Here is a 144,179-nt window from a genome sequence, read left to right on the forward strand (position 1 = left end):
TTAGTGACAATACAGAGGACTTAAATAAGATGAACAAATCAACTCAAGTTACCAAAGCGAATGGAATGGTACATATTTGGAGGAAAAATATAAAACATGGAGCAAAACTTCAGCAAAGGCTAAAACATTCAAAAGAAAACAAACCAAATAAATACAAAAATTCTAAAAGTGAATGAACCAATTGGTGAATTTTTTAAAAAAAAAATAAGAAAGAATAAAGAATCATTAACCAATAAGACAATGCAGGAGAATACATTTCAGAGATGGATACACATACCATCATCATCATCATCAACAACGTGTCCAATAAATCTAAGATTCAGACAAAGACAAAGCATGAGTTCAAGGGGTCGAAGACGGAGCTGAGATGAAGTAACAGCAATAGACAAACCATTCAAAGATTAAATTGTAGAAAAAATTCGAACTAGAAAAAAATGCACATTCAAACAGAAAAGGTACTCAGAACTACAAATGGACATGAGTAGAAAATAATCTTTCCATGCATACCACTGTTAAGATGCTAAAAATACAAAAACAAAGAGACAATACCAAGAGCTATGAAATACCAACACAGACTTAAACAAAAGCATCAATATCTGTAATCACAAAAGCCAGAAAACCTGGAGGGGTATATTCCAGTCCTTAAAAGTAAGTACTTTTTTTCAATCAAAGTTGTGAGACCAACAAGCTAATACAATTCATGATAACAATTGTTACTCCCACAATATTTTTAAAATTGATACTGTACATGAAAGATAAGGATAGTATCACCAGCAAGAGTACATGCAAGGATACATTTTAAGACATTGAAAAATACAGAAGCATCCTCCATAATCCCAATAAGAAGAATACATACTATAGAAATGGGCCTAACAGGGAAAGCAACGTAAACTATAGCAAAATCCTAATGAAACTCTTCTCCAAACTAAAGAAGCTGAGCTAATGTTTGTATGGAAAGACAAAAGATCATGACTAACCTAATAGTCCAAGGTAAAAAGACCAATGAGAAGGTACTTGACCTCAGATTACACCAGAGGCCGACAATGACCGAGGCAGTATGGTTAAGGCACACGAATTAGAAAGATTAAACACAAACAAAAAAATTGCTACTCAGTAATTGAACTAATTATTTTAGTGAACAATTCTAAAACTACTACAATGACATATCTATCCTACTGTATTATGTCATAAGAATACGTACACATGCATGTTTATTACTGTTCTGTTCATACAAAACAGAAATAGAGTTAGCTTAGACATACACCAAGAGGTGATTGATTAGAAAATAAAAATGTATGAATTTTATTCAACTCTAATAAAAATAAAAGTATAAAGTTAGCATGTAATAGATGAATCTGTAAACTATTTAATTGATAGGTATCATCTAGTCTCAGAAGGACCCTTATCCTATAGTGTCCCTCAAAATGTAATCCTAGATTTTTTTTCGAATTTTTCCATTTTTATTAAAATGGATATTTCTTATTTACATTTCAAATGTTATTCCCTTTCCCTGTTTCCAGGCCAACATCCCCCTAACCCCTCCCACTCTCCTTCAATGTGGGTATTCCCCTCCACTTCCTCCCCCCATTACCACTCTCCCACCAACAATCACATTCACTGGAGATTTAGTCTTGGCAGGACCAAGAGCTTCCCCTTCCACTGGTGCTCTTACTAGGCTATTCATTGCTACCTATGAAGTTGGAGCCCAGGGTCAGTCCGTGTCTTTGGGTAGTGGCTTAGTCCCTGGAAGCTCTGGTTGCTTGGCATTGTTGTTCATATGGGGTCTCGAGCCCCTTCAGCTCTTTCAGTCCATTCTCTGATTCCTTCAAAGTGGGTCCCGTTCTCAGTTCAGTGGTTTGCTGCTGGCATTCACCTATGTATTTGCTGTATTCTGGCTGTGTCTCTCAGGAGAGATCTACATCTGGTTCATTAGGCCTGCACTTCTTTACTTCATCCATCTTGTCTAATTGGGTGGCTGTATATGGATGGGCCACATGTGGGGCAGGCTCTGAATGGGTGTTCCTTCTGCCTCTGTTCTAAAATTTGCCTCCCTATCCCCTCCCAAGGGTATTCTTGTTCCCCTTTTAAAGAAGGAGAGTAGCATGATTTTGGTCATCCTTCTTGAGTTTCATGTGTTCTGTGCATCTAGGGTAATTCGAGCATTTGGGCTAATAGCCACTTATCAATGAGTGCATACCATGTGTGTTTTTCTGTGATTGGGTTACCTCACTCAGGATGATATTTTCCAGTTCCATCCATTTGTCTATGAATTTCATAAAGTCATTGTTTTTGATAGCTGAGTAATATTCCATTGTGTAGATGTACTACAATTTCTGTATCTATTCCTCTGTTGAAGGGCATCTGGGTTCTTTCCAGCTACTGGCTACTATAAATAAGGCTGCTATGAACATAGTGGAGCACGTGTCTTTGTTATATGTTGGGGCATCTTTTGGGTACATGCCCAAGAGAGGTATAGCTGGGTCCTCAGGTAGTTCAATGTCCAATTTTCTGAGGAACCTCCAGACTGATTTCCAGAATGGTTGTACCAGTCTGCAATCCCACCAACAATGGAGGAGTGTTCCTCTTTCTCCACATCCTTGCCAGCATCTGCTGTCACCTTAGTTTTTTTTTTTTTTTTTGCTTTTTTTTTTTTTTTTTTTTAACTTGAGTATTTCTTATATACATTTCAAGTGTTATTCCCTTTCCCGGGTTCCGGGCAAAATCCCCCTCCCCCCTCCCCTTCCTTATGGGTGTTCCCCTCCCAACCCTCCCCCCATTGCCGCCCTCCCCCCATAGTCTAGTTCACTGGGGGTTCAGTCTTAGCAGGACCCAGGGCTTCCCCTTCCACTGGTGCTCTTACTAGGATATTCATTGCTACCTATGGGGTCAGAGTCCAGGGTCAGTCCATGTATAGTCTTTAGGTAGTGGCTTAGTCCCTGGAAGCTCTGGTTGCTTGACATTGTTGTACTTTTGGGGTCTCGAGCCCCTTCAAGCTCTTCCAGTTCTTTCTCTGATTCCTTCAACGGGGGACCTATTCTCAGCTCAGTGGTTTGCTGCTGGCATTCGCCTCTGTATTTGCTGTATTCTGGCTGTGTCTCTCAGGAGCGATCTACATCCGGCTCCTGTCGGTCTGCACTTCTTTGCTTCATCCATCTTGTCCAATTGGGTGGCTGTATATGTATGGGCCACCTGTGGGGCAGGCTCTGAATGGGTGTTCCTTCAGTCTCTGTTTTAATCTTTGCCTCTCCCTTCCCAGCCAAGGGTATTCTTTTTCCTCATTTAAAGAAGGAGTGAAGCATTCACATTTTGATCATCCGTCTTGAGTTTCGTTTGTTCTAGGGATCTAGGGTAATTCAAGCATTTGGGCTAATAGCCACTTATCAATGAGTGCATACCATGTATGTCTTTCTGTGATTGGGTTAGCTCACTCAGGATGATATTTTCCAGTTCCAACCATTTGCCTACGAATTTCATAAACTCGTTGTTTTTGATAGCTGAGTAATATTCCATTGTGTAGATGTACCACATTTTCTGTATCCATTCCTCTGTTGAAGGGCATCTGGGTTCTTTCCAGTTTCTGGCTATTATAAATAAGGCTGCGATGAACATAGTGGAGCACGTGTCTCTTTTATATGTTGAGGCATCTTTTGGGTATATGCCCAAGAGAGGTATAGCTGGATCCTCAGGCAGTTCAATGTCCAATTTTCTGAGGAACCTCCAGACTGATTTCCAGAATGGTTTTACCAGTCTGCAATCCCACCAACAATGGAGGAGTGTTCCTCTTTCTCCACATCCTCGCCAGCATCTGCTGTCACCTGAGTTTTTGATCTTAGCCATTCTCACTGGTGTGAGGTGAAATCTCAGGGTTGTTTTGATTTGCATTTCCCTTATGACTAAAGATGTTGAACATTTCTTTAGGTGTTTCTCAGCCATTCGGCATTCCTCAGCTGTGAATTCTTTGTTTAGCTCTGAACCCCATTTTTTAATAGGGTTATTTGTTTCCCTGCGGTCTAACTTCTTGAGTTCTTTGTATATTTTGGATATAAGGCCTCTATCTGTTGTAGGATTGGTAAAGATCTTTTCCCAATCTGTTGGTTGTCATTTTGTCCTAACAACAGTGTCCTTTGCCTTACAGAAGCTTTGCAGTTTTATGGGATGCCATTTGTGGATTCTTGATCTTAGAGCATAAGCCATTGGTGTTTTGTTCAGGAAATTTTCTCCAGTGCCCATGTGTTCAAGATGCTTCTCCACTTTTTCTTCTATTAGTTTGAGTGTATCTGGTTTGATGTGGAGGTCCTTGATCCACTTGGACTTAAATTTTGTACAGGGTGATAAGCATGGATCAATCTGCATTCTTCCACATGCTGACCTCCAGTTTAACCAGCACCATTTGCTGAAAATGCTATCTTTCTTCCATTAGATGGTTTTGGCTCCTTTGTCAAAAATCAAGTGCCCATAGGTGTGTTGGTTCATTTCTGGGTTTTCAATTCTATTCCACTGGTCTATCTGTCTGTCTCTGTACCAATACCATGCAGTTTTTATCACTATTACTCTGTAATACTGCTTGAGTTCAGGGATAGTGATTCCCCCTGAAGTCCTTTTATTGTTGAGGATAGTTTTAGCTATCCTGGGTTTTTTGTTATTCCAGATGAATTTGCAAATTGTTCTGTCTTACTCTCTGAAGATTGGTATTTTGATGGGGATTGCATTGAATCTGTAGATAGCGTTCAGTAAAATGGCCATCTTTACTATGTTAATCCTGCCAATCAATGAGCATGGGAGATCTTTCCATCTTCTGAGGTCTTCTTCAATTTCTTTCTTCAGAGGCTTGAAGTTCTTATCATACACATCTTTTACTTGCTTGGTAAAAGTCACACCGAGGTATTTTATATTATTTGGGACTATTATGAAGGGTGTCGTTTCCCTAATTTCTTTCTCGGCTTCTTTCTCTTTAGTGTAGAAGAAGGCTACTGATTTATTTGAGTTAATTTTATACCCAGCCAGTTTGCTGAAGGTGTTTATCAGGTTTACTTGTTCTCTGGTGGAACTCAAATATACCATCGTATCATCTGCAAACAGTGATATTTTGACTTCTTCCTTTCCAATCTGTATCTCATTGATCTCCTTTAGCTGTGTGATTGCTCTGCATAGGACTTTGAAAACTATATTGAATAAGTAGGGAGAGAGTGGGTCGCCTTGTCTAGTTCCTGATTTTAGTGGGATTTATTCAAGTTTCTCTCCATTTAGTTTAATGTTAGCTACTGGTTTGCTGTATATGGCTTTTACTATGTTTAGCTGTGGGTCTTGAATTCCTGTTCTGTCCAGGACTTTTATCATGAAGGGGTGTTGAATTTTGTCCAATGCTTTCTGAGCATCTAATGAAATCATCATGTGGTTTTTATATTTCAATTTGTTTATATAGTGGATTACTTTGATGGTTTTCCATATATTGAACCAACCCTGTATACCTGGGATGAAGCCTACTTGATCATGATGGATGATTGTTTTGATGTGTTCTTGGATTCGGTTTGCAAGAATTTTATTGTGTATTTTTGTGTCGATATTCATAATATAAATTGGTCTGAAGTTCTCTTTCTTTGTTGGGTCTTTGTGTGGTTTAGGTATAAGAGTAATTCTGGCTTCATAGAAGGAATTCGGTAATGCTCCATCTGTTTCAATTTTGTGGAATAGTTTGGATAATATTGGTATGAGGTCTTCTATGAAGGTCTGATACAATTCTGCTATCTGCGAACCCATCTGGACCTGGGCTCTTTTTGTTGGGAGACTTTTAATGTCTGCTTCTATTTCTTTAGGAGTTATGGGGATATTTAAATTGTTTGTCTGTTCCTGATTTATCTTCCGTACCTGGCATTTGTCTAGGAAATTGTCCATTTCCTTCAAATTTTCATGAAAAGAGAGATGTAAAAACAGAATCAGAGGAAATTCAAAAAATCAACAGATCCTACTACAAAAGTCTATATTCAACAAAATCCTAGCTTTTAACATATTGTATAACATTATCATATATCATATATCAATCACTATCATATTACTGTCATGTATCATGTAGAATATAACATAATCATCGTATAGCATATAAACACATAATATGTTTAATCTGATTGTGGTTATAGGTTACAAAACTAGAAAGGGACAAGGCCAAAAAACTCCATAGACCATTAAAAATGAGAAGAGGTTACCGCAGAAAAGAAGGCATAAATGGGAGCAAAAGGATGTGAGGCACGGGACGGGGAGAAGCTTGGTACAAATAGACCATGTTTGAAAAAGCCCTGATGAAACCGTGCACTCTGTTCACAAATTGAAATAGTCAAATAAAGAAAAGGAAAATACACACACACACACACACACACACACACACACACAAAGGAAAAAAGGACCTGTTACTTCTCAAAGGAATGTAGTCCTGTGGATATATTGATTTTAACCAGAAAAACACATTTCCAACTTCTGACCTCTAGAATGAAAACATTACACATTTCTACTGTATGCCCAAGCAAGGCTTAGTAATTTATTACAGCAGCAATGGGAAAGTAATGTGTGTCCTTACAAAAGGTTTGCTGTGGTCAAAAAAAAAAAAAAAAAAAAAAAAGCCTGCATGTTTGTGTAGAATGAAGGCAACCACAATATAGCCTCTGTGATAAAGCTCTCCCTCTGAGGAAATTATTAGAAATTCCCAAGAAATGAGATGAAGCATTAACTCTGGATTCTTCCAGTTTGCATCTACATACCTTTGAAAGCAAGGTCAGCAAGTACTCACTTTGTAAGCATCATACTTGTGGCACCCCCAGTCACACTTTATTTACTTCTCTGCCTTTATGTTTTAAAATACTTTAAAAGTACCTGATACTACTAAACTGCTCAAGAAACTGACACTACACACATCATGGGCCTAGCTGAAAATCTACTACTATCAATCTGCTAAATAAATATATAATACAATGAATCCTAATGATATACTATCATACCCATAGATCAGTGTCCCTTTCAACACTCATCACAGAATCTTTTTCCAGTAGTTGGGAGTTAACACATAAACCATAACTGCTAAGTGTGCAGAGAATGAACACTTTGGCACACTCGAGACTAAACGGGATATCTTTACTAAAGCCCCATTCCTTGGTGCTCAGAGATCTATGCAGAAGATAAATCTCTGCTACAAGCCAGAGGGATGGATAGCTCAAGGGAAATTTGCTTCCTGATATAACAGGACTGATGCACAACAGACATTATGGAAGAATGCACAAGTTCTGTAGAGACAGCACTTCAGAGGGGAAGCAGACAGGTGGCCCCACCTACTATGAAGATAGTGGTACCTGCATGCAAAGGAAAATGACTTTGGGTATTTTGCGGTGTGCTAGTGGTGGTGCTGGTGGTGGTTGTTATTTCACCCCAATGAAGTGTCACTGGATATATCCAGCCCCTATGCCCAGGAGTTGTTGGACCACACAAAACAAACTCTGCTTCATTTTGTTTTACTGGATTTTGTTTGTTTGTTTTGATTTTCAATAGTGGATTCTTGGTAGGTTTTTTTTTTTGGTTGTTGTTTTTTTGTTTTATTTTGTTTTGTTTTAGGCATAGATAGGGAGTGGAGAAAGAAAGAACATGATGTTGGGTAGGTATAGAGATGGAAAGGGTCTTGGAGGAATTGGAGAAAGGGGAAATCATCAAATATGTTACATATAATACTTTAAATAAAAAAAATGAAGAATTTAACTAAACTTTGCTCTTTTTTATTTTTTTTTTACAAAAAGCTCACTGCGTACTTTTTTAAATTTTTTAATGAACCCTACAAATTACATAGTCAGTCTTGGCTGTATTCTTTCTGTTTCCACTTATTTTTAATACAGTATCTATTCAAATAGACAAGAAGAGTAAATTGAGGCGTGAGAGAGAGACCCAACCGTCTGGTCATGTGGGCACTCCTGAGGCTACAGAGCGGAAGAGACCACCAACACTGCTCACCCCTACCCTCATCCCTGGCCCAAGAGGAAACTGTATAAGGCCTCTGGGCTCCCATGGGGGAGGGCCCAGGAGTGGCAGGACCCCTGCCTGAGACACCACCGGAACCTGAAGGAAACAGACCGGATAAACAGTTCTCTGCACCCAAATCCCGTGGGAGGGAGAGCTAAACCTTCAGAGAGGCAGACAAGCCTGGGAAACTAGAAGAGACTGCTCTCTGCACACACATCTCGGACGCCAGAGGAAAAAGCCAAAGACCATCTGGAACCCTGGTGCACTGAAGCTCCCGGAAGGGGCGGCACAGGTCTTCCTGGTTGCTGCCGCTGCAGAGAGCCCGTGGGCAGCACCCCACGAGCGAACTTGAGCCTCAGGACCACAGGTAAGACCAACTTTTCTGCTGCAAGAAAGCTGCCTGGTGAACTCAAGACACAGGCCCACAGGAACAGCTGAAGACCTGTAGAGAGGGAAAACTACACGCCCGAAAGCAGAACACTCTGTCCCCATAACTGACTGAAAGAGAGGAAAACAGGTCTACAGCACTCCTGACACACAGGCTTATAGGACAGTGTAGCCACTGTCAGAAATAGCAGAACAAAGTAACACTAGAGATAATCTGATGGCGAGAGGCAAGCGCAGGAACCCAAGCAACAGAAACAAAGACTACATGGCAACATCGGAGCCCAATTCTCCCATCAAAACAAACATGGAATATCGAAACACACCAGAAAAGCAAGATCTAGTTTCAAAATCATTTTTGATCATGATGCTGGAGGACTTCAAGAAAGACGTGAAGAACTCCCTTAGAGAACAAGTAGAAGCCTACAGAGAGGAATCGCAAAAATGCCTGAAAGAATTCCAGGAAAACATAAATAAACAAGTAGAAGCCCATAGAGAGGAGACACAAAAATCCCTGAAAGAATTCCAGGAAAACATAAATAAACAAGTAGAAGACCATAGAGAGGAGACACAACAATTCCTAAAAGAATTCCAGGAAAACACAATCAAACAGTTGAAGGAATTAAAAATGGAAATAGAAGCAATCAAGAAAGAACACATGGAAACAACCCTGGATATAGAAAACCAAAAGAAGAGACAAGGAGCTGTAGATACAAGCTTCACCAACAGAATACAAGAGATGGAAGAGAGAATCTCAGGAGCAGAAGATTCCATAGAAATCATTGACTCAACTGTCAAAGATAATGTAAAGCGGAAAAAGCTACTGGTCCAAAACATACAGGAAATCCAAGACTCAATGAGGAGATCAAACCTAAGGATAATAGGTATAGAAGAGAGTGAAGACTCCCAGCTCAAAGGACCAGTAAATATCTTCAACAAAAACATAGAAGAAAACTTCCCTAACCTAAAAAAAGAGATACCCATAGGCATACAAGAAGCCTACAGAACTCCAAATAGATTGGAACAGAAAAGAAACACCTCCCGTCACATGATTGTCAAAACACCAAACGCACAAGATAAAGAAAGAATATTAAAAACAGTAAGGGAAAAAGGTCAAGTAACATAAAAGGCAGACCTATCAGAATCACACCAGACTTCTCGCCAGAAACTATGAAGGCCAGAAGATCCTGGACTGATGGCATACAGACCCTAAGAGAACACAAATGCCAGCCCAGGTTACTGTATCCTCTCAATTAACATTGATGGAGAAACCAAGATATTCCATGACAAAACCAAATTTACACAATATCTTTCTACAAATCCAGCACTACAAAGGATAATAAATGGTAAAGCCCAACATAAGGAGGCAAGCTATACCCTAGAAGAAGCAAGAAACTGATCGTTTTGGCAACAAAACAAAGAGAATGAAAGCACACAAACATAACCTCACATCCAAATATGAATATAACGGGAAGCAATAATCACTATTCCTTAATGTCTCTCAATATCAATGGCCTCAACTCCCCAATAAAAAGACATAGATTAACAAACTGGATACGCAAGAGGACCCTGCATTCTGCTGCCTACAGGAAACACACCTCAGAGACAAAGACAGACACTACCTCAGAGTGAAAGGCTGGAAAACAACTTTCCAAGCAAATGGTCAGAAGAAGCAAGCTGGAGTAGCCATTCTAATATCAAATAAAATCAATTTTCAACTAAAAGTCATCAAAAAAGATAAGGAAGGACACTTCATATTCATCAAAGGAAAAATCCACCAAGATGAACTCTCAATCCTAAATATCTATGCCCCAAATACAAGGGCACCTACATATGTAAAAGAAACCTTACTAAAGCTCAAAACACACATTGCCCCTCACACAATAATAGTGGGAGATTTCAACACCCCACTCTCATCAATGGACAGATCATGGAAACAGAAATTAAACAGAGATGTAGACAGACTAAGAGAAGTCATGAGCCAAATGGACTTAAAGGATATTTATAGAACATTCTATCCTAAAGCAAAAGGATATACCTTCTTCTCAGCTCCTCATGGTACTTTCTCCAAAATTGACCATATAATTGGTCAAAAAACGGGCCTCAACAGGTACAGAAAGATAGAAATAATCCCATGTGTGCTATCGGACCACCACGGCCTAAAACTGGTCTTCAATAACAATAAGGGAAGAATGCCCACATATACGTGGAAATTGAACAATGCTCTACTCAATGATAACCTGGTCAAGGAAGAAATAAAGAAAGAAATTAAAAACTTTTTAGAATTTAATGAAAATGAAGGTACAACATACCCAAACTTATGGGACACAATGAAAGCTGTGCTAAGAGGAAAACTCATACCGCTGAGTGCCTGCAGAAAGAAACAGGAAAGAGCATATGTCAGCAGCTTGACAGCACACCTAAAAGCTCTAGAACAAAAAGAAGCAAATACACCCAGGAGGAGTAGAAGGCAGGAAATAATCAAACTCAGAGCTGAAATCAACCAAGTAGAAAAAAAAAGGACCATAGAAAGAATCAACAGAACCAAAAGTTGGTTCTTTGAGAAAATCAACAAGATAGATAAACCCTTAGCCAGACTAACGAGAGGACACAGAGAGTGTGTCCAAATTAACAAAATCAGAAATGAAAAGGGAGACATTACTACAGATTCAGAGGAAATTCAAAAAATCATCAGATCTTACTATAAAAACCTATATTCAACAAAACTTGAAAATCTTCAGGAAATGGACAATTTCCTAGACAGATACCAGGTATCGAAGTTAAATCAGGAACAGATAAACCAGTTAAACAACCCCATACCTCCTAAGGAAATAGAAGCAGTCATTATAGGTATCCCAACCAAAAAGAGCCCAGGTCCAGACGGGTTTAGTGCAGAATTCTATCAAACCTTCATAGAAGACCTCATACCAATATTATCCAAACTATTCCACAAAATTGAAACAGATGGAGCACTACCGAATTCCTTCGATGAAGCCACAATTACTCTTATACCTAAACCACACAAAGACACAACAAAGAAAGAGAACTTCAGACCAATTTCCCTTATGAATATCGACGCAAAAATACTCAATAAAATTCTGGCAAACCGAATTCAAGAGCACATCAAAACAATCATCCACCATGATCAAGTAGGCTTCATCCCAGGCATGCAGGGATGGTTTAATATACGGAAAACCATCAACGTGATCCATCATATAAACAAACTGAAAGAACAGAACCACATGATCATTTCATTAGATGCCGAGAAAGCATTTGACCAAATTCAATACCCCTTCATGATAAAAGTCCTGGAAAGAATAGGAATTCAAGGCCCATACCTAAACATAGTAAAAGCCATATACAGCAAACCAGTTGCTACCATTAAACTAAATGGAGAGAAACTTGAAGCAATCCCACTAAAATCAGGGACTACACAAGGCTGCCCACTTTCTCCCTACTTATTCAATATAGTTCTTGAAGTTCTAGCCAGAGCAATCAGACAACAAAAGGAGATCAAGGGGATACAGATCGGAAAAGAAGAGGTCAAAATATCACTATTTGCAGATGACATGATACCATATTTAAGTGATCCCAAAAGTTCCACCAGAGAACTACTAAAGCTGATAAACAACTTCAGCAAAGTGGCTGGGTATAAAATTAGCTGAAATAAATCAGTTGCCTTCCTCTATACAAAAGAGAAACAAGCCGAGAAAGAAATTAGGGAAACGACACCCTTCATAATAGACCCAAATAATATAAAGTACCTCGGTGTGACTTTAACCAAGCAAGTAAAAGATCTGTACAATAAGAACTTCAAGACACTGAGGAAAGAAATTGAAGAAGATCTCAGAAGATGGAAAGATCTCCCATGCTCATGGATTGGCAGGATTAATATAGTAAAAATGGCCATTTTACCAAAAGCAATCTACAGATTCAATGCAATCCCCATCAAAATACCAATCCAATTCTTCAAAGAGTTAGACAGAACAATTTGCAAATTCATCTGGAATAACAAAAAACCCAGGATAGCTAAAGCTATCCTCAACAATAAAAGGACTTCAGGGGGAATCACTATCCCTGAACTCAAGCAGTATTACAGAGCAATAGTGATAAAAACTGCATGGTATTGGTACAGAGACAGACAGATAGACCAATGGAATAGAATTGAAGACCCAGAAATGAACCCACACACCTATGGTCACTTGATTTTTGACAAAGGAGCCAAAACCATCCAATGGAAAAAAGAGCATTTTCAGCAAATGGTGCTGGTTCAACTGGAGGGCAACATGTAGAAGAATGCAGATCGATCCATGCTTATCACCCTGTACGAAGCTTAAGTCCAAGTGGATCAAGGACCTCCACATCAAAGCAGACACACTCAAACTAATAGAAGAAAAACTAGGGAAGCATCTGGAACACATGGGCACTGGAAAAAATTTCCTGAACAAAACACCAATGGCTTACGCTCTAAGATCAAGAATCGACAAATGGGATCTCATAAAACTGCAAAGCTTCTGTAAGGCAAAGGACACTGTGGTTAGGACAAAACGGCAACCAACAGATTGGGAAAAGATCTTTACCAATCCTACAACAGATAGAGGCCTTATATCCAAAATATACAAAGAACTCAAGAGGTTAGACCGCAGGGAAACAAATAACCCTATTAAAAAATGGGGTTCAGAGCTAAACAAAGAATTCACAGCTGAGGAATGCCGAATGGCTGAGAAACACCTAAAGAAATGTTCAACATCTTTAGTCATAAGGGAAATGCAAATCAAAACAACCCTGAGATTTCACCTCACACCAGTGAGAATGGCTAAGATCAAAAACTCAGGTGACAGCAGATGCTGGCGAGGATGTGGAGAAAGTGGAACACTCCTCCATTGTTGGTGGGATTGCAGACTGGTAAAACCATTCTGGAAATCAGTCTGGAGGTTCCTCAGAAAATTGGACATTGAACTGCCTGAGGATCCAGCTATACCTCTCTTGGGCATATACCCAAAAGATGCCTCAACATATAAAAGAGACACGTGCTCCACTATGTTCATCGCAGCCTTATTTATAATAGCCAGAAAATGGAAAGAACCCAGATGCCCTTCAACAGAGGAATGGATACAGAAAATGTGGTACATCTACACAATGGAATATTACTCAGCTATCCAAAACAATGAGTTTATGAAATTCGCAGCAAATGGTTGGAACTGGAAAATATCATCCTGAGTGAGCTAACCCAATCACAGAAAGACATACATGGTATGCACTCATTGATAAGTGGCTATTAGCCCAAATGCTTGAATTACCCTAGATCCCTAGAACAAATGAAACTCAAGAGGGATGATCAAAATGTGAATGCTTCACTCCTTCTTTAAATGAGGAAAAAGAATACCCTTGGCAGGGAAGGGAGAGGCAAAGATTAAAACAGAGACTGAAGGAACACCCATTCAGAGCCTGCCCCACATGTGGCCCATACATTTACAGCCACCCAATTAGACAAGATGGATGAAGCAAAGAAGTGCAGACCGACAGGAGCCGGATGTAGATCGCTCCTGAGAGACACAGCCAGAATACATCAAATACAGAGGCGAATGCCAGCAGCAAACCACTGAACTGAGAATAGGTCCCCCATTGAAGGAATCAGAGAAAGAACTGGAAGAGCTTGAAGGGGCTCGAGACCCCAAAAGTACAACAATGCCAAGCAACCAGAGCTTCCAGGGACTAAGCCACTACCTAAAGACTATACATGGACTGACCCTGGACTCTGACCCCATAGGTAGCAATGAATATCCTAGTAAGAGCACCAGTGGAAGGGGAAGCCCTGGGTCCTGCTAAGACTGAACCCCCAGTGAACTAGACTATGGGGGGAGGGCGGCAATGGGGGGAGGGTTGGGAGGGGAACACCCATAAGGAAGGGGAGGGGGGAGGGGGATGTTTGCCCGGAAACCGGGAAAGGGAATAACACTTGAAATGTATATAAGAAATACTCAAATTAATAAAAAAAAAAAAAGAAGAAGAGTAAATTGAAACTCATGAAGAGAGAAAAAGAAAGCGATACAAATCAAGGCCACCTCTCCAAACACTTTTCATTGAGTTTAATGTTTCTTTTATCTTAAAAACTTTATAGAATTTTATCTACATAATAAATATAAAATTATAGTCACTTTCTATCTAGTGTAGTTATGAAAGTAAAATTGTTTCTCAGTTTTTAATGCAGCAAACAGTCATCAGGCTGTGGAAATTGCAACATGATTAAAATTCTTTGAAACATTTGAAGAATTACTGTGTAACAAGCCCAATTACATCTTGAAGACATCAAAATGCCTTGTGAGGGAATTATTTAATAATAAAATTTACAGCAATGGAAAAAAATTATAAATCAAAATCAATTACATACCAAATCAGCTACATTAAAAAAAATTCACTGAAGTAAACTAAGCCTGATGTTATTTGTGTAAGATAGCCCATTAGTGTGGGACCACATGCTATCATCATCAGAAACTGTCAAAACAAACACCGCCCTATTAGTTCATAAAACAATTTTGACTTCTAAATATGAAAGCAAGCTGAAATTGTTGCTATTTTCCATAAAGGAACTTTCTCATCAGCCATTTTCTTGGCAGAGTTTGTTATACTCCAAATGACAATTTAAACGAAATGACCAAAAATACAAGGGCAAATATATATGCATTTATAGTATTACTTCCTGTTATAATTTAAATGAAAATTTTTAATTATTCTGCTGTTATCTTTTAGTATGTAATACTTCTAAGAGTTTAGACCACCTCCATCCTACTTTAGTGGTAACATATGCCAATGAGCAGTTACAGAGTGGACCAGGAATATGTAGTACAAAATGAGCAGATCTAGAAATACCAGAGTTCAGATAAGGGGCTATAAACTCCCAGCATCTATAGATGCATGAGTGTAGCTCTAGTAGAAAGAAATTTAAACTGAGATTTAAAGCATATACAAGAACCACTGGACAGGGTAAGGCAGTAGAGAGCAGACTCAGAAGGCAGGAGGGCTTCAAGGTAGGAAGTATTGCATTAGTCACTGTGGCTGCTATAAAGAGTCAAACACTCTTGGGACAGGACTGTTCTCGATATTACATTCTAATGGAGTCAGGTCTCTAACCTGCAATATCCTTTAACAAGCACTCTTTTTAACTTTTATAAGACACAAATTCACAGTTAGGATGCCTTCCAACTGCCTTGAGTGTTTAGACCCTCTACCCTGCCTTACTGCGAGGATTATTGCTGCATTGTTCATACAATAACTTCAGAAAATAACCAAAGAAATTAATTGCCTTTTATTATGGGGCACTTGCTCTGTAGATTCTTTTCCTTGTTGATTAATTTTCCTTGTTGACGTAACTGGATTTAGAATTATGTAGCCATTTGTAGTACACCGATGAAAAAATTGTCAGGTTAGTTGCAAGCAGTATTGATTAAGGGAGGAAGCTCTACCTTGAATGTAGGTGTCTTCATCTCATGGGCAGGGGATCCAGCTGGGAGAAAGGTGAGGAGAAAGATAGAACAGACCCTCATGCCCATCTCTCCACTTCTGTGATGTGAGCAGCTTCAACCAGTCACTCCCACTACTGTGCTGTTACCTCACGCCTTCTCTGTTCTGAAACTCTGATCCTAAATAGGGCTTCTTTGATTTTTTTTGTCTCAGGCATTTTGTCATTCTAAAAAAGAAAGACATTAATATACAAACTCTATCATCTTTAATCTTATAATAACCCTAAAAATGTAGGTATCATTCATTCTATTTGAAACATAGATAAGTCGAGGTCCAGGGTGTCTGAAAATTTGCATAGTGTCATACCAAAAGGCAAAATGGGAACATTAGTTACATTCTTTTTCCCCAGAGTTTTTATTTTGGCTGCTTATTCACTTGAGGCACTGTTTCCTCTCTCCTCACACTCATTATGTGTCTGAGAATAACCTCAGACCTGCTTCTGTCTTCCACAGGTGTGCTCCACTCTGCTCATTTCTTTCATTTAATCTCATGTATGAAACCATGAAATACTTTGTTGGGAATGGACTGCAGGGGTCCAGCACTTAGAACGCAGAGCCTATAGCTGTTCTGTCACAGAACAACACTGTTTTAAAATTCCATTTAACCATGGAGTTCAGTACAGACTTCACTCCTTTGCCACAGCCCTTGAAGCAACTCTTCCTCACAGCTCCCATCCCTTGGAGCTTGGCTATTTTACCTACTTAAGAACCCCTGGCATCTCTTAGTAAGTTAATGCAAATGAACAGTTAGAGTGACTGTCACTCCTTGAAACTGTTTCATTGATCTTCCCTCAGGTATAAAATAAAGATTCCACTGATTCCTATTTTTAGGGGTGGTTATTAGAATTCAATAACATGGCGTTAAATGACTATATATCACCCAGCAAAACTATTTTAACTCCTCTCCTAGGCTTTCAAACATTACATCATTCTATGTTCTCTGGGCCAGGTTATATTGATGTCAGCTTTTAAGAAGTTTACTGCCAATTATCATATCAACACAGGTTACTCTCTGAAGCAGTCATAGACAATACTAACATAACATTAACAAAATGCTAACAAGTTAGCTATATTTATATGTATACTTCCCTACACGAAACTATATTTTGTCATTAAATATATATTTGATTTATCTCCCATTTTCTGGACAGGAACTTCTTTTTACACTTAACACTACTATGGTAGAAACAATGTAAAGGTTTACATTCTCCAAAGAGTGAGTTCACACTGCTTTCCAGGGAAGGGACTGCAAGGAGTCCCCATTTTCTCTGGCTTCCAGTCACTTAGTTCTCAAAGGAAAAACAGTGATGAAAAATATGCTCAAAGGGAACCCCAGGCCTTAGTGAAACCATCTTCCCACTGTGCTGCTCTGGCTGAGGTTGATTCAAAGAATACAGTATTTCAGGATGGTGTCAGCCAGGGAGGCAAATGTCAAAGTAATTAATGTATACTGTCCCCCAATACACTGAGCACCAAGCTCACCCTCAAGGCACTTTTCTCTTACAGTGCTCAATAGGAAGTTCTCAGTTCAGAACCACCACTCTACAAGATAGACTAGGAAATACTTAAATACATCTATTACTTCTGATGGAGTCCTTGCCTTCCTTGTCAGTGCCAAACTGGAGATGACCTTTAAGACTGAGGGTTGGAACAAAATGCAGGTATTATTAGTTTTGGAATTATCCAGGTATCACCCCAATTCTCTGGGGCAGAACTGTAGGGAGAAACGTGTGTGTGTATGTGTGTGTGTGTGTGTGTGTGTGTGTGTGTGTGTGTGTGTGTATGCCATAAAGTGTTCTCAAACCAGAGATATTATATATATAATATAAAAATTACATTAACTAATGTATTATGTTAATAATAAATTAATAATTAAACAATGTATTATTATCTGTGGTTTATGAACAATTTATGCCCTTCTCTGTTATATTTAATTGTTTCTGTGTTTGATTTGCATGGCTTTCTACCTATTTCTAGTTGCAAGATGAGACTTTTAAACTTTCCAAATTTGACTTCAAAATTGAACCCTAAATATTAACTGTTTTCCATATGCCTCAGACTGAAAGACAGGAACAGTGTTCCCTTCAATGTTCTCTTTGTGCTATCCTCTCAGCTCTTTCAAATGGCTAAGTGCGAACTGCATTGGATCAGTTGTCTAGTGTTGCACAAGACTGCAAAACAAGTATTGTCCCAAGCTACCAGCTTAACATAATGAATGTGTGCCTAGTGCTCAGTGTTACAGGACAGTGTTACATTCATTATCTATTGTTGGATAACAAATTGTCTCCAGATGTTGCAACTTAAAGCCATACACTTTTGCTATGTCATAGTTTGTTTAGTTCAGAAATCTGGTACGGCTGATCAGGGTCCTCTGGCTCAAATAGACTTGATACATTGGTTGAAGCTACAGTAGCAACAACATGGATCTGAGGGTGAAACCAAAATTCCACTGCTTCCTGAGTGCCTGGAAACATCAGTGCCTTGGCAGGTGTGAGACTTGTAACACAAAAGATGCTTCTACCATAGTAAACGTTAAGAGAAGGGGGAATCAAAAATGAAAACGGAAACCAAATTGCAGTTCTGTAATATAATCTTGGAAGAAATGTTACATCATATTTGCTACATTCCCTTTATTTAAAAGAATTAACTAGGTCCAGTCCATATTGAAGCAAACAGTGTCAACACAAGGGCACAAAGGGCAGAATTAAAGGAAGCCATGCATTATACCGTCTACCACAACTGCCTTCTGCTGCTTAGATTCTTCTTGTCCTTACTAGATTCATCATCTCTCTGTGGGACAGCAGACTAAACAGGGATTCCTTTGTCTCTTTACATTCTGTCCTGGACCCCAATAGGATGATGCAGACCATGGTCAAAAAGATCTTCCCTTTGCAGCTAAATCTTGAAACATCTCCTCAAATATGTCTAGACCTGTGTTTCCTATGTGATTCCAAATTCAGTCCAGTTAGCAAATGACATTGAAGTTTGGTCATTGGGTAGAGACATTCTTTGAGCCTTTCTTAAAATAGTGTAGGAAATTATGTTGGGTTTGTCACAGGGATGACATAAGTTCAAGGAAACTAATGAATTCCCCAACCCTCAACTGGCACAATGCATTGTGTAGCTCAAGGTATTGTTGTGATGATGCCATATGCTAGGTGTGATTCTTTTTTTTAAAAAAGACTTATTTATTTTAATAAGAGAGCCAAAAATGGATCCAGAATGCACTCAGGTACCTGTCAATATTATCATCTCAGCACACAGTCTTGAGGCAGTTATCTACCCACTTAATGAGCATTCCCAATTTTCAAACATTTTGTTATTCATCCTCTGTCAATACAATTTCTGTCAGAAATCATGGAAATATTGTCCGTGTAGATCAGCATTTCCCATTGAAAGCAACAATGCAAATTTGAAGGAGAAAATCCTTCATTTCTGAAACACTATCACTTTAGTTGCTGATAATTTGATATACCTGAGTCCTGTATATTACTCTCAAATATACTATACATTGGAAATTATTCAACAAGTCGATAAATCAAAGATAAGCAAGTGGGGAGAGCTGTAATGACTCATGTAACATCAGCATGCCATGATTTAACATACATACAGATGTGAACATGCAGAAACTTTATGTGCAGAATTATGCAAAGTAATGCTACCTATGTCTAAATATAACATAACACATAAATTATATAATGTACATGGATTTGAATGCACTAGAAGTAATATAATCCACCTAGGAATAACCACACCTAGCACAAAGATATTGGTTTCTATTTTTATTCTTCAATAAAAAATCAAGGCTCACAGGGAAATTATAGATGTTAATGTGGGACAAGATATATAAAAGATGAGACTAGATTATATTTTAGTATAAAAGCCCAAGATCTAGGGCTGAAAAGATGGGTCAGCAGTTAACAGTAATCTTTACAAGGACCTGGTATCAGCTCCCAGCATGCATTTCAGGTAGCCCTAGCTACTGCTGTTTGAGTTCTAGGAGAACTGTCACACTCCTATCTATGTCCTCTACAGGCACCCATAATTGTGCACACATATAAACACACACACACACACACACACACACACACACAGAGAGAGAGAGAGAGAGAGAGAGAGAGAGAGGGAGGGAGAGAGAGAGAGAGGGAGAGAGAGGGGGGGAGAGAGAGAGGGACAGAGAGAGAGAGAGAGAGAGAGAGAGAGAGAGAGAGAGAGAGAGAGAGAGAGAGAGAGAGAGAGAGGAATCTAAAAAATACCCAGGTGCTGAAAACTGCATAAATGAAACCATATAATCATAGGAATATGAGACAGCAGACAACTAAAAGAGGTCCCAATCATGAAGCGGTTTGAAATATAAAAAGAAGTAATTTAGTGCCAGATTTTAATTCCCAGTGTAATGTTTATAGCCTATGATAAACATTTTGTTATTCATCCTCTGTCAATACCATTTCAGCTGGTATGAAGACAAGCTTGATGAGACAAACAAATGGATAAAAAAAAAGAAGTGGCAACTCTCCCATACTGGATTCTGAGTAATTTATGTAGCTTCTCTATAGCCAGTATGAACCCCTGTGTTCCAAGCACTAGGACAATGTTTATCAACTTACAGAGTACAATCTGGAAAAGGGAAAATATTGCTAATCTGCTGAGGAGGAATCTGACAAAAATGAATCTGGGTAGGTCATCTAGTTCGGTCTAAACAACAGTAAAGGTGATAGGCTGCATCATTAATGTAACGCAAACATTATTGCTGTAGTGAGAATACCACTGATGCAATCGGTGAGAACCGATCTTGGTTTCCTTTACTGAAAAGAAATATTTCCCATACAATATATTCTGATTTCAGTTTGCCCTATCCAAAATCTTCTCTGATCCTCTCCACCTCTCCTCCCACCCAATCTACACCCATTCTCTCTCTAAAAACCAAACAGATATGTAAAAAAAAATTAATAACAAAATAAAATTAGATCAAATCAAATCAAATAAGCTTGGTTGAAAAAAAACAAAACAAGAAGAGAGTCAAAGAAAAAGCACACAAAATGTACATAACACAGAGACATACATCTTCATACTCAAATAAGTTCTGTAAAAACACAGAGCCACCAGTTGCCTGCTATTGGAAGTCTTCCCTCCTACTCCATTGCCTCCTCTGGTCTTAGTAGGAGAGGAGGCACCTAATCTAACTGCAACTTGATATGCTGGGGCTGTACGATACCCGTGGAAAGCCTGCTCTTTTTTGAAGAAAAAAAAGAAGTAAATGGAATGGAGGAGGCAGGAAGGACTGGGAAGAGAGGACGAAAGTTAAACTACAGTCAGGATGTAATATGAATGATGAATGATGAATGAATGAATAAGTAAATTAATTAACACAGCATTATGTGACAGAGAACATTCAAAATTTACATTGTATTTGTTTTGTGTCTGCCCTCCATTGTTCCACATAGGGCCTGCACCTAACAATGGTTTGTATATTCTGTGAGACTGTTGGAAAAGACTAATACTTCCTTTGCGAGTGTGTATCAATTGGGGATAGCTTCTTAATTAGGGATGGGTTCTTGTGTCCACTTCTCCACTGAGAGCTGTGACCCCATCTGGTTCAAGCTGTGTAGCCACACCTTGTCAATGACCCCAGGTGTATTTAGAAGACCTTGATTCTTTTTTTTTTTTATTAACTTGAGTATTTCTTTTTTTTTTTTTTTTTTTATTAACTTGAGTATTTCTTATATACATTTCGAGTGTTATTCCCTTTCCCGGTTTCCGGGCAAACATCCCCCTCCCCTCTCCCCTTCCTTATGGGTGTTCCCCTCCCAACCCTCCCACCATTGCCGCCCTCCCCCCATAGACTAGTTCACTGGGGGTTCAGTCTTAGCAGGACCCAGGGCTTCCCCTTCCACTGGTGCTCTTACTAGGATATTCATTGCTACCTATGGGGTCAGAGTCCAGGGTCAGTCCATGTATAGTCTTTAGGTAGTGGCTTAGTCCCTGGAAGCTCTGGTTGCTTGGCATTGTTGTACTTTTGGGGTCTCGAGCCCCTTCAAGCTCTTCCAGTTCTTTCTCTGATTCCTTCAATAGGGGACCTATTCTCAGTTCAGTGGTTTGCTGCTGGCATTCGCCTCTGTATTTGCTGTATTCTGGCTGTGTCTCTCAGGAGCGATCTACATCCGGCTCCTGTCGGTCTGCACTTCTTTGCTTCATCCATCTAGTCCAATTGGGTGGCTGTATATGTATGGGCCAAATGTGGGACAGGCTCTGAATGGGTGTTCGTTCAGTCTCTGTTTTAATCTTTGCCTCTCCCTTCCCTGCCAAGGGTATTCTTTTTCCTCATTTAAAGAAGGAGTGAAGCATTCACATTTTGATCATCCGTCTTGAGTTTCGTTTGTTCTAGGGATCTACGGTAATTCAAGCATTTGGGCTAATAGCCACTTATCAATGAGTGCATACCATGTATGTCTTTCTGTGATTGGGTTAGTTCACTCAGGATGATATTTTCCAGTTCCAACCATTTGCCTACGAATTTCACAAACTCGTTGTTTTTGATAGCTGAGTAGTATTCCATTGTGTAGATGTACCACATTTTCTGTATCCATTCCTCTGTTGAAGGGCATCTGGGTTCTTTCCATTTTCTGGCTATTATAAATAAGGCTGCGATGAACATAGTGGAGCACGTGTCTCTTTTATATGTTGAGGCATCTTTTGGGTATATGCCCAAGAGAGGTATAGCTGGATCCTCAGGCAGTTCAATGTCCAATTTTCTGAGGAACCTCCAGACTGATTTCCAGAATGGTTTTACCAGTCTGCAATCCCACCAACAATGGAGGAGTGTTCCTCTTTCTCCACAACCTCGCCAGCATCTGCTGTCACCTGAGTTTTTGATCTTAGCCAATCGCACTGGTGTGAGGTGAAATCTCAGGGTTGTTTTGATTTGCATTTCCCTTATGACTAAAGATGTTGAACATTTCTTTAGGTGTTTCTCAGCCATTCGGCATTCCTCAGCTGTGAATTCTTTGTTTAGCTCTGAACCCCATTTTTAATAGGGTTATTTGTTTCCCTGCGGTCTAACTTCTTGAGTTCTTTGTATATTTTGGATATAAGGCCTCTATCTGTTGTAGGGTTGGTAAAGATCTTTTCCCAATCTGTTGGTTGCCGTTTTGTCCTAACCACAGTGTCCTTTGCCTTACAGAAGCTTTGCAGTTTTATGAGATCCCATTTGTCAATTCTTGATCTTAGAGCATAAGCCATTGGTGTTTTGTTCAGGAAATTTTTTCCAGTGCCCATGTGTTCCAGATGCTTCCCTAGTTTTTCTTCTATTAGTTTGAGTGTGTCTGGTTTGATGTGGAGGTCCTTGATCCACTTCGACTTAAGCTTTGTACAGGGTGATAAGCATGGATCGATCTGCATTCTTCTACATGTTGCCCTCCAGTTGAACCAGCACCATTTGCTGAAAATGCTATCTTTTTTCCATTGGATGGTTTTGGCTCCTTTGTCAAAAATCAAGTGACCATAGGTGTGTGGGTTCATTTCTGGGTCTTCAATTCTATTCCATTGGTCTATCTGTCTGTCTCTGTACCAATACCATGCAGTTTTTATCACTATTGCTCTGTAATACTGCTTGAGTTCAGGGATAGTGATTCCCCCTGAAGTCCTTTTATTGTTGAGGATAGCTTTAGCTATCCTGGGTTTTTTGTTATTCCAGATGAATTTGCAAATTGTTCTGTCTAACTCTTTGAAGAATTGGATTGGTATTTTGATGGGGATTGCATTGAATCTGTAGATTGCTTTTGGTAAAATGGCCATTTTTACTATATTGATCCTGCCAATCCATGAGCATGGGAGATCTTTCCATCTTCTGAGGTCTTCTTCAATTTCTTTCTTCAGTGACTTGAAGTTCTTATTGTACAGATCTTTTACTTGCTTAGTTAAAGTCACACCGAGGTACTTTATATTATTTGGGTCTATTATGAAGGGTGTCGTTTCCCTATTTTCTTTCTCGGCTTGTTTCTCTTTTGTATAGAGGAAGGCAACTGATTTATTTGAGTTAATTTTATACCCAGCCACTTTGCTGAAGTTGTTTATCAGCTTTAGTAGTTCTCTGGTGGAACTTTTGGGATCACTTAAATATACTATCATATCATCTGCAAATAGTGATATTTTGACCTCTTCTTTTCCGATCTGTATCCCTTTGATCTCCTTTTGTTGTCTGATTGCTCTGGCTAGAACTTCAAGAACTATATTGAATAAGTAGGGAGAGAGTGGGCAGCCTTGTCTAGTCCCTGATTTTAGTGGGATTGCTTCAAGTTTCTCTCCATTTAGTTTAATGTTAGCAACTGGTTTGCTGTATATGGCTTTTACTATGTTTAGGTATGGGCCTTGAATTCCTATTCTTTCCAGGACTTTTATCATGAAGGGGTGTTGAATTTTGTCAAATGCTTTCTCAGCATCTAATGAAATGATCATGTGGTTCTGTTCTTTCAGTTTGTTTATATAATGGATCACGTTGATGGTTTTCCGTATATTAAACCATCCCTGCATGCCTGGGATGAAGCCTACTTGATCATGGTGGATGATTGTTTTGATGTGCTCTTGAATTCGGTTTGCCAGAATTTTATTGAGTATTTTTGCGTCGATATTCATAAGGGAAATTGGTCTGAAGTTCTCTTTCTTTGTTGTGTCTTTGTGTGGTTTAGGTATAAGAGTAATTGTAGATTCGTAGAAGGAATTCGGTAGGGCTCCATCTGTTTCAATTTTGTGGAATAGTTTGGATAATATTGGTATGAGGTCTTCTATGAAGGTTTGATAGAATTCTGCACTAAACCCATCTGGACCTGGGCTCTTTTTGGTTGGGAGACCTTTAATGACTGCTTCTATTTCCTTAGGAGTTATGGGGTTGTTTAACTGGTTTATCTGTTCCTGATTTAACTTTGATACCTGGTATCTGTCTAGGAAATAGTCCATTTCCTGAAGATTTTCAAATTTTGTTGAATATAGGTTTTTATAGTAAGATCTGATGATTTTTTGAATTTCCTCTGAATCTGTAGTTATGTCTCCCTTTTCATTTCTGATTTTGTTAATTTGGACGCACTCTCTGTGTCCTCTCGTTAGTCTGGCTAAGGGTTTATCTATCTTGTTGATTTTCTCAAAGAACCAACTTTTGGTCCTGTTGATTCTTTCTATGGTCCTTTTTGTTTCTACTTGGTTGATTTCAGCTCTGAGTTTGATTATTTCCTGCCTTCTACTCCTCCTGGGTGTATTTGCTTCTTTTTGTTCTAGAGCTTTTAGGTGTGCTGTCAAGCTGCTGACATATGCTCTTTCCTGTTTCTTTCTGCAGGCACTCAGCGCTATGAGTTTTCCTCTTAGCACAGCTTTCATTGTGTCCCATAAGTTTGAGTATGTTGTATCTTCATTTTCATTAAATTCTAAGAAGTTTTTAATTTCTTTCTTTATTTCTTCCTTGACCAGGTTATCATTGAGTAGAGCATTGTTCAATTTCCACGTATATGTGGGCATTCTTCCCTTATTGTTATTGAAGACCAGTTTTAGGCCGTGGTGGTCCGATAGCACGCATGGGATTATTTCTATCTTTCTGTACCTGTTGAGGCCCGTTTTTTGACCAATTATATGGTCAATTTTGGAGAAAGTACCATGAGGAGCTGAGAAGAAGGTATATCCTTTTGCTTTAGGATAGAATGTTCTATAAATATCCGTTAAGTCCATTTGGCTCATGACTTCTCTTAGTCTGTCGACATCACTGTTTAATTTCTGTTTCCATGATCTGTCCATTGATGAGAGTGGGGTGTTGAAATCTCCCACTATTATTGTGTGAGGTGCAATGTGTGTTTTGAGCTTTAGTAAGGTTTCTTTTACGTATGTAGGTGCCCTTGTATTTGGGGCATAGATATTTAGGATTGAGAGTTCATCTTGGTGGATTTTTCCTTTGATGAATATGAAGTGTCCTTCCTTATCTTTTTTGATGACTTTTAGTTGGAAATTGATTTTATTTGATATTAGAATGGCTACTCCAGCTTGCTTCTTCTGACCATTTGCTTGGAAAGTTGTTTTCCAGCCTTTCACTCTGAGGTAGTGTCTGTCTTTGTCTCTGAGGTGTGTTTCCTGTAGGCAGCAGAATGCAGGGTCCTCGTTGCGTATCCAGTTTGTTAATCTATGTCTTTTTATTGGGGAGTTGAGGCCATTGATATTGAGAGATATTAAGTAATAGTGATTATTGTTTCCCTTTATATTCATATTTGGATGTGAGGTTATGTTTGTGTGCTTTCATTCTCTTTGTTTTGTTGCCAAGACGATTAGTTTCTTGCTTCTTCTAGGGTATAGCTTGCCTCCTTATGTTGGGCTTTACCATTTATTATCCTTTGTAGTGCTGGATTTGTAGAAAGATATTGTGTAAATTTGGTTTTGTCATGGAATATCTTGGTTTCTCCATCAATGTTAATTGAGAGTTTTGCTGGATACAGTAACCTGGGCTGGCATTTGTGTTCTCTTAGGGTCTGTATGACATCAGTCCAGGATCTTCTGGCCTTCATAGTTTCTGGCGAGAAGTCTGGTGTGATTCTGATAGGTCTCCCTTTATATGTTACTTGACCTTTTTCCCTTACTGCTTTTAATATTCTTTCTTTATTTTGTGCGTTTGGTGTTTTGACAATTATGTGACGGGAGGTGTTTCTTTTCTGGTCCAATCTATTTGGAGTTCTGTAGGCTTCTTGTATGTCTATGGGTATCTCTTTTTTTAGGTTAGGGAAGTTTTCTTCTATGATTTTGTTGAAGATATTTACTGGTCCTTTGAGCTGGGAGTCTTCACTCTCTTCTATACCTATTATCCTTAGGTTTGATCTTCTCATTGAGTCCTGGATTTCCTGTATGTTTTGGACCAGTAGCTTTTTCTGCTTTACATTATCTTTGACAGTTGAGTCAATGATTTCTATGGAATCTTCCGCTCCTGAGATTCTCTCTTCCATCTCTTGTATTCTGTTGGTGAAGCTTGTATCTACAGCTCCTTGTCTCTTCTTTTGGTTTTCTATATCCAGGGTTGTTTCCATGTGTTCTTTCTTCATTGCTTCTATTTCCATTTTTAATTCCTTCATCTGTTTGATTGTGTTTTCCTGGAATTCTTTCAGGGATTTTTGCCATTCCTCTCTGTAGGCCTCTACTTGTTTATTAATGATTTCCTGTGTTTCCCTAAGTGTGTTCATGTCTTTCTTGAAGTCCTCCAGCATCATGATCAAATATGATTTTGAAACTAGATCTTGCTTTTCTGGTGTGTTTGGATATTCCATGTTTGTTTTGGCGGGAGAATTGGGCTCCGATGATGGCATGCAGTCTTGGTTTCTGTTGCTTGGGTTCCTGCGCTTGCCTCTCGCCATCAGATTATCTCTAGTGTTACTTTGTTCTGCTATTTCTGACAGTGGCTAGACTGACCTATAAGCCTGTGTGTCAGGAGTGCTGTAGACCTGTTTTCCTCTCTTTCAGTCAGTTATGGGGACAGTGTGTTCTGCTTTCCGGCGTGTAGTTTTTCCTCTCTACAGGTCTTCAGCTGTTCTTGTGGGCCTGTGTCTTGAGTTCACCAGGCAGCTTTCTTGCAGCAGAAAATTTGGTCTTACCTGTGGTCCCGAGGCTCAGGTTCGCTCGTGGGGTGCTGCCCAGGGGCTCTCTGCAGCGGCAGCAACCAGGAAGACCTGTGCCGCCCCTTCCGGGAGCTTCAGTGCACCAGGGTTCCAGATGGTCTTTGGCTTTTTCCTCTGGCGTCCGAGATGTGTGTGCAGGGAGCAGTCTCTTCTGGTTTCCCAGGCTTGTCTGCCTCTCTGAAGGTTTAGCTCTCCCTCCCACGGGATTTGGGTGCAGAGATCTGTTTATCTGGTCTGTTTCTTTCAGGTTCCGGCGGTGTCTCAGGCGCAGAAGTCCTGCCGCTCCTGGGCCCTCCCCCACGGGACCCCAGAAGCCTTATACAGTTTCCTCTTGGGCCAGGGATGTGGGCAGGGGTGAGCAGTGTTGGTGGTCTCTTCCGCTCTGCAGCCTCAGGAGTGCCCACCTGACCAGGCGGTTGGGTCTCTCTCTCACCGGGTCTGGGAGCAGAGAGCTGCTGCGGGCCGGGATCCGCGGGTGTGGGACTTCCGGTAAACACAGACCGTGCCTCCTAGAGAAATTCTGCTTCCGTGTCCCAAGCTCACCAGGCAGCTTTCTTGCAGCAGAAAGTTTGGTCTTACCTGTGGGCCCGAGGCTCAGGTTCGCTCGTGGGGTGCTGCCCAGGGGCTCTCTGCAGCGGCAGCAACCAGGGAGACCTGTGCCGCCCCTTCCGGGAGCTTCAGTGCACCAGGGTTCCAGATGGTCTTTGGCTTTTTCCTCTGGCGTCCGAGATGTGTGTGCAGGGAGCAGTCTCTTCTGGTTTCCCAGGCTTGTCTGCCTCTCTGAAGGTTTAGCTCTCCCTCCCACGGGATTTGGGTGCAGAGAACTGTTTATCCGGTCTGTTTCTTTCAGGTTCCGGCGGCAGTGTCTCAGGCGCAGAAGTCCTGCCGCTCCTGGGCCCTCCCCCACGGGACCCCAGAGGCCTTATACAGTTTCCTCTTGGGCCAGGGATGTGGGCAGGGGTGAGCAGTGTTGGTGGTCTCTTCCACTCTGCAGCCTCAGGAGTGCCCACCTGACCAGGCGGGTGGGTCTCTCTCTCACCGGGTCTGGGAGCAGAGAGCTGCTGCGGGCCGGGATCCGCGGGTGTGGGACCAACTTGAGTATTTCTTATATACATTTCGAGTGTTATTCCCTTTCCCGGTTTCCGGGCAAACATCCCCCTCCCCCCTCCCCTTCCTTATGGGTGTTCCCCTCCCAACCCTCCCCCCATTGCCGCCCTCCCCCCTTAGACTAGTTCACTGGGGGTTCAGTCTTAGCAGGACCCAGGGCTTCCCCTTCCACTGGTGCTCTTACTAGGATATTCATTGCTACCTATGGGGTCAGAGTCCAGGGTCAGTCCATGTATAGTCTTTAGGTAGTGGCTTAGTCCCTGGAAGCTCTGGTTGCTTGACATTGTTGTACATATGGGGTCTCGAGCCCCTTCAAGCTCTTCCAGTTCTTTCTCTGATTCCTTCAATAGGGGACCTATTCTCAGTTCAGTGGTTTGCTGCTGGCATTCGCCTCTATATTTGCTGTATTCTGGCTGTGTCTCTCAGGAGCGATCTACATCCGGCTCCTGTCGGTCTGCACTCCTTTGCTTCATCCATCTTGTCTAATTGGGTGGCTGTATATGTATGGGCCACATGTGGGGCAGGCTCTGAATGGGTGTTCGTTCAGTCTCTGTTTTAATCTTTGCCTCTCCCTTCCCTGCCAAGGGTATTCTTTTTCCTCATTTAAAGAAGGAGTGAAGCATTCACATTTTGATCATCCGTCTTGAGTTTCGTTTGTTCTAGGGATCTACGGTAATTCAAGCATTTGGGCTAATAGCCACTTATCAATGAGTGCATACCATGTATGTCTTTCTGTGATTGGGTTAGTTCACTCAGGATGATATTTTCCAGTTCCAACCATTTGCCTACGAATTTCATAAACTCGTTGTTTTTGATAGCTGAGTAATATTCCATTGTGTAGATGTACCACATTTTCTGTATCCATTCCTCTGTTGAAGGGCATCTGGGTTCTTTCCATTTTCTGGCTATTATAAATAAGGCTGCGATGAACATAGTGGAGCACGTGTCTCTTTTATATGTTGAGGCATCTTTTGGGTATATGCCCAAGAGAGGTATAGCTGGATCCTCAGGCAGTTCAATGTCCAATTTTCTGAGGAACCTCCAGACTGATTTCCAGAATGGTTTTACCAGTCTGCAATCCCACCAACAATGGAGGAGTGTTCCTCTTTCTCCACATCCTCGCCAGCATCTGCTGTCACCTGAGTTTGATCTTAGCCATTCTCACTGGTGTGAGGTGAAATCTCAGGGTTGTTTTGATTTGCATTTCCCTTATGACTAAAGATGTTGAACATTTCTTTAGGTGTTTCTCAGCCATTCGGCATCCCTCAGCTGTGAATTCTTTGTTTAGCTCTGAACCCCATTTTTTAATAGGGTTATTTGTTTCCTGCGGTCTACCTTCTTGAGTTCTTTGTATATTTTGGATATAAGGCCTCTATCTGTTGTAGGATTGGTAAAGATCTTTTCCCAATCTGTTGGTTGCCATTTTGTCCTAACCACAGTGTCCTTTGCCTTACAGAAGCTTTGCAGTTTTATGAGATCCCATTTGTCGATTCTTGATCTTAGAGCATAAGCCATTGGTGTTTTGTTCAGGAAATTTTTTCCAGTGCCCATGTGTTCCAGATGCTTCCCTAGTTTTTCTTCTATTAGTTTGAGTGTGTCTGGTTTGATGTGGAGGTCCTTGATCCACTTGGACTTAAGCTTTGTACAGGGTAATAAGCATGGATCGATCTGCATTCTTCTACATGTTGCCCTCCAGTTGAACCAGCACCATTTGCTGAAAATGCTATCTTTTTTCCATTGGATGGTTTTGGCTCCTTTGTCAAAAATCAAGTGATCATAGGTGTGTGGGTTCATTTCTGGGTCTTCAATTCTATTCCATTGGTCTATCTGTCTGTCTCTGTACCAATACCATGCAGTTTTTATCACTATTGCTCTGTAATACTGCTTGAGTTCAGGGATAGTGATTCCCCCTGAAGTCCTTTTATTGTTGAGGATAGCTTTAGCTATCCTGGGTTTTTTGTTATTCCAGATGAATTTGCAAATTGTTCTGTCTAATTCTTTGAAGAATTGGATTGGTATTTTGATGGGGATTGCATTGAATCTGTAGATTGCTTTTGGTAAAATGGCCATTTTTACCATATTAATCCTGCCAATCCATGAGCATGGGAGATCTTTCCATCTTCTGAGGTCTTCTTCAATTTCTTTCCTCAGTGTCTTGAAGTTCTTATTGTACAGATCTTTTACTTGCTTGGTTAAAGTCACACCGAGGTACTTTATATTATTTGGGTCTATTATGAAGGGTGTCGTTTCCCTAATTTCTTTCTCGGCTTGTTTCTCTTTTGTATAGAGGAAGGCAACTGATTTATTTCAGCTAATTTTATACCCAGCCACTTTGCTGAAGTTGTTTATCAGCTTTAGTAGTTCTCTGGTGGAACTTTTGGGATCACTTAAATATACTATCATGTCATCTGCACATAGTGATATTTTGACCTCTTCTTTTCCGATCTGTATCCCTTTGATCTCCTTTTGTTGTCTGATTGCTATGGCTAGAACTTCAAGAACTATATTGAATAAGTAGGGAGAGAGTGGGCAGCCTTGTCTAGTCCCTGATTTTAGTGGGATTGCTTCAAGTTTCTCTCCATTTAGTTTAATGGTAGCAACTGGTTTGCTGTATATGGCTTTTACTATGTTTAGGTATGGGCCTTGAATTCCTATTCTTTCCAGGACTTTTATCATGAAGGGGTGTTGAATTTTGTCAAATGCTTTCTCAGCATCTAATGAAATGATCATGTGGTTTTGTTCTTTCAGTTTGTTTATATAATGGATCACGTTGATGGTTTTCCGTATATTGAACCATCCCTGCATGCCTGGGATGAAGCCTACTTGATCATGGTGGATGATTGTTTTGATGTGCTCTTGAATTCGGTTTGCCAGAATTTTATTGAGTATTTTTGCGTCGATATTCATAAGGGAAATTGGTCTGATGTTCTCTTTCTTTGTTGTGTCTTTGTGTGGTTTAGGTATAAGAGTAATTGTGGCTTCGTAGAAGGAATTCGGTAGTGCTCCATCTGTTTCAATTTTGTGGAATAGTTTGGATAATATTGGTATGAGGTCTTCTATGAAGGTTTGATAGAATTCTGCACTAAACCTGTCTGGACCTGGGCTCTTTTTGGTTGGGAGACCTTTAATGACTGCTTCTATTTCCTTAGGAGTTATGGGGTTGTTTAACTGGTTTATCTGTTCCTGATTTAACTTCGATACCTGGTATCTGTCTAGAAAATTGTCCATTTCCTGAAGATTTTCAAATTTTGTTGAATATAGGTTTTTATTATAAGATCTGATGATTTTTTGAATTTCCTCCGAGTCTGTAGTTATGTCTCCCTTTTCATTTCTGATTTTGTTAATTTGGACACACTCTCTGTGTCCTCTCGTTAGTCTGGCTAAGGGTTTATCTATCTTGTTGATTTTCTCAAAGAACCAACTTTTGGTTCTGTTGATTCTTTCTATGGTCCTTTTTGTTTCTACTTGGTTGATTTCAGCTCTGAGTTTGATTATTTCCTGCCTTCTACTCCTCCTGGGTGTATTTGCTTCTTTTTGTTCTAGAGCTTTTAGGTGTGCTGTCAAGCTGCTGACATATGCTCTTTCCTGTTTCTTTCTGCAGGCACTCAGCGCTATGAGTTTTCCTCTTAGCACAGCTTTCATTGTGTCCCATAAGTTTGAGTATGTTGTATGTTCATTTTCATTAAATTCTAAAAAGTTTTTAATTTCTTTCTTTATTTCTTCCTTGACCAGGTTATCATTGAGTAGAGCATTGTTCAATTTCCACGTATATGTGGGCATTCTTCCCTTATTGTTATTGAAGACCAGTTTTAGGCCGTGGTGGTCCGATAGCACGCATGGGATTATTTCTATCTTTCTGTACCTGTTGAGGCCCGTTTTTTGACCAATTATATGGTCAATTTTGGAAAAAGTACCATGAGGAGCTGAGAAGAAGGTATATCCTTTTGCTTTAGGATAGAATGTTCTATAAATATCCGTTAAGTCCATTTGGCTCATGACTTCTCTTAGTCTGTCGACATCACTGTTTAATTTCTGTTTCCATGATCTGTCCATTGATGAGAGTGGGGTGTTGAAATCTCCCACTATTATTGTGTGAGGTGCAATGTGTGTTTTGAGCTTTAGTAAGGTTTCTTTTACGTATGTAGGTGCCCTTGTATTTGGGGCATAGATATTTAGGATTGAGAGTTCATCTTGGTGGATTTTTCCTTTGATGAATATGAAGTGTCCTTCCTTATCTTTTTTGATGACTTTTAGTTGGAAATTGATTTTATTTGATATTAGAATGGCTACTCCAGCTTGCTTCTTCTGACCATTTGCTTGGAAAGTTGTTTTCCAGCCTTTCACTCTGAGGTAGTGTCTGTCTTTGTCTCTGAGGTGTGTTTCCTGTAGGCAGCAGAATGCAGGGTCCTCGTTGCGTATCCAGTTTGTTAATCTATGTCTTTTTATTGGGGAGTTGAGGCCATTGATATTGAGAGATATTAAGGAATAGTGATTATTGCTTCCCGTTATATTCATATTTGGATGTGAGGTTATGTTTGTGTGCTTTCATTCTCTTTGTTTTGTTGCCAAGACGATTAGTTTCTTGCTTCTTCTAGGGTATAGCTTGCCTCCTTATGTTGGGCTTTACCATTTATTATCCTTTGTAGTGCTGGATTTGTAGAAAGATATTGTGTAAATTTGGTTTTGTCATGGAATATCTTGGTTTCTCCATCAATGTTAATTGAGAGTTTTGCTGGATACAGTAACCTGGGCTGGCATTTGTGTTCTCTTAGGGTCTGTATGACATCAGTCCAGGATCTTCTGGCCTTCATAGTTTCTGGCGAGAAGTCTGGTGTGATTCTGATAGGTCTCCCTTTATATGTTACTTGACCTTTTTCCCTTACTGCTTTTAATATTCTTTCTTTATTTTGTGCGTTTGGTGTTTTGACAATTATGTGACGGGAGGTGTTTCTTTTCTGGTCCAATCTATTTGGAGTTCTGTAGGCTTCTTGTATGTCTATGGGTATCTCTTTTTTTAGGTTAGGGAAGTTTTCTTCTATGATTTTGTTGAAGATATTTACTGGTCCTTTGAGCTGGGAGTCTTCACTCTCTTCTATACCTATTATCCTTAGGTTTGATCTTCTCATTGAGTCCTGGATTTCCTGTATGTTTTGGACCAGTAGCTTTTTCTGCTTTACATTATCTTTGACAGTTGAGTCAATGATTTCTATGGAATCTTCCGCTCCTGAGATTCTCTCTTCCATCTCTTGTATTCTGTTGGTGAAGCTTGTATCTACAGCTCCTTGTCTCTTCTTTTGGTTTTCTATATCCAGGGTTGTTTCCATGTGTTCTTTCTTCATTGCTTCTATTTCCATTTTTAATTCCTTCATCTGTTTGATTGTGTTTTCCTGGAATTCTTTCAGGGATTTTTGCCATTCCTCTCTGTAGGCCTCTACTTGTTTATTAATGATTTCCTGTGTTTCCCTAAGTGTGTTCATGTCTTTCTTGAAGTCCTCCAGCATCATGATCAAATATGATTTTGAAACTAGATCTTGCTTTTCTGGTGTGTTTGGATATTCCATGTTTGTTTTGGCGGGAGAATTGGGCTCCGATGATGGCATGCAGTCTTGGTTTCTGTTGCTTGGGTTCCTGCGCTTGCCTCTCGCCATCAGATTATCTCTAGTGTTACTTTGTTCTGCTATTTCTGACAGTGGCTAGACTGACCTATAAGCCTGTGTGTCAGGAGTGCTGTAGACCTGTTTTCCTCTCTTTCAGTCAGTTATGGGGACAGTGTGTTCTGCTTTCCGGCGTGTAGTTTTTCCTCTCTACAGGTCTTCAGCTGTTCTTGTGGGCCTGTGTCTTGAGTTCACCAGGCAGCTTTCTTGCAGCAGAAAATTTGGTCTTACCTGTGGTCCCGAGGCTCAGGTTCGCTCGTGGGGTGCTGCCCAGGGGCTCTCTGCAGCGGCAGCAACCAGGAAGACCTGTGCCGCCCCTTCCGGGAGCTTCAGTGCACCAGGGTTCCAGATGGTCTTTGGCTTTTTCCTCTGGCGTCCGAGATGTGTGTGCAGGGAGCAGTCTCTTCTGGTTTCCCAGGCTTGTCTGCCTCTCTGAAGGTTTAGCTCTCCCTCCCACGGGATTTGGGTGCAGAGAACTGTTTATCCGGTCTGTTTCTTTCAGGTTCCGGCGGCAGTGTCTCAGGCGCAGAAGTCCTGCCGCTCCTGGGCCCTCCCCCACGGGACCCCAGAGGCCTTATACAGTTTCCTCTTGGGCCAGGGATGTGGGCAGGGGTGAGCAGTGTTGGTGGTCTCTTCCACTCTGCAGCCTCAGGAGTGCCCACCTGACCAGGCGGGTGGGTCTCTCTCTCACCGGGTCTGGGAGCAGAGAGCTGCTGCGGGCCGGGATCCGCGGGTGTGGGACCAACTTGAGTATTTCTTATATACATTTCGAGTGTTATTCCCTTTCCCGGTTTCCGGGCAAACATCCCCCTCCCCCCTCCCCTTCCTTATGGGTGTTCCCCTCCCAACCCTCCCCCCATTGCCGCCCTCCCCCCTTAGACTAGTTCACTGGGGGTTCAGTCTTAGCAGGACCCAGGGCTTCCCCTTCCACTGGTGCTCTTACTAGGATATTCATTGCTACCTATGGGGTCAGAGTCCAGGGTCAGTCCATGTATAGTCTTTAGGTAGTGGCTTAGTCCCTGGAAGCTCTGGTTGCTTGACATTGTTGTACATATGGGGTCTCGAGCCCCTTCAAGCTCTTCCAGTTCTTTCTCTGATTCCTTCAATAGGGGACCTATTCTCAGTTCAGTGGTTTGCTGCTGGCATTCGCCTCTATATTTGCTGTATTCTGGCTGTGTCTCTCAGGAGCGATCTACATCCGGCTCCTGTCGGTCTGCACTCCTTTGCTTCATCCATCTTGTCTAATTGGGTGGCTGTATATGTATGGGCCACATGTGGGGCAGGCTCTGAATGGGTGTTCGTTCAGTCTCTGTTTTAATCTTTGCCTCTCCCTTCCCTGCCAAGGGTATTCTTTTTCCTCATTTAAAGAAGGAGTGAAGCATTCACATTTTGATCATCCGTCTTGAGTTTCGTTTGTTCTAGGGATCTACGGTAATTCAAGCATTTGGGCTAATAGCCACTTATCAATGAGTGCATACCATGTATGTCTTTCTGTGATTGGGTTAGTTCACTCAGGATGATATTTTCCAGTTCCAACCATTTGCCTACGAATTTCATAAACTCGTTGTTTTTGATAGCTGAGTAATATTCCATTGTGTAGATGTACCACATTTTCTGTATCCATTCCTCTGTTGAAGGGCATCTGGGTTCTTTCCATTTTCTGGCTATTATAAATAAGGCTGCGATGAACATAGTGGAGCACGTGTCTCTTTTATATGTTGAGGCATCTTTTGGGTATATGCCCAAGAGAGGTATAGCTGGATCCTCAGGCAGTTCAATGTCCAATTTTCTGAGGAACCTCCAGACTGATTTCCAGAATGGTTTTACCAGTCTGCAATCCCACCAACAATGGAGGAGTGTTCCTCTTTCTCCACATCCTCGCCAGCATCTGCTGTCACCTGAGTTTGATCTTAGCCATTCTCACTGGTGTGAGGTGAAATCTCAGGGTTGTTTTGATTTGCATTTCCCTTATGACTAAAGATGTTGAACATTTCTTTAGGTGTTTCTCAGCCATTCGGCATCCCTCAGCTGTGAATTCTTTGTTTAGCTCTGAACCCCATTTTTTAATAGGGTTATTTGTTTCCTGCGGTCTACCTTCTTGAGTTCTTTGTATATTTTGGATATAAGGCCTCTATCTGTTGTAGGATTGGTAAAGATCTTTTCCCAATCTGTTGGTTGCCATTTTGTCCTAACCACAGTGTCCTTTGCCTTACAGAAGCTTTGCAGTTTTATGAGATCCCATTTGTCGATTCTTGATCTTAGAGCATAAGCCATTGGTGTTTTGTTCAGGAAATTTTTTCCAGTGCCCATGTGTTCCAGATGCTTCCCTAGTTTTTCTTCTATTAGTTTGAGTGTGTCTGGTTTGATGTGGAGGTCCTTGATCCACTTGGACTTAAGCTTTGTACAGGGTAATAAGCATGGATCGATCTGCATTCTTCTACATGTTGCCCTCCAGTTGAACCAGCACCATTTGCTGAAAATGCTATCTTTTTTCCATTGGATGGTTTTGGCTCCTTTGTCAAAAATCAAGTGATCATAGGTGTGTGGGTTCATTTCTGGGTCTTCAATTCTATTCCATTGGTCTATCTGTCTGTCTCTGTACCAATACCATGCAGTTTTTATCACTATTGCTCTGTAATACTGCTTGAGTTCAGGGATAGTGATTCCCCCTGAAGTCCTTTTATTGTTGAGGATAGCTTTAGCTATCCTGGGTTTTTTGTTATTCCAGATGAATTTGCAAATTGTTCTGTCTAATTCTTTGAAGAATTGGATTGGTATTTTGATGGGGATTGCATTGAATCTGTAGATTGCTTTTGGTAAAATGGCCATTTTTACCATATTAATCCTGCCAATCCATGAGCATGGGAGATCTTTCCATCTTCTGAGGTCTTCTTCAATTTCTTTCCTCAGTGTCTTGAAGTTCTTATTGTACAGATCTTTTACTTGCTTGGTTAAAGTCACACCGAGGTACTTTATATTATTTGGGTCTATTATGAAGGGTGTCGTTTCCCTAATTTCTTTCTCGGCTTGTTTCTCTTTTGTATAGAGGAAGGCAACTGATTTATTTCAGCTAATTTTATACCCAGCCACTTTGCTGAAGTTGTTTATCAGCTTTAGTAGTTCTCTGGTGGAACTTTTGGGATCACTTAAATATACTATCATGTCATCTGCACATAGTGATATTTTGACCTCTTCTTTTCCGATCTGTATCCCTTTGATCTCCTTTTGTTGTCTGATTGCTATGGCTAGAACTTCAAGAACTATATTGAATAAGTAGGGAGAGAGTGGGCAGCCTTGTCTAGTCCCTGATTTTAGTGGGATTGCTTCAAGTTTCTCTCCATTTAGTTTAATGGTAGCAACTGGTTTGCTGTATATGGCTTTTACTATGTTTAGGTATGGGCCTTGAATTCCTATTCTTTCCAGGACTTTTATCATGAAGGGGTGTTGAATTTTGTCAAATGCTTTCTCAGCATCTAATGAAATGATCATGTGGTTTTGTTCTTTCAGTTTGTTTATATAATGGATCACGTTGATGGTTTTCCGTATATTGAACCATCCCTGCATGCCTGGGATGAAGCCTACTTGATCATGGTGGATGATTGTTTTGATGTGCTCTTGAATTCGGTTTGCCAGAATTTTATTGAGTATTTTTGCGTCGATATTCATAAGGGAAATTGGTCTGATGTTCTCTTTCTTTGTTGTGTCTTTGTGTGGTTTAGGTATAAGAGTAATTGTGGCTTCGTAGAAGGAATTCGGTAGTGCTCCATCTGTTTCAATTTTGTGGAATAGTTTGGATAATATTGGTATGAGGTCTTCTATGAAGGTTTGATAGAATTCTGCACTAAACCTGTCTGGACCTGGGCTCTTTTTGGTTGGGAGACCTTTAATGACTGCTTCTATTTCCTTAGGAGTTATGGGGTTGTTTAACTGGTTTATCTGTTCCTGATTTAACTTCGATACCTGGTATCTGTCTAGAAAATTGTCCATTTCCTGAAGATTTTCAAATTTTGTTGAATATAGGTTTTTATTATAAGATCTGATGATTTTTTGAATTTCCTCCGAGTCTGTAGTTATGTCTCCCTTTTCATTTCTGATTTTGTTAATTTGGACACACTCTCTGTGTCCTCTCGTTAGTCTGGCTAAGGGTTTATCTATCTTGTTGATTTTCTCAAAGAACCAACTTTTGGTTCTGTTGATTCTTTCTATGGTCCTTTTTGTTTCTACTTGGTTGATTTCAGCTCTGAGTTTGATTATTTCCTGCCTTCTACTCCTCCTGGGTGTATTTGCTTCTTTTTGTTCTAGAGCTTTTAGGTGTGCTGTCAAGCTGCTGACATATGCTCTTTCCTGTTTCTTTCTGCAGGCACTCAGCGCTATGAGTTTTCCTCTTAGCACAGCTTTCATTGTGTCCCATAAGTTTGAGTATGTTGTATGTTCATTTTCATTAAATTCTAAAAAGTTTTTAATTTCTTTCTTTATTTCTTCCTTGACCAGGTTATCATTGAGTAGAGCATTGTTCAATTTCCACGTATATGTGGGCATTCTTCCCTTATTGTTATTGAAGACCAGTTTTAGGCCGTGGTGGTCCGATAGCACGCATGGGATTATTTCTATCTTTCTGTACCTGTTGAGGCCCGTTTTTTGACCAATTATATGGTCAATTTTGGAAAAAGTACCATGAGGAGCTGAGAAGAAGGTATATCCTTTTGCTTTAGGATAGAATGTTCTATAAATATCCGTTAAGTCCATTTGGCTCATGACTTCTCTTAGTCTGTCGACATCACTGTTTAATTTCTGTTTCCATGATCTGTCCATTGATGAGAGTGGGGTGTTGAAATCTCCCACTATTATTGTGTGAGGTGCAATGTGTGTTTTGAGCTTTAGTAAGGTTTCTTTTACGTATGTAGGTGCCCTTGTATTTGGGGCATAGATATTTAGGATTGAGAGTTCATCTTGGTGGATTTTTCCTTTGATGAATATGAAGTGTCCTTCCTTATCTTTTTTGATGACTTTTAGTTGGAAATTGATTTTATTTGATATTAGAATGGCTACTCCAGCTTGCTTCTTCTGACCATTTGCTTGGAAAGTTGTTTTCCAGCCTTTCACTCTGAGGTAGTGTCTGTCTTTGTCTCTGAGGTGTGTTTCCTGTAGGCAGCAGAATGCAGGGTCCTCGTTGCGTATCCAGTTTGTTAATCTATGTCTTTTTATTGGGGAGTTGAGGCCATTGATATTGAGAGATATTAAGGAATAGTGATTATTGCTTCCCGTTATATTCATATTTGGATGTGAGGTTATGTTTGTGTGCTTTCATTCTCTTTGTTTTGTTGCCAAGACGATTAGTTTCTTGCTTCTTCTAGGGTATAGCTTGCCTCCTTATGTTGGGCTTTACCATTTATTATCCTTTGTAGTGCTGGATTTGTAGAAAGATATTGTGTAAATTTGGTTTTGTCATGGAATATCTTGGTTTCTCCATCAATGTTAATTGAGAGTTTTGCTGGATACAGTAACCTGGGCTGGCATTTGTGTTCTCTTAGGGTCTGTATGACATCAGTCCAGGATCTTCTGGCCTTCATAGTTTCTGGCGAGAAGTCTGGTGTGATTCTGATAGGTCTCCCTTTATATGTTACTTGACCTTTTTCCCTTACTGCTTTTAATATTCTTTCTTTATTTTGTGCGTTTGGTGTTTTGACAATTATGTGACGGGAGGTGTTTCTTTTCTGGTCCAATCTATTTGGAGTTCTGTAGGCTTCTTGTATGTCTATGGGTATCTCTTTTTTTAGGTTAGGGAAGTTTTCTTCTATGATTTTGTTGAAGATATTTACTGGTCCTTTGAGCTGGGAGTCTTCACTCTCTTCTATACCTATTATCCTTAGGTTTGATCTTCTCATTGAGTCCTGGATTTCCTGTATGTTTTGGACCAGTAGCTTTTTCCGCTTTACATTATCTTTGACAGTTGAGTCAATGATTTCTATGGAATCTTCTGCTCCTGAGATTCTCTCTTCCATCTCTTGTATTCTGTTGTTGAAGCTTGTATCTACAGCTCCTTGTCTCTTCTTTTGGTTTTCTATATCCAGGGTTGTTTCCATGTGTTCTTTCTTGATTGCTTCTATTTCCATTTTTAATTCCTTCAACTGTTTGATTGTGTTTTCGTGGAATTCTTTCAGGGATTTTTGCGATTCCTCTCTGTAGGCTTTTACTTGTTTATTAATGTTTTCCTGTGCTTCCCTAAGTGTGTTCATGTCTTTCTTGAAGTCCTCCAGCATCATGATCAAATATGATTTTGAAACTAGATCTTGCTTTTCTGGTGTGTTTGGATATTCCATGTTTGTTTTGGTGGGAGAATTGGGCTCCGATGATGGCATGTAGTCTTGGTTTCTGTTGCTTGGGTTCCTGCGCTTGCCTCTCGCCATCAGATTATCTCTAGTGTTACTTTGTTCTGCTATTTCTGACAGTGGCTAGACTGTCCTATAAGCCTGTGTGTCAGGAGTGCTGTAGACCTGTTTTCCTCTCTTTCAGTCAGTTATGGGGACAGAGTGTTCTGCTTTCGGGCGTGTAGTTTTTCCTCTCTACAGGTCTTCAGCTGTTCCTGTGGGCCTGTGTCTTGAGTTCACCAGGCAGCTTTCTTGCAGCAGAAAATTTGGTCTTACCTGTGGTCCTGAGGCTCAGGTTTGCTCGTGGGGTGCTCCCCAGGGGCTCTCTGCAGCGGCAGCAACCAGGAAGACCTGTGCCGCCCCTTCCGGGAGCTTCAGTGCACCAGGGTTCCAGATGGTCTTTGGCTTTTTCCTCTGGTGTCCGAGATGTGTGTGCAGGGAGCAGTCTCTTCTGGTTTCCCAGGCTTGTCTGCCTCTCTGAAGGTTTAGCTCTCCCTCCCACGGGATTTGGGTGCAGAGAACTGTTTATCTGGTCTGTTTCCTTCAGGGTCCGGCGGTGTCTCTGGCAGGGGTACTGCCGCTCCCCCACGGGAGCCCAGAGGCCTTATACAGTTTCCTCTTGGGCCAGGGATGTGGGCAGGGGTGAGCAGTGTTGGTGGTCTCTTCCGCTCTGCAGCCTCAGGAGTTCCCACCTGACCAGGCGGTTGGGTCTCTCTCTCACCGGGTCTGGGAGCAGAGAGCTGTTGTGGGCCGGGATCCGCGGGTGTGGGACTTCCGGTAAACACAGAACGTGCCCGGTCCTAGAGAAATTCTGCTTCCGTGTGTCCCAAGCTCACCAGGCAGCTTTCTTGCAGCAGAAAATTTGGTCTTACCTGTGGTCCCGAGGCTCAGGTCGCTCGTGGGGTGCTGCCCAGGGGCTCTCTGCAGCGGCAGCAACCAGGAAGCGCTTCCCTAGTTTTTCTTCTATATAGTTTGAGTGTGTCTGGTTTGATGTGGAGGTCCTTGATCCACTTGGACTTAAGCTTTGTACAGGGTGATAAGCATGGATCGATCTGCATTCTTCTACATGTTGACCTCCAGTTGAACCAGCACCGTTTGCTGAAAATGCTATCTTTTTTCCATTTTATGGTCACTTGATTTTTGACAAAGGAGCCAAAACCATCAAATGGAAAGAAGACCTTGATTCTTAAATGTTCTATATCACCTCTGGCTCTTACAATCAGTCTGACTCCTTTTCCTTCTGGTTTCCTACATCCTTAAAGTGGGTGGGTAATTGTTGCTGGAGACATCCCATTTAGGACTGAATATTCCATGATCTCTCTTACTCTCTGCCCATTGTCCAGTTGTAGATTTCTGTATTTGTTCCCTTCTACTACAGGAGAAAGCTTCTCTGATGATGACGGAATAAGATGCTGATACATGAATATAGCAGAATGCCACTAGGAGTCATTTTATTGCTGTGTTTCTTCAGTAAACAGTATTTAGTTTTCTCCTAGGTACACAGCCTGGGTAGCCTCAAGTTCTTGGCCAACAAAGTTGTACCAATGAAATGGTGCCATGGATGGGTTCTGTCTCATGAAATGGGCCTCAAATACAATCAGATGCTGGTTGGTTTCTCCCAGAGGCTCTTTGCCACTATTGCTCTAGCATACCTTATAGACAGTTAGCCATTTTACACCAAAGGATTTGTATCTGGGTTGGTCATTATCCTTCTCCATCTAAGGTAACATGTACATTAGAGTATCCTTCTCCATCTAAGGTAACTTGGAGTACCTTAGAGTAGCTTCTAAGACCATGAACACTAGTAAGTCAGGATCTAGACTGCAGATAGCCACCAACTTGAGTTTTTCATGTTCAATTACATGAGTTTTTCATGTTCAATAACGTATTTAATTGCTGTCTGCAGCAATAGGCTGCTACCATGAGTTTGTGGAGAGCAATCAACAGGTTTGGCAATAGCCTGGGTAGTTTGGAGTCTCCGTAGGACCCATATGATCAATGATTCAATTAGATCTAACCCATTCCTGAAACTAGTGGTTATATTTAGTGACAAGAGATGCCTATATGGGGCTTTCTATCTCCTATTATTTGATAATTCTATTTAGATTTCTTTCATACTTGTGTATATTTTAGGAAAATTGTACTGTAGTAAGCTTCCATATAACCCCTCACATGACCCTTAGTTTTAGCTCTTCTTCTGTATTCCCCCTAGCTCTCTTATTCCAACATTTTTATTATGTTGCCAAATGTACCTTGTGCACCAAGTCTCTTCAAGATGTCTTTATGAAGGGCTATTGAATTTGTCCAAAGCCTTTCAGCATATAATAAGATGAACATGTGGCTTTATTATCTTTCAGACTGTTTATATTGTGGATTGCTTTTATCAATTTACATATGTTGACCAATCTTTATATCTCTGGTATGAAACCTGCTTGATACTTGATGATCTTTTTGAAGGGCTCTTGGATTCAGTTTGCAAATATTTTATTAAGGAATTTTAATATATTTTCAGAAGGGAAACTTGTTTGAAATGCTTTGTTGGCTTTTTATATGGCTGGATCATCAGAGTAATAGTGGCCTTCTAGAAAGATGTGGGTACTTTTCCTTCTGTTCCTATTTTGTGAAATAATTTGAGGGGTATTGGCATTAATTCTTCTTTGAAAGTCTTGTAGAATTCTTTACAAATACTATCTTGCCCTGTCCTGTTGCAAGATTTTAATTGTTTTTTTTTTTCTATTTCATGAGGACCCTCTTTGGATTTGTTGGTCTGGGATTGGTTCTTGAATTTTCTTGGGTGTTGAGAACATTTTCAGGTCAAAGTTTTCCTTGTAGCAACTTCTTTAAGCTAGATTTGGAGTTAGTTACTGCTTAAATTTCTCTTCTGATTGAACATTTTTCTTGATATAATAGTCTGAGCTGGCATGTGTGATCTCTTATAGTTTGTAGAACATCTACTCTTGCCCGTTTGACTTTTAGGTAAAAAAAAGTTCAGATATCATACTAGTAGGTAGGCTTATGTGTATCACTTATGAACTTTTTCTGGCAGTTTTTAATATTCTTACTTTGTTCTGTATGTTTAATGTTTTGATTATTATGTGTCTTAAGGTATTTTCTTTTTGATCCAGTCTTTTAAATGTTCTGTATGGTTCTTATACCTCTATAGACTTCTCCTTATGTAAGTTGGATATATTTTCTTCTATGATTTTGTTGAAAATATTTTCTGTGCTTTTGACCTGTTTCTTCTCTTTCTTCTGTTTCAATTATTTGTAAGTTTCTTTTTTTCTTTCTTTTCATAGTGTCCAAGATTTCCTGAATGCTTTGTGCTTGGACTTTTTAGATTTAACATTCTCATTGACTAAATTATCTATTCAATCAACCATGTTTTCAATATCTGAGATTCTTTCTGCCATCTCTTATTTTCTGCTTGTGAAGCTTACCTCTATGGTTTTTGTTTGACTGCCTAAAATTTTCATTTCCACTTTTACTTGAATTTGGAATTTCTTCAGTGGCTATTTCTACTCTCATGTCTGCAACTCTTTTCTTCATATAACTTTACTGTACATGTTTTCATAGATTTTATTAATGGTTTTGTTCTTTTCCTCTTGAAGGCCCTTAAACATATTCATAATAGTTATTTTTGGAGTCCTTGCTTTGTGTTGTAACTATCTTGAATTTCTAGGATTTACTTAGTAGGCGTGTTGGTGTCTGGTGAAGACATATTGTCTGAACTATTTGATTTTATTTTCATGTCAGAGCCTCATAGGCATCTAGTTTTTGCATAATTGTAATACTAGGTGTTGATATCTGGTCTTGGTTTAGTTGAATGATGGTTCTACTCCTTGCTTTCTGTTGTCCTCTCTTGATCTTCAGACAGTATGGTAGCTGTAGGTTGCCTGATAGGTAGACTTTTAAGTTTCTCCCAGCTGTGGCCATTGGGAGTCCTAGATAGAAAGTGTTTTAATTATTAGGAGCTGACATGAAGGAATGGGAATGGTCTAGATGCTGATGATGAGAGGATGCAGAGGAGGGGTGAAATCTGGGTCTGCCATGAGGATATGCCAAGACACCAGGGAACGGTATGGAGAGCTACTGAGATGTATTATCCAAGCCAGGTGTACACTGGGCTGGAGTGCAGGGAGGGAAGCTAAGATGGGTTAGGTGGGCACAAGCAAAGGTTTTGGTTGGCAGTGTGTACAAGGGTAAAGAAAACACACGAATGAACCTGGTAATAACTTTACAGAATTGGTTCAGCTTATTGTGAAAGAACAAAGGTTGTCTAAACCTTTGGAGGTGAGTAGGGGTTATGGAGTGACTGTACACTATTAGCTAGGGCCAGGGCACTGGGGATGCCTCATTTTCATGAGTAATTCCATGGCGGCTTAATGTGGCCTTATAAGAGGAAAGGAAATTAACCTGGCTATCAGCTACATGACCTCCACTAGTGAGGCAAGGGTGTGGGCCACAAGTACTGGGGCATGCAGGCCTGAAGTGGTGGTGGTGGAGGAGAGCGGATCATACTCCAAGCTGAACTCAGCATGAGATGTCTGAGATTTAAACAAGCCTCAAACTCACACTTGCTACAGGCCTGTTCCTTCCAGTCTCACGGCTCCCTCATCCTTTGGAGAGGGAAGATAGACCGTTGGAGGTGGTCTATGACAGAGTTGAGGTTGAAACTAAAGAATTGAAAATAGAGAATAAGAGAGTGAATATTGCTGTGGTAATTTTAGTGAGAATGGTCTTGATATTTGAATGTTTACTCATCAGGGAGTGGTACTTCTTGAAAAAGATTAGGAAGTCTGGCCTCATTGCAAGAAGTGTGTCAGTGGGGGTGGGTTTTGAGCTTTCAAAAGCCCAAGTGAGACCTAGTATCTCTCTCTTCTTGTTTCCTGAAGAACCAGATGTAAAAACTCTTAGGTGCTTCTCAAGCACCATGTCTACCTGCATGTTGCCATGGTCTCTACCATATTTTAATAGATAAACCTCTGAAACTGTAAGCCTGCCCCAATTAAGTGCTTTTCTTTATAAGAATTGCCATAGTCATGGTGTCTCTTTAGAACATAGAAAACTGACTAAGACAATAGCTGTCCTGATAACCAGGCTTCATGACCAGTAAGTTCCCTGTTAGGCAGTGCCTCCAGATTTTGGTGACTAATAAAGAGGAAAGGATATGAGAGAAAGGCTGGATGAGATCTGTGGAATTCATAGGGAATGAGGGCAGAGGAAGGAAATGCCTCAGCAGGTATTCTGCTACGGGGCTGTAGATAAGACTGCTTATTTTCTCCATAAGAGTTACTATCTAATATGGAATATTATTTGTAGTATATAGACAGACTAGCTCCCACCTGTAAGAGACTCCATTAACTAAACACTTAATCTACAAATAAGAAAGATAAAAATTGTTTGGTTTTTGTTTGTTGTTTGTTGCCTCAGCACATATAGCTGCATGTGACAATCACTGTCCAAAGACACTAGGAAGTATACCAAAATGATATCTGAAGATGATGTCGAGTTGTCAAAGTAGCTTCAGTGAGTAATAGAGTAATTGTTTTTGTTGATGTAATAACTAAACATACAGCAAAATTAATTGTTTTAATAGGCATTCAGTCAAAATAAACCAGTTTCAAAGAGAAAAGATGTGTGTTCCTTCCTAACAGAATTGTATTTTACCCATGTTTGTAACTGGGAGCTCTCCATTATCTATGCAAGTATTTTTATTTCCTTACCAAGTGACTATAATGTCACTTTCCAGGCCTCTATCTCTTCACTTACAAATTGTGGCTCAACCTTATTGAGTTCTTCCTGGATTTACAATAAACCAAACCCAGTTTGTTTGTAGAAATATGCCATCTGATGACAATGAGCATTGTTTGAGCTCAGTTGTAAATTAGAAAAGAAACTAAGTTTTGGTGGCAGAATAGCAGAACCATTTAGGAAGCTGGGGGAACATGATTCAAACATACAATGCTGGATCAACTAGATTTCAAACTCTTGAGTGTGCTGGCCTCATGTTGAGGTCCAGAAATAACATAGGAGGGTCCGAGAGTGGGTTGATATGGGACTAGAAGTGTTGGGTGCCATATTGTCAGCATGTCTGTGGCATTATTTTTAAGAGTTATGATGGCAAATTTTAAAAGCTATTTTGGGTTTCAAAAAAATCACTGCTGTCACAGAAGTACAAGGCATATGATGATAAAAAATATTATCTCTATACCAACTGTAGAAAATGAGGATTCCTTGGCTTGCATCAGTTACAAACATGCACAATGGCTGTAAATCCCACACACAGCTGGCTTCTATACACCAGATGTTGGGTTAATCAGCATGTTTTGCACTTTTGATTGGTGTCAATTTACTGAAGTGAGACCTTCATCCTTCAAAGCTCTTTGCATACTCAGAGAGGATTTCTTGAAGCCATGTAGCTAGCTACATATGGTAATTATCTTAAGAAATATGCATTCTATGGCTGGAGAGATGGCTCATCTGTTAAAGGCTAGACTTACAACAAAAAAATAAGAAATATGTATTCTTAAAGAAAAAAGATTATTAATTTGAATACATAGATGTCACTGATCTTATCCAGCTACCCTTCATGCTGACTACCACTCTGGAAGGTAAGTTCAATTTTCCTTCCTTTTTTTCCACTTTCTCTCCTTACTTCTATTATTACCTCCTCCCTCTTTCTTTTGCTCTCACTCTCATTTTCCTATAAGTTATCTGATTATACATTTATTACTAAGGGCAGAACATAGAGGCAGAATTTTGAGTCATTAGAAAAACCAGAAAACTGAAAAACTCAAATCAAACCATTCAGCTCTTATCCCTCAGCTGCTTCTTTCACAGGCTTCTCCTCTTTGACTGAGGTGACGGCATTTGTCAGGGCTGCCTGCCTCTTTTCCTTACAGACATACAAGGCTGGTGAACATCAATGTCAGTGGAAATTAGGGATGTTGCTATCTTCCCTAAAGGTTATCTTTACTGAGTTTGAAATGTGACGGATGTAACATCTCCTGGGAGATGTCATAATGACCCCTACCTATTACAGTTTCTGAGGAAACCCACAATCCCTTTTAAATTGGGTGTAACTTTACTAGTCTTGCTTTTTAAAAAAAGACTAAGGCAGACTTTCCATAGAAGAACACTTATATCTTTGGTGGCTAGACCAAAAATCAAAGGAAAATAGAAGAGACAGGCTTTTAGTCCTAGCAGGCTGAGTAATAGTGAGAGGGTCTTGAGCAGAGATGGGCACATTCTGTTTGGATTTTTGAAGCTCACCTTACTGCTCCCTGAAACATGACCAGAGAAAATAACAGAAGTAGAGAGGTGAGCCTGAAGGCTTGTGCACTAAGACAGGTGAGCAATAGAACTTGTATCCAGGTGGCAAAGGTGATAAGAACCTTACTGCCAGGTGCTTTTAGAAGACTGAGTTTCCAAGCTTGTGGCTGACTATTACAGGGTATATGGGAGGTAGCCTTTAGATTTGGGTCCTTTCTCAGATCCCCAAAATGGATGATATGATTCTATGAAGAGAAAATTTAGGTATTGGTGAATGTTGGGGCAAATTACTAACTTTAAGAATAGCAATTAATATAAAGCAAAGGTACAAATCTTTCTGTCCTTTCCCTAATTCATTGGTTCTCAGATTAGCCTGTTTAGCAGTACAGAAAAGATAGACTGAAGTTTTCCAGGGCTCTCCCAAACCAATGATGTAAATAAATTCCCACGTGGATCAAGGTGATGATGTCCCTGTACCTCGACAGGTAGTTACAGTATGGAGCAAAGGGTGACCGTCATGAGCTCATGGCCGTGTTGGGTTCTGCGTATGGAAGGTGTTGTACAGCCATTTAATGTGGGATTAAAGAATTCATGCTGCAGGCAAGCTTGTGAAGACATGGGGCATTGTAAGAGGAGCTGAAGCACTCCACTCTATGGGGAAGCTTTTTATGTTCAGGAAGTAAACAACTCACTATCTTCAGAAAGTCTCTGAAATTGACTAGTTCCAGGAAGCACAGTTTTCTGACACTTTTCTGTGCAGCCAAACTGGTCCTTGTCTCTTTTGAGAGGCTTGGTTAATCTGAAAGAGTACAACCTAACATTTTATCTGAATCCTGGTGCTTAGGATCAGGCCATGGTGCTTTCAAGGCAAATGTTACCAATGAATCCATCTCCCCAGTCCTCTGATTATTTCTGTACAACCACATTAAAAAATGTCTAAGACAGAGGAGAGTGGTATGTAGCATAAGTGTATGGGTAGCTTCTGCACTGTGTTTGTGTGTGTGTGTGTGTGTGTGTGTGTGTGTGTGTGTGTGTGTGTGTGTCTGTGATGATGTGTCTGTGTGTATGGGGGTGTATATGTGTGTATTTACACAGGGCTCCTGTTTATCTGAACTGGATTTCATTAAAAGACATTTAAAGATACCTCTAGCTGCACTTTGCCTATGAGTCTCTCATATACTTGCTTGCTTCCCGTCTTCATTCCTCCCTCCCTCTCTCCCTGTATCCCTCCCTCCCTTCTTGCCCTACTTCTCTCCTTCTCTCTCCCTCTTTGCCTCATATCTTTCTCCTTTTCCTGTGCAGTTTCTGATCCCTTCAGATTAACTTAAAATGCTGTTACTGTTGGGATTTGATCAATGAAAGAAGTTCTGAAGTGTTTTGAGTAGTCTCCAGCGACTTCATAATAGATAATTATCACAAATCATCAGATCACAGCAGAAGTAAGTCAGTCTCCATGAGATGAGTATGCCCAGACATTATAAATACTACCTACCTGAAGATGAAAATGTATGAAACAGGAGCCTTTATTAAGAAGGCTATGGATTTCCAGATAGATGTCTGGGAAGGAACTTGGGAATTCTGAATTTACTAACAACAGTGCCCATATTCTTTCCAAATGAAAGAACAAAATAAGGATGCCAGCAGAAGATCCCACCTATCTTTATGGCAAACAGAGTATACCTTGATCTTTTGTATTGTGGTCCTCTTGCGGAAGAGACCTGAATAAAATCTACTCATCTCAAATAGCAAACCAAAGGAAGCACAAAACAAGGACACAACCACAGTCCAACACAGTGAACCAATGAGTTTTGTGGGGTTATTTACAGGAGAATGGGTGAGGGCTTACTTAAAGGAGCAGAAATGACTCACTGACAGCTGCATCACCCAAAACTTATTCCAGTATGGTGACATCTCATGGAAGGTGCCTTCAAGTTGGACATTACATTCAAATTTTCAGTGGCATTTTCATTTGGGGCCATGCTTCCATACAACAATTTTTGAAAGACTGACTGTATATAAATCAGAACAGTATTGTCACAGCCTTCCAATCACCTTTCCATGAGCATAAGGGTTTACTCATGCCACAGGTACATCCATGTTTTTGCCTCATTTACTGCTCTAAGAGGACTGATTATTTAACTGGAGAAGTAATTTTAGGTAATTAGATGTCTGATTAACCTTGGGGTTTTAGGTGTAAGGTCCTTGTAAAGAAAAGATGGAGGAACACAGGAGTCCTTCCAAATATCTCTGAAGCTACATTATTTAGGCACCAATATTTCCTGTTCACCTCTGTGGCCAACACTGAATGAAAGATAGATGAAAGGACTAAGGGTGTCACAGGGGACAGATTTATCTAAGACATACCTATTAATTCAGACCCGAGGAACAGTCCTGAGGTGACTGATTCCTCTGCTAGGTGAAATAGATGCTATCTGTGCCCTTGACAGTCACTGTACAGAAACTCAGCTTTCAGCCAGCACTTGCATTTCACTGAAGACTTCCCCTGGACTAGAATGTTCTCTTTGTAAACTCTTGTAACAGCCTTAATTTCCATTTCCTATCACCAGCAAGCATACCTCCAACTGGAACTGATGAGCACAAGTTTTCTGCATGGTTAGTATGATAATTCAGAGGCATATTCTACATTGAGCTTCAAGATATCCCCATTGAGAGGGGAACACAGTTGCCTGCCATTGGCGAAATCTATTTTGCTGGCTGCTGTTTTTTCCTTGCCTCACATTCCCATAACCATACCAATGTGTTTGCCTCTAATATAAGCCTTTTACATTGAAATCCTTACTTACTCCAGCCTTTAAGACATCAGGAAAGGGTGAGCTCTACAGCTCCAAGCTACAATTTAGGATCAGAGGTCAAGTTAGACAAAAGCAACCAGAGCCATGAATGTGTTTGCGGAACTTGTGTATATTATCTAGTTCATGTCAATCATGACTAGGGAAATTTGCCTGTCTGTAGAGGAGGGGCCAAGAGTGACCATGTAAAGGGAAAACAGATGCATCCACCCTGCGGCCTCACACATCTGCTGGATGAGCAACGACTATAATTTTCCAGGAGGAGACAATAAAGAAATTCACATAAAACTTTTTATTGTGTAAGTGACACTAGTTATTATAGTCAGCAATCAGAAAGCTACCCTGAGGACAGAACTTTTCTGCCTATTAATGTAGAGAGAATGGCTAGCCTGCTTCCCAAGTCTCCAAATGTAACATTAGAGATGTTAGGATCCGTTCCAAAAAGAGTTATAGGACCAGCAAAATACAAGAAAGATGTGTAGTACAGGAAAGATAATAAAATAAAATCGGAGCATTTCAGAGCTCTTGGGGCAAATTGAATCCATGGGAATTGAAAAATAAAAGGTTTGGAAAAAAATACAGCCTTTGTAACAGATGATGAGACAATTATGTGTATCTCCCTTTTATGAAGGGTGAGCACAAATTTGTAGTTGAGGCATTTCCAAATATATAAAACATTATTTCATAAAAACTTACGATTTCGGTGCTACTCATCAGATTACCCTGTAAAGGTTTCTGATTCAGTGTGAGCGTGGCCAATAATTGAGTTTAAGTGTTTAACAAGATTCTTTTTTTTAAATTTATTTAATACTTAATAATAATTCTTTGGTTTCCGGGCAAACATCCCCCTCCCCCCTCCCCTTCCTTATGGGTGTTCCCCTCCCAACCCTCCCCCCATTGCCGCCCTCCCCCCAACAGTCTAGTTCACTGGGGGTGTTTAACAAGATTCTATGTGAAATCCTTTCCACCTAAATATGTCTTCTAATTTTCCTTGGTATGGATGTAGGCCCTGTAGAGTTAGTATCGATGCAAAAGTTCAGCATACTGTTATCTTTCAATTATTTATAAACTAAACTTCAATATGGGACTATGAGCTCTGTACCAGCACCACAGTGTGGAAGAGTTGGAAAAGACCTAGGGGTCACATTAACTGCACTGTCGTCACTACAGCTGTGTGTGTGTGTGTGTGTGTGTGTGTGTGGTGTGTTTTGACACTGGTATGGTATATTATTTGGAGATGTTATTTAGCCAGTCCAGTTGCTTAAACGAAAACTTTCATCTGCTTCTGAACTCATCTCCCATGTCCCAATATGAATTATACTGAAACTTATTTATTAGCGTCTAATCAGTGGAGAGGAAAGCAGTTCATCAGTCATGTAGGGCACAGGCTATTGCCATCTATTGGTTATAACCACTAGCATGTGGTGGAGATATTTTAGAAGTTGAAGTCAGAAATTTATTCAGATTGATGAGTCTTAGCCATAGCGTCTCTATTGCAAGGATAATCACTGCTGTGCAAATGCCAATAAATAACATATAAATAATTGGCCCAGCTATGTTTTAATAGAACTTTATTTATACAATCAAAAGCTCACTAGAAGAGTGATATATCATCTCAACATAGGGTCTTCATTCATGGACAAACCACATAGAAGACCTGAATCATGTAGGAGATAATTTCAGGGTCCATTCCAACTCATTTTGTAGGTGATATCACTACTACTAGGAACTGTGGGAAATATATTGAAAATAGAAGGGGAAAAAAGGCCTGTTAGTTTTGACATTCTGTTTTGACCACCAGAGAACTGATGGCCTTTTACAATGCAATCATTATAGGAAAGATTCTCTGAGAAATTCTCTGAGAATCTAAGCAATTAATTTAAAATGTCAGGATAATATGATTCCTCTGGGAATTAGCATCTTATGCTAAATCTACAAAGACTTTTTCTGCAAATTTCAAAGAAGCGTTATGTAAATAATTTCATGAAATCAACCACTTTCTTGAACTTGAGACTACCCATCCTGCTCCCCAGGTGGATAAAGTATATAATTATCAATTGAGAATTAAAGGGTTTCTACTAGGCTTCTGTTAATAAATCATTTCTAACTGAGTTATGATTTCTACAGAGGAGTAATAAATCTCTAATTTTAAAAGTTCATAATTATTTTCCTTACTGAACAATAGTCTTTACCCAATTATCAAATTAATGAGATTTTATACATCCAGAAATTTGGCTAAGAAGCCACATTTTATTTTCCTGATATTATTTAAAGGTAAATATTTTTCAATTTACAGTTTTCTCCATTAAATCTGGCAATAAAATATAGTGATTTTTTCAACCATTTAATGTCTATAAGTGATCATATTTAGCAAAATTAACAGATCAAAAGAGCTAAATAGACATAAATGAAACTTTACCAAACATACTCACTCACCACAAGAGAAAAAAGATAAGATGCATATACCCACTACAATTGTTCTGGTATCTACATTGGGTTACAATATGGAAAAGCCAAAGAAATAAAATTTAAGACTCAATTCAAGCTTTACTCTTTGTAATAAAGCAGAGGTGTGCAGATAAATCTAAAATTTTAATAAGGAAAAATGAAAAATAAATAGCAGTTGCTTCTGCAGTGCCCTCAAGGTCACCCTGCAATATTTGATGTTTTTATGATCGATGAAGTCTTGGCATGTTACGTATTTCATGAGAGATCATTACTCGAAAGAGAATACTATGTTTAAATTTTCATTTGCTATCTTATTTTGTTTTGGAAGTTGATGGTTTTTTGAAATTCCTTTGTGCAGTGGTGTTGACTTCTAGAGGAGAAGCTAGTACCAACAGGCTTGTGCATTTAAAGTGTAATGCCTGTAGGAATCCCTAGGGAAGTTTGTTACTCTATATATCACCAAGATTCTGAAGGAAACTCTGATGTGATACATATGCTGCTGGTTTCTGGTCTCCATTGACATCCTAAAAACCATTAAATCTAAGATTTCCAATCGCAGATCTCACATCATTTTCTTACTAAACAAGGAATGCATTAGCTTGTTAATTTCAGGCTGTCATGGTTGACTTTAGGCTGTGATACCCGAGGGACCAGTTTCACTCTTCCTGTTCAGACTTCTGTCCCTAGTTCTGTATGTCCTACATAATTACAAATGGATTATGGCACCCCAGACCATGTTTTTCTAAGTTTTAAAAAAGGACTCTCTGTTGAAAAGTTTGGTTAGCTCTTATTGGCTATCATTGACACATATTATTTTTAAAATATATACAATAATTCTGCAGTTTAATATCCAATCAATTATAGAAGTGATTTGGGATCCAATCTTGGAAGTAAGGTCCACGTCTGCCATATCAAAGCTTTCACCAAAGCTGTGAGAGATTTAGTGCTTGAGTTGAATTGAAGTACAGCATGAATGACTTTGGGTATCCCATTCATGGATAGCAGCCTCATCTCCTCAATTCAGATGGACATTTAAAGGTACATTATGGTTTCCCAGGAGGATTCTGTCTACTTTCCTAATGTAGAAACTAGCTTTGTACTGAACCATCTTTAGTACTTCCTTTCTATACCTCTTTCCTTACAACATTATCATCTTCTGGGATAATTTTTCAAATAAACTACTAGCACTAAGACTTTTAGTTTGGAAAAAAAAATCCAAGAATGAGTCCACTTAAAGAATATGGGCTGTTATGGACACTGAAGGAGATGTTTTTCATGGGAAATGTGGAGTGGGTGACAAAAATAATAATGTTGACAAATACTGAAAAGTGAAATAATCTGCTAATATCAATATAAACCAATACAATAATTCCATCTTTAATCAGGATGTATAGTTATTGATGAGATGCATGTAGTTAAATTAAAAAGGAGCCAATAGCTTTGGTTGTCAACCAGCCTTCAGATAGAGAAAATAAATGTGCCCTTTGGTTTTAATTACTTTTCTCCCTAATATTAACAGAATATATGAAACAACAAGCAACTTAAAGAGGAGAGGGTTTATTCTGTCTGATAGTTGGAGGGTAGAGTTAGGGTTCATCATAATGAAGACGCCATGACAACAGAAGCATGAGGAGATTGAGCATGGTGGATCCACAGTCAGGAAGGAGAAAAGGATGAATGTTTGGGCTCATCTTTTCTCCATTTTATTCTGTCTTGGTCTCCAGCCAACAGAATGGTACCACATACAGTTAGAGCTAGTCTTCCCACCTCAACCCGATTTAGAAATCCCCCTCAAACATCCTTAGAGGTTTGTCTCTTAAAGCTATTTTAGATCCTGTCAATTGACAAAATTATCCATCATACCTCTGGACAAATTGTTGGCTAAAAATAACTTTAAATGTTATGCTTGGCAACCTTCAGCTTCAACAAATGTTATAGCATCTCCTTCGAATTTTAGAACTGTGCCATCTCTCCACCCACCTGGAACCAATTTTTCACTTCATTGAGCAGCTCAGCTGTCTGTGTCTCAGCTAAACTCTTTCAAAGTTTGAAGTCTGCCTTACCCCATGTTCTGTATATGAAGGACAAAGTCTGGCTAATGCTGATCACAGCAGGAGTGTGACAATTGAGAATTGATATGAAATACTAATTCACAATCCAGACGATAATCTCAATATAAAGAATATGTGATATCGATCAGTCAACTAGCTACACAACTGGTTCCCAAAAAACTTTTCTGTTTTGAGAGGTACAACTTCACAAATGTTTAGGTGTGATGTATTTTATCTTCTTTGAGATACAGTGAAAATTAACTTATCGAAGATTCTAACCCATCGAGCTCAAAATAATATCAACTTTACTTGATGCACAGCTTCCTGACTCTCCTGAGTTTAGATTTGCTTGAACTTTTAAATTTCTTTGTCATTATTACCTCATTTTTATTTTCATTTGTGATTGTTTCTGAGGTAATGATAAGGTATTACTGAGACCACATTCCAGATTCTGTTCAAATTCCTTTACTCCTATAGGCAAGTAGGGAGTGCCTTCTGGAAACTTACTCAGGTGCAGTTGATCCTTTATTTGTCTCCTCATGGCTCTATCCCTATGTTCATTTCTAAGCCTCCCAGGGACTCAGAACAGATCCTTGCCCCCTCACCACGTTTAAATATCACAGCACGTTTCATTCCTAGAGGCAAATGAGGCACTATAAAGTAGAGCGATTTCTGCAGGATCAAATAGACATAGAATTTCAGTTACAGTTTCTTAAATTATTATATCAAACATGCCTGATATTTTGCTCATTGTAGCAGGCTATCTAAGACTATATGACTTTTCCTGAGAACATGTGAATGAGTGTCCAATACTCCCATAAAGGGCACAAATAACAGACTAAGTCTGTTTTGGCTTCAAGTCTTGTTTAGTGAATGAGTGAGTTTATTGGGATTACTTGCAGGAACTTGGATGACTACAAATGTGACTGCATCATTGGGAAGACCACACCGATATGGGTATGAGCCAAAAATTTGCATTCTTGGAGTTCCTTTTATAACCTGTAAATAGCACAACTGTGCACCAAGTCCCTTCATCCCTGCACTTAGGAAGGAGCCTCGTAAATCTTGTAATGTTTGGGACCTTGTAAGTATCATTTACTTCCAGAATCTTTTTAGCCTCCCTGTTTTCCTCAGGAAGAAATATTTCAGTTCAGAACATACAGCTATACAATACCTAAAAAGCTCAGGTTACTAAATGGACCCCAAATATTTGGAGTGGAATAACGGTTGGTAGCCTGTGAAAGTGCTTCCATATTTATGAGGTTAAAACATCTATCTTTTAAATTACGTATTTAGTTTATACATAGGAATCATAATATGATGAGAAGGATAATCCGCCATTCGCTGAGGAGTTATTAGCATTTGATAACTACTTGGATAGGGAAAGTTTATTTAGAATATTATCCCTGGTAGCTGGACCATATACTAGGGCAACCACCATTCCCAAGACTAGTTGGCCAACAACTTGATACAATGCAGGATGGTTTTGGGTCCTGAATGTGTGAATACAAGTGGGCCATTATTTTAGCAATCATTATCATAATCCAGTCATCTAATGTGTGAGTAAATGAATATATTTGAGAAATTATTTAAGAATAAGTCTATTGTTTTCCTTTATTTTTTCTTCTTCCAAATCTTAAACCCTTTCCCCTACAGGTAAGGAGTTGTTAAAGATGACTTGAGAATGTGCAGTGTACTTCTGTGAGTATATGTAGTGAGTTTGAGATCAATGGGATAAGAAGAGTATTACTGAGAATTTGTCCCTTAACATCTGCAGAAACTGAGTTCCTCAGAGAAAACAAATATTCTATATGGTTGTGCTATTTATCATAAAGAAATTTTAATGTTACACAGAGAATTAATGAGTATAAAAAGAACTGCATTTTTGTATAGTCCAACTCATTTTTTCTGTTATGAATTCTTCCTTCTTCCTTACTCGGCAGACCTTTCTTTTGTTGTAATTCTTCTCAATAAGACTCACTACCATTTGCTCACTAGCTGCATTCGATATTTACTTACATCAATCAGGGTTTAAGCAGCAAAGTAGAACATGTGGCAGCTAATTCAATACAGGAAATTTATTATGCTGCCCAGTAAGATGCTGGGAGTGATGACCACCTACAGAGGTAAGACACAGACAGCGTCAGGGGTCTGTGAGCTGCATGCCTGTGTTTAATTACCTACTTGGAGGGATTTTCTCCAATCAAGTCTCAAAAGTCTTCACCTTTGTACTTTCAGTTTGGCATTTTATGTGAAGACCAGTGGGAAGATAGAGCGTGCCCAAGGATATGTGATAGGTATCTACTGCATTTTGCTTATTCTGTTTGCTTGCGTTATTTGTCTCATGAGAGCAGAATTACAGTGACTCTAAAGATAGGAAGTTTAGCATTATGCAAAATAAATTTGAGAAACACCAGGTTGCCTCATAGTGTCATGTCTCCTGTTCTAGTTAGAAACTGTTGTAAACCTCAAATGAAACATCACTGGAAGAAAGATAAATAACCAAGAACCCTACCATATCCTACATGCTAGTGTATGTCTCTACATTAACCAACCATGTACTATTAAAATGTTTGCACAAAAGGAAAGAAAACAATAGAACCACCCACACATCCTCTTCCATTTGTCCTTTCCTGTATAGGAGAAAACCAGAAGGTAAAATGTGGATAGAATATACCCATCAAGAAGTATAATGAAAATTAAGTTCATTTTGTATTTCAATTACTCTAGAAAAAACAGTGTACATGGAAATAGGTGATATAAACACTATACTTCCCCAAAGGAATAAAATACTATTATATTTTCATTTCAAAATTTAATAGCATGATATAAATATATATAGTCAAATTTATTACAAAATTTAAACTTTGAAATTCTTACTTGAGAACAATATGAAAATCATTTCTAATCACAAAAGGAGAAAGAGAGACAGAGACAGAGACAGCAAGATAGAGAAGTTTCAAAAGCATTTATTCCTGTTTTGTGAACAAGAGACATTGATTTTTATTTTGTACTTGTCCAGAAAAATTATGGCGCAAGGAGACCAATATTTAGCATCATTTGAAAGGGTGAAAGTACACAGGGTAAACATGATGCGATTACAGCCCTGGTCAAGGCTAGTAGTCATAATATCCAGGCTGAAAGGAGTGGTCAACTGTTGGGAACTGAGCCAAGGTACTGGGTCATTTCTGGGCACTAGAAACTCAATAACCAATGCACTTGTGTTGGGAAGTATGTACTGTGAGTAGAATATAGGTGGTGGTAGTGTTGGCGGGTAATCTCATTAACAGATTAATAAAATAAAGGGGGAGGCACAAGGGGCAATTTTATTCTTCTACTTTCTTTCTGGATACACATCCCTCCATTCTGGAAGATACAGGGTTCATAGTGTTAGTTGGAAGCCAAGAATAGTCCTCATGAGAAGTTGAGAACTGCTCTTGAATGTTTCAGTGTCCTAAATTGTGAAATGTATCAATTATTTATAAATGATTCAGTGTATAATACTCGGTTATAGTGGCATAAATGGTCTAAGTTTCCCTTGCCCAAAGTCTCAGTGCCAGAAACCTAGTCTGTAGAAAAGAACACAGAGGAAGAACTGGCTACTCTTATGTTTTCTAACTGGGACTAGATTTCATTTGTTAGGTACTTTGAGGCACTTACTGAAAATGTAAATTCCACAGAAAAGGAAGTAAAAAGGTGGGAAGATAAATTTCCATTACCCCATGTCTTTTGTAAGTTTCCATGTCCCCACTCTTAGTGCACCAAGGAAAAAGTCAAAGCCAGCTTGATTAGTTGAAACTAATTAGTTAACCACCAAACAGCTGTTTCTAAACTCATGCCAAGATAGGCAACCACACTGTAGCCATTTCCCTGTTTGTGCCCCAAAATAGGAGACCTTATCAGCAGACAAATGATGGCAGGTGGACACAAGTGTCAGACCCAATAACTATGCCAGAGAGAATGCATGGACAGCTGAAGACCAGTAGAAAAAACAGAGGAAGTAAGTGGGAGGTAGTACTTGAATCCAAGAAAACCTCCCACTTCCTTAAAGTCAGCAGACTCTTAACTCTAAGACCTATTGTTGATGACAGAGTGTGTTACACTTAATAATAAATATTACTTTCACTTTGACTTAAACTTTCCCCATGTCTTTGATAAAGGAAGAGAATAACCTAACCCCTGGATTGTAACAATGCCTTATGAGAAGACCATGAGGGCAAAGAGTGAGGAAGTCTGAGCCCACATGACAAGAAATCTACAATCCTCTTTTCCCATCCTTCTTTGACCTGCATCCCACATCCTCCCAGGCCTTATTCTCCCTTTCCTTCCTCAGGCCCTTGTGCATATATCACCAGTCAAATCGTCACCATTTAGGGTTTTAACCTGTCATTTTCCATAGACTGCCTATTATCATCATGAACGGATTCGATTTTCTTTTCTTCATTATCTGTGGCCAGAAGTGTTTTAAAGCAGAAGCTTTTGTTGTTAAAGAGCCCAAGCTCAAATCTTCCTGCCTGTGGGAATATTTTCTTAGCCTAAGTGAGCCTCACTGTCCTTGGTTATAAACAAAAGTGATGATTTTCACAGCTTGAGAAAATTAGAGAGAGGAGACACTTGCAAATACCATACTCAATTCTGGGGCAATGTTCTACCATCCCTTAACATATTTATCAACCTCACATTATTTTCTAGAGTTACTGCAACAAAGCAGTGCAAACTGTCATTAAAACAACATACATTAACGCACTTGCAACTGTTTGTTGTACAAGATCCAAATCTAGTTGTTGATAGGTCCATGTTCTCTTTGCAACATGGAGACGGTGTTTTATTGCTTTTCCCCAGAATTTGATGGTGCGGTCAATCATTAGTCTTCCTAAGGACATGGTTATGGCATTACTATCCCTGCCTCCATGTTCATGGTAAGTATGTACCATCCAGTGGCTATATCCCCATGTTTTAAGAACACCAGCTATATTAGATTAAGGAATTTCTCTGGTAGCCTTGTCATCTATCTGTGATGGCCTGTTACAAATAAAGTTACATCCATGACTAGGAGGACTTAAGAGTCCAGCATGTCTCTAGGATGACATAGTTCAAGCCACGGCAAGCTTCTCTTAACCCATTGCCTATTTCCAATCTCAGTTGTCATCATTTGAGCTCCCTTGTTTGTTAGCACCAGACTGTACTTTCCCCATGAAGAAAGGAAAAGACTTCCTGATTCAAACAAAACTGCAGAAACAGCAACTTCTTAAAGCTTTTAGAAAGAACAAGGGAGCCCGAGACTGCCAGACCCTGAAAGCCAAACAGCTTGGAGAAAGAGATTTAAAGCTCATAAATATCAAAGAGGCCCTGGAACATCAGGGGCAGAAGGAACAATTCTAAACACAGCAAAACATAAATAAAGTTGGATTGAGTTCATTGGCTTCCCACCCAGGGCAAAATTATCATCCCCTTTCCAAAAGCAGCATTTAGCACACCATTAGGTTGGAATGGCTATTGTCTTTGTGGAATATATTATTTTTTATAGCTTATGACAGGAGTTGACATGACATTGCAGTTTTCTGTATTTCACTTCTAATGCCCACAGGTAGGCCCTTGGGAGTTCCTCCAAGCCAGGCCTTAGTCTAAACAAATCCACTTATGTGGATCATCTTCCTACCCTGGTCCCCAACCCTGCTAGCAATATCAAAATTTTATATTTGATTTTCACTTGAGTAGAATACATTGGCATATTACACATGAAAAGAAAAAATAAAAAGGATGCTCTACAGTTCACTACATTGGAACAATCACACATTTATTCATAGCTTCTTTGGAATCACAGTTTTCAATGATCTCGAGGTAATTTGCTGTCATGACGATTTTAGTTGAAATCCCTTCTTTGACCATTTACTTTATTGCCACTTTTCTTATGAAACTTGTTACAACAACCAACTGTAACAGAATTTACATGTGTTCTGAAGTGTATTTCTAACTTCCTATTCCACATTCTAAAATTGTTAGTTGAACTTTTTCTGATGAGAAACAATGCATGATCTTGAAGACATAGAGGCGACTGTAGGTACCCATAATTCAACAGTACTAAACTGTTCCTTCATGCAAACCCACATCAAGGCCATTGATAAGATTGTAAAAGAGGTAGTGCCCTTCAGAGTTTAAAGACCCTGTGCACAGATGGAGCTTTTCTCTCATAAGAAACAAGTCAGAACATGTTTTATTTGCTGGACACCTCTGATATTAGGAGCAGAAACCATGCACCACGAAGACTGTGGTCTTCTGATCAGCCTGTCTCAATCAGTCAGAGCAATTTGAAGCCATTTTTCTAAACCTTCTCCTTTGTACAATCCATCTTTCAGATCCTATTGAGGAACAGAAAGCAGTCACTCCTTGAACTGAATTCACCCTTGCCAGGTCCCAAACAGAAATTTCCCCTTCTTCTTTGTAAATGAATTCCATTCTTCAGTAGTGTCTTTGGCAATTTAAATGACTGATGGCTTGTTGCATGCATGTTATTATCCAGATTTGGAGAGACTGCACAGCCTTTCTAACCAGGAAAATAAGATAAAGAATTCAGCTGCAAACAATCTTACCATGTGACAAAGCAGAGGTCAAAACTCAATTTGGGAAAGTTCTAACCCACTGTCTTGTTGCTAAAGGTGAGAGCTATCTCACTAGAGATGGCAACCAATTCTTATCTATGGAGAAAAAGCAAAGAAGATTGAGGGCATGCTGCAGAGCAGAATTCATTTATGCTGTCCTGAATGATAATATTTTGCTATTCAAAATGGGTCGATCAGTTATGTGGTCAGAGCATCGCTTGAGTACTTGTCAGCAGTCATGTAGGTCCCAGCCATATGTAGGCATTCTGCCTCATTACTACAAAGATCTTTGGCTCACTCTGTCATGTGTTGAGGCTTGAGAATTGTTAATCTATTATAGTAAAGCTACCTGTGCATCCATTCAGCTGTCTGGAAACCATCCCATGAAAGAACAACCAAAGTAAAATAGAAATAAGTTGTCAAAGTCTTATTATTCTTAGAAAAACGTTTGTGTTTGTCTGGTATGCAGGTGAATTTTTGTGAGACGAACTAACCAAAACTAATTCTACCATAAAAGATTTATTTGCTTGATTTCTTGTATGCTTAACTATGTAATTTTAGTTATCTTATTTTATTGAAAAGTCATCTGAAGACATGCTAAATTTTTCACAAAGCATGAAAATATGTAAATTTGAAAGTAAGATTTTATTCTAGATACATGTCATTCCTAGAGGCAAACCTCACTAACAGATTATATATGTGACATATATAATCACCAGAAATATTTGTGCATGCATATTATTAAAAATATACTGCAACATAATGTGCAATTCTGCTCTTTAACTTTGCATACATTTTAAATATCACAAGACAGTGAATAGAGAGGCCTTTGTCATGGCTTTAAATTTTTGTATAATACTTTTCTTATTTTTTTGCATAAAATTTACCACTGAATGTCATTGGGGATGTGTTTGCTTCTTCCATTGCTTTAAGTGGTCCAAATGACAACTCAAGAAAGAACTCGCTTGCTGCATTTATTTGCATATGTGTGTCTATACAGAAAATAAAACTGATTCTAAGGAGAGGGGCACTTAGCACATCAATAGATTTTTCCTACTCTATCTTAAAGACAGTTTTACTTAGTGAAGCAGCAACCAGGCAAGTGGCTGAGGCCTCCCTATCTGCTTGATCTGAGATTCCAAACTTGAAAATGTACAGCTTGAAAGGTGGGAATCAGCATGCTATGCCTGTGTGATATGCATTTCTTTAATTGTGACTGCTTGCACACATGCTCACGTTTAGAAGCCATCTGTGTCTAATTGCAAACTGCTTATTATTTTTCTTCAGCCATCTTCATCTGAGAAGCACAAGGCCCTTTTCTGACTAATTGAACACAACTCCTTTTATACTAATGGCTTTATAAATTATCACTTAGAGGAACTCATGCTGCAAACATTGCTTCTCGTTTTGTATTGCATTTTTCCTTCCTCTTTCTTATATTACTTGTTTGTGAACACATTATTCCTGAGTCTGCTTCAGATACTCAGACAATATATTTATATATTTTTCTTATTTTTTTAAAGGTTTATAACCACATTTTGTTTATTTTTTTATTGTTCTGTGAAAATATCATATATGGATATAGTGTCTCTTAAGTCTATCCATCCCGACTTCCTCTAGCTCAAGAGTCCCTCATCAGCACAGTTCCCTCCCATTTTTTTGGCCTTTTTTTTTCATTGCCTACTGATTCCAATTCACACCAGCCTTGTGGGCCTGTGTGTGGGAAAGTCATCCACTGTGCCAAGGGCAACCTACTCTCCGTGTCCCCAGCAGCTGTCAATTGTCAATTACACCTCAATTAGAGGTGGGATCTCACTGCGACCCCACCATGCAGTTGTTTTTTGTTTGTGTGTTTGTTTTGTTTTTGTTTTAACTGGATTGACCTTGTGAAGGCCCTGAGCCTATAACCACAGAGCTGTGAATGTGTATGGACCATCACTATGCTATGTCCAGAAGACAGCATTTCCTGTACTCTTCCTCATCCTCATGTTTATATATTCTTTCCCTACCCTGTTCCCTGATAATTCTTGAGCTTAGCATGGGGGGGGGCGAGTATAACATAGTTATCTTATCTCCCACTGAGCACTCACAGTCATTTATTTTCAGCACTCTAAATAGTCATGTGTCTACATCAACCCCTATATACCACAACAAGAAGTTTCTTTGACAAAGACTTGGAAAAGCACAATCTATAACTATAAATATAAATACTAGAAGGTAATAAGACTACTTGAACATTTAGTAAAGCAACATGTATAGGGTTTCTCTTTGGGCCCATGACTTCTCCAGTCTTGAGACTGGGTCATATTTTTCAGCACCAGCCATGAACTCCTTCCTGTGAATCAGGTGGTAATTTCAGTGGACAGCGTGATTGGCTACTGCCATTAGCAATCTTGCCAATGTTGAAACAGTGAGAGTATCTGTCCAACTCTAGGTAAGACCATTGATGACTTTTCTCCCCCCGCAGCCTATATAGCACCTATTAGCAATACAAAAGTTACAAATTATTAACTTCTGCTTTTTTTTCTCCATCTTTATTAAATTGGGTATTTCTTATTTACATTTCAATTGTTATTACTTTCCAGGTTTCCAGGCAAACATCCCCCTAACCTCTCCCCCTCCCCTTCTTGATGGATGTTCCCCTCCCCATCCTCCTCCCATTACCGCCCTCCCCCCAACAATCCCATTTACTGGGGGTTCAGTCTTGGCAGGACCAAGGGCTTCCCCTTCCACTGGTGCCCTTACTAGGCTATGAACAGCAATGCCAACCAACCAGATCTTCCAGGGACTAGACCACTACCCAAAGTCTATACATGGACTGACCCTGGGCTCCAACTGTATAGGTAGCAATGAAATTCTGCTTTTATACAAACTTCTTCCAGCCTTTCCTTAAGTCAACCCTGATTGTAGGAGGTGGAGTAAAAGTCTCTAAAGCCTGAACTTTAAAAAATACTATTTTTTTCCTTTTTTTAAATAACCATTTCATTCGTTTACATCTCAAATGATATCCCACTTCCCGTTTACCCCTCCACAAACTCCCCATCCCACATCTGTCCTCTGCCTCCTCCCCTTTGCCACTTGGGGGTGGTGCCCAACCACTCCAGCATCCTCTTATGCTGGGGCATCAAACCTCCACAGAACCTAGGGCCTCCCCTCTTATTAATGTAGAGACAAGACCATCATCTGCTACCTATGTAGCTGGAGTCATAGATTCCTCCCAGTGATGGCTCAGCCATTAAAGGCTAGGCTCACAACCAAATATATTATTTTTAATTCCTTTGAGAATTTTATACAATATTAATGCCCTTTCCCCATATTCTTCCTTAATAACCGGCATCTCCAAACCTTCCAGACTTCATGTTCTCTTAATTAAAAAATAAAGAGTTAAATTTACTTTATTTAATACTCTTGTGTGTGGTTGACAGACCAAGAGGACCATATACCCATAAATAACCTCTCACCCATGCGACTGTAAGCAACCTTACTCTGTGGAGACAGTTAATTCTCCAATTAATTTTTATTTGGTCCATCCTCCATGAATCAGCTAGGCCCATAGTGAAGGACAAAGGAAAGAAGAGTACGTTTACTTGCCACTTGGGAGTAACTTAGAGAAAACTGACTTTCTTCTTCAGAACATACCAAACGCCAATAAGTGTTCAACTGTAGATGAGACTTCATGCCTACCTCCCACCCTTCATGGTAGGGATTTTTTTGACTTGATCTTGCAAAGGTCTTGCACATACTGTCATAATTGCTATGAGTTCATCATATCTGAACTATTGCATTTGGAAACTCGTTTCTGTTAGTCATCCAGAGCCTCCAGCTCTCACAACCTTTTTGCCCTCTCTTCTATGACAATCTCTGAGACTGGGAAGGAAGGGTATGATATACTGGTTGAAATTAAGGTTGAACATTAGACCATAGTCTTGTATTCTCTTCATGTTTACCAGTTGTGAATCTCAGATGGTAGTTTCCATCCAGTGAAGAAAAAAGTTCTGATGAGGATTGAGATATACAGTATTCTATTGGTATAAATATGAGCCATTAGAGGTCATTTTATTACTATGTCCATTCATCAGAATAATAGTATTAGTTTATCCTCTAGGGCTATGACCTGTCTTGCCCCAGATTCTTGGCCCTGTTAATGGTGCTAGGTTTGAACTTTATCTTGCAGATAAAGGCCTTCAATCTAATTAAAAATTGATTAACGTTCATACCTAATTGTGACACTGGCCATTTTTTCCAAGATAGTCTTTATTGTAGCTTATAGGTTTCACAAATGAATATTATTGGTGATTGATTTCCTTTTCCAGTAGCACGCATAGCACTTTCCAGCTTCAAAAGTTAGTAGAAATGAAGCTTCATGATCAGTGTTTGTAGAGGATTTTAATCCTGCAACATGGCTACTCTGACAAGGGATCAGATTCAAGAAATGCTAGATCTATATGATCTGGCCAGAAGGCAGACATGTCCGAGATTACAGTGTGATCTGGTTGGAATACAGACACACCCTTAGTACACATCTTTAATCCCTAGTTTGTAGAAGGAAGCAACCATGTTTAAAATGAATGTCTTTGAGGGACAGACAATGTAACAAATCATAAGAGTCACCAGAATGAATCAAAGAGAGGATACAGAATATGCTCACCTCAGATGACAACAGGAAAGAGAGGCTACTGAAGAGCAGCAAGGTAGAGACAACTGGAGTTGTGGTTTGTGGATGGCAGTTTCACAAAAACAGTTTTACAGAGACATAATGGAGAGAGAACAATCTAGACACAGGTAAAGACAAAGCCAGAGAATGAGAAGGGGCCAGAAGATTAGAACATATTGCCAAAATTAGTGTGAGGCCAGGCAGAGGAATTGGGTTAGAAGTCAAGAGAAGCCAGATTAAATTAGTCAGCCTGGAAGATTAGATTGTACATAGGCTCGAGGCTTCTGGGCCTAAGCCTAGGGATAAGTTGAACAGAGAAAGGAATATCTTGGGCTCCACATAAGCCATGTATCTACACAGCTTGGATAAGGCTCTCATCTCCTCACTTCTTCTGAAGGAATAAAGGTGGCATTAACAAATACCACTTGATTTTTCCAAGTTTTATGGTTTGATAATTGAGTATCTTCAATAATAGGGTCTTATTAAGTTCTGGAGGGCAACTGAGAGCAAAGGCAATAGCCATAATACTTAGGAATATACAGGTCCTCAGTAGCCAAAAACTTAAAAGAGGTAAGCCATCTCTGTTGATTGGGTTTTTATTAGCTAACATGGGATATGCATTTGTGCATTTGGAGTATTTTCTCAACATTATATGGGAATCCCATGATTGCAACTTAAGATTTTTGGATTTTACTACTAAATTATACACAGATACAATTTGTCTAAATTTAATTTACTTGAAGTTTAGTTTGCATCATTGTTTGCTGTTTTGACTGTATCCAACAAACAAAGCCTATGTAAAAATTAAAAAATGAACATTGAACCTATAAAAGTATTTTCAAAATTTATCCATTTCCCTTCTTTTGATTCGGAGTTAACTAGTACGTCAAATTGTAAATATATACTTCTTATGGAAATAGTTTTAACATATATTCACAGGTTATTAAGAACTTATTGTTTTTCTCATGAACTATCTAAACACATATAACAAAATGTATCATGTGGTAGATTTAGAATTTATTGTGTTATTTCACTGATGTGCTTTTAGTAGCTTTCACATCAAGATGACAGTCTGTAATTATTTTATGCACAATGCTATATAGAATTACATGGTATGAATAACTTTCACTTTATTTGTGGAATGGATACTACATTAGCTCAGTTTGCAGTATTTTGCTTTATTAAACAGTACTGTAATAAATGTATTTTCAATGTGTGGTACTATAGACATAATCAAATCTCTATTTACTAACTAATGGCATTTCTGGATTAGAGTGGAAAAACACTTTCAAATTTAGTGGTTAATTTCAAAGTGAATAATAATTTGAAACTAACAGAATATTATTGCCAGTTCTTGGAATTTTGCCTTGAAAAATAGGATCTGTGTTGTAAAATAATGTTCTGTCTCCTTTATTTTCCTTTCCCATACAGTAATTGACAATTAGCAAGCTTTCCATAGCAACGCCAATTATATCTTTTTTTATGAAATACTCATTCAAATCGTTTACACGTTCTTGTCCTATTTGACTTTCTCTTGCCATTTTAGAAACACTAATCAAAACCAAAGGTTTACTTGACTTATGGGTTACAGTCCATTATTTAGAGACATGAAGGCAGGAAGTCGGGGCAAGAAAACATAAATATGGATAGAAGCAGAAAGCATAGAGAGATGCTATTTGCTGGCTACATTCCTCTGGCCTGATCAGCTACTTCTTATATAATCTGGGGTCCACCTGTCTAGGGATGGCACTGCTCACAGTAGGCTGATCCTTCTCACATTAATTAGCAATTAGAAAATGCCCTACAGACATGCCCACAGGCCAATCAGATGTAGACAATTCTTTAATTGCTTTTCCTTCTTCCCAGGTGACTCTAACAAGCAAAACCATGTTGGGATTTTTAAATTTTACATGGTGAGAAGTTATTAATATCTCCCAGAGAGTAATCCCTTGTTTTTATCTTGCATATATAAAAAGTTTTATACCAATGTGCTGTTTCTCTATTGGCTCTTCTGGAGATGTTTTTGCAGAAAAGGTGATCTAGCCCTAATGTAATACAATGCATTTTCTTTAATACTTACCAAATTTTGTCTTAAGAACATTTTTTGACTCCACAATAAGGAAGATATTTGATATTTTATTCTAAAGATTTTAAAAATGTACTTATTCACACAAAATCAAACTTCATCCATGGCTTTCAAGGAGAACCAAATTTTGCATAATTTCTATATTGATAAGTTGCAGTAGGCACCAAATATTGAGTAACTATTCCCTTCTGCTGAGATCTCCACAGTCACCTTTTACCTACAGCCTCCTTGATCAACAATCCTTCCAATTAAACACTATCTTTTTTTAGAGATGTAATGTAAACCTAATGTTACATTGTTAAAGTTTATATTTATTATTTATTGGATATTTTATGTATTTGCATTTCAAATGTTATCCCCATTAAGGGATAACATGCCCTCCCATGCCCTCCCATGCCCTCCCCACTTCCCCTGCTTCTAAGAAAATGCTCCGAGTCCCACCTATTCACTCTCAACTCAACACTCATTCCAAACGTTAGCTACAAGGATCCTCATCTGTGTCAGTAAGGATCTGGGAGAGCCTCTCAACAGACATAAGTCTCCTGTCAGAGAACACTTCTTGGCATCAGCAATAGTGACTGTGTGTCTTGGCTACATATGGGATAGAACCCCAGGTAGAGCAGTCTCTGGATGGCCTTCCTTCAGTCTCTACTCCACTCTTTGTCCCTGTATTTTCTCTTATGAGTATTTTGTTCCCCCTCCTAAGAAGGACTGAAGCGTTCATATTTTGGTCATCCATCTTCTTGAGCTTTATATAGTCTGTGAATTGTACCTTGGGTATTCTGAGCTTTGGGGCTAATATTCACTTATCAGTGAGTACATACCATGTGTGCTCTTTTGTGACTGGGTTACTTCACTCAGAATGATATTTTCAACTTCTATCCATTTGCCTAAGAATTTCATGAAGTTATTGTTTTAAATAGCTGGGTAGTACTCCATTGTGTAAGTGTACCACATTTTCTGTATCCATTCCTCTGTCAAAGGGGATCTGGGTTCTTTCCAGATTCTGGCTATTATAAATAAGGCTGCTAAGAACATAGTGGAGCACGTGTCCTTGTTGTATGTTGGAGCATCTTTGGGGTATATGCCTAGGAGTGGTAGAGCTGGGTCCTCAGGTAGTACAGTGTCCAAGGGAACCACCAGACTGATTTCCAGTCTGCAATCCCACCAACAATGGAGGAGTTTCCCTCTTTCTCCACATCCTAGCCAGCATCTGCTGTTACATGAGTTTTTGATCTTGGCCATTCTGACTGGTGGGACTTGGAATCTCAGGGTTGCTTTGATTTGCATTTCCCTGATGACTAAGGATGTTGAACATTTCTTTAGGTGCTCTGAGGCCATTTGATATTCTTCAGTTGAGAATTCTTTGTTTAGCTCTGTATCCCATTTTTAATAGGATTACTTAATTCTCTGGAGTCTAACTTCTTGAATTCTTTGTATATATTGGATATTAGCCATCTATCTGATGTAGGATTGGTAAAGATCTTTTCCCAATCTGTGGGTTGCTATTTTGTCCTAATGACAGTGTCCTTTATCTTACAGAAGCTTTGCAATTTGCAAATCCCATTTGTTGATTCTTGATCTTAGAGTATACACCATTGGTGTTCTGTTCACGAAATTTCCCCCTGTGCCTATGTGTTCAAGGTTCTTCCACAATTTCCATTCTATTAGTTTCAGTGTATCTGGTTTTATGTGAAGGTCCCTGATCCACTTGGACTCGAGCTTTGTGCAAGTTGATAAGAATGGGTTGATTTGCGTTCTTCTACATGCAGACCTCAAACTGAACCAGCACCATTTGTTGAAAATGCTGTCTTTTTTCCACTGAATCATTTTAGCTCCTTTGTCAAAAATCAAATGACCAAAGATGTGTGGGTTCATTTCTGGGCCTTCAATTCTATCCATTGATCTACCTCCCTGTCTATGTACCAATACCATGCAGATTTTTACCATGATTATTCTATGATACAGCTTGAGGTCAGGGATGGTGATTTCCCAGAAATTCTCTTATTGTTGAGAATAGTTTTTTTTATCCTTTGGGTATTTTTTGTTATTCCAAATGAATTTGCAAATTGCTATTTCTATCCCTATGAAAAAAGGAGATGGAGTTTTGATGGGGATTGCATTGAATCTGTAGATTGCTTTTGGCAAGATGGCCATTTTTACTATATTAATCCTGCCTGTCCATGAGCTTGGGAGATCTTTGGAGATCTTCAATTTCTTTCTTGAGAGACTTGAAGATCTTGTCATACAGATCTTTCACTTGCTTGGTTAGAGTCACACAGAGGTATTTTATATTATTTGTGACTATTGTAAAAGGTATCTTTTCCCTAATTTCTTTCTCAGCCTGTTTATCCTTTGAGTAGAGAAAGGCTACTGATTTGTTTTAGTTAATTTCATACCCAGCCACTTTGCTAGAGTTATTTTTCAGGCTTAGTAGTTCTCTGGTGGAACTTTTGGGGTCACTTAAGTATACTACCAGATCGTCTGCAAATAGTGATATTTTGATGTCTTCCTTTCTGATTTGTCTCCCTTTGACCTTATTTTGATGTCTAATTTCTCTGGCTAGGACTTCAAGTACTGCCTTGAATAGTTAGGTAGGGAGTGCGTAGTCTTGCCTAGTCCCTGATATTAGTGGGATTACTTCAAATTTCTCTCCATTTAGTTGATGCTAGTTTCTGGTTTTCTGTATATTGCGTTTACTATGTTCAAGTATGGGTCTTTAATTCCTAATCTTTCCAAGCCCTTTATCATAAAGGGGTGTTGAATTTTATTAAATGCTTTCTCAGCATCTAATGAGATTATCAGGTGGTGTTTTTTCTTTGAGTTTGTTTATATTGTTGATTGATTTCTGTATATTGAACCATCCCTGCATCCCGGAGATGAACCCTACTTGATCATGGTGAATGATCCTTTTGATGCGTTCTTGGATTTGGTTTGTGAGAATTTTATTGAGTATTTTTGCATCAATATTCATGAGAGCAATTGGACTGAAGTTTTCTTTCTTTGTTGGGTCTTTGTGTGGTTTAGGTATAAATGTAATTGTGGCTTCATATAAGGAATTGTGAAGTGTTCCTTCTGTTTCTATTTTACAGAATAGTTTGGACAGTAATAGTATGAGGTCTTCTTTGAAAGTCTGATAGAATTCTGCACTAAACACATCTATCTGGTCCTGGACATTTTTTGTTTGGGAGACTTTTAATGACTACTTCTTTTTCTTTAGGGGTTACGGGACTGTTTATATGGTTTATCTGAGCCTGATTTAACTTTGGTACCTGGTATCTGTCTAGAAAATTGTCCATTTCATCCAGATTTTCCAGTTTTGTGGGTTTTTGTAGTAGGATTTGATACATTTTTGAATTCCCTCAGTTTCTGTTGTTATGTCTCCATTTTTTTTTATTAACTTGAGTATTTCTTATATACATTTCAAGTGTTATTCCCTTTCCCGGTTTCCAGACGAACATCCCCCTCCCCCCTCCCCTTCCTTATGGGTGTTCCCCTCCCAACACTCCCCCCATTGCCGCCCTCCCCCCACCAGTCTAGTTCACTGGGGGTTCAGTCTTAGCAGGACCCAGGGCTTCCCCTTCCACTGGTGCTCTTACTAGGATATTCATTGCTACCTATGGGGTCAGAGTACAGGGTCAGTCCATGTATAGTCTTTAGGTAGTGGCTTAGTCTCTGGAAGCTCTGGTTGCTTGACATTGTTGTACTTTTGGGGTCTCGAGCACCTTCAAGCTCTTCCAGTTCTTTCTCTGATTCCTTCAATGGGGGACCTATTCTCAGTTCAGTGGTTTGCTACTGGCATTCGCCTCTGTATTTGCTGTATTCTGGCTGTGTCTCTCAGGAGTGATCTACATCCGGCTCCTGTCAGTCTGCAATTCTTTGCTTCATCCATCTTGTCTAACTGGGTGGCTGTATATGTATGGGCCACATGTGGGGCAGGCTCTGAATGGGTGTTCCTTCAGTCTCTGTTTTAATCTTTGCCTCTCCCTTCCCTGCCAAGGGTATTCTTTTTCCTCATTTAAAGAAGGAGTGAAGGATTCACATTTTGATCATCCGTCTTGAGTTTCGTTTGTTCTAGGGATCTAGGGTAATTCAAGCATTTGGGCTAATAGCCCCTTATCAATGAGTGCATACCATGTATGTCTTTCTGTGATTGGGTTAGCTCACTCAGGATGATATTTTCCAGTTCCAACCATTTGCCTACGAATTTCATAAACTCGTTGTTTTTGATAGCTGAGTAATATTCCATTGTGTAGATGTACCACATTTTCTGTATCCATTCCTCTCTGTTGAAGGGGATCTGGGTTCTTTCCAGTTTCTGGCTATTATAAATAAGGCTGGGATGAACATAGTGGAGCACGTGTCTCTTTTATATGTTGAGGCATCTTTTGGGTATATGCCCAAGAGAGGTATAGCTGGATCCTCAGGCAGTTCAATGTCCAATTTTCTGAGGAACCTCCAGACTGATTCCAGAATGGTTTTACCAGTCTGCAATCCCACCAACAATGGAGGAGTGTTCCTCTTTCTCCACATCCTCGCCAGCATCTGCTGTCCCCTGAGTTTTTGATCTTAGCCATTCTCACTGGTGTGAGGTGAAATCTCAGGGTTGTTTTGATTTGCATTTCCCTTATGACTAAAGATGTTGAACATTTCTTTAGGTGTTTCTCAGCCATTCGGCATTCCTCAGCTGTGAATTCTTTGTTTAGCTCTGAACCCCATTTTTTAATAGGGTTATCTGTTTCCCTGCAGTCTAACTTCTTGAGTTCTTTGTATATTTTGGATATAAGGCCTCTATCTTTTGTAGGATTGGTAAAGATCTTTTCCCAATCTGTTGGTTGCCGTTTTGTCCTAACCACAGTGTCCTTTGCCTTACAGAAGCTTTGCAGTTTTATGAGATCCCATTTGTCGATTCTTGATCTTAGAGCATAAGCCATTAGTGTTTTGTTCAGGAAATTTTTTCCAGTGCCCATGTGTTCCAGATGCTTCCCTAGTTTTTCTTCTATTAGTTTGAGTGTGTCTGGTTTGATGTGGAGGTCCTTGATCCACTTGGACTTAAGCTTTGTACAGGGTGATAAGCATGGATCGATCTGCATTCTTCTACATGTTGCCCTCCAATTGAACCAGCACCATTTGCTGAAAATGCTATCTTTTTTCCATTGGATGGTTTTGGCTCCTTTGTCAAAAATCAAGTGACCATAGGTGTGTGGGTTCATTTCTGGGTCTTCAATTCTATTCCATTGGTCTATCTGTCTGTCTCTGTACCAATACCATGCAGTTTTTATCACTATTGCTCTGTAATACTGCTTGAGTTCAGGGATAGTGATTCCCCCTGACGTCCTTTTATTGTTGAGGATAGCTTTAGCTATCCTGGGTTTTTTGTTATTCCAGATGAATTTGCAAATTGTTCTGTCTAACTCTTTGAAGAATTGGATTGGTATTTTGATGGGGATTGCATTGAATCTGTAGATTGCTTTTGGTAAAATGGCCATTTTTACTATATTAATCCTGCCAATCCATGAGCATGGGAGATCTTTCCATCTTCTGAGGTCTTCTTCAATTTCTTTCTTCAGTGTCTTGAAGTTCTTATTGTACAGATCTTTTACTTGCTTGGTTAAAGTCACACCGAGGTACTTTATATTATTTGGGTCTATTATGAAGGGTGTCGTTTCCCTAATTTCTTTCTCAGCTTGTTTCTCTTTTGTATAGAGGAAGGCAACTGATTTATTTGAGTTAATTTTATACCCAGCCACTTTGCTGAAGTTGTTTATCAGCTTTAGTAGTTCTCTGGTGGACCTTTTGGGATCACTTAAATATACTATCATGTCGTCTGCAAATAGTGATATTTTGACCTCTTCTTTTCCGATCTGTATCCCCTTGATCTACTTTTGTTGTCTGATTGCTCTGGCTAGAACTTCAAGAACTATATTGAATAAGTAGGGAGAGAGTGGGCAGCCTTGTCTAGTCCCTGATTTTAGTGGGATTGCTTCAAGTTTCTCTCCATTTAGTTTAATGTTAGCAACTGGTTTGCTGTATATGGCTTTTACTATGTTTAGGTATGGGCCTTGAATTCCTATTCTTTCCAGGACTTTTATCATGAAGGGGTGTTGAATTTTGTCAAATGCTTTCTCAGCATCTAATGAAATGATCATGTGGTTCTGTTCTTTCAGTTTGTTTATATGATGGATCACGTTGATGGTTTTCCGTATATTAAACCATCCCTGCATGCCTGGGAGAAGCCTACTTGATCATGGTGGATGATTGTTTTGATGTGCTCTTGAATTCGGTTTGCCAGAATTTTATTGAGTATTTTTGCGTCGATATTCATAAGGGAAATTGGTCTGAAGTTCTCTTTCTTTGTTGGGTCTTTGTGTGGTTTAGGTATAAGAGTAATTGTGGCTTCATAGAAGGAATTCGGTAGGGCTCCATCTGTTTCAATTTTGTGGAATAGTTTGGATAATATTGGTATGAGGTCTTCTATGAAGGTTTGATAGAATTCTGCACTAAGCCTGTCTGGACCTGGGCTCTTTTTGGTTGGGAGACCTTTAATGACTGCTTCTATTTCCTTAGGAGTTATGGGGTTGTTTAACTGGTTTATCTGTTCCTGATTTAACTTCGATACCTGGTATCTGTCTAGGAAATTGTCCATTTCCTGAAGATCTTCAAGTTTTGTTGAATATAGGTTTTTATAGTAAGATCTGATGATTTTTTGAATTTCCTCTGAATCTGTAGTTATGTCTCCCTTTTCATTTCTGATTTTGTTAATTTGGATGCACTCTCTGTGTCCTCTTGTTAGTCTGGCTAAGGGTTTATCTATCTTGTTGATTTTCTCAAAGGACCAACTTTTGGTTCTGTTGATTCTTTCTATGGTCCTTTTTGTTTCTACTTGGTTGATTTCAGCTCTGAGTTTGATTATTTCCTGCCTTCTACTCCTCCTGGGTGTATTTGCTTCTTTTTGTTCTAGAGCTTTTAGGTATGTTGTCAAGCTGCTGACATATGATCTTTCCTCTTTCTTTCTGCAGGCACTCAGCGCTATGAGTTTTCCTCTTGGCACAGCTTTCATTGTGTCCCATAAGTTTGGGTATGTTATACCTTCATTTTCATTAAATTCTAAAAAGTTTTTAATTTCTTTCTTTATTTCTTCCTTGACCAGGTTATCATTGAGTAGAGCATTGTTCAATTTCCAAGTATATGTGGGCATTCTTCCCTTATTGTTATTGAAGACCAGTTTTAGGCCGTGGTGGTCCGATAGCACGCATGGGATTATTTCTATCTTTCTGTACCTGTTGAGGCACGTTTTTTGACCAATTATATGGTCAATTTTGGAGAAAGTACCATGAGGAGCTGAGAAGAAGGTATATCCTTTTGCTTTAGGATAGAATGTTCTATAAATATCCGTTAAGTCCATTTGGCTCATGACTTCTCTTAGTCTGTCTACATCTCTGTTTAATTTCTGTTTCCATGATCTGTCCATTGATGAGAGTGGGGTGTTGAAATCTCCCACTATTATTGTGTGAGGTGCAATGTGTGTTTTGAGCTTTAGTAAGGTTTCTTTTACATATGTAGGTGCCCTTGTATTTGGGGCATAGTTATTTAGGATTGAGAGTTCATCTTGGTGGATTTTTCCTTTGATGAATATGAAGTGTCCTTCCTTATCTTTTTTGATGACTTTTAGTTGAAAATTGATTTTATTTGATATTAGAATGGCTACTCCAGCTTGCTTCTTCTGACCATTTGCTTGGAAAGTTGTTTTCCAGCCTTTCACTCTGAGGTAGTGTCTGTCTTTGTCTCTGAGGTGTGTTTCCTGTAGGCAGCAGAATGCAGGGTCCTCGTTGTGTATCCAGTTTGTTAATCTATGTCTTTTTATTGGGGAGTTGAGGCCATTGATATTGAGAGATATTAAGGAATAGTGATTATTGCTTCCCGTTATATTCATATTTGGAAGTGAGGTTATGTTTGTGTGCTTTCATTCTCTTTGTTTTGTTGCCAAGACGAGTAGTTTCTTGCTTCTTCTAGGGTATAGCTTGCCTCCTTATGTTGGGCTTTACCATTTATTATGCTTTGTAGTGCTGGATTTGTAGAAAGATATTGTATAAATTTGGTTTTGCCATGGAATATCTTGGTTTTTCCATCTATGTTAATTGAGAGTTTTGCTGGATACAGTAACCTGGGCTGGCATTTGTGTTCTCTTAGGGTCTGTATGACATCAGTCCAGGATCTTCTGGCCTTCATAGTTTCTGGCGAGAAGTCTGGTGTGATTCTGATAGGTCTGCCTTTATATGTTACTTGACCTTTTTCCCTTACTGCTTTTAATATTCTTTCTTTATTTTGTGCGTTTGGTGTTTTGACAATTATGTGACAGGAGGTGTTTCTTTTCTGGTCCAATCTATTTGGAGTTCTGTAGGCTTCTTGTATGTCTATGGGTATCTCTTTTTTTTAGGTTAGAGAAGTTTTCTTCTATGATTTTGTTGAAGATATTTACTGGTCCTTTGAGCTGGGAATCTTCACTCTCTTCTATACCTATTATCCTTAGGTTTGATCTTCTCATTGAGTCCTGGATTTCCTGTATGTTTTGGACCAGTAGCTTTTTCTGCTTTACATTATCCTTGACAGTTGAGTCAATGATTTCTATGGAATCTTCTGCTCCTGATATTCTCTCTTCCATCTCTTGTATTCTGTTGGTGAAGCTTGTATCTACAGCTCCTTGTCTCTTCTTTTGGTTTTCTATATCCAGGGTTGTTTCCATGTGTTCTTTCTTGATTGCTTCTATTTCCATTTTTAATTCCTTCAACTGTTTGATTGTGTTTTCCTGGAATTCTTTCATGGATTTTTGTGTCTCCTCTCTATGGGCTTCTACTTGTTTATTTATGTTTTCCTGGAATTCTTTCATGGATTTTTGTGTCTCCTCTCTATGGGCTTCTACTTGTTTATTTATGTTTTCCTGGAATTTTTTCAGGGATTTTTGTGTCTCCTCTCTATGGGCTTCTACTTGTTTATTTATGTTTTCCTGGAATTCTTTCAGGCATTTTTGCGATTCCTCTCTGTAGGCTTCTACTTGTTCTCTAAGGGAGTTCTTCACGTCTTTCTTGAAGTCCTCCAGCATATTGATCAAAAATGATTTTGAAACTAGATCTTGCTTTTCTGGTGTGTTTGGATACTCCATGTTTGTTTTGATGGGAGAATTGGGCTCCAATTGTGCCATGTAGTCTTGGTTTCTGTTGCTTGGGTTCCTGCGCTTGCCTCTCGCCATCAGATTATCTCCTGTGTTACTTTGTTCTGCTATTTCTGACAGTGGCTAGACTGTCCTATAAGCCTGTGTGTCAGGAGTGCTGTAGACCTGTTTTCCTCTCTTTCAGTCAGTTATGGGGACAGAGTGTTCTGCTTTTGGGCGTGTAGTTTTTCCTCTCTACAGGTCTTCAGCTGTTCCTGTGGGCCTGTGTCTTGCGTTCACCAGGCAGCTTTCTTGCAGCAGAAAAGTTGGTCTTACCTGTGGTCCCGAGGCTCAAGTTCGCTCGTGGGGTGCTGCCCACGGGCTCTCTGCAGCGGCAGCAACCAGGAAGACCTGTGCCGCCCCTTCCGGGAGCTTCAGTGCACCAGGGTTCCAGATGGTCTTTGGCTTTTTCCTCTGGCGTCCGAGATGTGTGTGCAGAGAGCAGTCTCTTCTGGTTTCCCAGGCTTGTCTGCCTCTCTGAAGGTTTAGCTCTCCCTCCCACGGGATTTGGGTGCAGAGAACTGTTTATCCGGTCTGTTTCCTTCAGGTTCCGGTGGTGTCTCAGGCAGGGGTCCTGCCGCTCCTGGGCCCTCCCCCACAGGAGCCCAGAGGCCTTATACAGTTTCCTCTTGGGCCAGGGATGTGGGCAGGGGTGAGCAGTGTTGGTGGTCTCTTCTGCTCTGCAGCCTCAGGAGTGCCCACATGACCAGGCGGTTGGGTCTCTCTCTCTCACGGGGTCTGGGAGCAGAAACATGTCTCCATTTTCATTTGTGATTTTGTTAATTATTTCAGTTTCTTAGTATCATTGTTTCCATTGTTTGTCTATCTCTCTGCTGGCTATTTTTCTGTCCCACTTTTGAAACAGGATGTTTTCGTGAATAGCCCTAGCTTGTCTATAGCTCATTATGCTGACCAGGATGGCTTCAGACACACAGAGATCAGCCAGAATGTTGGGATTTATTGTGAGCACCATCATACCTGGGCCAATATCTTCACTTTCTGGGATGATATGTAATTTTATCCATTCTTCCCTGATAATATTTTGTTGTGTATAATAATTGTTAATCTAGTCATTCGTCATAGCTTTTATCACTAATTCAAGTTACACACAAATACACATACACACACACACACACACACACACACACACACACACACACACACATCCACACATACATTCCCACTCTTGATTAAATTAAACTAAAGATTGACTAATCTAAGATACACCTTATCATAGATCAAATCTGGACTGCCTCTCTTTCACACAATTTGTAAATAAACTATTACTGGAATGCAGCTACACTCTTTCCTTTTCCTGCTTTCAGTGGGTTCTTCCAAGTAGCAAAGCTGAATCATATCAGTACAAAATGATCCTTTGGCCTGCAAAACCTAAAGTATTTGCTACTCGACTTTTAAAAATATTAATGTGGATCATTTGAAGAGTAATTTTATTCTTATGATACTGATGTTTTTTTCCTTCTTTTTAAATTGGTTATTTTTAATTTACATTTCAAATAATATTCCCTTTCCCTGTTTCCTGTCCATCCCATCCTATCCCATGCCTCCTCCCCCTGCTTCTATGAGGGTGTTTCCCCACCTACCCATCCACCCCTTTCTGCCCACCAGCCCTAATATTCCTCTGCACTCATGGAGCCAGCCTTGGCAAAACCAAGTGCTTCTCCTCCCATTGGTGCCCAACAAGGCCATTCTCTGTTACATATGCAGCTGGAGCCACGATTCTGTCCATGTGTACTCTTTGGATGGTGATTTTGTCCCTGGGAGCTCTGATTGGTTGATAATATTGTTATTATGGGGTTGGAAACCCCTTCAGCTCCCTCAAACCTTACTCTAACTCCTCCAATGGGGACCCATTGGTTTCAATCCAATTGTTGGCTTCAGGCATTCACATCTCTATTTGTCAGGCTCTGGCAGAGACTCTCAGGAGACAGCTATATCAGGCTCCTGCCATCATGTACATCTTAGCATCAGCAATATTGTTTGGGTTTGGTGTCTGTATGTATATGGGCTGAATCCCCAGGTGGGGCAGTCTCTGGATGGTCTTTTCTTCAGTCTCTGCTCCAAATTCTGTTTATTTACTTTCTCCTATGAATATTTTTGTTCTCTCCTTTTAAGAAGGACTGAAGCATCCGCACTTTAGTCATCCATCTTCTTGAGTTTCATGTGGATTGTGGATTGTATCTTGGTTAATTTGAGCTTTTGGGCTAATACCCACTTATCGTGAATGCATATCATGTGCAATTTTTTTTTTGGTTTATTTCTTTTTGTGTGTATGATTGGGTTACCTCACTCAGGATGATATTTTCTAGTTCCATCCATTTGCCTAAGAATTTCATGAAGTCATTGTTTTTGATAGCAGAGTAGTACTTTATGTGTATATGCACCACATTTTCTGTATCTATTCCTCTGTTGAAGGACATCTGGGTTCTTTCCAACTTCCAGCTATTATAAATAAGACTGCTATGAACATAGTGGAGCATGTGTCTTTGTTATATGTTGGAGAATCTTTTGGGTACATGCTTATGCTCTAAGATCAAGAATCAACAAATGGGACCTCATAAAATTGAAAAGCTTCTGTAAGGCAAAGGACACTGTCATTAGGACTAAACAGCAACCGACCGATTAGGAAAAGATCTTTACCAATCCTATATGAGATAGATGGCTAATATCCAATATATACAAAGAATTCAAGAAATTAGACTCCAAAGAACGAAATAATCCTATTAAAAATGGGGTATAGAACTAAACAAAGAATTCTCAACTGAGGAATATCAAATGGCCTCAAGGCACCTAAAGAAATGTTCAACCTCCTTAGACATCAAGGAAATGCAAATCAAAGCAACCACCTCCCACCAGTCAGAATGGCCAAGATCAAAAGGTCAGGTAACACCAGATGCTGGCTGGGATGTGGAGAAAGAGGAACACTCCTCCATTGTTGGTGGGATTGCAAGCTGGGAGTCTCATATATTATTGTGCTTGAAATTTTAAAAGAAAATTTTATAGTCTTCCTCTATAAAAACTTACTTGGTTTGTTAGACTAGATACTTTATGTTCTCTAGCAATTATCAATCAAACATCAGTTACTAACACTTCTAACTTTTAATGATAGTGAATAGAAAGCACTATCGTTATATAGTGATCACCAAAGAGTCTGCTAAGATGAATTACTTATTTTAAAAAATACCTGTATACTGGCTATATTTTAACGATATTTATCTTTTGAAAACCATATTCTTGCATTTGTGAGAAAAAACAGTGGCGAATAAAATCACTGTAAATTAGAATAAGAGTCTGATCATGCTCTGTCTGGATCAATTGTTAAAGAAGTTGCACTGTGCCCAGCAGTGCATATTACCTTGTGATTAACAAAAACTCTTTGGGAAAAGAAGAAAATTATTTTATTGTTTTTGAATTATTTTAAATTTGCATCTAAATATCATGACAAATACCTATTAAAATTTTAAATCTAACCTAACTAATCGATGTAAGTTTTGGTTATTTTCTTTAATCTAGTGATATCTTAGCAAACCATTGAGAATATCAAAAATGAGAACACATGGGGACCTCTTATTTAATCTGCTCTAAATCTTCAGCTTTCAACTCTATGCAAATTTGATATATATATATATATATATATATATATATATATATATATATATATTCTTTTCTGCCTAACCAATTTTCTGCCCTTTTTAATATATAAAAATATGTAATAATGTATATATTTTATGCAATACAAATATATACTTTAATTATATTTAATTTATACAATTTATATAAATTTATATTAACATATAAATAAGTTAAATAGATTTAATATATATTTTAATATATTTAATTATTTAATAAATATATAATGTATAAAATAAATATGTAGTTTTGTAAATATAACATAACTATGTGCTATATATTATATATTGTATATAAGATATAATAAGTAAAATATAAAATAAACACCTTTAAAATAAATAAATAAACCTCTATTTTTCTGGCCAACTGGAATTCCAAGAAAACAGGATGGTAATTGGGTGTTCACATGGTTATACCCTGCATCTGTAAGCTAACAGTGGGGGCATGTGAACATTTGTCTTTTTGTCCAGGAGTGACTATTTTTTAATTAAGTCCCTCTTGCTCTTTCCTTAGCAGAATTTTCTAATCAGGCTGCCCTTGATCCCACAGAGATCTGCTTGCCTCTGCCTCCCTGTTGCTGGGATTAATGGTTTGCACGACCACACCCAATGAATAGCTGGCTTTAAAAATGGTCTCCTACATTGCAAGAGCTATATATCAATGAACAGCAGCACAGAGAACTTTATTTTTTCCATTCTCATTAACTCCTACTGATTTTGGGGAAGAGTTATTTCATATTATAACTATATTTTCAAGCACCATAAGCATAAGCAAATATTCAAATTAAGAAGCTATTTTTTGCAAAAGAAATTGGATCTCATAGAAGTTATATGTTTTATGTAATTTCTCTGTCACCTACCAAGGTTACTTGGAGTAATTGCCCTATATTCTTGTACCAGAAAAATAGGTAACCCTGTTTATGTGCCTGTTTGGCTCAGTTCTTCTAATAATTTAAAGGAATGATCAAGGAATTAACTTGTGGGCCAATCAGGGTTTGCTTTCTCTAATGAATCGAGTTTTACAGAATGAAGTTCTCTCCAGGGGAAAACAAAAACAGTGCTGTACTTCTAAAGATGGTGTGAAATAATTAAATGCTGCGAGTGCTGAGAATCCATGGTCAAGGCTCTAAACGATCTTAGTTGAAATGGACAGGAAAGAAAAACATAGAAGGAAAGTTACCCAATATCTTTTTAATGAAAGCACAGGTAAATGTTTTATTGGTTGATCAGTTGTTTAGCTAATTCATTGATTCGTTGACTTATATTTTCATGCTGGTGGCTCAGTATGTGAACTTGCAGCTGGTATTTAAATATCATGCCTGCCTGCCTGCCTGCCTGCCTGCCTGCCTGCCTCCCTGCCTGTCTGCCTACCTGCCTGCCTGCCTGCCTGCTACTGCTGCTGCTATGTTCCCTGCCATGATGGTCCTAGACTCCCAGCAAAATGCTTTCTTTTCTAATTTTTCTTAGTCATTGTGTCTTATCTTAGAAATTGAAAAGTAAAACATACGCAATCCTTCACTTAAGCATCCATCCTTAGTATCCTCAAGGACCTTCTATTCTAGTATAAGTAATGCTTGCTTTCCTGAGCTTTGAATATCCTTAATTGACTTTTACATACCTTCCCTTTGAAAACTGGAATGTTTTAATGAAGCTCAGGTAATTCTCCTCAGGGAGTAAAGCTATCAACTTTATGGTTTACTGCTGCTATATTTCTTTGTATGTTTGCAGAGACAGATACGTGGGAACTAACATCAGTTTTTCCTGAGTGACTACAGGAAAAACAGCCAGATAAAAATTCATTGAAGCTAAACAACTAATTTTTATCTCACATGCTTACAACTACTTTGTTTACTCTGAAGTTATAATAGCCTGTCTTCCTCCCTATCTAAGTGCTTTGACAAGTACTCTACCTAAATATTTAGATCAGAACACACAGCTGGATGGAAGGCTTCTTTTCATAGCACTCCACTCCATTAATTCATTCTCTACATTGACATGCTGGAGAAAAACCCATTATAAATAAGAGTTATAAATTACATAAGACTAGGTTTTCTCTTACAGAGAATGAGAGAAAGCACACCTAAAACATTCCCTAAACTGATGCGATTTCTTCTCATTGTGTATCTTCCCTCAACTTTCTTATGCTATGGATGACTATTAAATATTGTAGATACTTGTAAATGTAATTTACATATGTATACATTGTAACAAGTTTTATATATGCATGGAAGTTAATAATGCATCACCTCATACAGTTAACGTTTGTGTGTACATATGTGTCTGTAGTAAGAATTCAAGTATTCCCCTAATTAAATTTCATGAATCTAGAGCATGGGTGTGCACTATATCTAAAATGACCATCAGTACATATGCACTCATATTTAATAAATGGAAGTTTGTGTTCTTCAATCCACAACCCTATGTATTTCTGGATGCCATGTTCAGTAACAGCCATTCTACTCTGTGTGTCATGATCTCTTGATTCAACACACACAAGATATGAGCCATTTTTCTTTCTATGCTTGCTTGAAGTATTTAGCACTATGCCCCTCGGGTTCACCTAGGTTGTCAGAAATGACAAGGTTTCCTTCTTCTAAAAGCAAATTAAAAATTTAATTTTACACATGTCAACAATATCTGTCAATCTGTCCACATTTTTCTTGCTCATATATATTAATTGGTATAATAAAATAAACATAACACACATACTTTTTGAGGTACAGATTCAATTTCCTTCGTGCCTGGCCTGGAAGTGGTATTGCTTATTTTAAAACAGTTCTGTTTTCAATTCCTTCGGGGACCTCCACAGTATTTTCCAGAATGGTTGGTCCAGGGTCATCTTTCACTGAGTGTTCCCAAGGAGTTCCTTATCTCTACATCTTGAAAACATTTGTTATCTCTTATCTTTTTGATAATGAATATTGTGATGGATTTGAAGTAATATCTCATTGTGGTTTTTACTTGTATTCTCCTGATTATTGGCAAAGATCATAAAACTTTTAGTCAAGTTTTATTAGAATTACATGTATTCTTTTATTTAGGTAATAAGAATTACATATTTTGAATACCAAACATTATCAGATAATTATTAGAAAATGCTAAATATAATCAGACAATAATAACTCTTTGACCAAATAACTTTGTAATATATTTTGATACCAAAGGATGTGTTATATTTAACATCACCGCTCCTATTCAATATTCCTTTGGCTTCTTAACACAACTTGAGTCTTAGATTTTCTAATAAGTTGAAGAAAAGATTATTGTAGTACTTGCTTTTATGTTTTCTGTGTGACAATACATGAGGAAAACAGGTTGAGAAAGGAAAGATTAATTTTGGCTTACTGACTCAGAGTTTTAATCTATCACAGCAGCAAGGCATTAGAAATCAACTCATAATGATAGGAATGTGTTGGGAAGCTGAACATATCACCATGGACCAGGAGCCAAAAGCTAGGTCTGAGCCAGCCTATAGACATTAATTCCCATGAATACGCCCCTAGCTCCTGTAAGTTTCACAACTTACCCAAAGAGCATTACCAGCAGAGCAACCAACATTGAAAACTGAGTCCATGATAAAACATTTCAGAGTCACACCAAGACACTTGAAAAGATGTTTCAGTGATTTTATATTTCTATTATTTGCAGGGGGATTTTAACAGCATCAATTTTATTAATGCATGAAAGTGAAATTTATATTTGCCTTTTCAATTTTTAACATGGAAAATTTTCACATCTGTGAATTTTATAGTTTTATGCTACGGGTTGTTTTCTTTAGATTCTTTTATCTGCTATATACCTGTGACAGTCTTGTTTCTGTGTGTTTGTATGAGTGTGTGCTTGTATGAGTGTGGAGGGTGTGTGTGTGTGTGTGTGTGTGTGTGTGTGTGTGTGTGTATGTGTGTTGTTACCTTGGGGCTTGTTTAAAACATATTATAATTTTATTTAGCTGTTAATTTATATGATGTCTGAACTCTATGGCTTGCCTCCTAAACCATTTCCTATGTTACTATAATAAGAGTTTGCCATATATATATATATATTCGTAAGTTCTAACTTTTGACTTTTATGGAAGGGTTAAAAGAACATTAGTCCCATAAGTCCAGTGTCACTCTAACAGATATGCACTCCCTGGTGAGATCTATGCTTTTGTGTGTATTTATATTGCTATTAGGAATTTTCTTAATTCACCTTCAAGAATGTCATTAACCACTTCTTCTCAGGGGCTCTACTTGTAATAAATACTCTGGTGTCACTTCTTTAAATATGACTGCCCATTTTTAGGATAATTTTACATAATATCATATATTCTGGAGTACCAAGGTTTATTCTTTCCACCTTTGAATATATCATTCAATTTTCTCCTACACTGGAGGTTTTCTGTTAAAAAATATATATATATATATAGATTTTTTTCATGTAGATTCAGTTTTATGAGGGCAGATACCTTTCTCCCCCTAAGGTTTTTTTTTTCTGTCCTTGACTTTAGGTGTTTGTTTGTAATGTGTCTTAGTAAGGATAGCTTGGTGTTCAGCTACTGCAGTTTCTTTGAGTACCACAGATTCGCATGCTCATCTGTCCCTTTGTGTTTGAATTTCTTTCTAGTATTATTTCTTTAAATCAGCTTTCTTCTTTCTCTTTTCTATTTCTTGTAGAATTCCTGTGCCATGTGTGTTTTCACTTGATGGTGTCTTCTAAGTCACAAAGGGTTTATTAATTCTCTTTTATTATTTTTCTCTTTTTTATTTATCCTGGATAATTGCACCTCCTCAGTTTTGCATTCCCTTACTCTCCTGAATGACGAAGCCTGCAGTAAAGCCCTGCATTGAATGCAACAGCTCAGTTAATGTATTATTTAGTTCATCATTTTCATATTTTCTATATCTTTGGTGGATTGTATTTCCCCTGTATTGATTCAAATCCCATTTAGTCATCTCTCTATGTTCTCTTATAGTATACTCTTTTCTTCTGGACAATTGTTTTAAATTAGCAGGCAATCCACAGAATAAATGTCTTTGGAAATTTTTACATGAAAACTATTTTGTTTCTTGGTGAATTTTTATGCTCCCTTTAATCTTACATTAATGTCTTATTAATTGAAAAACAGTTATGCTTCCTGGACTTTACGAACTGTATGGAGTGAGAAAAGACCTTCACTCAGGGAGAAGTTACGATGTCAGTGGGATGAGTTGAAATAGCGATGGCTCCAGAGAGAACTCAAACCTTGTTAAAGTCTAAATGCCATTTGTACCCCAGAAATTCTGTGATGGTAACTTGTTCCCCACAATGTTGATGTTGAGAAATGGGATCTTCAAGCAACAGGGTTTAGTAAAAGGTACTTAGGTCTACTGCTGAGTGACTTCTGAAGGGATTGTCTGGCAACCAAGAAAGTGAATTTCACCAATGTTTCTACAATGAGAACTGTGATGCGGTGATAAAGACAAGGAATGGTAAATCTTGATTGGACTTTAGCCTCCAAAATTATTTATTTAAATAAATCTATTCTGTTCATAAGCTAGCCTGCTTAAGGTACCATCTTAGTCAGGGTTTCTCTTCCTGCACAAACATCATGACAAGAAGCAAGTTGGGGAGGAAAGGGTTTATTCAGCTTATGCTTCCACTTTGCTGTTCACCACCAAAGGAAGTCAGGACAGGAACTCAAGCAGGACAGGAAGCAGGAGCTGATTCAGAGGCCATGGAGAGATGTTACTTACTGGCTTGCTTCCCCTGACTTGCTCAGATTGTTCTCTTATAGAACCCAAGACCACCAGCCCAGCGACAGCACCACCCACAATGGGCTGGCCCCTCCCCCAACTTGATCACTAATTGAGAACATGCCTTACAACTGGATCTCATGAAGGCATTTCCAAAACTGAGGCTCTTTTTTTTCTGTAATAACTCTATCTTGTATCAAGTTGACATGTAAAACTAGCCAGTACAGGCACTGTATTAACAACAGTAAGCTAACTAACACAGTACAATAGTCATGAAGCAGTTGCTTTAGCTGAGCTTGACTTGGCCACGGTAATAGAAATTCAATGTCGAAAGATATGGATCTATATGTGACTGTTGGAGTCTTCAGTGGTAGAATATTTGGTTCTTCTTGTTTTTTTTTCCTCTAATCAAATCCAATGAACTTGCTTTGAACATCATGTCTACCATTTTGGCAAGCTTGTGTTGGTGTTGTCTCTGGTGTCTAAGAATCAAGACCACGTGTCTTTCTAAAGACATTGCTACAAGAAGCCCAGTTTCTCACAGCATGGTTCAGATTGTAGCATGAGTGTGCATAAAGCAGTCGTGTTTAGGAATAGTTGCCACAGTTGTGGTAAATGCTGGTAGATCAACTGTGGTGACCTAGCACTTTTTCTTCCTCCAAAGGAGCCTGTGACGCCTTACCTAAAATAGCCATCAAAAGACCATTTTTAGTTTGCTAAGATTCCCCACTGAGCTGATCACTAAAGACCATAGTGGCACCTACTACATAGACTCCGCTGATAATGCATTCCCTTTTCTGTGTTCTGAGAATCTCTAAACACCAAAGTTAAATTGCTCTGCCCATTATCTGGATGGAGTGACAAGAAAGTAGATTCCCTCTGGTAGGCATCCAAATGTGGGGAGCTGGCTGCATGCTCTATTACTGCTTTCCCAGTTAGCAGAAACCTGGGCCAGGAAGATCCTTCTCAGTGCCGAACTGTATCTGTCTGAAGAAGTGATGAGGGAGACAAAGCAAACTTGTCTTCTGCTTGCTAATCTCTGTGGTTAGCGTCTAGTCTTTTCTCCATTGGGTTGCTGCAGATTCTTTTGCTATATTTAGATCATCTAGTATGTGCATATGTGTGTTCATGTGTATGTATGTATGTGTGTGGGTGTGTACACACAAACATGCACATGTATATGTGCATACACACTCGAATCTGAGTAGAGGTCAGAAGACAACTTGCTAAGTCAATTCTCTTCTTGTACTACGTTCCTCTGAGGACAGAACTCAGATGGTCAGACTTAGCGGCAAGGACCTTTACAGCCTGAGAAATATTTCTCATACTTTTGCTACAATTTTTAAACTGAACTCCTATGCTCTCCCAGAGCTATCAATTATTGGTATATCACTGTCTAATTGTGCTTTTATTTTTCCCTATAGGGACACGTTAGATGGGCCTGTAGCCTTGTCTGCTCTCCTCTCACTGCACTCATTATCTCTCAGACATCAGACTGGCTCAGATTCTATCATATTCCAGGGGCACTCATAAAGCCAAATTTAGGATAGGGTAGAAATATTACAAAATGTAATATTATGTTAATATATGCCAATAAAAGCTGGCAAATGTCTACAAGAATAGACTTTAATGAAGTGGGATTTAAAAAGAAAGTTGTTTTTGGTCTGCCTGATTTTGTTTCCATGGATGAGCACACTGGAGATGCTGACTCATGGGCTGACAAGACTGCAAAGGATGCTGTCTGTTGGGCCCATGGAAGCTAAATCTGAATTTTAAAGCAGACTTATCAGCTGTGACTTACAGGACCTCCCAATTGGTGTTCTTCAAAGAACACAGCTGTTTCGTATGTTGCCAAAGCTGTGATGTATGCATCAGTGAAGCTGGGATTCTGAGTGGCAGAGAGGCCAACCGAGGTACTTGTCATAATCAAGGAGGAACAGTGACTATTCTAGGTATTAAGCAATAGAAAGCAATAGAACAGCAGTTATTTCCATAGTTCACCCTACAGAGCACATTACTTGGAAGCTAATTCATCAGGGAGAGAAACAGATGGGGGCAGGGGAGGCAGACAGGTCTCATCAGTTCACTTGCTCTACTCAGTCAGTTCACAGACAGTTACTTCCTCCTTCACTTCCTTCCCCTCCTTCTGTTTCTCTTCCTCCCTGACTCCCTCCCACTCTCTTTCTCCTTCCCTCTCTCCCCATCTCTCCTTTCTTTTCATTTCCCAACCTTGTCCTGTCTGTCATTCCACTCCTTCTTATTTATAAAGTACAGATATTTCAAAAGTGGCTATTAAATTTTATTTAGTTTATCATAATAAATGATTAGCCAGAAGAAACAACTGAGCAGGAATCTCAATCAGGGTCCAGCCTTATCCTGCAGGGAGTGTACTTGGTCAGGAACTGCAGTGTAGAATCGTCCCTGCTCCAAGGACAGAGCATCCTGCTCACGGCTTGCTCTCATAATTCCACAATATTCGGCCATAGTGTACCTGAAAGAAGAATGCTGCCATTTACACAAAATGGCTCCTGTCAACCAAAGACCATTCTCTGGCAATGAAATCAGCTCTGAGATATGGAACAGACAGTGTTCCTCAGAATCAGATGGTAAGAGCTCCCCACTTAGTGAATTAGCTTTGGGCACAGCAAAGCAGCAACATTTTCTTCACAACGCCTAAGAAGACCATGGCCTCTAATCATTGCTTTACATTTTTTTTTAAATTTTTGCAGACTTTCTCATTTCCTAAAATTAGTATTTATATTTTTGTAACTACTGCTGTTGAAGATCATATATCTCCTTATATTTTTTAAATATATTTTTTAAAATTTTGTTTGTGTGTTAGCTATTTGATTTGTTTTTAGAGACAGGGTTTCTCTCTGCCTCTGGCCCTTGAGTGCTAGGATTAAAAATGTTTACTACCATGCCCAGTTTATAGGCTTACATTTTGATTGTTGCATTTACTTAAAATTCTTCTCAGAAAATGTATTTTGATAATATTTCCCTTCCCCAACCCTTCCCAGGTACTCCTATTTTCCTACCTACCCAACTTTATGTTTTCTTTCTCTTTTTCAAAAAATTCAAAAGAAACAAATGAACAACAAAAACAATAAAATAAAAGCTACTAATTTAAAAAAAAACAATAAAATGAAGCAAACCCCACAATCCCCCAACACATACACCAAATGGACTCCATTTGTGTTGGTCAACTACTCCTGGGCATGAGTTGATAAGCCCAGTGACACTCCATTGGAGAAAATTGATGTTGCCTTTTCTAGCAGTTAACCATTGCAAGTGGCTTCTTGGCTGGGGGTGGGCTTTGTGTCCACTTCTGTTTCTCTTGAAGTTTTGTCTGCTTTGAACCTGTGTAGGTCTTGTGCATGTTCTCTCAGTCTCTGTGAGTTTCTATGTGCATCAGTACTGTTATGTGTTTATGATACTCTTTCTTTACAGTCGCCTATCACCCTTGGCTTTTTCAATCTCCGTGCCTCTTCTTTTGCACAGATCACTGAGCCTTTAGGGGAGGAGCGTTGATGAAGAAATCCCATTTATGACTGTGTGTTGCAAATGCTCTCACTCCCTACATGTTGTCCAGGTATGAGCCTCTGTGTTATTCCCCATCTACTGCAAGGTAAAAGCTTCTCTGCTTACGGTTGACTGATGCTTTGGGCTTAGCAATATGTCATTAGGATTTGTTTTATTGTTTTCTCTTTAACAGCCTTAACCAAACATAGAACATCATTTTTCTCTTCTTCCTGTGTGTTGTTTTAGATGTTGTAGTACAATACTTTAAAGCACGTAAGTCTAAATGAACTCCCTTTCCACTTGCAGTTAAAAAGAAATTCTGTCAAGAACACTCTGCTCCTGAGTGTTCAGCCTTATGTCCCTGTGCCCCAGTACTCAGAACATGAAGGTAATATCCAAAAACTATCACCGGAAAGTATTGTTTTACTTTATCAGCAATAATATAACATCAAGGGTAAAGGCACGCATTGAGTCAAAGAACATGACTGAATTTCTCAGATCAAAAGTTTGTAACAGAAATGTTTGGCTCCTTCTTCACCTGTGTTTCAGAATTTGAGTTCAGACAATCTAGTAGTTAAACCCAGCCTAGCTCTCTTAGCTGCTTTTTTTCGTTAGTCAAAGGCAAAGTGAATCAATCCTTTGGCAGGAGCTCTGGATTCTCAACACCCAGGAAATAAATGTGGATAGTGCCTGGTTGCCCTTGGTCTAAGCCGTACTTTCTAGTCATGTGGGTTGTAAAGCAATCATGGATAAGTTAATTAAATTAAATGCCTATTTTTATTGTGCAAAAAATACAGAAAATCCAATCCTCCCTGACAGCCTGGAGCTGGATGCTGGTTCTAATGTGATCACTGCAGAATTGCTACGGCCAAGCTGCATACCATTTAAGGGGACAGGAGGCCCGTGTCGAATATGTGCAGATTCTACTCTGGATTTGGGACTTTTCATTAAGCAATCTTTATAACCTGAGTTCATGCAGGACTGGCCTCAGAACCTTCCCTCTTGTTGCTCAATATGCTGCAAAAAACTCAGTTACCTCCTCCAGGTATCTCAGAGCCCTGATTCTGTGCTTGGAAAATCTTAGGAGCCTTCTCAGTTCATTTCCTCATTCCCCCACCACCACATCCTACATTAGAAATTGTTGAGAGAGAATGTGTTTGTGTGTGTGCCTCTCTCTCTCTCTCTCTCTCTCTCTCTCTCTGTGTGTGTGTGTGTGTGTGTGTGTGTGTGCGCGCGCGCGTGCGCACGCGCGCGCATGTGTGTAAAACCTTCCCAGAGCATTGCAAGAATTTACTCTCTCAGCATGTGCTGGGAAACAAACACAATTTAGGTTCTGTCCTGTTATTTTTGAATTAGGATTTTCTTTATAAAACACAACCCTTAGGGTGATGATAAATATTTTATTGTTGTTGTTGTTTTGGTTTGTTTTGGCTGTTTGTTTCATTCTACAATTTATTCTGTATAATTTTCTGTAGATTTTTAATAACTGGCTACATTTTTTTTTACCAGAGACTAGAGATTTCCATCTTTGAGGTACTCTGCATTTAATATTCATCCAAACTGCAATGTGAGACATTTTCATTTTCTTTTTCTCTGTCTGTTTCCATCATTGTTAATCAATTTACAAACACTGAATGATGTCAAATACTATTCCATGAATGTTTGTTATTTTTCTATATACTCATCTTTTCATATACTAAAAATAATTTCTGTAAAACACACACACACAGAACTCATTTCTATATTACAATAAATTTAATTCTAAAGCCATGCCTCTTAAATTATAATATTCTAAAGGAGAGTATCTTTGTTTTGTTGAATATTAGATCGAATAGAGTAATTTAGGACTGAGCCCCATTCCTAGGGAATCTGGTAAATTCTAGTTTGATATGCTGCTTAAGTACAAGAATAGTGTAAACTTAACTAAACCATACCGTGTGGTCAACAAGGAAAAATTTCAGCAGGGATTGGAAGCTTCCAAGTTCTGACAATCCACGTCTTCATATGTTAGACAGGAAACGACTAGAGCCTGTTTTACTTGCTGCCATTTCAGGAGCAGGGAAAAGTTTGGATGAAAAAGTCACAGCTTGTCACATAGTCAGGAAAACACAAGTTCATTGAAAAACCTAGTGTAGCAGTAAAAGCTTGTAGCTCCAGGCTGGAGGAGATGGACACTGGTGGATTCCAGGAGCTCACGGAACCACTAGTCGGCATGCATACCCTAATCAGTGAGTCAGTGAAGGGCCCTGTCTCAAGAAAAAAATAGAGGTGGCATCTCCTGAGGTTGTGCTAAACCCCTACAGTTTCACCTTCACATACACACACCCGTGTAAATACACACCCACATGCCCTCACACTTACACACAAAATAAATCCACATGTTACTAACTTAAATTTGACAAATAAGATGAAGAAATGCATGAAAAAGGTACACCAATTCATTTTTTGCCTTTAAATACTGTCATAACAATGATTTCAAAGTGTTCCTTATAAACAAAACACGACTATAGTGGGATTTCTAACCCCAGTGCTCAGGATATAGCAGCAAGTGGGTCCCCTGGAGCTGAGCAGCCAGCCAGCCTCTTTGTCAAGTTCCAGTTTACTGAGACAAAGCACTTAAGTTAGATCGTCAGAGCCCACATTTCCTTTCCCTTTCCCTTTTCTTTTTCCTTTTCTTTTCTTTTTGGTTTTTTTTTTTTTTTGGTTTTTTTTTCTTTTCTATAACTGCAAAATACACAAGTGCAATCCCAGCACTGGGGAGACAGAACTGTGGAGCCAGAAGCAACTGATCCCTGGGACTTGTAGGACAGCCAATTTAGCCTACACAGCAGTCCATCAGCCAGATAGAAACTCAGTCCCCAGCATTGACATCAACACACACACACACACACACACACACACACACACACACACACACACGGGAGGGGAGAAAGAGAAAGAGAGAAAGACTTTATTTAAGCTACAATCTCTCAAAAGTTTTGTCAACCAATGACTGATCCAATTTGATGTTTAAGGTCCATGCCACGAGAGGGAGATCCCACAAGTGACGCTGCTTGTATAGCCAGGAGTCAGAGGCTGGATAGCCCAGAGACCCAGGATGAAACAAAACATGACTGGAAAAAGAAGTCAATGAAATAATTCCTAAAGGTGTTCTGTCACATTCATAGGATTGGTGCCTAGCCCAATTGTTATCAGAGCTACTTTGTTAAGCAATTGATGGGAGCAGATGCATAGTCCCATGGCCAAATATTAGATGGAACTAAGGGAAGCCTTCAGAAGAGGGGAGGAAGGATTGTAGGACCAAAAGGGGTCAAGAACACCACCAGAACATGTCCTATAGAATCAACTGAGAAGGGCTTATAGGGGTTCACAAAGAATAAAGTGACAATCACAGAGCCTGTATGAGTCTGAGCTAAGTCCTCTGCACAAAAATTATGGTTGTGGAGCTTGGTATTCTTATAGAACTCCTAACAGTGTGAGTGGGGGAATCTCTGACTCTTTTGCTTGCTCTTAGGATAATTTTTCTGGGTTGCTGCATCCAGCCTTGTCCTAAGTGTTTGTACCTAGTCTTACCGCAATTTGGTATGCTGTGTTTGTTTGGTATTATTGAGAGGCCCACTCTGTTCTTAAAGGAAATGGAAGAGGAATGGATCTAGAGGAGAGGGTAGATATGGGGAGAGAGGTGAGGTTCCAGAAAGATTAGAGGGAGAGGACACTCTGGTCAGGATGCAATCAATGAAAGAAGAAAAAACAAAAACAAAAAGAAAACAACAACAAAAGTTTTGCTTTTTTGTTTTGGTCAACCAGAATATTTTCTACTGCAAAGCAGTATGGTGTTTAAGGGGAAAAAAAAACAGGTTTGTCAAATTGTCTCACTCAAAATGTAGCAAAGCTGAATGTTCATGCCCAGGGCTGCCCAGAAAGATGCTAACTGAAGAAGATGTCAATATCCCAATACCCAGTTCATTGATAATTCATGTCACACACTGAGCCGTTTCAAGTTTTTTGACCTTAAAACAGTAAAGGCAACAAAAGTTATTTCACTGGCAAAAAGGGAAATCTTCGCCCTAGATTTAAGCCCTTTATTTCTACATAAGAATCTTGAAGAGGGTCCCTTATTTAAAAAAAAAAAAGGAAGTGCTGGCTAGTTTTATGTCAAAAAGCTAGAGTTCTTTTAGAAGAAAGAACCTTAGAGGAGAGCATACAAGAATCATTTTGGCCTGTGGGCAAGCATGTGGTGAATGTTCTTGACTGATGATTTTGGAGGACCCAGCACATTGTGGATGGCAGATGGGAATATAGTGGGTGGAAAGTGGATTGTGCCATGAGGTGCAAACCAGTTAGCAGCTCTCCTCCACAGTTTTGTTCCAGTTCCTGACTCCAGGTTTCTGCCCTGACTTCTTTGGAGGATGGACTATAGATTATAGGATGAAATATACCCTTTCCTTCCCAAGTTGCTATGGTCACTGTGTTTTATTACAGCAGTAAAAACCCTAAATAAGATTCAGAAATTACGTCTACCAACTCAAATAGAACAAGCATCCATCTGTCAGATCATTTTGTTTTCTGTCATTGCATTTACATTAAGAATGTGTCAAAAGAATACCTCATAATGATCTGCTACAATGTAGTTGTTGAATACAAACAAGGGAGTTGATCTTTCATCAGCAAGCTCATTGCTGATCTAGCTGGTGGATTAGCTGGATCTTTCTCCCTCGAACACTGGCCTCGTCTTCTCTCAATTCCTTCTGAACCATAGCAACACTTACGACTGAGGCAACTTCATCTCCTGAGATAGGGGAAGAAAACAGAGCTGAGGAGACACAGAAACGGAGAGCCCTCCTTGTGTAAGGGTTGAAACAGCAATAATGCTTCAGTGTCATCAATCAGCAGTCACAAGGAACAGAGCAAATATTTTCCCCAGGGACTTAATCAGTCAAGGGGACATTGTATGCCTGATGGTAGAAGGTAGAAAGCAGGCAGTTGTTTCAATTATAATTTATAACTAGCCACTGGCCAAGAGAGATAAGTGAGGTCACAGCAGCTTGACCACAGCTCAAGGCAGGTATTCTGTTAAGGACCACAGAGACCTTGGTTCAGAAAATAGGGAGATGCTCTGTGATTACATTTAATGAAATTTATATCCACTCCACAGAGGATTTCAATAAGTGAAATAGAGATCAGGAAAAGGAGTACGTTTTGTACTTGGCATGAGAAAAGGAAGATGGTCTTTAAACTCCTGGCTGTCCCGCAGTCTAAGTCCACTCATTTCTGACTCTGTAGGCTTAGTTTGCAACTCCATCATCCTTGCAGGCTTTTTCTTCCTCCTGCTCTGGATGCCTTGTCTGTTTCCAATGTGAATGTTGTTCCAGGTCCCTGCTTACTCACTATTGCACCACCCAGTTTCTTTTTCTATTATTATTATAGTACATGTCACCATCCAAAATCATCTTTCTCTCTTCTCCCCCACCCTTTGTCTCTCCATTTCTCTATCTCTCTGATTTTTTTTTTGTTTTTGTTCCTGTTTTTGCTCTGTTCTATGCTGCACAATAAGAGAGGCCCAACATTGCATTCATTATTTCTGTTATCTACAAAGGTGCATAGATGACAATAGATGAATGATACATATTGAGTTAGTGGAGTGATCATTTCATGTGTGGTTGACCAACTTAAAGTTGTCTCAGAAGGAAAATTAGAACAATTACAGGATGGAGCAGACCCAAGAGTGTGAGAGAACATGAAGGCCAGAATTCAGGAGTGCTGCCTAGATTCAGACTGGGGTGACCTGGAATTATCAAAGAATGTGAATAAAGGACACGAGGCAACTGAGATCAGGAAGCCTAGATATTAGACAAGCTTCTTCTTAGAATGTTTCTGTCTATTTATCTTCTGAAGTAAAAATGTATTCCTAGGACCCTCCAGCTTCAAGCTTAGCTTTGTTGTCCAGTGAATGTCCTTGGCTAAGAAGAAAGAGAAATAGAAATTTTCTTTAAAACTGCCCTTGTTAATATTATGGCATAATAGGCTTTAAAGAGACATGCTAGCTGGGATCATTACCCTTTGTGACTAGACATTGAGGAGAATTCAAGATAAAAGTTAATTAAAAAGTATATAAAGCACCAAGAAGGCAATGTACTTGTGCATTAGAACATGGCATTAGGGCACCCAGGCAAACATTCAACAGCATTGCAGGGTTTCAAATGAATGACATCATTTCCTTCTCTCCTCAGTGCACCTTATCACAATCATTAAAGAGACATTTATGGAAGATTTAGAATGTGCAGGGAGATATCCAAGGAATAGCATCATAATTCTAGAGTTCATAGAACCAAGCTATAGCTTGGTATTTTTAAACTCCTGAAAGGTTTAATTTTAATAATTTAAGACTATCAAGACGTGCTATGAAGTTGGCTGCCTTCTTACGAATCCACCGATTTCTGCAGCTTTTGTCCTGGCATTTTCATTTTGTATTCTTGGTGCCATCTACAACTTTTTTTAAACTAAAAATGATTTTATGTGTGTAGATGGTTTGCTTCAATGTCCGTCTGTGCCCAACATGTGTGAATGATGCCTGTGCAAACTCCAAGAGGGCAGCAGATCCTCTGTAACTTCAGATGAGTGTAAGCTGCCACATGGATGAGGATAATCAAACCCAAGTTCTCTCAAAGAGCAACCTGTGCTCTTAACCTCTAAGCCATCTCGCCAGCCCCTACATCATTCATTTTGACACCAATTTTATGCTGTAGATTTCCAAATCATGCAGCTGTACAATTATTAAGGGATGTTTATGGGCAATGAAAACTTGAATCTGCACTATTCACCCCTTGCTGTTAGGATGGGTCTGCAAGAGAAGTTTTAGCCAGGGCATTGTAAATAGAATTGAGGGGTGGATGTCACTTCGCAGATGAGGTAGTTAAGAGCAACTATTCCTCCCCCATCCTCAGATGGTCATGTCAGAAACCTTGCAAGTCACAGAGTAAGATGGTAGAAACAAAACAATCAGGAAGACTGGCTTTTAAGGCGACAAGGTAGAAGTGGGTATCTACAAGCATCCCACTTTTTTGTTTCATGAGCTGGAAATAAACTCTGATGTCTGAAGGTACACTAACACACATGGAGATGCTAAGTTCTTCTGTTGTTTCTTTTCTGATTTGTTTTTTGTCTTAGTCTCTATTCATAGTCATAGTCACTTCAAACCAGAGGTGACAATGGAGTGTTACAAATATTTATTTTTCAACTGATCGTGAAGATTCTGGATGGTGGCTTGTCGCTTGCGTTTCTGAAGTTTTCCTTCAACAAGACAGGTCTATTCAAATGCTCCAGCAAAGGTTTCAATAGATGCCTAAATGTGAATTTAAGCTATTATTTTCATAGCTTCTGAAAACCATTCTGACAATTCTTAAGTATTACTGTGATATTTTCTGGGTATTGACATCCTCATGCTTTTTCTGAAAAATAAAAACAAAACATTATGTGTAATAAGGTACCAAAGGGATAAAAAGAGTTGGCTGAAAGTGACAGAACTGTAGTCACTGTTTGAAAGGGCTGTCTCAACAGAGATGAAAGAATGCCTGGACCTTTTCAGATGACAGGGGGACTTAAATCATGCTTGCATTAACGAGAGTTCTCATTCTATTCTATTGAGCTGCAGCCATTCCCAACAAGAATATTATATTGCCTTTCATGTTAAATTGTATTGCAGGAGGCTGGCAAGAAATGGGCTGTACAAATCAATGCTCAGATGAGTATGCTTGATAGAATGGACCAGTAATGGGGCAAAGGTCAGGTTCTGTAAGAGGGCAACAGTGCTTTGGGAACATAAGACCCTCTAGTATTTTAACAATTTGTCAGAGATGCTGCTGCTGAATTATGTACTTTAGTGGATGAATGTAGTGAGCTAAGCTTCTCTTAAGAAACAAATTATTTGCTTATCTTTAGATGTTATATTAATATTTTCCAGGGACAAAAATCTCCACATAGGCAAAGCCTATGCTCAAAATGCATCTTTATAGACTTTAAAAAAGTACCAAAAGTATCCTGACAGCTATTATATTTTATAATCCTCCAAATAAGCTAGTTGAGTGGGTATTAACATTGTTTCCATGTTATAAATAAAGAAACAAAATGAAAGAACCACAGTATAGAAACTCTATGTCAGTTTTTGAAGAGCCCAGGTCCAATGAACATGCAGTCAAGTTTGAACTGATTTAATTATCTTCCAGTGCCCTGCTAAGAATATTTATGATTTCATGGTTTACTGCAGTGGGGAAGGTCCTAAAGCTAATACCTGACAGTGCTGCCAATTAATCCCCCAATGTAAAAACAAATTTAACAAGAGAAACTTGTAGTTGTATAAAGGAAGAAACAAAGTCCAGAAGAACTAATAAAGTGAGGAATAAAAGTATAATGAAATAGGGAGAAAAAGATGAAGGAATATTAGAAAGGGGAATGAAAACCTCAACAAGACCCATGGTGTGAGGGCTGGAAGTAAGAATGCAAACGATGGATAGAAAGAACAGAAGCAGAGTGTGTAGGTGATAAGTGGATGTGTAGAAACAGAACTAATCTAAGCGGTTGTAGATGTATAGATATAACAACTACATGCCTTTCTAACCTTTGGTTGAAGAAGTGTCCAGTGTGGTTCTTGACAAAGTTCCCAATATTGAGAAAGTGAGGACGAATTCCTAAGATGTTCTGAGATCTGTGGATATCCAAACAGCTTGCTCAGCAATTTCACTCTGCTGATCTCTTATCATGCTTTTTGAATTTGCATGCTATGTCCTATCTTCAATGTCCTTTTAACTAAGTATCTTCTCTATAAAGATGGTAGAAAAGTCTAGGGTCCTGGTATTCTGTGCTTTCCAAGGATGCAGTGAAGAGATACATCCTTGGACATTCCCAGAGGAAATCCTTTCAGTTCCTGACTCTGTCTCCCTCTACTACTTCCTATTACAGGTTCAAGTATTTTTTAAAATGTGAACGGCATACAGTATGCTAGGCAATTTTTAGAAAGGAAGGGACTATGATAATTTTTTAAAATAAGTATTTTAAAATAAGTTCACTTTTATTTGTCAGCTTGACACCGTGCATGTAGAATCACCTAGAAAGGGAGTCTCAATAAGGTATTATTGTCTACGTTAGTTTATGTGCATGCTTGCGGGTGTGGGGTGGGGCGGGGATTATCCTAACCATGTTAATCCAGGCAGGAGGACATGGCACCTCTAGAAAGGGGATGCTGAACCACATAGGAATGGAGAAAGGAGCCAGAACACCAAGATGCTGTCACTCGTTGTTCTTTGTTCCTCACCACAGATATGATATGACCGTTGAGGAACTGCTCCTGTGACACTGCTTTAATAGACTTTAACTTGAAACTGTGTACTAAAAGAAAGTCTTCCATAACTCGCTGTAGTTGGGAATTATTTTTTTCAAAGTCAGACAAAATAGAATCCAGTGAGGAAATTGCTTCAGTTGGTCAAGAATTAGGCAAGAGAATGGGTCTAGCACAAAGTGAATGATTAAATGTATATCCCAGATCAGGAGATAAATTGCAAGTATCAATTCAAAGCTGTTGCTTTCTTTATGGTAGCCCTTGGCAGATCCTAGGATGGGCAGTGCTCTGGCTGTCCTCTCTCCGAGAGACAGATACTAGAATGAGAATTTAAGTAAAAGCAGAATATTTACATCATGTCAGGAAACACAACTGGTAGGTCTGAAATGAGTTAGACAAGGCATAAAAACAAGAGTTATCAATACAACCGAACTAAAAAACCGGGGACTTGAACCATGCTGGAGATCACAGGAACTGTGCGTACTTGTAGCCGGGGACCTGTACCATGCTGGAAACACAGAAACTGTGCGTACTTGTACCCCAGGGCTATTTCAATAGCTCAAGAGCTGAGGGAGCAGGTGTGTGGACAATTTTCATTAGTCTTTGGCTAAAGGCTGCCTTAGTGGAAATGCATGTCAAGGTAGGCTCCAGTGACCAGACAAAAGGCCCCAGGCAAAGAGGAGCAGGTGGTTGAGGTATCTGAGGGACTGGTGTGCTCTGGGCTGTTAGGAAAATGCCATATGGGTGGAAAAATCCAGGATTGCTGCACAGCCTACCAAACTCTACTCAAAACTGAATCAAACAAAGGAGCGATTTTCTTTTTCCGCTTTCAAGGGATCTTAGAACCAATTACTATCAGGATAGTCTTAGCAGAACACTGTGAGCCCTCTGTTTATTAAATCCAGTTTGAACATATAGACAGGGAAATTAGAGAGTGAGTTGCCTTGGCAAAGTCACGCCACCACAAATAACACCATCAAATCTGCATCTTAAATCTTCTGACACAGCCTGCAGACCATTTATGTATTTACATTACATTGTACTCTCTCTTTGCCAGTTTCAGATGGAAGGCAGGCCAGAGCTCTCTGCCTTTCACTGAAATCTAAATATGGAAAAGAAAAGAAGGTAGCCCAGATATCCAAGAGTGTGCTGAGCTCGGCAAAGGTGTGTGGAGAATGCAGTAACACTGCCATCGACCACACTGCCTCGGTGTGGTGGTGACGGATTTACCATAACTGTATAACATGCATTCACAGTTCCAAGGCCTGTGGAGAAAAGATTTAATTTCAGTTTACATATTTATTGAAAGGAAATATAAAGGCTATGAAATTGACACAAGCTACAGAACATGTGCAGAGATCCATTAGGGTATTTTCAGGGTACACTGAGCAGGGTAGCTAGTAAGAGATCATGAATTATGAAAAGAAGGCTGAGTGAAAGATTGTATAATTAAAGCTGAAGAGAGAAGCTGTTATTGAGTGCTCTCTGTTAATAACACAGAGGGGGCGAGGGGAGGGAAAGAGGGGAAGGAGGGAGGGAGGGAAGAAGGGAGGGAGGGAGGGAGAGAGAGAGAGAGAGAGAGAGAGAGAGAGAGAGAGAGAGAGAATTCAAGCTTCCTGGTCTCTTTGAAAACTATCCTCTGAATAATACACATTTCTCCAGAAACCATCCCATCTGCTTAATAATGTTTTCCAGGAGGTTTTTTTTTAAAAAAAAAAAGCATTAGCCACCTTGACTAAATACAATCTATAAGAACAATGCTTCTTATTGAAGGAGTAAAGCAAAATGTGAGGTGATGTTCTTATGAGCCAGACAAGTTTTGACAGCCCTGAAGTCAAATCCCTCTGATGGTGTACATGTTGATTGTATATAGAGTCACAAGTTCCTGTCCCAGGAAAGTCATCACATTGCAAATTCTGAAAAAAACATGATTTTCTTTCTAAAAGATGACTCATTCCCTATATAATGCATGGCTTTGTTTTACAAATTTGGAAGAATTGAAGGAAAAACATCTTATAAACTAGGGCATGATCCTTCACTAGACCACTGCTTGTTTAGAGCTACAGAAATCTGCTTCACATACTTAGATTAACACGCCTCTATAATTTATCCTGGTCAACCTTCCGAATTAACTAAAGGGCAGATTTTTCTATTGGACCACACAGAACTGAAAGCAGGAACATCTTGAGAAGTAGAAGCATGCCAGGCCTGCTGTGTATGCTCAGCATAAACTGAAAGCAGCCTGGTTTCATGTGTACAACAACCAGATGCTAACCTGGTAGTGCTTGTTACATGCATCAATGTTTCTCCACTACTGAGTGCTGGGAGGGATATGCGAGCTAGGAGTTTCATCATTGCATGATGGGAAGAAGGAAAAGAAGAGAGCAAGGGGGAGAAGGAGGAAATGCCATTCGAGGGACATGGAGAGAAGTTGAGATGAAAAGATAAAGGACAGGAGGATAGAAGGTGAGCATGGACCAAACAAGTGGTGATGAGCCAGATTTCTGACATTTAGTTTTACTTCTATTTCTAAAGAAATGTTTTTCAATTTTTTTGTTTATTTTTATGCATTTGAATGTTTTGTCTGCATGCATACCAGTGTACCACATTTATGTTGCTGGTACTCAGAGGCCAGAGTGGGAATCATATCTCCTGGGGTTGGAGTTATAAACAGATGTGTTATAGAGACTCCTGGTGGAGAAAATTCTCAGCGTTCCTACCAGTTGCAATTCTATGAGCTATAGCTATGACCTGCCAGGCAAGTTGGAGCACTGGTGCAACACTGCTATGTGTGTAACCAACCATTTTATGACTGGATTTCAGGCTGGTTCCACTGAAAGAACTCATGGTTCTGTAAACCAAGTCAAGAGGTCATGACTAGAGAGGTCATTGGTCATAGAGGGAATTTTCTAGAATGATTTTGCTAAATGACTATGTTGTCAAGCTGCCTTCCAAATGTTTGTCGTACTGCACCTTCATCAGAGCAGGGGATGAGCAGTTCCATAGGAACTGGTAACCTGCTACAGTGGGGAGATTCCTGACAGTGGAGAGTTTGACACTGAGTAGGAAAGCTATGTGGAACCACAAAGGGAATGTGATTTAAATAAAATGGAGACCCTACTGAGTCTCATAAAAGCAAAACTACCCAGGGGCACGGATTAAATAGGCCCCACCCAGTTAGTTGTGTTAAACTAAGATCCACTGAGACAAAAGTGTTTTTGTGAGAAAATGAAAAATAAAGACTTAATTCCCAGAGTTTTGGTATTATTTCCTAGTTTCAATAATTCTAAATCCCATCGCACTTGAGGTTAGTCATAATTACATACACAATCTACCACTGTTATTCGATAATTTATTTCAAGAGCCTCTGAAAGTCAGTGTTTAACCTAAGTGAGCTACACCAAAGTCCATACAAGGACTGACCTTTTAGATACATGCTGTATTTTTTTTTCTTTTAAATGGAGTGATTTTGGTAATGAGCAGGGGAGGGGGTGGGTAAATCACCAACATCACATTCCAAATCAATATGCATCATTGAGGCGCTCCTCAATGTTAGCTTTCCTCTGCCTATGGTTGCTCTTACCTGATTTGCTTCCTTTGTTATGTGGATATTTGCCCAAACTCATAAAAATTTTCAGCAAGGTCTATCCAATGTCACTGGCATTTGTAACACAATAATCAAAATGAATTGTTACTCTGGCAGAGTGAATACACTAGGGCTGATTAATCCACCTGAAGAAGCTCAGAACTAGAGCTGGGAAACACAACAGCCTTCCTAAACATTATCCCCATGGGGTATCTGCTATTAATTGGTCCAGATTTAAGTACAACTTTTAATCAACTCTCAGGCTTTTAAGTCTATACCTCAAGAACTCCTCCTTCACCTCTAAGAACTGGGAATTTAATGCTAAACTAATGTCAAGGGTGATCCTCGTAAGCAAGTTACTTGTAGGATATTTCGTGGACATTCTATCCTTCAGTAATGTAGTACATCTGTTCCTGGGCCAGTTTCCTTCATATAAAGCATTTACTTTTGATTTTACACAGGGGACTAATAGGAGCTATGTCTATACTGAGAATTCAGTCCATTTTAAAATCTATGCTCATGTAATCAGGCCAAATCAAGCATTAAGACATATGAGAAAAGGAATCTCATTTACATAACTAATTGACTTAAAACATGAATGTAATAAACTGGCTTGTAGTGTGGCTTCAGCAGGAGTTTTAGTAATTGGATAATTCATTCATTCATTCATTCATTCATTCATTTGTTGTGGTAAGGAAAAATCCAGGATGTCAGGCATGCCAGACAATTGTCCTATCACTGAGCCACGCTCCTGACCCAGAAGGCTCTTTCCATGCTTGTGTGTGTGTGTGTGTGTGTGTGTGTGTGTGTGCATATGTGTGTGTATGTGTGTGTGTGTATGTGTGTGTGTGTATGAAGTTATTTGAAACCATATCTGTACAAAAATGCAAATATAAACCTAGACATTTTCTAAGCATAAGCAACTTTCTAGAGGTTATGGCCCATGACTCACAGGTAAAGCCTCAAAATAAGTCGCTTTAGGGCAACTCATGACTCCTCTTTTGTATTCAACTGTCCAATTTCTAATTTTGCCTGTCCTAAATGTTAACTCCATGAAGGTACTGGCCACATAGATCTTGTCAAGACTCAGAACCCAAAAGAAAAAACAGTAAAAGCCCCCAAAACCTGAAAAAAAAAAAACAAAAAACAAAAAATCAAACCTAAAACAGTTGCTAGAGTTTCAAAAATGTTTCTGCAGGAATTTGAAAGTAGGTGTGTCAAGCAGTGGGGTATGGGGAACTGGGTGCAGCCACTAGAAAGTCCCAGATGCTAGGGATCCAAGAGGTCCCAAGGACCCAACAGGGAGGACTTTAGCCAAAACACCCAAGAAAAGGGAGAGAGAATCTGTAGAGACCATATCCGGTGGATAGGCATGCCCCCCAGTTGAGGAATGGGGCCATCCACCCATCTCAAAAATATTAATCCAGAATTCCTCCTGTCAAAAGGAAATGGAGGGACAAAGAGTGGAGCAGAAACTGAAGGACAGGCCATCCAGAAACTGCCCCACTGAGGGATCCATCCCATTTGCTGACTCCAAACCCAGATACTATTGTTGATGCTAAGAAGTGCTTACTGACAGTAGCCGGGTATAGCTGTCCCCTGAGAGCCTCTACCAGACCCGGACCAATACAGATGCGGATATACAAAGCCAAACATTGGACTGAGCGTGGGGACCCCAATCAGGAAGTTGGGGCAAGGACTGTAGGAGCTGAAGGGGTTTTCAACCTCAAAGAAGAACAGTAATATCAACAAACCAGACCGCCAAAGCTCCCAGGGACTAAACCACCAACCAGAGAACTAAGGGAGTTCCCAGGGCTCCCAGTGGTTATGTAGGAGACGATTGCCTTATCTGGCATCACTGGGAGAGGAGCCCCTTGGTCCTCTGAAGGCTTGATGACCCAGGATAGAGGAATGCTAGGGTTCTGAGGCAGGAGTGGGTAGGTGGGTGGGGGAGCACTCTCATAGAGGCAGGGGAAAGGGGAAAGGGGATAGGGAATTTGTGGAGGAGAAACTAGGAAGGGGAATAACATTTGAAATGTAAATAAATAAAATAACCAATGAGAAATGTTTCTGACATTTTCTGTTCTCCTTACCCCAACTTTCTACCTCCTACTGACCCCTAAGCGACTCACAGAACTATAACTCGTTTCCTGAAAGCAAACTGTTACCTCGGAAGCAACTCACTCTAGAAAAATACCCTCTCTTTTCTGCCTTCTCCCCCAAAGATCCTCATGCCATCAGTGACCTGCTCCATATTCAGGGAAGAGGAACATCATATAGACACTGAAAAGAATTCTCGCGAACAGACCTTACTGAAGTGCTTGTATAATCTCATGGCTGAATCCCCGATATTTAACAGAGATGCCAGGATACAGATACAATTCGGTAACTATTTACGCTATTAAAAGACAGAATTGATTTCTACTGCAAGTTTAATTTTCTTGTTCAAAATCAAATAATAATAGGTATTAAAGTGGGAAAACAAAATTTCCAGAATAAAGAAAAAACCAATTGGTTTCTGCCAGTAGCATTATGGTTAGTTTTTTATTTACATTGTTTACTTACTGGTAATGAACTTCTTAAGCAATGTTTGGGATTGCATTTAATCCCTGTAGTTTTCTAAGTCTGTGATATGCAACCCACAGGAAGGCTTGAGCAGATTGTGAGCAAAATGTGCAAGCTGAGCTTCACCTTCGGAGATTCTGACTCTGCAGTCCATGCTGGGAACTTGGAACTTGGTCCATGGACAGAACTTGGCATATCAAGATTCTGAATCACCCTGAGAACTGATATTGATCATGCTATTCTGGAAATAAAACATGGCCCCTCCCTGCTTTTTTTGTTTTCAGTGCTAGGGATTGAACCTACCCTCTCCCATATACTAATTAAGCCTCTATGCTTGAGCTATAACCCTAGCCCCACATAAAAAATCTTGAGGATTATGTCATCCAGAACAATGCAATAGACCGGGTGTGGGTGAGAGACCACATCTCTTATGTTCAAACTCCATTTTAGAAACCCTGACCTAAGGTTAAACTCAAGTTAACTAAAAGGTCAGTACCTAGAACCAGTTTCCAGGATACCCTCACCCCCTACAAGACTTGCGTCTAGAGCCAGTTTCTAGGTTATTCCCCAACAAATCTGCACCTCCAAGTTAAAAGCCTGTCCCTGACCCTTCACTTCCTAACAACTACCAATCAGGGAACATGCAGTGCCAGCCAATTATGTTAAAAGGCCATAGTGGCTCCCCCAATCAGATGTGTACCAGGCTAGATATCCCCTTCTTGCCTCTATAAATGCTTTCCTAAAATTAGGTTTAGGGTTCAGCCTTCCTAATGTGTCAGGGTTGGTGGGGAACCCAAGCTCAAGCTTGAATAAAGAGACCCTAGTGCAACTGCATAAGAATCATCTCCTTGGTGGTCTTTTGGGGGTTCACAAATGTTCCCTGACACAACATATGAAGGCAAAGGTGAAACTTTTTCCCAGTTTCTCTGTGCTTTCTTATGTCATGGCACTGTGTGTAGGGAGCCATTCTGAGCTATACCGTCACAAAGGATGTGGGGAACAGGTGTGGCGGCAGTCCCAAGATGGCACCCAGGACTTCAGTTAAGTCTCATGACTAGCACCTGACTTCCTCACACACCTGAAACTAGCCACGTCCATTGTGAGAGCTGTGCAGGCGCACCATGACGCAAGATCAGGCCATGTGACATGGACCTATGATAATGCAGTCTGGACTGAGGAGGCAGAGTTGAGGGAGGATATAAGGGAGTGTGCTCGGGGGCTGGGGGGAGGAAGGGAAGAAAAGAGAGATTGCTGCTTGCATGCAGAAAGAAAAGTTCCTGAATAAATGAACGTTGTAGTGTTGCTCCGTTCTGCAGGATGGAGACAGAGGTGACAGCACTGTTTCCAGAAATCAGAATAAAGGTCTTATCACAAGTCACTCATTACACACATCACAGAATATATATTTTAGGAAGGGTGACTACAAAACAGATACCCTTTTGAAAAGTTTTATTATATAAACATTGTTATAACAACATTAACTTAATTTTTAAAAGAACACTAAACTTCTCCCAATATCTGTAGTTTATCAGAGGTTTCATTTTCTGCTTTTTTATCATGGCGTTCCTTTTTTTAAAAATATCTCTAATTACAGTGACTATAAAGTTAATATCTTTTAATAGTTCATTAATTTGTATTGATTTTATTATTTTGATGTTATGGTTCTATTAGTACCTTCCCTCATTTCTCTGACAAAAGCAACTTAAGGAAATATGGTTTATTTTGACTTCTAGTTTGATTATGCAGTGGACCACAGGAGGAAAGTTATAGAAGCAGAATCAGGAGGCAACTGTTAATATTGAATTGAACCAGGAAGCAGAGAGATTTGAATGTTGGTGCTTAGCTCCCTTCAGGCTATCAAACTAGGACATGGAATGGGGCTATTGTATGACAAATGGGTCTTCCTGATGAAATTAACCAAAGTTAGAAACTCCCTCACAAGTATGCCCAAGGGGTTTTCTCCTACGTGATTCAAGATCCATAAAGTTTTGAAATTATTAGCCATTACAAGGAAGTTTGATATACTTAAGAGACAAAGTCTAGTTGAGCATGGTGGCACATGCCTTTAATCCCAACACTTGAAAAGGAGAAGCAGGGGGATCTTGGTGAGTTCCTGACCATCTGTGTCCACATACTGAGTTCCAGGATAGCCAAAACAACATAGTAAGAAACCCTATCTCAAATACCGGGGATGTACAAGAGAGGTGGGAGGAGAGAGGGGGAGAGAGGGGGGGGAGACAGAGGTGGGGAGAGAGAGGGGGGTCAGAGGGAGAGAGAGGGGCGGAGGGAAAGAGAGAGAAGTAGAGAAACAGAGAGAGAACTCAATAAGGGAGTTGTCCATACATGATTAGAATAAGTCTTATTACCCTTCAATCACACCAGCTTGAGAGATGAAGTCTAGTTTATAAAGCATTGTATGATTAGAATAAATCTTTTGGAAAACAATTGCAAATACATTTTAGAAAATTGGAAATTAGCAGGCTGATTGGCTTCCTTCTTTCTTTAATCAGCAAAACACGTCCACCATCTCTCCTATCTCTCAACTTTAACTGATCTTGTGGGAGTCTACCATTTTAAGTGTCTGACACTGAAAATCTACTTTCAGTATTTCCAAAGTGACTATTCCATAAGAGTAAGACGTTAATTCACTGTTAATTAATGTGGTTGTCAGTCAACTGAATCCTGGTAAGTTAGATGGTTATTTGAAAACATAATTTTGAGATAAATCATTGGGTTCAGTTATACAGATAGTGAAAAGCGATGTCCTACTATCTAAACAAAGCCAAACCATAGACACACACAAACAAAATCAGGTTGGCTGATGAACTTTGGCATATACAGTAAAATGTGTTCATTTTTATGGCAGGAGTATGATGTAATAAACAATGGTCAAAGGAGAAATGGTAATCATAAACATATTCTTTACACATAAACAAATATAATGTTCTTATAGCCTGTGTTTGCAAATTAACAAGAAATAACAGCCACATATAAAGCATACACCCACATTGACCTGGAAAATAAAACCAGAGTAATTTACAGACATAAAAAACTTATTTAAGATCATTCTTCTTAATTAAGGCACATTCAAATAAAAATGAGAAATCATTTTTCTTTATCAGAGGGTAAATTATCCAAGTAGTTAATAATTTATGGTATTATTAACAATTTATTGAAGGAGACCGGTCTTGTGTACTTTTAGTGAGAGTTTATGTTGCTACAATCTTAGAGATATCAAAATAATTAAAAAAAACTTGTATCACAAAATAAGATGTGCACGAGAACCTTAAGCCTGAAATTTCTCTTCTAGGAATTTGTGTTACAACCATACTAGGAAACATGCAATGGAATATGTCTATAAATATATTTATTACAAAGTGGTCTACAATGGTTTTCAAAAATGAGAGGCAATGTAATGCCCACAGGCAAAGGAATGACTACATAAATTATGAAACATCGACTCAATAGAAGATTTGATAATTAGAAAGAATGAAGTACAGTTCTGTATGCTGAAAAGTAAATGTCCCCAGGAGATATCATTCCAGAGACTTAAAAAAGAAAACTAAAAGCAAATTATAGGCTAGCATATGGTATCTATATATTATGTTTCAGTTTAGCTTTGAGATTATAATATAATTACATTTCTCCCCTCCATTTCCTCTCTCTAGATCCTCTCATCTATCCTCCATACTCTCCTTCATTTCTCCCTTTTCACCAATTGCTATTTCATATCTATATTTATGTGTATATAAATGCATATTCTTAATATAAACTGTTACGTCTCTATAGTATCACATGCATGCATGTTTTCAGGGATGACCACTTGGCACTGAACAATTGATGTGCTTTCCCTGGGGAAAACCATCTCTCTCACTCCCAGCCTTTCTCAATTGCCTCAATTCTTTGTGTAAGTTCTTATGCTTCTTTTTACATTATCAAGATAAAACCAATCTCATATTTATTCAATATTCCTCATGGAAATATATTTATGTCCATTAGATATTGTAAAGAAGTAATAAAATAATGCATGTGACTACCTATGAGGTATGCTCAGGTTATTGATTACATGTAAATGAAATCATTTTAATGCTTAGTAATTTTATAGAAAAATATGAATCTTTTCATTATTATAATTCAGTGGTTTGCCTGAGTGTTTTTATGTTATGTCTCCTGAAAGGAAATATATCTAGGAAGACTGAAGCAGCTAGATATCTTCAACATCACATCATCAAAGGCCTTCTGTCTGGGCTTCTTTGGGTAGACATATCTGAATTTCAAATGAGAGCTCAATACATAAGATTTCCAAACATTTTTTTTCCTGGATCAAATTGACAAACTTCATCAATAAAGAGTAGAATCAATGTAAATCAATCCAAAAGAAAAGAAAATAGAAAGTGGTATTTTCTTGGGATTGTATCAACAAGCAACTCTAACAATATAAGTCCATCACCCCAAATTTTCCAGTGGGAGGAAGAATTAAGAAACATAGAGTAAGCATCTTCCAAGGGCCATGCTGCTGGCCATCAGCAGAGTGAAAGGCTTACCCATTCTCCTGACTCTCGAGTCCTTATCTTGAGCCGGGTATATGTAGAAACCCACTGACTTCCCTCAGAAACAACCCATTTTCCTTGTGTGTGCTTAATTTCAGCTTTAGCTTTCCTCATTCACCATTTCAAATAGCTAATTCCAAAGCAGCCTCCTTCTACTTCACGCACTTGGTTGATCCAGTGGAATGTCTCTTGAAACTGATTTTTATATATCAAACCGGTTGCTGCTAACGTCCCGACACTTTATCTTAACACTCTCATCATACACGGCAATATTTAAGTGTGCAGCTGCCACCGAGATTCAGCTTATAAGATAGCTCAGTCTTTGGATGTGGGTTGTCTGAGATCACACATCTTCATACTCACTGCTTCGGTTGCCATGGCATTTTGTAAACACAGAACATTGGCTCAATAACTGAAGCTGCCTTTTTTGTGACTTGTATTCGCTCCCCAAATCTTTTAGCAAAGTGATTTCAGTTACTTATTGCATTTAGGGTTTCTGTTTTTTCTGTCTGTCTATTTGTTTGTTTGTTTTGGTCTATTCCTAAAAAAATCACTATTTTCTATGGTTTGCATAAATGTCCCAGAAAGACCCGTCCATAAGAGTCTTTACCAAAAATCATGGCAATATTGGGAGATGATAGATCATTAAAAGATGTAGCCTGATGGAATGAAGTTAGAACTTTGGAGAATGTGCCCTAAAGGAATTTGGGGGTCCAGTCCATCCTTATTCGTCTTTCTTTAAAATGAGAAGTTACCTTAGACACATGCTCCTAGCATGATGGACTGCCTCACCACAAACCAAAGAACGGTTAACTGTGGATTGTGACCTCTGAACCTGAACAGAGCAGCTTGTCTTCTTGTAAATTGATATGCTCTTTATCACAGTTCTGGAATGCAACACAACAGGCTATTACACCTTCCCACTCCATGAGCAGACTCTGACATCTGAAGTCTTTGAGCTATTGCTGCTGCTCATGATTTAATGACCGTACTTTGACCAAAACAACAATTTAAGAAACAATTGTGAGGGCTTGATTGCTACAATAATAAAGAATTTGTAAAAACAATACAATGCAGCTAGTCAAATGAGGTCAGACTAGCCCAGATAAGCCGGAGCATTGCCCAATGCTGACCACTCTAAAGTTTAGCCTTCACTAATCTTTATTTCTGTTTAATTTATCAAAATAAAGAACTTAAAAGGGATTTGGTACATAGTCTGATTGGTAGAGTGCTGGCCTAACATGCATGAAACCTTCTTGGCTTTAATTCTCAGTCAGCACCATGTAAAAAGGGCATGGAGGTACATGCCAGTAACTCGACATTGCAAAGGTGAGGGAAGAAGAAGCAAATTCAAGACCACCCTCAGTTATACAGCTAGGAACTCTGTGCTATACAAGACTAATAAGCAAACGAACAAATAAAAGAAGCAAAAGTATCACCAGGATGGTTTTTATGGTGTGTATTTCTCTGAACACTTGGAAAGTGGGTTGGCCATATCAGAATTGTTCTCAGTTTCAGTCTTCTTATGCACTTCTGTTTTCCTGGCTATAACCAACATGGTAGTAATAAAATATGGTATGCATATTTCTCTCCTCGACTGAAAAACATGTGTGGTTAAAGTCTGAACACTATTAATGACTTACATGCCTCTCCAGTTCTTCATGTTTTAAAATTGAGTTGCATTATAGTTGGAAGTTTATATTTAATAAACATACAAAGGACATGCACACACACACACACACACACACACACACACACACACACACACACACACATACACCTCTAGTTACGGAAGAATGTATTCTTCTATTCTATGACTTTGAGCTTTATAACATGCTATGCTCAGTGAAACGTCTTAAGCAAGCTTGTGTACCTTAACTTGACTTTTACTTTAGTGATGTGTCATTAGAAATATATGCCTGCAATACTGATCTTGGAAACTACATAACGTTAGTAGAGATTCCAGCACAGATGCATTGAAGAATACGTAATTTTTTTTTCTAGAACTTAGATTAACCCTTATGGTAAAGAATCATAGAGCTTTGATTTAGTATATATTTATAGCATAGCTGATTCATACAAGTCCCGCCCTCACCCCCGCCCCAGTGACTTGCTCTCTCTCTCTCTCTTTTCCTCACCACCCACACTCCTTCAAATAATGCTCCTCTACTTATCTTCAAGCTTTCATCTTCTTTCAACTTCTTTCTGCAGAGGAGACGCTCTGTCTCTGAGATCTTAATTACCAGCACATTTTCTCCTTCAGCATGATGGTGACTGTCTGTAATTTCACTTATTTTATTGTAATATCAGAGAGTCTTTCTCAGCAGGCCTGAGAACTTACCATGTACATCACTCTGGTTTTAAATGTACCATCTTCCTGTGCCTGCCTTTTGAGTGGTGTGGTTATAGGCGTACACCATTCTATTCAGCTCCTAATAGTTTATTAACAGTTATAATAGTGTGGTTCATTTTCTTCCTCCTTCACTCAATTAGAAAAAAAAGAAGCTACCTTTGGAGCTCTGGTACCTAGCACATTGTTATTTCAAAAATCTTGATGGGATATTTTTGAAACTGCTCAGCATTTTATTGTCTTAGCTGACTGGATCATTCATGATGACTTGTTGATATGGAAGCAGGTGGGTAACTGTTATTTAATGTTCTTGTGTACTGATAACAAAAATCAGAATTACTTGAGATAAAAGTAAATAAGCAAGTGATAAATTGGATGATTCTATATTATATGCCCTACAACTTCACTTGAAGTAAAAAACAGGAGAACAACAAAGAACAACAAACCACCCTAGGCAGAACGCACTAGCCAGTTGGAATGGAGGTATTCATATTTCACAAATTTTGTGAAGTGTGTTTGGAGTTTTGAGATTTATGGAAACAAGACTGGACTTAACTACTGTCAAAAGGTTGTAAGATAAAACTACCAGTTTGTCTAGGAAAACTGATAGTGGGAGCTATGGAGAACAGAGCAGTAGATAGAAACATGTCACGTTTGGTGAGAGAATATTCATTCTGTCTTGGGTATTTTCTCTTTTCTTGGTCTCTGATTTTAGACCTGCTTTGTGTGTGTGTGTGTGTGTGTGTGTGTGTGTGTGTGTGTGTTGGATTTCTTCCTCTTAAGTCCCTGAGGAGCAAAATTCACATAAACAATGTCATATAATCAAGTGCCAATAATAAAAACAAGCTAGAAAAACTGTCGTACTTTTAAAATTTGAGTGTTTCCTAAGACAACACCTTAGTAGCTGTGCTAGAATGACATCTGAATAAGAGACTTCTGAAAACTGTCATGGTCCTGATGTGTGTCATGGTCCCTATATGTGTACACTGTTGTCCAATCTGCTTTTGAAGGAACCATGAAGACACATGATGATATTCAACTCTACACTGTAGATAAGCAATGCAGGATGTTCATGCAGCTTGTCGATCCCAGAATTGTCCTGTCACCACACTGTCATGTATATTCTCACCAGTGGAGATGCTGAAGAATCACTGAAGATCCAAGAACTCAGGCTGGAGCCATAGACACTAGATCCAAGAAAGCAGCAGTTCGGGGAAGCACTAACTGCAGAGAAGACACCAAGCAGGACATGAGCATATTCCAACCTTTCTGCTTCTTACAGCAGACAGTTATTGAAGACGACTTGGGAGGTCATGAGACAATAAGAATGAAAAATAGAAACAGCTCAAAGACTATTTATTGGTGCCGTTGCTGCTTTATATAGCAAATCAATGCTATTTCCTTTGTCTAGATATTAATCTTAGGATCTGGAGTAGGTATAGCAGTGTTTAAGGCTAAACACAAACAAAGGCAGTCTGAAATAGAGTTAATGTAATGAAAGGAAACTAGTACAGTACGTGGTTGCCCCAAATGCACATTAAAATATCAAATTATTTTTCATTTAATTTTCCATGTCTGAAATCTCTCCACAAAAGTCAAGAATTTGTTACAAAGTAATTTACAGTTTTACTATAAGTAACCAGAAAATTATTTAGTTTTCTTTCTTAACTGTTTACTTTTCCTAGGATCATACTGGGGAAAACTTATGACTAGAACCTGGTTAAGAATTTTAGTTATACATAGTAACACAAAACATCTGCATTACCTTTGTAAATTATTCTTTTTACTTTATAGCGGTAACTCATTTATTCTTTCAGCAGTTATTCAATATCTTTAACTATAACCCTTGGACTTCAACTCAGCTTCATTAAACAGTTCCCACTGTGATTACCTGGGAACCTTCACCTAAAGATTTCCTACTGCTACTGGCTTGGACTGATAAGTGACACGTGTTGAAGAGGTCATGTGCCTATACCAATCTTCAGCGTCAGTGGCATAGCTCTGATGCATGTCCCATACAGTTTTGCTAAGTCTTCCCAGCTGTACACAATGAAGACCTGCTTAGTACACTTAATTAACCAATTTTTCCTTTTATATACTCAAATTTTTTCTCTCTGCCTGGGGGACATTCCAAGAACCCCAAGTTCTCATCCTTGTATATTCAAATACACGTTTTCTTTTCCAGGGGTCACCTGAGGAACAAACTCAGAAGCAGAACATGTCAGAACACAATGGCATGAACATGTAACACACGGTAAAGGAATCTAACATGGGTATAGATAATACACCAAAAGAATATCTGAAGAAATGTGAAGTGTGAATGATGAGCTCTCTACAGGACTGTAGAAAGCGAATCCAAGTAGCACAGCTGAACATCCTGAGACAGAGAGAATTCTGGGACAGAAGAAAGGTCAGTGTGAATAGATAATAGAAAACAAGGAGAAAATAATATACTTTCTACACAGAAAATAAAGAAGAACTGATGTACAAAACCATTTACCTAATCGTCCATTGTCAGACATCTCTGGTGTTTCCTGTGAATAGAGTAGCAATAAATATGGTTGAGTTAGCATCTCTGTAGTAGGGTGAATTGTATCTTTGGGTCCAAGAATAGCATAGATGGACCTTCAGATCAAATCTTATCTTTCTAAGGAACTGTTACAAATAATTCAATATTATCTGTACAAGTTTTCAGTCCTACCAGCAATGAATAGATATCTCCAACTTGCTCCCCATCTTTGTCAGCCCAATCTACCATATTTTATCTATCTTATCGATGTAAGAAGAAATTGCAAAATAGTTCTGATTTGTATTTCCCTTTGGATAAAAATGTTGAACATTTCTTTAAGTGTTTCTCAACCATTTGACTTTCTTCTTTAGGTAATTTTCTGTTCAAATACATAGCCCATGTTTTTTGGGATTGTTTGGATGGCTTTCTGGTCTTTGATTTTGTTTGGTTTGGGCTTTTTTAATGTCTGCTTTTTTGAGTTCTTTATGCATTTTGGATATTAGCCCCTACGAGCTATATAGCTATATAGCTGGTAACAAACAAACAAACAAACAACACTTTTATTCTGTAGGGTTCTGTTTTGTCTGAATAACAGCATTTTGTGCAATGGCACATGAGTTTCCATTTATTAATTGTTGTTCTTAGTGCCTGGTCCAATGGTGTTCTGTTCAGAAAATCTTTTCTGGTGCCAGTGATTTCAAGGATCCCCTCCCCTCCCCCCGCCACACTTGATCTTATTTCAGAATCAGCATATCAGGATGTAATTGAGGTCTTTGATGCAAGTTGAATTTTGTGTGGGGAGATGACTATTTCCATTCTCTGATATGCAGACATCCAATTTGACCAGCACTATATGTTAAAGATGCTGTCTCTTTTCCTGTGTGTATATCTGACTTCTTTGTCAAAAATCAGGTGTTCACGATTATGTAGACACATTACTGGGTCTTTAATTTATATTCCAGCTGATCAAACTGTCTTTTTAATGCACTAGCATATAATTTTTATTATTTTTTTTATTAACTTGAGTATTTCTTATATACATTTCAAGTGTTATTCCCTTTCCCGGTTTCCGGGCAAACATCCCCCTCCCCCCTCCCTTTCCTTATGGGTGTTCCCCTCCCAGCCCTCCCCCCATTGCCGCCCTCCCCCCATAGTCTAGTTCACTGGGGGTTCAGTCTTAGCAGGACCCAGGGTTTCCCCTTCCACTGCTGCTCTTACTAGGATATTCATTGCTACCTATGGGGTCAGAGTCCAGGGTCAGTCCATGTATAGTCTTTAGGTAGTGGCTTAGTCCCTGGAAGCTCTGGTTGCTTGACATTGTTGTACTTTTGGGGTCTCGAGCCCCTTCAAGCTCTTCCAGTTCTTTCTCTGATTCCTTCAACGGGGGCCTATTCTCAGTTCAGTGGTTTGCTGCTGGCATTCGCCTCTGTATTTGCTGTATTCTGGCTGTGTCTCTCAGGAGCGATCTACATCCGGTTCCTGTAGGCCTGCACTTCTTTGCTTCGTCCATCTTCTCTAATTGGGTGGCTGTATATGTATGGGTCATATGTGGGGCAGGCTCTGAATGGGTGTTCCTTCAGTCTCTGTTTTAATCTTTGCCTCTCCCTTCCCTGCCAAGGGTATTCTTTTTCCTCATTTAAAGAAGGAGTGAAGCATTCACATTTTGATCATCCGTCTTGAGTTTCGTTTGTTCTAGGGATCTAGGGTAATTCAAGCATTTGGGCTAATAGCCACTTATCAATGAGTGCATACCATGTATGTCTTTCTGTGAATGGATTAGCTCACTCAGGATGATATTTTCCAGTTCCAACCATTTGCCTACGAATTTCATAAAGTCGTTGTTTTTGATAGCTGAGTAATATTCCATTGTGTAGATGTACCACATTTTCTGAATCCATTCCTCTGTTGAAGGGGATCTGGGTTCTTTCCAGTTTCTGGCTATTATAAATAAGGCTGTGATGAACATAGTGGAGCACGTGTCTCTTTTATATGTTGAGGAATCTTTTGGGTATATGCCCAAGAGAGGTATAGCTGGATCCTCAGGCAGTTCAATGTCCAATTTTCTGAAGAACCTCCAGACTGATTTCCAGAATGGTTGTACCAGTCTGCAATCCCACCAACAATGGAGGAGTGTTCCTCTTTCTCCACATCCTCGCCAGCATCTGCTGTCACCTGAGTTTTTGATCTTAGCCATTCTCACTGGTGTGAGGTGAAATCTCAGGGTTGTTTTGATTTGCATTTCCCTTATGACTAAAGATGTTGAACATTTCTTTAGGTGTTTCTCAGCCATTCGGCATTCGTCAGCTGTGAATTCTTTGTTTAGCTCTGAACCCCATTTTTTAATAGGGTTATTTGTTTCCCTGTGGTCTAACTTCTTGAGTTCTTTGTATATTTTGGATATAAGGCCTCTATCTGTTGTAGGATTGGTAAAGATCTTTTCCCAATCTGTTGGTTGCCATTTTGTCCTAACCACAGTGTCCTTTGCCTTACAGAAGCTTTGCAGTTTTATGAGATCCCATTTGTCGATTCTTGATCTTAGAGCGTAAGCCATTGGTGTTTTGTTCAGGAAATTTTTTCCAGTGCCCATGTGTTCCAGATGCTTCCCTAGTTTTTCTTCTATTAGTTTGAGTGTGTCTGGTTTGATGTGGAGGTCTTTGATCCACTTGGACTTAAGCTTTGTACAGGGTGATAAGGATGGATCGATCTGCATTCTTCTACATGTTGCCCTCCAGTTGAACCAGCACCATTTGCTGAAAATGCTATCTTTTTTCCATTGGATGGTTTTGGCTCCTTTGTCAAAAATCAAGTGACCATAGGTGTGTGGGTTCATTTCTGGGTCTTCAATTCTATTCCATTGGTCTATCTGTCTGTCTCTGTACCAATACCATGCAGTTTTTATCACTATTGCTCCGTAATACTGCTTGAGTTCAAGGATAGTGATTCCCCCTGACGTCCTTTTATTGTTGAGGATAGCTTTAGCTATCCTGGGTTTTTTGTTATTCCAGATGAATTTGCAAATTGTTCTGTCTAACTCTTTGAAGAATTGGATTGGTATTTTGATGGGGATTGCATTGAATCTCTAGATTGCTTTTGGTAAAATGGCCATTTTTACTATATTAATCCTGCCAATCCATGAGCATGGGAGATCTTTCCATCTTCTGAGGTCTTCTTCAATTTCTTTCTTCAGTGTCTTGAAGTTCTTATTGTACAGATCTTTTACTTGCTTGGTTAAAGTCACACCGAGGTACTTTATATTATTTGGGTCTATTATGAAGGGTGTCGTTTCCCTAATTTCTTTCTCGGCTTGTTTGTCTTTTGTATAGAGGAAGGCAACTGATTTATTTGAGTTAATTTTATACCCAGCCACTTTGCTGAAGTTGTTTATCAGCTTTAGTAGTTCTCTGGTGGAACTTTTGGGATCACTTAAATATACTATCATGTCATCTGCAAATAGTGATATTTTGACCTCTTCTTTTCCGATCTGTATCCCCTTGATCTCCTTTTGTTGTCTAATTGCTCTGGCTAGAACTTCAAGAACTATATTGAATAAGTAGGGAGAGAGTGGGCAGCCTTGTCTAGTCCCGGATTTTAGTGGGATTACTTCAAGTTTCTCTCCATTTAGTTTAATGTTAGCAACTGGTTTGCTGTATATGGCTTTTACTATGTTTAGGTATGGGCCTTGAATTCCTATTCTTTCCAGGACTTTTATCATGAAGGGGTGTTGAATTTTGTCAAATGCTTTCTCAGCATCTAATGAAATGATCATGTGGTTCTGTTCTTTCAGTTTGTTTATATAATGGATCACGTTGATGGTTTTCCATATATTAAACCATCCCTGCATGCCTGGGATGAAGCCTACTTGATCATGGTGGATGATTGTTTTGATGTGCTCTTGGATTCGGTTTGCCAGAATTTTATTGAGTATTTTTGCGTCGATATTCATAAGGGAAATTGGTCTGAAGTTCTCTTTCTTTGTTGGGTCTTTGTGTGGTTTAGGTATAAGAGTAATTGTGGCTTCATAGAAGGAATTCGGAAGTGATCCATCTGTTTCAATTTTGTGGAATAGTTTGGATAATATTGGTATGAGGTCTTCTATGAAGGTTTGATAGAATTCTGCACTAAACCCGTCTGGACCTGGGCTCTTTTTGGTTGGGAGACCTTTAATGACTGCTTCTATTTCCTTAGGAGTTATGGGGTTGTTTAACTGGTTTATCTGTTCCTGATTTAACTTTGATACCTGGTATCTGTCTAGGAAATTGTCCATTTCCTGAAGATTTTCAAGTTTTGTTGAATATAGGTTTTTATAGTAAGATCTGATGATTTTTTGAATTTCCTCTGAATCTGTAGTTATGTCTCCCTTTTCATTTCTGATTTTGTTAATTTGGACGCACTCTCTCTGTCCTCTCGTTAGTCTGGCTAAGGGTTTATCTATCTTGTTGATTTTCTCAAAGAACCAGCTTTTGGTTCTGTTGATTCTTTCTATGGTCCTTTTTGTTTCTACTTGGTTGATTTCAGCTCTGAGTTTGATTATTTCCTGCCTTCTACTCCTCCTGGGTGTATTTGCTTCTTTTTGTTCTAGATCTTTTAGGTGTGCTGTCAAGCTGCTGACATATGCTCTTTCCTGTTTCTTTCTGCAGGCACTCAGCGCTATGAGTTTTCCTCTTAGCACAGCTTTCATTGTGTCCCATAAGTTTGGGTATGTTATACCTTCATTTTCATTTAATTCTAAAAAGTTTTTAATTTCTTTCTTTATTTCTTTCTTGACCAGGTTATCATTGAGTAGAGCATTGTTCAATTTCCACGTATATGTGGGCATTCTTCCCTTATTGTTATTGAAGACCAGTTTTAGGCCGTGGTGGTCCGATAGCACACATGGGATTATTTCTATCTTTCTGTACCTGTTGAGGCCCGTTTTTTGACCAATTATATGGTCAATTTTGGAGAAAGTACCATGAGGAGCTGAGAAGAAGGTATATCCTTTTGCTTTAGGATAGAATGTTCTATGAATATCTGTTAAGTCCATTTGGCTCATGACTTCTCTTAGTCTGTCGACATCACTGTTTAATTTCTGTTTCCATGATCTGTCCATTGATGAGAGTGGGGTGTTGATATCTCCCACTATTATTGTGTGAGGTGCAATGTGTGTTTTGAGCTTTAGTAAGGTTTCTTTTACGTATGTAGGTGCCCTTGTATTTGGGGCATAGATATTTAGGATTGAGAGTTCATCTTGGTGGATTTTTCCTTTGATGAATATGAAGTGTCCTTCCTTATCTTTTTTGATGACTTTTAGTTGGAAATTGATTTTATTTGATATTAGAATGGCTACTCCAGCTTGCTTCTTCTGACCATTTGCTTGGAAATTGTTTTCCAGCCTTTCACTCTGAGGTCGTGTCTGTCTTTGTCTCTGAGGTGTGTTTCCTGTAGGCAGCAGAATGCAGGGTCCTCGTTGCGTATCCAGTTTGTTAATCTATGTCTTTTTATTGGGGAGTTGAGGCCATTGATATTGAGAGATATTAAGGAATAGTGATTATTGCTTCCCGTTATATTCATATTTGGATGTAAGGTTATGTTTGTGTGCTTTCATTCTCTTTGTTTTGTTGCCAAGACGATTAGTTTCTTGCTTCTTCTAGGGTATAGCTTGCCTCCTTATGTTGGGCTTTACCATTTATTATCCTTTGTAGTGCTGGATTTGTAGAAAGATATTGTGTAAATTTGGTTTTGTCATGGAATATCTTGGTTTCTCCATCAATGTTAATTGAGAGTTTTGCTGGATACAGTAACCTGGGCTGGCATTTGTGTTGTCTTAGGGTCTGTATGACATCAGTCCAGGATCTTCTGGCCTTCATAGTTTCTGGCGAGAAGTCTGGTGTGATTCTGATAGGTCTGCCTTTATATGTTACTTGACCTTTTTCCCTTACTGCTTTTAATATTCTTTCTTTATTTTGTGCGTTCGGTGTTTTGACAATTATGTGATGGGAGGTGTTTCTTTTCTGGTCCAATCTATTTGGAGTTCTGTAGGCTTCTTGTATGTCTATGAGTATCTCTTTTTTTAGGTTAGGGAAGTTTTCTTCTATGATTTTGTTGAAGATATTTACTGGTCCTTTGAGCTGGGAGTCTTCACTCTCTTCTATACCTATTATCCTTAGGTTTGATCTTCTCATTGAGTCCTGGATTTCCTGTATGTTTTGGACCAGTAGCTTTTTCCGCTTTACATTATCCTTGAGAGTTGAGTCAATGATCTCTATGGAATCTTCTGCTCCTGAGATTCTCTCTTCCATCTCTTGTATTCTGTTGGTGAAGCTTGTATCTACAGCTCCTTGTCTCTTCTTTCGGTTTTCTATATCCAGGGCTGTTTCCCTGTGTTCTTTCTTGATTGCTTCTATTTCCATCCTCAATTCCTTCAACTGTTTGATTGTGTTTTCCTGGAATTCTTTCAGGGATTTTTGTGTCTCCTCTCTATGGGCTTCTGCTTGTTTATTTATGTTTTCCTGGAATTCTTTCAGGGATTTTTGCGATTCCTCTCTGTAGGCTTCTACTTGTTCTCTAAGGGAGTTCTTCACGTCTTTCTTGAAGTCCTCCAGCATCATGATCAAAAATGATTTTGAAACTAGATCTTGCTTTTCTGGTGTGTTTGGATATTCCATGTTTGTTTTGATGGGAGAATTGGGCTCCAATGGTGCCATGTAGTCTTGGTTTCTGTTGCTTGGGTTCCTGCGCTTGCCTCTCGCCATCAGATTATCTCTGGTGTTACTTTGTTTTGCTATTTCTGACAGTGGCTAGACTGTCCTATAAGCCTGTGTGTCAGGAGTGCTGTAGACCTGTTTTCCTCTCTTTCAGTCAGTTATGGGGACAGAGTGTTCTGCTTTTGGGCGTGTAGTTTTTCCTCTCTACAGGTCTTCAGCTGTTCCTGTGGGCCTGTGTCTTGAGTTCACCAGGCAGCTTTCTTGCAGCAGAAAATTTGGTCTTACCTGTGGTCCTGAGGCTCAAGTTCGCTCGTGGGGTGCTGCCCACGGGCTCTCTGCAGTGGCAGCAACCAGGAAGACCTGTGCTGCCCCTTCCGGGAGCTTCAGTGCACCAGGGTTCCAGATGGTCTTTGGCTTTTTCCTCTGGCGTCCGAGATGTGTGTGCAGAGAGCAGTCTCTTCTGGTTTCCCAGGCTTGTCTGCCTCTCTGAAGGTTTAGCTTTCCCTCCCATGGGATTTGGGTGCAGAGAACTGTTTATCAGGTCTGTTTCTTTCAGGTTCTGGCAGTGTCTCAGGCAGGGGTCCTGCCGCTCCTGGGCCCTCCCCCACGGGAGCCCAGAGGCCTTATACAGTTTCCTCTTGGGCCAGGGATGTGGGCAGGGGTGAGCAGTGTTGGTGGTCTCTTCCGCTCTGCAGCCTCAGGAGTGCCCACCTGACCAGGCGGTTGGGTCTCTCCGTAATTTTTATTATTATATCTCTTTAATACAGTTTGAGTTATCATTTGGGGGTATTTTTAATATCCTGACTTTTTTATGTTTCCATACAGAATTGAAATTATCATTTCAATCTCTGTGAAGAATTTGGTTGGAATCACATCGGAGATTGCAGGGAATCTCATCTTGATCTAAATTTGGTAGGTGATATATTGACAAAATTATCTGTTTCTTTTAGATTTTCCAATTTGATTCAGTACAGCTTTTTAAAATGTCTTTATGAATCTCTGCATTCCTCAGTGTCCATTTTTATGTCCCTCCTCTGTCTCTAATTTTGTAATTTGATTTTTCTCTCTCAACATTTTTGCTAATTTGACTAAAGGTTTGTCAATCTTATTGATTCTCTCAAAGCACCAATTCTATTTCAATGATTTGTTTTATTGGTTTTTGTATGATTGGTTTGTATTTTATTGATTTCCCCCATGAGTTTATTTATTACCATTTGCTTCTTTGGAGTGTGGTTTCTTCCTTTTATTCTAGAGCTTTCAGGTGTGTCATTTAGCTACTAATATGAGATACCTCTAAATTTTTTACATAGGTATTTAGTTCTACAAACTTACCTCTTAAGGCACCCTTCATTGTGTCCCAGAATTTTGAGTATGTTGTGTTTCCCCTTTATTGAAGTCTAGAAATTAAAATTTTACTTTTCTAATTCCTGTCTTGACTGACTCTTCACTCAGTAGTGAATTGTTCATTTTCATGAATTTGCAAACTTCCTGTTGACTCAAGGTAGTTAGAGTGCATATCAAGGGTAGTTAGAGAGGATGCAAGAGGTTATATCAATTTTCTCATATCTCTTGAGTCCTGTCCAATATGTGGTCAGCATTGAAGAAAGTTCCAAGAGATATTGAGTAACAAGGTATATTCTTTTGTTTAAGTAAAATATCTGCTAAGTCTATTCAGTTTACAATGTCAATTATCACCAGAATATTTCTATTTAGTGTTTATCTGAATGATCTGTCTACTGGCAAGAGTGAGATATTGATATCATCAAGGGTCAATATGTGGTTACGCTATAGTAGTGTATCTTTCACAAACTTGGATACCCTTGTCTTTAGTGCACAGATGTAAAACACTGCAATGTTCTCTTGGTGAATTTTTCTGTTAATGAGTGTTCCTTCTTCTCTATCTTTATTAATTTTCTGGGTTGAACTCTAGTGTGTCAGATATTAAGATGATTACACAGGCTTGATTCTTACGTCCATTTCCTTGGGATATCTTTCCCATTCTTTTATCCTGAGGTGATGTCTATCTTGGATGTTAATGTGTATTTCTTGAATGCAGCAAAAGGGTCCTGTTTTCCTATCTGTTCTGTTAGTCTGCGTCTTTTTATATCTTTTTATTGGGGGAATTGATATCATTGATGTGGAGAGTTATCAGTGAGCAATTCATGTTGATTACTGTTATACTATTGTTATAATATGATGTTATTTTTTCCTTCTTTTGATTTACTGGTCTGATATTTACTCACTATGATTTCTATGGTGTAGTTAACCCTTTCAAGTTAGGTTTTCTTCAGGCAACTTCTGGGGGGATGGATTTGTAAATGGGTCCTGCTTAAATTTGTTTTTATCATAAAATCTTTCCTTTTTTCTACTATTATGATTCAAGTGTTGCCAGGTAACTTGCTTTGGGTTGGTATCTGCAGCCTCTTAGAGTTGGTAAAACATGTGCTCAGGCCCATATGGCTTTTTCTCTTTTTTCCATCTTTATTAACTTGGGTATTTCTTATTTACATTTCAAATGCTATTACCTTTCCCGGTTTCCAGGAAAACATCCCCCTAACCCTTCCCCCTCCCCTTCTTTATGGGTGTTCCCCTCCCCATCCTCCCCCCATTACCACCCTCCCCCCAAGAATCCCTTTCACTAGGGGTCCAGCCTTGGCAGGACCTAGGGCTTCCCCTTCCACTGGTGCCCTTACTAGGCTATTCATTGCTACATATGAGGTTGGAGCCCAGGATCAGTCCATGTATAGTTTTTGGGTAGTGCTTTAGTCACTGGAAGCTCTGGTTGGTTGGCATTGTTGTTCATATGGGGTCTCAAGCCCCTTCAGCTCTTTCAGTTGTTTCTCTGATTCCTTCAACAGGGGTCCCATTCTAAGTTCAGTGGTCTGCTGCTGTCATTTGCCTATATATTTGCCATATTCTGGCTGTATCTCTCAGGAGAGATCTACGTCCAGTCCCTGTCAGCTTGCACTTCTTTGCTTCATCCATCTTATCTAGTTTGGTGGTTGTATATGTATGAGCCACATCTGGGACAGGCTCTGAATGGGTGTTCCTTCTGCCTCTGTTTTAAACTTTGCCTCCCTATTCCCTCCCAAGGGTATTCTTGTTTCCCTTTAAAGAAGGAGTGAAGGATCCACATTTTGGTCATCCTACTTGAGTTTCATGTGTTCTGTGCATCTAGAGTAATTCAAGCATTTGGGCTAATATCCACTTATCAATGAGTGCATACGATGTGTGTTTTTCTGTGATTGGGTTACCTCACTCAGGATGACATTTTCCAGTTCCATCTATTTGTCTATGAAGTTCATAAAGTCATTGTTTTTGATAGCTACATAGTATTCTACTGTGTAGATGTACCACATTTTCTGTATCCATTCCTCTGTTGAAGGGCATCTGGGTTCTTTCCAGCTTCTGGCTACTATGAACCCAGTGGAGCATGTGTCTTTGTTATATGTTGGAGAATCTTTTGGGTATATGCCCAAGAGAGGTATAGCAGGGTCCTCAGGTAGTTCAATGTCCAATTTTCTGAGGAATCTCCAGACTGATTTACAGAATGGTAGTACCAGTCTGCAATCCCACCAACAATGGAGGGGTGTTCCTCTTTCTCCACATCCTCACCAGCATCTGCTGTCTCTGCAGTTTTTGATCTTAGCCATTCTGACTGGTGTGAGGTAGAAATTCAGGGTTGTTTTGATTTGCATTTTTCTTATGACTAAAGATATTGAACATTTCTTTAGCTGCTTCTCAGCCATTTGGCATTCTTCAGCTGTAAATTCTTTATTTACCTCTGAACCCAATTATTAACAGGGTTATTTGTCTCCCTGCAGTCTAACTTCATGAGTTCTTTGTATATTTTGAATAAAAGCCCTCTATCAGTTGTAGGATTGGTAAAGATCTTTTCCCAATCTGTTGGTTGCCATTTTGTCCTAACAATAGTGTCCTTTGCCTTACAAAAGCTTTGTAGTTTTATGAGATCCCATTTGTCGATTCTGGATCTTAGAGCATAAGCCATTGGTGTTTTGTTCAGGAAATTTTCTCCAGTGCCATGTGTTCAAGATTCTTCCCCACTTTTTCTTCTATTAGTTTGAGTATATCTAGTTTAATCTGGAGATCCTTGATCCACTTAGACTTAAGCTTTGTACAGAGTGATGAGAATGCATTGATTTGCATTCTTCTACATGCTGATCTCCAGTTGAACCAGCACCATTTGCTGAAAATGCTATCTTTTTTCCATTTGATAGTTTTGGCTCCTTTGTCAAAAATCAAGTGCCCATAGGTGTGTGGGTTCATTTCTGGGTCTTCAATTCTGTTCCACTGGTCTATCTGTCTGTCTCTGTACCAGTACCATGCAGTTTTTATCACTATTGCTCTGTAATACTGCTTGAATTCAGGGATAATGATTCCCCCTGAAGTCCTTTTATTGTTGAGGATAGTTTTAGCTATTCCGGGTTTTTTGTTATTTCAGATGAATTTCCAAATTATTCTGTCTAACTCTTTGAAGAATTGGACTGGAATTTTGATGGGGATTGCATTGAATCTATAGATCACTTTTGGTAGAATGGCCATTTTTACTATATTAATCCTGCCAATCCATGAGCATGGGAGATCTTTCCATCTTCTGAGATCTTCTTCAATTTCTTTCTTCAGAGGCTTGAAGTTCTTATCATACAGATCTTTCACTTGCTTGGTTAAGTCAAACCGAGGTATTTTATATTATTTGGGACTATTATGAAGGGTGTTATTTCCCTAATTCCTTTTTCAGCTTGTTTCTCTTTTTATAGAGGAATGCTACTTATTTATTTGAGTTAATTTTATACCCAGCCACTTTGCTGAAGTTGTTTATCAGCTTTAGTAGTTCTCTTGTGGAACTGTTGGGTCCAGTAAATATACTATCATATCATCTGCAAATAGTGATATTTTGACTTCTTCCTTTCCAATATGTATCCCTTTGATCTCCTTTTGTTTGATTGCTGTGGCTAGGACTTTGAAACCTATATTGAATAAGTAGGGAGAGAGTGGGCAGCTTTGTCTAGTCCCTGATTTTAATGGGATTGCTTCAAGTTTCTCTCCATTTAGTTTAATGTTAGCTACTGGTTTGCTGTATATGGCTTTTACTATGTTTAGGTATGGGTCTTGAATTCCTGTTCTTTCCAGGAGTTTTATCATGAAGAGGTGATGAATTTTGTCAAATGCTTTGTCAGCATCTAATGAAATGATCATGTAGTTTTATCTTTCAGTTTGTTTGTTTATATAGTGGATTATGTTGATGTTTTCTGTATATTAAACCATCCCTGCATACCTGGGATGAAGCCTACTTGATCATGATGGATGATTGTTTTGATATGCTCTTGAATTCAGTTTGCAAGAATTTTATTGAGCATTTTTGCGTCAATATTCATAAGGAAATTGGTCTGAAGTCCCCTTTCTTTGTTACTTATTTGTGTGGTTTAGGTATAAGAGTAACTAACTGTGACTTCATAGAAGGATTCGGTAGCACTCCATCTGTTTCAGTTTTGTGGAATAGTTTGGATAGTATTGGTATGAGGTCTTCTATGAAGGTCTGATAGAATTCTGCACTGAACCCATCTGGACCTGGGCTCTTTTTGGTTGGGAGACTTTTAATGACTGCTTCTATTTCTTTAGTAGTTATGGGGCTTTTTAAATGGTTTATCTGTACCTGATTTAACTTTGGTAATTGGTATCTGTCTAGGAAATTGTCCATTTCCTGCAGATTTTCAAGTTTTGTTGAATATAGGCTTTTGTAGTAGTATTTGATGATGTTTTAAATTTCCTCTGACTCTGTTGTTATGTTTCCCTTTTCATTTCTGATTTTGTTAATTTAGACACACTCTCTGTGTCCCCTCATTAGTCTGGCTAAGATTTTATCTATCTTGCTGATATGGCTTTTAAATTAGCCATTGAAAAGTCAGGTGTGAATCTAATTTAACTGAAGAATCCTCAGGATGGCAGCCTAGAGAGAGCATTCCTTCTCTGCTCATTTCTAGTTGACAGGGTCTGGCTTTATTTGATGCCTTCACCTTCATTTTCACAAACTGATTATTTTTCCCACCTGTGGACATCAGGGTTTCTCACTTTTAATGCAGTTCCTACTCACAGGGATTTTTCAGCTAATCTCCCGAACAATAGGAATTGTCCTGATAAACTCTGCCTTCTCCTCTGTGATATAGATCATGTGGTTTTCTCAGACAAAGCCCCTGTGTGTTAAATTTTTTCTTAATTTCCAAGTTCAGCTACATCCTGACCATTGTATATAAACTGGACTTTACTTCTAATGCTTTTTCCAGTAGAAATTTCCACAGTTCATCTATTTCACATCAGATGATCTTGTGTTGGTCATCTATTTGCTGATCTATGACTAAAACGACCAATCAGCAACAATTCAGTGGAAGGAGAGAGAGAGAGACTTTTGCAGTGTTATAACCCAGCAATAATACTTTCTTTAAATTTCGAGTGGCTTCCTATTATTGGTCAAGCTAGATGCAGACTATGATTAAAATATCTCACATGTACCTACAAAATAAATCAGAAGAAAATAACAATACATAATAGTTTAAGAAAACCAGTACCCAGTTCCTCAAAATAATGAAATTTGAAGACCAATGGGGAGGCAAAAAAGTGAGTAAATATAAACCTCTGACGCAATTACTCAATCAGACAGAAAGATATTAAGAGAGGCAAAGAAAATTTTAGGTGGCAAGGAACATGATTTTAGTCCTTGTTCTTATTATGAGAGGGTTAGCATAAAATTTCTCCTTCCAGGGGCTGTGAGGATAACTCAGTCAGGAAAAGAGCCTGCCACATGTTCACAAGAGCCTTTCTACAGACCTTCAGCACCCATGTAAAAGCCAGGTGTGATGGGATGTATGTTTAACCACACTGCTGGTTGGGGAGTTACAATAGGAACCGAGGCAGTGGATCAGGAGAATTCATTGTTAATCTAGCCAGAAGGAATCAGGACTCCAGATTCAAGGAGAGACACTATTTCAGAATAATAAGATGGACTGCAGCTGAGGAAGACATCTGATATTGATCTCTGACTTCCACAGGCACTTGTACACATAGTCTAACCTACCCACATAAAGAGGTTTTCCCTTCATGCTCACACAATCATGTATATCCTCTCCCCCTCCTCTCTCTTTCTCTCTCTCTCTCTCTCTCTCTCTCTCTCTCTCTCTCTCTCTCTCACCTGATAATATATTCCCTTCAGCTCTCTTCTGAATCTGGACTAGACCCCTATATCAAGGATTAAAACTCATCTGAAAACCCCTCATACTCAGAAACACTCAAAATTCTCTTAGTAAATTGTACCAGTGTTATGTTGCTACCGAAAGTTTTGAAGTCCCTAATTAAAAGCTAAGGGTAGAAGTTTGTTAAATGTTTGTGCTAACTTCATATAATCATGTTGTCTGGGTTTTGCCAGCAATAGTCCAGTTTATCATACAGTGAATCACATATGCTTTGTCTCCCAGCAACAGTATCTTAAGGCCCAGAGCGAGGCCAGAAACTTGTTTTTAATGATGTCTTTCAAGCCATAAGCTTTTTGTGATACTCCCTAGGTGACAGCATCCTAGAGCTCAGATAAACCAGGTTGGAAATACCCCAAAAGCATGGAGAAGGATACCTTAGGAATGCTATGCTATGACACAGGCTTAGAGGCTGTTCTTGTATAAACACACAAGAAAACTAGAAAGGGGGGTGCTCTAGCAAACTGTTCAGTGAAGGTTGTAAGGTTATCACAAATAATATCAAAACAATGTAGAACAACTCAGTGTTTTTCAACAGCACAATGTCAAAGGACTATAAAGGCCAAGCAATAGATTCTCCTGCTGTCCCTACGGGGGGGTAGCCATGTCACTGTTTAAGTGGATGGTAAGTACTATTCTTTGTCAAAGAATGAGCCCTATTTAGATGGTTAGCATATTGTAACAGAAAATTACAGAGCAGAATTGAGGCAATCAGTACACTGCCCAAGATACTGTCTAAGCTGACTCCACCAATAAGAAAGAGCTACTTGAGCCTGTTTCGCTTTGTAGAGGGAGAAGGAAAGGGAAAGGGAGGTCACAAGTTCTTTGCTTGCAGTCTCAAAGAATTGGTCAGGAAGAAAGGTGTTCTTTAAATACCAACGCAGCTGCCCGCAGCAGCTCTCTGCTCCCAAACCCCGTAGGAGAGAGCCCTCACCGCCTGGACAGGTGGGCACTCCTGAGGCTACAGAGCTGAAGAGACCACCAACACTGCCCACCCCTGCCCACATCCCTGGCCCAAGAGGAAACTGTATACGGCCTCTGGGTTCCCTTGGATAAGGGCACAGCAGCAGCGGGTCCCCTGCGTCTGAGACACTGCCGGAACTTGAAGGGACTGACTGGATAAACAGTTCTCCGCACCCAAATCCCGTGGGAGGGAGAGCTAAACTTTCAGAGAGGCAGACACGCCTGGGAAACGAGAAGAGACTGCACTCTGCACACATTACTGATTCCAGAGGAAAACACCAAACGCCATCTGGAACCCTGGTGCACGGAAGCTCCCAGAAATGGCGGCACAGATCTTCCTGGTTGCTGCGGCTGCAGAGAGCTCATAAGCAACACCCCACGAGCAAACTTGAGCCTCAGGACCACAGGTAAGACCAACTATTCTGCTGCAAGTGACCCGCCTGGTGAACTCAAGACACAGGCCCACAGGAACAGCTGAAGACCTGTAGAGAGGAAAAACTACACGCCCAAAAGCAGAACACTCTGTCCCCATAACTGGCTGAAAGAAAACAGGAAAACAGGTCTACAGCACTCCTGACACACAGGCTTATAGGACAGTCTAGCCACTGTCAGAAATAGCAGAAAAAAGTAATACTAGAGATAATCTGATGGCGAGAGGCAAGCACAGGAACCCAAGCAACAGAAACCAAGACTACATGGCATCATCGGAGCCCAATACTCCTACCAAAGCAAACACAGAATATCCAAACACACCAGAAAAGCAAGATCTAGTTTCAAAATCATATTTGATCATGATGCTGGAGGACTTCAAGAAAGATCTGAAGAACTCCCTTAGAGAAACACAGGAAAACATTAATAAACAAGTAGAAGCCTACAGAGAGGAATCGCAAAAATCCCTGAAAGAATTCCAGGAAAACATAAATAAACAAGTAGAAGCCCATAGAGAGGAGTCACAAAAATCCCTGAAAGAATTCCAGGAAAACACAATCAAACAGTTGAAGGAATTAAAAATGGAAATAGAAGCAATCAAGAAAGAACACATGGAAACAACCCTGGATATAGAAAACCAAAAGAAGAGACAAGGAGAGGTAGATATGAGCTTCACCAACAGAATACAAGAGATGGAAGAGAGAATCTCAGGAGCAGAAGATTCAAAAGAAATCATTGACTCAACTGTCAAAGATAATGTAAAGCAGAAAAAGCTACTGGTCCAAAATATACAGGAAATCCAGGACACAATGAGAAGATCAAACCTAAGGATAATAGGTATAGAAGAGAGTGAAGACTCCCAGCTCAAAGGACCAGTAAATGTCTTCAACAAAATCATAGAAGAAAACTTCCCTAACCTAAAAAAAGAGATACCCATAGGCGTACAAGAAGCCTACAGAACTCCAAATAGATTGGACCAGAAAAGAAACACATCCCGTCACATAATAGTCAAAACACCAAATGCACAAAATAAAGAAAGAATATTAAAAGCAGTAAGGGAAAAAGGTCAAGTAACATATAAAGGCAGACCTATCAGAATCACACCAGACTTCTTGCCAGAAACTATGAAGGCAAGAAGATCCTGGACTGATGTCATACAGACCCTAAGAGAACACAAATGCCAGCCCAGGTTACTGTATCCTGCAAAACTCTCAATTAACATAGATGGAGAAACCAAGATATTCCATGACAAAACCAAATTTATACAATATCTTTCTACAAATCCAGCACTACAAAGGATAATAAATGGTAAAGCCCAACATAAGGAGGCAAGCTATACCATAGAAGAAGCAAGAAACTAATCGTCTTGGCAACAAAACAAAGAGAAGAAAAGCACACAAACATAACCTCATAACCAAATATGAATATAACAGGAAGCAATAATCACTATTCCTTAATATCTTTCAACATCAGTGGCCTCAACTCCCCAATAAAAAGACACAGATTAACACACTGGATACGCAACGAGGATCCTGTATTCTGCTGCCTATAGGAAACACAACTCAGAGACAAAGACAGACACTACCTCAGAGTGAAAGGCTGGAAAACAACTTTCCAAGCAAATGATCAGAAGAAGCAAGCTGGAGTAGCCATTCTAATATCAAATAAAATCAATTTTCAACTAAAAGTCATCAAAAAAGATAAGGAAGGACACGTCATATTCATCAAAGGAAAAATCCACCAAGATGAACTCTCAATCCTAAATATCTATGCCCCAAATACAAGAGCAACTGCATACATAAAAGAAACGTTACTAAAGCTCAAAACACACATTGCACTGCACACAATAATAATAGGTGATTTCAACACCCCACTCTCATCAATGGGCAGATCATGGAAACAGAAATTAAACAGAGACATAGACAGACTAAGAGAAGTCATAAGCCAAATGGACTTAACAGATATTTATAGAACATTCTATCCTAAAGTAAAAGGATACACCTTCTTCTCAGCTCCTCACGGTACTTTCTCCAAAATTGACCATATAATTGGTCAAAAAACGGGCCTCAACAGGTACAGAAAGATAGAAATAATCCCATGCGTGCTATCAGACCACGATGGCCTAAAGCTGGTCTTCAATAACAATAAGGGAAGAATGCCCACACATACGTGGAAATTGATCAATGTTCTACTCAATGATAACCTGGTCAAGGAAGAAATAAAGAAAGAAATTAAAGACTTTTTAGAATTTAATGAAAATGAAGGTACAACATATGCAAACTTATGGGACACAATGAAAGCTGTGCTAAGAGGAAAACTCATAGCGCTGAGTGCGTGCAGAAAGAAACAGGAAAGAGCATATGTCAGCAGCTTGACAGCACACAGAAAAGCTCTAGAACAAAAAGTATCAAACACACCAAAAAGGAGTAGAAGGCAGGAAATACTCAAACTTAGAGGTGAAATCAACCAAGTAGAAACAAAAAAGACCATAGAAAGAATCAACAGAACCAAAAGTTGGTTGTTTGAGAAAATCGACAAGATAGATAAAACCTTAGCCAGACTAACGAGAGGACACAGAGAGTGCGTCCAAATTAACAAAATCAGAAATGAAAAGGGAGACATAACTACAGATTCAGAGGAAATTCAAAAAATCATCAGATCTTACTATAACAGCCTATATTCAACAAAACTTGAAAATCTGCAGGAAATGGACAATTTCCTAGACAGATACCAGGTATCGAAGTTAAATCAGGAACAGATAAACCAGTTAAACAACCCCATAACTCCTAAGGAAATAGAAGCAGTCAATAAAGGTCTCCCAACCAAAAAGAGCCCAGGTCCAGACAGGTTTAGTGCAGAATTCTATCAGACCTTCATAGAAGACTTCATACCAATATTATCCAAAGTATTCCACAAAATTGAAACAGATGGCGCACTACCAAATTCCTTCTATGAAGCCACAATTACTCTTATACCTAAACCACACAAAGACCCAAGAAAGAAAGAGAACTTCAGACCAATTTCCCTTATGAATATCGACGCAAAAATACTCAATAAAATTCTGGCAAACCGAATCCAAGAGCACATCAAAACAATCATCCACCATGATCAAGTAGGCTTCATCCCAGGCATGCAGGGATGGTTCAATAAATGGAAAACCATCAACGTGATCCATTATATAAACAAACTGAAAGAACAAAACCACATGATCATTTCATTAGATGCTGAGAAAGCATTTGACAAAATTCAACACCCCTTCATGTTAAAAGTCCTGGAAAGAAAAGGAATTCAAGGCCCATACCTAAACATAGTAAAAGCCATATTCAGCAAACCAGTTGCTAACATTAAACTAAATGGAGAGAAACTTGAAGCAATCCCACTAAAATCAGGGACTAGACAAGGCTGCCCACTCTCTCCCTACTTATTCAATATAGTTCTTGAAGTTCTAGCTAGAGGAATCACACAACCAAAGGAGGTCAAGGGGATCAGAAAAGAAGAAGTCAAAATATCACTATTTGCAGATGATATGATAGTATATTTAAGTGATCCCAAAAGTTCCACCAGAGAACTTCTAAAGCTGATAAACAACTTCAGCAAAGTGGCTGGGTATAAAATTAACTCAAATAAATCAGTAGCCTTCCTCTACACAAAAGAGAAACAAGCCGAGAAAGAAATTAGGGAAACGACACCCTTCATAATAGAGCCAAATAATATAAAGTACCTCGGTGTGACTTTAACCAAGCAAGTAAAAGATCTGTACAATAAGAACTTCAAGACTCAAGAAAGAAATTGAAGAAGACCTCAGAAGATGGAAAGATCTCCCATGCTCATGGATTGGCAGGATTAATATAGTAAAAATAGCCATTTTACCAAAAGCGATCTACAGATTCAATGCAATCCCCATCAAAATACCAATCCAATTCTTCAAAGAGTTAGACAGAACAATTTGCAAATTCATCTGGAATAACAAAAAACCCAGGATAGCTAATGCTATCCTCAACAATAAAAGGACCTCAGGGGGAATCACTATCCCTGAACTCAAGCAGTATTACAGAGCAATAGTGATAAAAACTGCATGGTATTGGTACAGAGACAGACAGATAGACCACTGGAATAGAATTGAAGACCCAGAAATGAACCCACACACCTATGGTCACATGATTTTTGACAAAGGAGCCAAAACCATCCAATGGAAAAAAAGATAGCATTTTCAGCAAATGGTGCTGGTTCAACTGGAGGTCAGCATGTAGAAGAATGCAGATTGATCCATGCTTTTCACCCTGTACAAAGCTTAAGTCCAAGTGGATCAAGGACCTCCACATCAAACCAGATACACTCAATCTAATAGAAGAAAAACTAGGGAAGCATCTGGAACACATGGGCACTGGAAAAAATTTCCTGAACAAAACAATGCTCTAAGATCAAGAATTAACAAATGGGATCTCATAAAACTGCAAAGCTTCAGTAAGGCAAGGGACACTGTGGTTTGGACAAAACGGCAACCAACAGATTGGGAAAAGATTTTCACCAATCCTACAACAGATAGAGGCCTTATATCCATAATATACAAAGAACTCAAGAAGTTAGACCACAGGGAGTCAAATAACCCTATTAAAAATGGGGTTCAGAGCTAAACAAAGAATTCACAGCTAAGGAATGCGGAATGGCTGAGAAACACCTAAAGAAATGTTCAACATCTTTAGTCATAAGGGAAATGCAAATCAAAACAACCCTGAGATTTCACCTCACACCAGTGAGAATGGCTAAGATCAAAAACTCAGGTGACAACAAATGCTGGCGTGTTGGTGGGATTGCAGACTGGTACAACCATTCTGGAAATCAGTCTGGAGGTTACTCAGAAAATTGGACATTGAACTACCTGAGGATCCAGCTATAGCTCTCTTGGGCATATACCCAAAAGATGCCCCAACATATAACAAAGACTTGTGCTCCACTATGTTCATAGCAGCCTTATTTATAATAGCCAGAACCTGGAAAGAACCCAGATGCCCTTCAACAGAGGAATGGATACAGAAAATGTGGTACATCTACACAATGGAATATTACTCAGCTAACAAAAACAATGCCTTTATGAAATTCATTTACAAATGGTTGGAACTGGAAAATATCATCCTGAATGAGCTAATCCAATCACAGCAAAACACACATGGTATGCATTCATTGATAAGTGGCTATTAGCCCAAATGCTTGAATCACCCTAGATGCATAGAACACATGAAATTCAAGACAGATGTTCAAAATGCGAATACTTCACTCCTTCTTTAAAAGGGGAACAAGAATACCCTTGGCAGGGAATAGAGAGGCAAAGATTAAAACAGACACAGAAGGAACACCCATTCAGAGCCTGCCCCACATGTGGCCCATACACATACAGCCATCCAATTAGACAAGATGGATGAAGCAAAGAAGTGCAGGCCGACAGGAGCCGGATGTAGATCGCTTCTGAGAGACACAGCCAGAATACAGCAAATACAGAGGCGAATGCCAGCAGTAAACCACTGAACTGAGAATAGTACCCCTGTTGAAGGAATCAGAGAAAGAACTGGAAGAGCTTGAAGGAGCTCGAGACCCCATATGTACAACAATGCCAAGCAACCAGAGCTTCCAGGGACTAAGCCACTACCTAAAGACTATACATGGACTGACCCTGGACTCTGACCTCATAGGTAGCAATGAATATTCTAGTAAGAGCACCAGTGGAAGGGGAAGCCCTGGGTCCTGCTAAGACTGAACCCCCAATGAACTAGGTTGTTAGGGGGAGGGTGGCAATGGGGACAGGATGGGCAGGGGAACACTCATAAAGAAGGGGAGGGGGAGGGATTAGGGGGATGTTTGCTAGGAAACCGGGAAAGGGAATGACATTCGAAATGTAAATAAGAAATACTCAAGTTAATAAAAAAAATACCAATGCAATACTACATAATTACAGTATTTACCTCAGGTGTTTAAAAATAAAGGTAACTGTAAATGGTTAGAATAATTTTGAGTATAATAAAAAAGTAAGTGCAAAAAAAAAAAAGAAAGAAAGAGCTACCTGGGGAACTCAGTAGAAGGTGCTTCAGTTTTGCAAATGTCTTGGATTAGAGAAATGACCCAGACATTTGTTCCACTGAGAGAGCCAATGGTTTAAGTTTGGAGTTCACACCAGATATTCAGAAAGTAAGAATTAAAGCTCTTCATTCTGTAGAGCCATTTTTTTCTGCTTACTAAATAAATCAGTGGCCCAAATTAAAACATGGGCCTGCCATTCACCTTGACGAAAAGGATAGATTATGTTAAAACCCCCTTGAAAGCCTGAATCATGATAGGTTCATTGTTATTCATTCTTATTCATTCTCCATAAGGGTGTACAAATCAATACTTCGATCTCCGGAACTTCTAGTTCACTTTATTTCATGCACTTGAAACTTCATTAACCTGCCTATGTAGAACAACTTGTCCATAACTCAGAAGTTAGTCCTACACTGTGTAAAGGGATTTTATTGTAAATACAACTCAAAGAAACACTGGCTATTTTAGGATCCACCTCCCAACCACACCAACCAGAATAAGCCTTGTGAATTATAACAGGTATTGAAAACTAGGTCATTGCCCCACTTCTTACTAGCAATTTAAGGTAAGTACTACTTCCCAGTAGGCTCTTTCTGTGTTGTGACCAGGAAAAAAAAGAAGTTGCTCATCCACGATACTGAAAATAAAATTCAAGTTCATTAAATATTTCTTTCATTGTAAAAACCCTCCCAGCAATCAGTCCAGAAGCAAAGACATGATATTTAAGGCAATATGAAATATAGATACCACCAACAATGCAAAGGAGTTTTATTCCAGATACTGTCTGCAGATAAGTTTGCAAAGAGAGTACCATCATTTCTCACATGCCTGTGTAGGTCTGCAAATAACTATGATTATAGTCAGAAAGCTCGTGACCACACATGGCAATAATTCATGCTCCCATGACTGACATCACTGAATCCTACAGCCTGCTCTCAGAAGCAGTCTTTTTAAAAGTTTGTCGGTAAGAAAAATCTATACTTCTCTACAGAAGCCCACTTTTTGCTAAATGAAAACATTTTCTTTGATAAAATACCTAGGTTCGTCTCCGGATAGACACTGTAATTTTTTTAAGTGAGTAAACACTGCAACTGTTCTTGCTGCTTCTCTTCTTTTGTTCCCATCATCCCTTCAAAATAAACTAAAAATTACAGCCTGCGAAGGCAGCATTTATGATGTGTCACCTCATTTTCCCTGTTGCTAAGGACCAGGCCTTTCTGGCTTGTTGCCGATAATAGCATATTTTCTCTAACTTTCTTTCTATAAAAGCATTCACACAAAAAAATTGCAGATCAAGGGGCTTCTGTTTCTCTATCTGAAGTGAAGTAGGTTAAATTAATAAATTTTAAGATAACTTTTAAGTTGTATAGTATAAAAAGGTCTCAAGAGTACAAAGAACTAATCTCTTCTCCTATCTGTATGCAGATTCTTACTAAGCTACCCCGAGATGAATGTGAAACCCTTCAAAGGAATTGGATCCCCCAAGTTTTCTCAGAACCCTCCCCAATGACTTTGTCAGAGAAATCACATTCCTTTTGAACAGTTTTCATGTATAAATTCAGGATTAAATCTCTTTTTGTTGGGTTGTCAGAAAGTGAGATGGGAAACAAGTAGCTTTGCTTGGGAATCTATCACAAATAAAAGAGAAAATTAAAACCCCTAAAGGATTAGGCAAGTTTTTCCAAGTACATCTGTGATCAGAAAAGCAGGTGTTTCAAAGCACACATCCACTTACTTGTTTACAGACTATGTCTCTAGGCTTTATCTCACAGTAGTAACGATAGTTGCATGAATCTCAATAATATAAAAGAGTAGACATTGATTTTAACGGGTCATACTTCAAGGGAAATATCAACATGGTGAGTCCATTATTGTAAATATTACGACATAATAGGAAGGTAGGTAGATAGGTAGGATAGACATAGACAAATGTCTCAAAAACACTTTGGGTAGATCAACTGAAAGCATACCATGACACAGATCACAGATGGCTTTGATGGCTCTTAGATTATAGAACATTTCTCAAAGGAGCTCATATAGGCTAGGTACTATAGAAAGAATAGGACTGAATATAGCAATAGCAAGAATTCCCAAATATGCTCAAAAATAAATCCATAGCAATTTTAACAAAGAAAGGCACTGCTCACAGTGGAGCAGGTGGTCCACTGTGATCAAAATAAGAAGGAGCTGTCAAGCAATCCCTCTGAAAAGGAAGCCATGACTCAGACTGTGGACAGTGCTAAGGTAAGGATGTTAAGTAATCTTCATCATCATCTAGACACCTCTCATACCGTCTACATATATTTTGAACTTCTCTCTGTTCATACCCGTGACTTCATAGTAAGGTTAACGGTTTGAGAAAATAAGGGGATATACAGAGAGATCCAAATTGATGGGGGAACGTGGAATTAAGGATATCATAAGGTGTGTGCAGAAATATGTGACCTCTGCTTCCTACCAGTTTTAATTTTCTCATTGAAGTAGGCAAGAAACTACAATTTCAGTTATGGGTGCTAAGAAAGGTGGAGAAAGCTAAAATAGCAAATTTTAGAACATCCTAGTGACAAGTATATAGTGAAACATAGGCATTAAAAAAATCGAGTATGAGTACTATGAATATAATTCCTAATACATACTTCCAGGGATACGCCTCTGGGCTCACTCCTCTTAACTACAACTTGGGAAGAGTCAAGACAGTATTCATTTTCTTACATTGGAGGCCAGCCAGTTCCTGCTCTGGGCCAATAGGCTAATAATATGGATATGATCTATCCCAGGATAGTGAGGAATGGAAGAAGGAAAAGGCTTTGCATACTTATTTATATGCTCATTTGTCTAATGAGGTGACAGTCAATGAGCATTGAAGAAAATTCTAGTAGTTCATTATGCATGTAAAGGAGTAGTGCCCTGGACTGGCCAGTGCTGGAGACACTTTATCTTCGATAAATGAGGACTGGATAACCAAGCATTTGCTCTGCAGACTGACCTGATGAGTGGTTTACATTTCCGCATAGAGTCCTAGCTACTGAAGGGACTTCTGGTGACCAATGGTGACTGGCGTCTGACTGGGTAGTAATGGCAGAGCATATGCAAATGAGGCAGACACAGCAACTGTTGTAGGACTTCTAATCAGCAAAGCGATAAGCCAGTAATTAGGTTTCAACAGACTCAGATCCCATTCTAGGCATTAATTGGGGGAAAATATGTAGACTGGTAGTTAATAATAGAACAGTGAGAGTTCCAGAGTCATTTTCTTCTTGTTCAATCTATTTACTTGATTGCTTATGTGGCAAACACTTGATCTTCCTTGGATATGTTTAGCGATTTGAGACCCTTTTAAACACAGCTATTTCTTAATTAAATTAGAGCCCTCTGTAAAGAACAATGCTTATACCCGATGGCTTACAGAAAGTTGTTTTGAAAATCGGAACCTGATGGGGTGACAGTGTTCAGAGAACACTAAGTGGGAGGAGACAGGGAAGAAAGCATATGTGTTACATCTGTGTATATGAGCAGAGAGGAGGTAGAGACCCTGAAACAAGACCCACATCTAAGAATAAATAGCATACAGGTTATCCTTGTGTTGACCAATTTTTAGACCAAATTATCTGACTGCTGAGGCTGCAAACCTTTTTGCTTGCACTCACATATCACACACTTTATGCTCACAACTCAGGTTAGTTGTAGCTTACAGGCTTCTCCCTACAAAGTTTCCTTTACTTTCTAGAATATTCAGATTCGTTACTCTAGTATGACTTGCTCTTTGCTCCAAGTTGGGTTAAGAGCTACATTTGGGTTTGGTCTGTGCTAAGGCATATGACACATGCTGTGTCATTAAATGAAGCAGAGAAATTTTGAATCAGTTTGATACTGCCTAGAGGTGATGTGAAATACAGAAGCCAACTGCAGTCAACATAGTTGACAGTGAAAGAATGGGGCCGAGGAAGGCATTATTGCTAAAGTCTAAGCTTCAGTTGGAATCCCCAGGAGTTCAGAAGCACTTCCCTTTGAATAGATGAAGGTAATGAAGGAAGGTGCACATGTGTGTGCATGTATATACAAAAACTTCCCAGTTTATTCATTTAGACACAAACAAAATTAGGGTGTAGAGTTATGAAGACCCATGACATGAGCTGAAAAAAAAAATCAATGTGAGATTAGAATAATTTTCTTTCTTGTTTCTGTGGTTCTCATAGGGATCATACTGGGAGAGCTGACTGTTTGCTATATCAAAGAAAGCAAAAGGTTGGGGCAAAAATATTGTGAAAGCATCTATAATTCCTTCCACACAGGGCAACAAAATAATGAGGTCCAAGAAAAAGAGTGATCCCAAAAGCAGATTTCAGGAGCTTAGGGAAGAGTGGGTATGAGGAGGCTGCATCTTGAACTGTGGCAGAATTAACCTCTCAGACAGAAAATGCAGTTAGATGTGTGAAAAGCAATAGTTAACACATGACAAGCATATTGAATGCTGGGTACTAGAACAATCCTCACAAGACACAGTAATGTAAGAGTCAACTTTTGTGAAAACTGAATATATTGGGTTTTTAAAAATGCCTAATATCATAAAGATCATAGATGTGGAATGAAAACTGATCTGATTTCCATCCTATTACCATATCCCATCCCTTCCTTACCCAGACATTATGATGATTTCAAGATTCTTTGGAACACCTCTTGCTTCCGCATCCTTTTCTGCCAGTCAGCATAACAATCTGTCAACAATGTGCTGATGATTTTGATTCATATTATTCAAGTCAGATGTCTGCATTGTTCTATTTTATAAAAAGACAAGGACAGAAGGAGTATGTGTAGACAGAAGGATGTTGGGGAAAGGGTTGCCTCCATAGGCCCATGCTGAGAAATCCCTTCCTTCTAAGGGACCAGCCACTCCACAGAGAGAGAGAGAGAGAGAGAGAGAGAGAGAGAGAGAGAGAGAGAGAGAGAGAGAGAGAGAGAAGAGGATTAGAGGCCAGTCATGTGCATGCAAAGAGAGATTGGAGAGGGAAATGGGGAGACGGGGAAGGGGTAAGAGGACAGACAGAGCTAGAACAATGAAGCAAGAGAGAGAGGAAGGTGCAAGCAGCCCCTTTTATAGTGAGTCAGGCACACCTGACTGTTGTCAGGTAACTGGGGGGCAGAGTCCAGAAAAAATGTTAACACACATGATATTTGAAAATTTCTAGTCAAGTGAAGATGTAGGTAATGTCCCCAAGGAAAGAAGACAATGCTATAAGAAGAGCAAGCATCTTCTATGCCTCATAGTTCCTGAAGACCTATAAGGGCAGTGAAGTTTTGAGGCATGGCTTTTATTTGTGTTTTGTGATCATTGCACATCTTTTTTCTACATTGACAGCAACATTAAACCATTTAAATCATGGCAGGCCAGAAACTCCTTAAATTGCCTGAAAGCAACTGAGGAATGTAAGAAGTTGGGAATGAGTGGTCTAACACAGAGTCAACTAGAGAGGGATGCTAGTGAGGATTCGAGTTCTTTCCAACTTTCAAGAACCCTATAGCTTATTCCTTTACCTTTTCACCTGTATCCACCTGGCTTCAAGAAAGTAGGGATGAAACATCCTCACCATAATATGTTATAAGAAGGAGGAGCACACTTGTGATGTGGACAGGCATGATGAAAGGCCAGCAGGACTGGTACCAAGCAAACAAGCTCTCTTCAAAATTGGGATGAATAATTGTTCCAAAACTATTTTTAAATTATCTTATCCAGATGGAAAGAAGGCCTGGGTACAAATAAAGGTGTCACTGTGTGTACCACAGAGTGGTACTGTGTGTAGTAGTAGTCACTCCTTTTCTAACTAAAGGCTGTGGTTTAGTCTTTAAATAGGACACCTTTGCCTTCACAACTTAATCCAAACCCAAATGACACCTCAGAAATCCAGCATAAGCGATGATGGAAGAGGACAGAGACCATAATTATTGGAAAGAAATAAAAATAACCTGAATATATTGCAGAGGAGAAATTTTCTTATTCCGTCTTCCTGGATTTCGTGTTACAGTGAATGCCATTTCTTAAGAAGACTTTGATTTGTCAGATAAATATCAGGTAGCAGAATGAGAATATGTGTGGGCAAGCCATGATTTGCATCTGCCTTAATTTAGGAAGGTTACTCTAGTAAATGAGAAAAAAAGAACTTAATTTTATTCTGGCCCTGAGAATTATTATGAGTGACTCACAATGAATGTTGCATCGTGGGATATTAATAATAATTTCTAAAGTAGGCCTGCAGGCTGGGTCTCTATTGCATTGTCTTCCAGTGCTATTCAAAGTTATTGAGAATGTCAGCTTAAAATAAAAGGACGTTCATGAGTGATGGCTTCCAGGACCAAATAGATCATCTGTGATTTGAAGTGTGTGTGCCTAATTTGAAACCTACATTGCTATTTTTGTTATACTCGTGTTCTTGTTCCTACATATGGGGACTGTGATGACCTTCTTGAGCATTTCTATTCAGCAGGATTTAAAATAGTTTCCAAAATCCATGACAAAGGGAAAGTAAATTTGAACCTGTCTCTCCCCATCCCCTTCAGGAAGCTATCTAGTTCACCTTGCTATCAGGCTCATTTACATGCCTATTCAACCATTCAATTTCACTGCCTATTAAGACAAGTTCTTTAAAGTCCTTAGCATAGTGACTGACAGGCAAGGTAAGTATTAAACACATGCTAGTTATCCTTAGTAGTCACTTTAAGACTCCGTTCCTTCTCTTTTATGCAAATCCTCAGACTCTAAAACCACAATACCAGTCTCTTACCCAGTTGTAGGCAACTTGTACAGTTTATTCCATCTCCTTGCATTTCTAAAACATGGTTAAGCAGTGCCATTCTCAGTTTTACGGGTAAATGATATAAGTCACACATCTGAGCCAGTTACTGATAGAAATTCTATCATTTTTCTTACTACAATTGTCAGTACTATTGAAGTAGCTACTATATTCCACCTGTAGCAATATGTATTTCATTTATACTATTTTATATCACCCCTCTCTTTGTTGGACACATGTCTCCATATTCTCTCAGAATCCATATGTTTCTTGTAGGTATTAAATAACAGTTCATTTCCATAGACTTTATGGCTTAAGAATTCAGACAGAACATTCTGAGGACATCTCAGTTTTGTTAGAATTTGAAACTCTGGGCTATTTAAAAAGCTGTCATTAGGCAGTAGCCACTAGGGCAGCGCACGGCT

Source organism: Rattus norvegicus, chromosome 3 (genome assembly GCF_021556685.1).
Source record: "Rattus norvegicus strain SHRSP/BbbUtx chromosome 3, alternate assembly SHRSP_T2T, whole genome shotgun sequence".
Classification (NCBI taxonomy): Eukaryota; Metazoa; Chordata; class Mammalia; order Rodentia; family Muridae; genus Rattus; species Rattus norvegicus.